The 144,179-nt window shown below is 32.9% G+C and overlaps 2 protein-coding genes across 2 annotated transcripts; both read right to left on the bottom strand.

Moving 5' to 3' along the window:
- Positions 1–45,385: 45,385 nt before the first annotated feature.
- Positions 45,386–52,978, bottom strand: LOC126892767 (uncharacterized). The gene is made up of 2 exons (XM_050662450.1): positions 51,580–52,978; positions 45,386–45,429 (listed from the first exon to the last, which is right to left on the bottom strand). Exons 1-2 carry the CDS (start codon positions 52,976–52,978, stop codon positions 45,386–45,388), a joined length of 1,443 nt encoding a protein of 480 aa, XP_050518407.1.
- Positions 52,979–92,054: 39,076 nt separating this feature from the next.
- On the bottom strand, positions 92,055–142,401 carry LOC114332249 (protein pangolin, isoforms A/H/I/S-like). The gene is made up of 3 exons (XM_028282010.2): positions 141,935–142,401; positions 111,556–111,628; positions 92,055–92,176 (listed from the first exon to the last, which is right to left on the bottom strand). The coding sequence occupies exons 1-3, from the start codon at positions 142,085–142,087 to the stop codon at positions 92,055–92,057; spliced, it is 348 nt and encodes a 115-aa protein (XP_028137811.1). The 5' UTR covers positions 142,088–142,401.
- Positions 142,402–144,179: the final 1,778 nt, after the last annotated feature.

Genomic DNA, 144,179 nt, shown 5'->3' with positions numbered 1-144,179 from the left:
AAATAAGAAAATATTTGGGAAACAAGCAAGTAATATTACAAAACAAATTTACCCGAATTACATAAACCAATATCAAAGCAATAATAAAGTATTAAAAACCTAATTTTCTCTAGGCTTATTCCTGTGCACAAGAAGTTACCGTAGATACAAGTTTGGGAACCAAATACAATAATATACAAATATGTCATATAAAAACAAAGGTACGCTAAATCTGAAAAAAATAATTAATAAACATAGTGCATTACCAAAAGTCCGAAATATAGAACACAAAAGTTACTCAAATCACCAAACTGTTCCCAAACAAACCCATTCCTCAAATGTATAACCAAAAGGTTCCCAGAAAATGAGCACTAGATAGTGCCAAACCATGCTTCCTGTAAGCACAGGTGTAGACCGAAAATGAAGCTGGAACGCTTCGCTTGCTCCCAGGTGACTGACTATGTAGCCGGAATAGGTTCCTCTCAGGTGGGTGAGGGTCTATGATTTCTCATGTCACTTTATATTATTTCCCCAAAAGGCTAAAAAATATTTCCCAGTCTTAGTTTCAATATCAAAGTCTAAGAAAAAGTCAAAGGAGAAAAAAGAGAAACTAAGAAGTGGTTTTTAATATAGATTTTAATGTAAAAAAGGGCCATTAACATACAAGAAAAACTTTCATTATTGGATAGTACATGACCAAATTTGACCTTAGAGCGAAATATGTGACAATTTCAAATTACAGTAAAGAATAAATATGATTTCTTTAAAATAATTATAGGATACTTATTATTAGACGTTGCAATAAAATATACAGATATCAAAGATACCTACAGATAAATAGCTAAAAGTAGATCTGTAAATATGGGAAGGAATCAAAGATACTAAATTCACTAATAAATTTACTATGAATACTGAATTGGAAGAAATATTGTATTAGATGTAAAAATAATTTAACATGCAGTCATTCACCTCTGTATGTCAAAAAAAAAAAATATATGCATTTAACTATTTACCGGATTGATTTTAGTGAGGTTCCATCGAAGTACTTCAATCCCTACTCCAGAAAACAAGGGTTATTTTTCTCTCACTGGTGAACTAAAAGGCTTTACTAACTAAAATTGAAATTATCAACCCGCCATTTCGGGTACTGCAGCTTACACAGCTGACCGACCTATTCCGGGCACAAAAGTCGAGTGTCGAGTGAGATCCGTTTCTCTGACAAGGTAAACGTCAAACTCTATCAGAACACGAAATAATTCTCGATAGGTGGCGTACATAGTACGTTCCATTACCGAGGTATGACGTCACCTCAGTAGTCCTATACGAGGAATTAGAGAATTTAAATGAGAGACCGAGGGAAAATAATTATAAAAATAATTAAAGAGCTAATTCCGTAACGTGACCGTTACAGGTTGTAAGGAAATAGAAAACCACTATGTGTATCAAAATTAAGTAACTAATGCCTGGTTGCACCAACAAATCTTAAGCTCCAGCTTAGCCCAGACGCATGTCTTAACTGAGACGAAGTTTACGATGCAATCCACTTGGCACTCCATTGTGGCAAGCTGAAAATTGATCTAAGACTCAATGGTGCAATGCGCATGCTTAGTAAGCTGAGCTTAAAGCACGTCTTAAGCTAAAGATCTGTGCAACCAGGCATAAAAGCTCTAACTATATCAAAAAATGATTTTTATATATAATTTGATAAAATATTGAACAAACCTTAGACTACGCTATTTAGGAATTATCTGCTTACCTGAAAAGAAAAGAAAACATAATTAATAAATCGTCAAAGTAATCGTTAAAAACACTTTTAAATAAAAAAATCCACAAGAAAATTAATTTGCTGCAGTCAGCTTAATCACAAAATTATTATTAAAAAATCTTTATCTACTCTATGTCATATTATGTATAAGTTTTTAGTTTGTGAAAACTGTCATTATAGATAGCAGTGCGTGAAGGATTTAAAGTGTGCGTGAAGTAACAATGTATTTTAAATGGGACTTACTTTTTCGCACTGTTTTTAACTTTCGCGTTGTCATGGTGACAATCCTTAACTTTAGCGTTGTCATGGTGATGACAATATGAGCAATGAATTACAACAAAAATTTTAACAATTTTGTGGTTTGAAAGTAGTTGGAATTTTTAAATGTCAAAGTTAGCTTACAAGAGTTACAGCTTTTTTTATTTGTTTATCGTAGATAAAATATTGTATGAAACTGTGCGTGAAGCACTTTTTGCGAACTTACGCGATTTATAGCACTCGCTCCGTTGTCGCTCGTGCTCTAAAAATCGCGTGCATTCGCAAAAAGCATACTTCACGAACTATTTCATAAATAACTATTATACAAGGTATATTTACAAAAAAGACCCTTTCGGGCTACATTATAGAACGGTTTAGGGATGAAAATTCCATATTCAGAGCTTCTACAAGTAGTCTGGGCTGATTATCGGAGAATAGGCCATTTTTGGGAAAAGTTATTTACCAGCAATTTTATTGCTGGAATCGAATTATAAGATCCTATATATTAATAATATAGGTATGCAAAGTCCTCAGATAGTGTGCTACTTTTTTTATAAACAAAATGGCGCACGAAAATCGTGTTTTTTTCAATTATTGCTCTATAACTCCGAAGATTTTAACTTTACAACAAAAACACCAAAATAAAAATTCACCGTGATTAAATTCTGCATAGAGACGCGTTTCTCCAGATCTGCTCCGACAAAAATTTTCCTCGGAAAATGCGGGTTTTCCCAACAAAATCTTTAATTTTCAAATAAAGTTTTAGATAAGTAATTGTCTACCAATAATTAAATAATTTGGTGACTTAAAAGCCTTTTTGGTTTAGATTATAGTTACAGAAGCTAATGAAAATTAAACGAATATTTTAGCAACAATTCAATTGTTAATTAATAATTTACGGTCGCAATAATAACCAAAATAATTATGATCACTGATCAAGCTTTGAAATCTTATAAAGATGAGATGCCTATTTAATATTTTGTCGACAAAATATGAATTTTTTATTTTTTTGCATAATCTTTAAATGTTTAAAAAAAATAGTTATAAACAAATTAACGTTTCTCAGAAAGTTTTTATTATATTATAATTTTAAAAAATAGCTAAAATGCGCATTTTAAATATCTTTAAAATAAATGCTTTAAAACTTTTTTGCAACCATTTGTAAAAAAGTTATGAAACAGCAAAGTAAACATACGATTACTACTGTGTTTATAATATTTTTTAATTCTTTCAAAGCGTAGAAGTGAGTTTAAAGTACAAGCTAATTATTTACAAAAAAATATCGATTATCAGTTTAATAGTTATATTTTAATTAAAGATTATAAATATATTTTTTTGTAATTTACACGCGCGAAAGTAGAGTAACACAGTACTGTAGCTAAAATTTTCACTCGGAGCGACGACCGGCTGCGTAATGTACACTTTTAATAAATAATGCATGCTGCGTGTCAGTCGCTTCGAGTGAACATTTTAGCTCCGACTCTGTATCAGGCCTACGTTTGCGCTAAAAATTACAAAAAAAAATATTTTTAATCTTTGATTAAAATATAACCATTGCACTAATTTTCGACATTCTTTGTGAGTAATTAGGTTGTACCATAGACTCACTTTTAAGCTTTGAAACAATTAAAACAAATTATAAACAACGGAGATTTCGTATATTTACTTTGCTGTTTCATAACTTTTTTGCAAATGGTTGGAAAATTTTTTTAAAGCATTCATTTTCAAGACCTATGAAATACGCATTTTAAGTATTTTTTTAAATTAGAATATAATAAACAATTTCTGAGAAATCTTAATTTGTTTATAACAATTTTTTTTAAACATTTAAAGATTATGCAAAAAAATGAAAAATTTATATTTTGTCGACAAAATATTAAATAGGCATCACACCTTTATAATCTTTCTAAGTTTGATCAATGTCTCATGATTATTTTGGTTGTTATTGCGACTGTAAATTGTTAATTAACAATTGAATTGTTGCTAAAATATTCGTTTTATTTTCACCGGCTTCTGAATTTATAATCTATAACAAGAAAGCTTTTATTTTACCAAGCTATATAATTATTGATAAATAATTACTGGCCCAAAAAATTTATTTGAAAATTCGAGATTTTGTTAGGAAAACTCGCATTTTCCGAGGAAAATTTTCGTCGGAGCAAATCGTGAAAAACATATCTCTATGCAGAATTTAATTGCGGTGAATTTTTATTAAGGTGTTTTGGTTGTAAAGTTATAATCTTCGGAGTTATAGAGCTATAATTGAAAAAAATACGATTTGTCGGCGCCATTTTGTTTATAAAAAAAGTAGCACACTATCTGCGGACTTTGCATACCTATATTATTAATATATAGGATCTTATAATTCGATTCCAGCAATAAAATTGCTGGTAAATAACTTTTCCATGAATTTTGCTAATTAGCCCAGAGTAAAGGTATACAGGTATACATGGTTAAAGCACCTAAATATTGAGTGAAAACTTCTTAAATGTTACAAAATTGTTATTAGGTATATTTTATTTTTGCTGATAATAATATGATTTTTAAACTCTAATGTGATTTACTTCATGGCAACCTAAAACTCCTAACTAGGGGGTTGCTGGCCCGGAAAGAATCCTTCTAAACGAGCCTTAGGTAGCAACGGACTTTAGTTAGAGTTGACTCTACAGAGCAATTCAAACCCTGGCCTTCTTTAGCAAACCTCTTCATTCATTACGGTCTGAGGCCAATCTCCTCCACGATCGAATGGCAATGAGATTTTTGCGTCCTTATCCACACCATATTCCTATCGCTTTCTCGGTTTTCCAATTAGGTTTTTTCCCATGCATTCTTGCATTCAACAGTATTTTGGAAGCCTGTTTTCTTCCATTCTATCCATAGTCCACTATCTTGTAGGTCTTGTAGATTCGTATTTTAGTCCTTTGATGTCATGTCGTCACAAAAATATCTGGTTCATAATGAAGTATGCCTTATTAGATAGAATGATTCTTCTGCTACGCTCTCTTTCTGCTAAGCATCGTAACGCAGTTAAGTCTGGTGTGTCCCAAGGCAGCATTATTGACCCTGTTTTATATTTATTTATTACTACTGGAATGAACACGGAAAATCAAAGCAAATGAAACCATGTCGCCAAATTTGTGTCATGTAACATTCACAAGGCCACGGGAATCTTGTCCACATGCACAATCCACAAAATAGTATACATTTGGATAGAAGACTTACTTGGTGAAAGCATATCTTTACTAAAAGATTTACTCACATTGTAACATATTTTTAACATGACCTTTATATCTTTACCTTCACCTCTAGGAGGGGTCGGCTACCCTAATTGCATTTCACCATAAGTTTCTATCTTGAGTCATATCAATATCAATTCCGCCTAAGCGTCTACCCCAGGTCTTCTTTGGTCTTCCTCTCCTACGCCTTCCAGGCACCCGCAGTTCAGAAATTCTTCCTATTGGGTGATTGACGTCTCGACGTTGAACATGACCAAACCACCTTAACTCATGCTTCTGATTTTTGCATCAATTGGTGCCACCCCTAAACTTTTCCTAATATAGGTACTCATTCCTAATCGTATCCTTCCCTGTCACTCCACTCATCCATCTAAGATCTAGCATTTTCATTTTCGCCATATATGGCTGTTCTATAAAATTTTCCCTTCAGCTACATTGGAATTTTTCTATCAAACAACATACCACTCGCTTCCTTCCACATCATCCAACCCTAATTCTACTATTTCTACTGCATGTATCTCCATCTATTTCTCCATTACTCTGCCATACCGATCCTAGGTACCCCAATAATTACTTTTCACAACTATTTCACCACCCAAAGTTTTGCCGTTTTTGTCCTACAAACTTTTAAACCTTTTTTTATCAAAAAAAAACAACCACTTATTGTTCATCCACAGGGTTAATTCACAACCTGACATATTAGTCCAGGGCTCATCTGTTTTGAGATGGACGTTGAGAGGTGACTCAAATTTTTTTGCAGAAATTGCTTAAAAATAACTCAAATAATAATATTTGAGTTATCCTCCCACTCAAAATGGTCCGGAACATTGTTTAAATAATCAAAATGTCAAATATGAAGGAAAAATTCGATTTTTTTATTGGTTTTTTGAATATAACTTTAAAACTGTTCATTTCTGAGAAAAGTTGTACTGACATAAAAGTTGCGTAATTAAATTTACTATCATATAGAATTGGTTAAAAATTTAAAAAATAGTCACCCTTGTTGCAAAATAGCAATACTTGCGAAAAAAACCATACAAAAACAAGTATTCGCATTTTACGTTTTTCAACCATTTATGCTACACTTAGGACCTTCATATTTTACCCAGAAAAACTTTATGATATAGTAAAACAACACTGGAAATTTCATTAGGATCGGTTTAATAGATTTTGCAAAATAAATTTTGCAATCCAGCTTTCGCAAAAAAATTCATTTTTTAAAAATGTTGCAGGCCTAAAAATAAAGCAGATAGTAAGTTGAATTTTTTTTGCTTATAGAAGTGTACTGTACCTTTCATTTGCAATTTACAAAATTAAAATCGAATAATTACCACGGCGTCAGGAAATTTTTTAAATAAACATTAATTTTTGGTGCTGCGTGCAGGACAGCGGTGTTCGATTCACACAAGTTGATTTCCATCAAAATTTCTTCTAAACTTTATTTAATATATTATTTTCTTACTCTTTATTTTGTTGTATTTTAATATTTTAATTTCACAAAAATCAAACTAATTTTATTATTGTTTGTGAAATATTGTTTAAACAATTGCATATGCTTAAAAATAATAAACTTTTATTCTCTAAGTTAAAATATATGAACAAAGCAAGTTTTTGCTAAAAAAAGTGTTATTTTAAAGGATAGAGTATGTGTTTTTATTTTGCAATAAACAAATTTATTTATTTATATCGAAATTTAATAAAAATTAAAATGTATCAATCATTATCAAAGGTCATTGAAATGCCCAATCAGAGCAAACTATCCGCTGTCCTGCGCGTAGCACCAATAATTAATGTTTATTGAAAAAAATTCCTGACGCCGTGGCAGTTAATCAATTTTAATTTTGCAAATTGCAAATAAAAGGTACAGTACACTTCTATACGCAAAAAAATTTCAACTTGCTATCTGCTTTATTTTCAGTTCTGTAACAATTTAAAAAAACGAATTTTTTTTGAGAAAGCTGGATTGCAAAATTTATTTTGCAAAATCTATTGAACCGATCTTAATGAAATTTACAGCACTCTTTTACTGTATCATATAGTTTTTCTGGGTGAAATATGAAGGTCCTAAGTGTAGCATAAATGGTTGAAAAACCGTAAAATGCGAATACTTGTTTTTGTATAGTTTTTTTCGCAATTATTGCTATTTTGCAACAAGGGTGACTTTTTTTTAAATCTTTAACCAATTCTATATTGTAGGAAATTTAATTATGCAACTTTTATGTCAGTACAACTTTTCTCGGAAATGAATACTTTTAAAGTTATAATCAAAAAACGAAGAAAAAAATCGAATTTTTCCTTCATTTTTTGACATTTTGATTATTTAAACAATGTTCCGGACCTTTTTGAGAGGGAGGATAACTCAAATATTATTATGTAAGTTATTTAGCAATTTCTGCAAAAAAATTTGAGTCACCTCTCAACGTCCAAATGTACTAATATTTTTACAGATCCGCCTTGGTCTATATCTCGTTACGAGAAACGATATATTCGCCTTGAGGCCTATCGCGGCGTTCACACTGTATATTATCTGCATTCTGTGATGATGATAGATACTCTCGGTACAGTACAAGATATTATTGCTCTGTGTAGATGATGAGCTTTAGACTGGTTTCGACCAATTTGGTTCAATGACATTCCTCCTCGGGCTATGGTTTGTGTGTATGTATGTGACGACCACGACGAATATTGTACGCAAACAAAAAAACGAAGAATGTCGACATAAATTACCAGCCAATGACATTGAGGGTTTTTACAGGTTGATAATATCTTTAAATGTTATAATGGATTTTTGAAGAATAGAAGAGTCTTTTGTCTGTCTAAGACATAAGACATAGACATATCACAGATATTTATTATCTTATTGTCTTTTTCATGTATACTTATATGGTAGAATGTTAATTAGTTTACATGGAATGGTTTTTTTGCTCTAACGTTAATTCACAAGGAAGTAAGGTTTATTTTTCAATGTAAGAAAAATATAATTGTATTTAAAAAAGAATACTCAAAACTTTTGCATAAACATCATCATAATAACGATTAAATTATGGACACATCATATAAAAAAGGACAAAACAAGATGATTCTTTACACAGCTTAAATTAGCAAATTTATATTATAAATCATGCATAAATCATGTAAATTGGCATAATAGTGTAAATGTATACACAACTATTAACTAACAGCATTACTTACAAAAAGTTCCTTCCTATATCTACAATACCAATACCTGATGAATATATTAAAAAGGAGAAAACGAATATTGATTATGATTCACTTAGACATAGACCAAAAAAAGGAAGAGATTCTAATCAGATTAGATTAGATATATCTGAGATCAAAATAATAAAATAAAATATTACTTCACGAAAAGGATGGAAAAGGTACTTTGACCGTTTATTAAATGAAGAATTTGACAGTAAACCAGTTAAAGGAGACAGTCAGTAACAGTAATGGTCACCATAATAACAAACAATGAAGTGGTTAAAGCAGTGTAAAAATAACGAAAGGTAAAGCATTTGGACCAGATAATATTCCTGGGGAAGTATGGACAGAATTAGGAGAAACAGAAACAAGTTGGCAACAGGTTTATTTAATAAAATTATGGAAGAAGGCAAATGCCAAACGATTGAAGAAGCAGTAAGAGACAAATTCGTAAGAGAAAAGAAAACTTAGCAGAACAGAGTATTTGGAATCTTCATTTAAAATGGAGTTACTTAAGATGAAGTTGAAGAAAGCGAGTGCTGTGTTGTGTGATAGAAAAATTTCAATAAAACTAAAAAGAATAAACTATCTTTCAGTAAAGTCGTCCCAGGAACGCAACTCATAAATATTGGCAATATCATTTTAAAGTAGAAGACTTCTACTTTAAAATGTATAATATATGTCTGAATTGCTGATACAAATGAGTCAGATTAAATAAATTATTAAAAGAAAAAATCTACTAAAAAGAAAATTCTATAAAACAAAGACTAATATGACATATAGAACTGAATGTTGGGTAGAGAAAAAGAAAGAGGAACAACGAATGCATGTGGCGGAAATGAGAATGCTTAGATGGATGAGTGGAGTGAGAAAGAAGGATAAAATTAGAAATGAGTATATTAGGGGAAGCATACGCATAAAGACAAAGAAAACTATGATGATAGAACACAGGCTGTTCAGTAGCACAAACAATACATCAGGTCAGATTGAAGCTATTTTAGGTGTACCTCAGGGTTTTCATTTGGACCCATTGTTATATAATTAATGTGCCGAGAAATAGGGATAGATGAGTAAGTCTAGATAACGGACACGTTTTTACTTGATCTACATATATTTAATATCATACGAAATGAAATTTTAAGAATAGCATATAAACTGCTATTATAAGAATGGGAGAGGATAGGCTACCAAAAAGAAAACTGAATGCTAGAATGCAGGGAAAGAGACCGGTTGGAAAGCTAAGAAAGCGCTGGGAAGACACAGTAAACAGCGACGCACAAGAGCAGTCAATGACAAGCAAGGGTAAAGGCAAAAAATAAAGGAGGCCAAGGGTCAATTTGGGCTGTAGTGCCGTAGAAGAAGAAGAATATACACTGCAATGTGGTGAAACAGGTCAGATTTAAATGAGTGAAAATTTTTCAAATATCTCACTTCAGTTCTATTCTATATAAATGACCGCTACATCAATTATCAAGAGCCTATTTAAATACATTTTTATTAATTCAACAACAGTTTCAAAACCCAGTGACACTTGGAGGGTGGCGAAAGCAAAGTCATTTCCACCGAAAGTCAAAACAAATCTAAAAATACGCCACCTCTAAGCTTACTTTTATAAAACTTCCTGAGCATAATGTTTTATGACATATTTTTATTAAAAGTGATAGTTATAGTACCAAATATCCTTCTAACATTTGCCGATGACACACTAGTTCCTGTTAAACACCTATTTAAAGCGAGCAGCAACAGAAAAAAAGCATAAATACATCTCGAGAAAACTTTATATATAAAAAACAACAAAAGCGTTGGGATTAATGTTTGGTAGTATAAATCTTTTGGGAATAAAGATTTTCTAGACGGGACGATAAATTGTCTAGTGTTGTTAAAAATAAAATACACCAATAACTTGGTTCTGTTTGAAAAGAAAAGTGATTCAAGACGAGTATGTGCGGAAGTGGATTTTTTATGTATTGATGAATTTAGAATGAATCGATTATGTATTTAGCACGCTATCGATTTGAATTAAAATAGTTTGTCAAGGTTTCCGGTGGAAATAATGAAGAGTTGCATTTTAATCAGCAGAAGTTGTAGAAAATGAACCAAGGGCAACAAACTAAAACAGGGAAGGAGGAAAAAGGCTGAGAATCAGGTGTACAAAAGTAAAACAATTTGCTAAAATCAAGTAGAAAAGAAGAAGAAATTAGAATAAACACTTCAAGTTCCGTTAACAGTTTTCCCAACAGTTTTACCTTGCATCGTCTATTTTCAATTCTATATCTTATACTCTACATTCAATGGTATTATTATAGTTTTACTACATCTGCCACTACATTCCCCGTGTCTTCTTTGTATCATAGTTTGTTGTACCTTTTTTACATGTAGATTGTAGATAGTCTTCCTCTTACTATTCGGCTCTTTTACAATTATACATAATACATAAACACACACACACAAAAAAATAATTTGACAGAATTTCTCATTTCAAAACATGGCTATTTGCCTACAAGATTTGACAAGTAAGACCTACCAACAAAGTGGTATATAGTTCGGTTTTTATGTAGCCCCATATAAAAAAATCTAGAGGTGTTATGTCTGGTAATTGAGAAGGCCTCCGGAAAGAACCATTGTCGTCTATAATACACCTATCAAATACCTCGTCTAAAAACTGAAGATATAATTCATCATGATTTCACTAAACACTGTGTCCCAACCTATAAAGAAAGAAAATCGTAGGTATACTACATTCGCTCGCGCGAGATTTTTTTTGAGACATTCGGAATAGGAAACGTACAACACAAAAATTCCTACCTCACACTATTAACTGCTAAAATCAACTCAAATCAACTTAATCTTTCATTAAAAAAAGAAGAATTATTAGAAATAGTGGGAGTGTCTACTAATCCCATAAACTTTTCTGAAGTTTATTTCTACAAAATATTTTTATTTTGTACAATAAATAATTTTCTCATTTGCTATCAATACATTATAATGGTTTAAATAAATAAATATTGATTGGCGTAAGGTTTATGTTATTTTTATGTCTGTTTACTATTAATAATATTGGATATGAGCAGGTGCGTTGGTTTTGTAGTAATTTCCAGTCACTTCTGACAACTGAATTTTTCAAAAAAGAAATTACTAACGTCAGTGTCAAAAAAAATCTCGCGAGAGCGAATGTAGTATAGATGTGACAACATTCAACACTACTGTTCATCAACAAAAAAAGAGTGATTCTGTTGCTAAGGTGAAGAACGCGATATTGGAAGATCCTCTAGACCAGTGGTTCCCAACCTTTTATGTCTGGCGACCCACCTTCTGATGTTTTCTCATATTCGCGACCCATCCCTCACCCATGTTGATACGCTATTCTGTACTCTGTACGCCACTCAGCTACCGTAAGAGCCACGCCGCGACCCACCTGAAATCTGTCCGCGACCCACTAGTGGGTCGCGACCCACCGGTTGGGAAACGCTGCTCTAGACTCTAGACAGAGGAAACATGAAAAACCGGCTGCCACCGAATAAAAGACCCTCATTCTAACCACATTTATTTTATATTGAAAATCTCCCAACTTTCTATCTTATTTTATTACAAACTCATTAAACATATTATAAGGTCTCTATTTTTATTGTTTATATACCTAATAATAGTCCAATTCAAATGTTAAATATGCGACAACTATAAAATTAATGCTTTTCAAAGCAATTTCACACCATTTTTCTGGTCTAATCTCCTAAATTAATTGTGACAAATGTTTCCTTTTCTTATTTTTACACGTTATAATAGTTTAAAAACCAGACAATTTGCATAGAAATTGGATGATTAAATAAACTGGGCAACGTTGCCAAATACTTATACACGGGAAACCATATTCCTCTGTTTTTGCTTGGTTATGCGATCAAAACAAAAATATGTTTACAACTAAAAACAATTCGTTTATGCTCTTCGGTTATTATACTAAATTTACAAGATGTAGTAGAAATAAACAAACCAAGACACGTTAAATGCTACTAGGAGCACCCCCGAATCATAATTTACAATGTACCTATAAATTTTGGAAATCATGATTTGGGAGTTATAATGTATACATATGCATTGTAAATTATGATTTGTGAGTGCTCCTAGCAGCATTTAACGTGTCTTGGTTTGTTTATTTCTACTTAATCTTGATTGTAAATTTAGTATAGATGGTAGTATCGAAATTGTTTATGATACAACTAATAAAATATGGGTTTTCCCACCTCTGAATTGAATATGAACATTTGGATCGAACAAAAATACCTTAAATATGATGCAGACGTCTGCACCGCTGTATATGGCGAACGTAAACTGATGATGAACCTGTGTGAATGTCACAGTTTAACAGTCAAGCATGATGCGCACGGGTGCATCACCGTCTTGAAGGGGTTAATATATGTCGGTTTCGTTATGATATTCTTAAGGTGTCCAGTCTATTTGCTTTTTGCACCTGATTTCTCACTTCTTTGTCCAGGTCTCCATAGGTAAATAATGTAATACCAAATTACAGTACAACCTGCCATATCTGGACCTGTCATATCCGGACGGTTCTGCCGTCCGCATCTACCGAAATCTACCGAGAAAGACAGTCCTGCTGTTGGACAACGCACCCTCTCATCCCGACCCAAAAGAACTAAAAGAAGACGATATAAAGTGTCTTTTTTGCCCCCAAATCTATCTGTGAGCCTATGGATCAAGGTATTATAGAATCTGTAAAAGGTGTCTATCGACGAAGTTATTGACGGCGTTGATTACTGGAATGTATGAAGGAGAAAACGTTTTAAAGACTATAAAAGAAGTGGTCTTGATATCCGGATTTTTTCATATCCGGATCGGTCTGTCGCCACATTGATCCGGATATGACAGGATTTACTAAATTGGAATTACACTATGCAGCTTAAATTTAAAGGAGAGAAAAGATGCATCATTTGTATCTTCTAACTTTGCTTAATTCCTTGGATTTAAGCAAAATTTAAAAGATAAAATTTATCCATATTTTCTCAACTTTGCTTTGATGAATTAATTTTTCCGATGAAAAATACAAAAACTCACTAATAGTTAAGATACCTAATAGGGCTTTTCATTCACAATCATTTGTTTCCAGCTTCTGTCATATGTCGTATAATACAACATCTGACAGAAGCTCGAAACAAATGACAATCGATGAAAAGCCCTATTGAGACATTCTGATTAAATCACGAGGCATCGTTTCATCAGGTTGCGTTTAATTAATTTTATATTCATAAATGCTTGGAAATTAAAGCAGACTGCGGAAGGAAAAATCCAAAATGAGGACAATGCACCGTGCCCTATGAGCATTTTAACCATGGCCAAAATCCATGAATTAAAGTTCGAATTGTTGGATCATCCACCATATCTACCAGATTTGGCCCCTAGCGACTTCCATCTGTTTCAATACATACCGAGTATTAACATGGAAATCCAGGATTTTTCCAACTAGAGCGAAATTAGAAATCATCAACATACATATTTACAAATGAAGAGGACTTTTCGATAAAAAAAAAACAAACCGTCAACATAACTAATACTCCTATTCAGTGACTTCCTTCTATGTTGATTTAATTAAGACATTCTGATTAAATTACGAGGCATCGTTTCATAAGGTTGCGTTTAATTGATTTTTTATTCATAAATGCTTGGAAATCAAAGCTCAGAGTGTCAGTCTAATTGATGGCATAAATTAATGGATTTCAGAATGTGGGTGTCATTAATTTCATTGTATTATCTATAAATCTTGCACTGGACTATTCGGAAAATGTTGCTCTTGGTCATTTAGAAGATACAAGACCCATTCTCTGTCTTGTAGATTCCTTAATCGGCTTGTTTTACATATTAAACAAATAATTAGTTAAATAAATTATGACACGGAATTCATTATCGAAACTCTTAAAAATATAAGAAAATTGGTGAAAAAAAAAAAGAAGAAGCAGCAGAAATTCTCTACAACGATGTAGTACTAACAAACAGAGAATTCGTGACGAGTCAATTGGTTAGGATATACAGAAATAATGAGAAGTGAAATGATTAGTCAAAATTAGTTCGGCGGAGAAAACCAGTATCGAAGAGCAGAAAAGGGAGAAAAGTGCAAAGAGTAATGATTTTCGAAGCCAAGCGATGTTTTGTTTTAAGAATTCTGTACTTTATGTAATTCTAGAGGCTAATTCTCTTAAAAGGCTGGAGAATCCAATCAAACTGGAAATAGAAGAAGAATGACACACCATACAAACATCCATCTCGGAATCAGCGGAAATTTATATAGGAAAAGAAGTAACACAAACAAAGAGGTAAAAAAATTCTACCAAGACTTTAAGAAAGTCAGAGAAACTAAAAAGAATAATAACAAAGTATTGCAGAAACAAAGGTTTACTTCTAGGAAAAATTACAGAAAAGTTAAACAAGTGGGCGAAATACTTGGACCATCTGTTCAATACAGACCAAGAGGAACTAGAGGGGAATGAGAATTTGCAAGAAAATGAAGAGGGGACGCGCGAGGATTCAGCTCTGAATGCAGTTAAAGAAATAATAAGAGACCTAAAAAATCACAAAAGCAGACAAAGAGACCGGAGAAAATGGAATAACCAGCTGAGATTTTTAAGGAAGGCGGCGAAACACTGAAAGAAAGAATATTTCGTTCGACATTAGCCGTTTGACAAAAGGAGGAACACTTGAAAAAAAAAAGAAGAGATAGACAAAACATTAACGAAGGAGAGAAAAGCGGTAGAGACAGAAAATTTGAAGAAAACGAACAAACAAAGAAATAATGATGGATGTAACGACTCCCAATAATTGCCAAAGAGCTAGATAGAGTCAAATGTTAAAACAAATGTTGGAGGAAGAAATACGGAAAAAGAAAGTGGGGAAAAAAGAAGAAATGGTTGGAAGCAGTATAGCAATACTTGTCAGAAATGTGCGTGAGGGACTTGAGAGAAAAATTAAGGCACCGTAAAAAATAGAGAGAAATAACCAAGTTTATGGAAGCCAGAAAGGAGTCTGCAAGGCCTGTGGTGGGATCACGATGAGTAAAATTCTATTTTGCTGACGTCACGTTGCCTAGCAACCGTCGATTCTCGCATTGTAAAATTCATTTTTTGACGTCAGCAAAATAGAATTCTACCGATCGTGATCCCACCTCTGAAGCGCTGTTGTTATTATAAAAATATATTTTATATGGAATGTGCGAATTTCGTCAATATCGTCAAGGATACAGTAGAAATCCGTTTTTATTGTTTATGGTAGCACCCTAAATAAATGTCCTTGGTAGCTATATTTACCACTGTTGTTGAAGCATGTTTTTTACCTATATCAATGAGTTTGAGACCGTAAGAAAAAACAGTACTGCTGCAAAAGAACTTCGGTGATATTGCGTTAAAGATAGCTACCAGATAACATTTTATGTAGGGTACTTTACCAGTGTTATCGTTACAGTAATTTACTCTAGTTCTTTGTTAGTTTATTTATTGAATTATTGGATAATAAAATGTAATAATAAAGAGTAAGTATTATTGATTTCTGAAAGTGATTTCAATCTATTCAACATTGCCCAGTTTTTTACAATCTTTACAATTATTTTCCATGAATACACGACAATTGTTGTGATTTTTGACATGAATACAACGATTTTATCCAACAAAAAGTCGGAATTCAAATGGGTCAAAAGGGCAAAATCAAAGGCCCTTACCGTATTTGTGATAACTGAATGTTTTTCTATAGATCACCAGAACTAAATATTGAAATAAATGTTTTTCTTTTTTACAACTTTTCTTTTGGTCTGTAGATGAAGCGGTAAAAATATTTACCAGTGGTAATATTGGTAGCAATATTTACCATCTCATAAAACATGAAGTCAAAGATAATTTCCGTTTTTTTCTTATTATTATTATTATTATAGGTAACTTATTAACTATTTCATTTCACAATTTTTAAAAATATTCGTCTTAAAGAAACAATTATTAGTTCCGGGCCTTAATGGTTTGGCCTCTTCAGCTCTAAAAAACAAATAAAACACACATACATAAGGAAATGCCCCCGTAGTTATTTATTTACACATCAATCTCAGCTTCTCTATCCCTCTAAGCTAGTAAGTTAGTCCCCGAGACTCATTTGTGTCCATTTCGCCGATCTCTCAGGCACAAATTACCGGTTGCCGACTCTCTCGATCTCATTTAAATCAATCTTCTTGTCTCTTCCGTTGGCTAGTTGTCTGCAGATCGAGCCGCAACCGTGTGCTATTTGCCGATGATGGCACATTGATGGCGAATTCGTCAGTCCTGCTCGATTAGGGATCGATTGAAGACCTAGAAGACCGCTAATGAAGGCCGAGGATTGTGTAATCGAAGAAGTGATCGGGAGATATGCTTATTTTCGAACGGGAGATAAGATGCGATGAGATGTTTATGTGTGGCTATTGAAACGATACTGCCAAATCGATGCGGTAAATGCGTACGTATTTTTCGTCTTCTTTAACAACCGATAACAAACCAGACGTATGTCAAGGAACTTTAAAGAAAAGTTGTATGTATTACCGTATTACATTTGTCGGCATGGGACGTGACGACTTTTTTAAATAATGTCACTGGAATAGTTTTCCAGTATTTTTATAATATCGTTGCCTTAGTATTATAACTTGATAACTCCAAAATTGAAGTTTTTGAGATAACTAGTTCACAAGATGTATTTTATTTGCCTCCATATTGTGTAAAAACTTGATAACTCGCTCCAAACGGGTTAAGTGTTTATTTATGATTGACGAAAGTTGATAAAACTCAACTGCCCCTAATATTCACTACTAAAACTTGACAAGATGAGTTATCAAGTTATTTTTAAATCGAAATAATCGTGAATGCGACATACACTGAATGCTACAACTAGCTAACTCTAGTTATCTAGTTGTAGCACGTGTTTTTTGAAACCATTGAGCCTACCACGTAATTGCTATCTGTTGACTCGGTTCATGTTAATGCAAAAATTCGAGAATTGTTAGCAGATCTGGCAACCTCCATGGCGGAGAGATAAATTTCACCAAAATAATGCTTAAAATATTAGTTTTGTTAAAAAGTTCACTTAGATGCAACTTGGCACGACATGCGACATTACCAAATGAACACATGGTAGTGCTACGAGCATTATGTTAGTGCTAAAAGTTGATAACTTTACTTTTTCATGTTATTTTCCTTCCATATAGGAAAACAAATTTGTATCGTATTCCTAAATAGTGGCCAAAAACATCATGCTAGAGGCACAAATATCTTTAAAATCTTTAAACCCGTTTATTTCAGAACTACTAATTTCGAGTTATCAAGTTATAGTATTAAGAGACGACGATATGCAATGCCTACAAAAATATGCGAATACGTAGAACACATTGAAGAAGGCACAACGAATTTTGAAGTATGGAGCACCATAGCAAGAGGAAAACAACAAACAAAACTAATGTTTTAATCGCTAAACTAGCATTTTATTCTCTATATATCTCTGTCTTCGAGCCTTAACCTATCCATCTTTGGAAATAGGTGTCCCCTTCTCTTTTCCACTGGTTTCTATCCAGTGCGGTGGTCGTTCATCTGGATCCGACATGCTTTTTGAGATCGTCGCTCCATCTCATCTGAGGCCTTCCTCTTCCTCTCTTATGTTCCTTGTGTGACCTGCAAATTTCCTTTTGAGTTTTGCCACCTGTTCCTTAACGTCATTCACTTTGGTTACTCCTCTGATCCAGACGTTTCTTTGCGATCTAAGTTTTATATGCAGCATTTGACTTTCCATCGATCTTTGCGGTTTTGCTACTTAATCGATATTCTCCCTTGTAAGTGACCAAACTTGGGAGCCATATGTAAAAACAGCAAACATACACTAGTTAAAAATTCGCGTTTTAACTTGGAACTTCTAAGATTAGTCCAGAGAAATAAGCTTTTTCTCGTGACACATCCCCTCCAGGCCGAAACCAAATTTTTTGAGTAGTATGGACATCTATATTAATAACCTATATGTTTCCTGTAGCCGATTTTGATAATATACATAGTTATAAACAAATGAAAATCAAAAAACGGCAAATTGTCGCTTATTTCGTCTATTACCAAAAAGTTAAGCATTTTAAACAAATTTGAGAGTAATAAACTCATAAATCGTATAAAAAACTTCAATATGGCGTTCGCTGAATATGTCTCCTTATTGGTTGCTTAGAAAATTGCAAAATAAATTATAAATTTTGAGTTTTTATAAATATTCATAACTTACGTAAAAATTAACTTTTTTTAACCGTTACCTATAGAAAAATTACTTTTTCATATTAAGAAAGAATTTTCATACACATTTAGAAAGAAAAACAATTGTCCTAGGACAATTAGGGACGAAGTTAGCCCCCCCCCCTTTTTTTAATTCACATGTTCTTGCAAAATAATTTTGCAATAGTATTTAGAATTATTTTTTGTCATTTTTTTTTAATTAAATTAATACTGTAGATCTTCTTTCATAAATTATCCAAAGTATTACCGTAACTTCATCATTTTCTGACTTATAGTGTTACAAAAAAATTATTTTGCGAAAAACAAATTAAATAACTATTTGACCAAATGCTTTGAAATTTAGGGTATGATTTAAGCACCAGAAGTCTCAGCATTCTGTGTAATTAGAAGATTCTAAGTTAATTTTTACATAAGATATGAATATTTATAAAAATCAAACTTTATGATTTTGTAATTTTCTAAGCAACCAATAAGGATAGATATATTCAGCGAACGCCATATTGAAGTTTTTCTATACGATTTATGAGTTTCTTACTCTCAAATTTGTTTAAAATGCTTATTGGTAATAGACGAAAAAAGCGAAAATTTACCGTTTTTTGATCTTTATTTGTTTATAATGTCCATACCACTCAAAAAATTTGGTTTCGGCCTGGAGGGGGTTGTGTCACCAACATGATATATTTTTTTCTTATTTCTCTGAACTAGATATTGGTATTTTATTACGACAAATAAATCATTAAAAACAATTTTTTTAGAAAACAAATATAAATAATTATCGAACAATGATAGAAACATTTCCTGTAGCCTTTTATTGTAAAGTTTCAATAATAATGTAGGACCTTGTTTTGACTCTTAGCTGTGAGCTGTGACGTCCATAACTTTCTCATTAAATTATTGATGTAACTGTGAGTTTAATTTTTGAGGTACACCTCTATATTGTCAAAATTGCTTGCAAATCATCAGTAAACTTATCCAGTAATTTTCTTGTGAGAACTAAATCTTGATTCACCAGTTCACTTCCAATTTTGACAATTTGTTAACTTTTTTTTCTGACAGCTGACTGATAAGATGCTGAAATCAAAAGAAGAACACAACTGGCATGGGCCGGTTTCGATAAACTGGCATATTATCTTGAAAAATACCTCCATTGCAATAAACAGAAAAAAAATACATATGCATATTATCAGTTGGTACTTGAGGGTTGGAGACCGTAGCCCTTAGCAGGAAATCTGATAAAAAAACTGGAAACAACGCAAAGAGAAATGGAATGAAACATGATTGGATTATCACTGAGATAAAATACTAGAAACAGACATTTTCAAGTTTCCATAAGACCAGTTTTACGAGTCAACCATTTTCCATAAGATGTAGAACTGGGATCAGGAATATCGTGGAAGAAATTACAAAACTGAAATGGCACAGTTTACATAGCCAGCTATAGTCCGTCCGTTATAGCTTTTCCCATGCGGTACGATTCATTTTCAATCAAATTAAGTCAAAACATAAATTGAAACGAACGTCGATGTGTATATACATTTTGTATACTGTATACTATAATATACGACACACATCGGCGTACGTTTCACTTTCTGTTTTGACTTAATTTGATTGAAAATGAATCGTACCGCATGGGAAAAGTTATAGCGGACGGACTATATGTACCACAAATGGACACCGAGAATCCTAAAATAAAGGCATAGGAGGACAACACGCGTGGGAATACCTCAAAAGAAATGGGTAGATGACATAAAAGCAGTGGCAGAAAAAAGTGGATTAAATTAGAGCAAAATGGAGAAAGACGAAAGCAATTGGAAGAGACCTACATTCAGGAGTTTATGGATAATGGTTGACGAAGATAGAAACTGCTGATTACTTTTCTAATCATCATAATCATTCAGCCAATCGCGTCCACTGCTGGACATAGGTACCAGTTACTTTCAAGTCAGTTACTTTCAATGTTAAAATTGTCCAACGTCCTAAGTTAAAAAATCTGTCCAACGTAACAAAAAAATAATTACTAAATTAGTAATTATTTTTATCTATTTATTAGTAATTATTATATTACATATTAGTAATTTAAACGCCTCACATGGCGAACACATATATTCAACAAGCGAAAACAACTAGGACTTAGACTGCAGCAACTATACTGGATTATCGGCAGGAAATCAAAACTGACCATTCAAAACAAAATACTTGTATATAAATCAATTCTAAAACCAATCTGGACATATGGAATCCAGCTATGGGGCACAGCGTCAAATTCAAACTTAGAAATACTTCAAAGGTTCCAAAATAAGGTTTTAAGAATAATAGTCAATGCCCCTTGGTACGTGCCAAATACAGCAATAGAAAGAGACTTGGAAATCCCCACCATCAAAAGTGAAATAAAACGACAGAGTGAAAAATATCGGGATAGAGCAAATACGCATGTGAACCCCCTCGCGAGTGATCTATTTAACACAGTAGGTGAGGTGCGCCGCTTAAAAAAATTTAAACCAACGGACCTGATAAGCAGGTTTAACTAAGTGTACTCAGAATAACAAACAAATAACGGTTTTAAATAAATAGGTTAATTATGTAAAGGAAATAATTCACTGGAAATATTTCCTACATGTCCAATGTAAATATCCGATCATTTACTTATTGTCCTTCAATATTATATATGTGACAGATTGTAAATATACTGGGAGTTAATAAAAAAAAAAAAAAAAAAAACATATTAGTAATTATCTAAGACAGTAGAGGATGGGTGCAGTAAAGAGTATACCTCTATATAAAAAAATATCAAATCATAATGATACCCCAAAATCGATATTCTTTCTCGTTTTGCATTTTTTGGATTTAAAACAACACATTTGTAGAACTATACCTACTAAAAATTCGCGTGTTTCTTAATAAATGGTATATTATGTATAAAATATGAGAAATATGACGGTACTATGTCGAATGTTAAGAACTTGTTGTTTTGTCTTGTTCATCAAAATTCGTACCTACTCCAGATAGTTATCACCTTGCCTATTTTGCATATCCCAAAAACGAAAGATCGTCAAGTATGGTGTGTCGGATTAATAAGTATTCATCACGACCAGCCTGTGCAAGCAACCAGCTTTCGTAGCTGCTAATGAAATGTGTGTTTTATAGTGAGTCTAATGACGAAATGATTATAATTTTCGCGGGCGCGGTTCTCATTCTTTCGATTCAGATCAGGCCATCAGGTAGAACCGTATGTACAAGAGACGAAACCGTGGTCGATGTGTTCCTGTATCCGCTGAAAAGAACGCTATATAGGAAGCAGGACCGCACTCGAACAATAACTTTTAATAAAAGAAGTTACTTGATGAAAGTTCATTTTCTGAATGACCAACTTGAGACAAACAACTCTCCCCCTTAACATATTCAGTTAAAGCAGGGGTGGACAAAGTGCGGACCTTTATACATTTTTTTGCGGCCCGCGGAAAAAAAGTGAATTATTTTCATTTAAAGATTTTTTTTATTTATTGCTAATATTAATAAATAAATATAGACAATGCAGCTATTAATTAACACTTTCGCAGCGGGAGATTTAGAGAGAATCAAATATGTGCTCTCTGAAGAGACTCTAACAAGAATAGAAACTAATTAGAGCACTTTTGGCGCTCTCTGAACTAACTAAGAGATGTGGTGCTATAGAAGGATTTTGAAAATACCATGGATCCAACGAGTTACAAATGCAGAAGTGCTAAGAAGGCTGCCAAAGGATTGTGAGGTGATAAAGAACATCAAAACAAGAAAGCTAGATTAGAATATTTAGGCCACATTACCAGAGGTGCGAAATATGAGATATTAAGGTTCATAATTGATGAAATACCAGCAGAACTATATAAGGTAGGTGGCGACCACCTAGCAAGTCACATCCACGCGCTCATCAGAGACGTACGGCAAGAAGAGAAAATACCCGACGACTGGAAGAAAAGTATAGTATGCCCGATCTATAAAAAAGGAGACAAACTCCATTGCAAAAACTACCGTGGAATCTCTCTACTATGTACAGCATATAAAGTCCTCACGTATATTATAAACCAGCGGCTCCAACCACTAGCAGAAAATATTATTGGAGAGTATCAGACGGGCTTCCGACGGGGAAGATCGACACTGGATCAAATATTCACAGTAAAACAGATTTTGAGCAAAGCATGGGAACACGATGTTGATGTTCACAACGTGTTTGTAGACTTCAAACAGGCATACGACTCAGTCAAAAGGAACAAACTATACTATATATTGGCTGAATTGGTAATACCACACAAGTTAATAAGACTCATTAAAGCCACAATGGATGAAACTCAGGCATGTGTACGAATACAAAACCACCGGACAGACTTTTTTAACATTTCGCAGGGACTAAAACAGGGAGATGGGCTGGCCCCAACATTGTTTAACCTGGCACTGGAGTATGCGGTTAGGCAAATGGAAACTGGACGAGGAAATCTACTGACCAACCGAACGGTTCAACTGGCCGCTTATGCTGATGATATTAATATTATGAGTAGAACATCAACAGGAGCACAGGAAACATATGCAGAGTTAAAAACACAAACAAAAATGTTAGGTCTGGAAATTAACACAGAAAAAAACAAAAATAATGACTCAGACGAGAAGAAATATAGTCCCAGAAAACATTATACATGAAAATGACATTGAAACGGTTGAAAAGTTTACATACCTGGGAGTAGAAATATGTGCCGACGGATCAGAAGATGGAGAAATACGGAAGAGAATAACGCAGGCAAACAGGGCTTATTTTGCCCTCTCCCATATATTTCGGTCTAAAAGTGTCCACCGAAATACAAAGATGAGAATCTGTAAAACCTTAATTCGACAAATAACATGCTATGGCAGTGAATTCTGGGTGCTGAAAGAAACATCCAAAAACAAACTCGACACATTCGAAAGGAAAGTACTTAGGAGAATACTAGGAACTGTGAGGGAAAACGGAATCTTCAGAAGTCGATACAACAACGAGCTTTATCAACTTTATAAGGAAACGCCCCTGTCAGACTTCATCAGATTACAAAGATTGCAATGGGCCGGACATGTGATAAGAATGGGAGAGGGTAGGCTACCAAAACGAGCACTGAATGCTAGAATGCAAGGAAAGAGACCGGTTGAGAAGCCACGAAAGCGCTGGGAAGACACAGTAAACAGCGACGCACAAGCCCTTTTAGGAGTCCGTATATGGAGAAGAGCAGCCACAGACAGGCAAGGGTGGAGGCAAAAAATAAATGAGGCCAAGGCTCAATTTGGGCTGTAGTGCCGTAGAAGAAGAAGAAGGCTCATAATGCAAGGCAAAATTAAGGGTAAAAGATCTATAGGTAGAAGAAGAATTTCCTGATAGCTATCCTACGGATAGCTGTGATGACAGCCAATCTCCGACAGGAGAAGGAACTACAACAAGAAGAAGAAGAACTAACTAAAATAAGACAATTTTTGTTTCGATTCACAACGAAATGATTATTTATTATTGTAATTTTACATTAAGACTACTAGACCAGTAAGGATCTGTTTTTAGGTGGATGTGAGAGGTGGCATTCAGATTTTTGCGGATAAAGTTAGGTGATAACTTCGTTAATAATAATTGATTTATGCTCCTTCTCAAATATGCCCGGAACATTAATAAAAAAAATAAATGATTTAAAAATTTCAAAAAATTTCGTTTTTTTCTATTTTTTTACTTATAACTTAAAAACTATTCATTTTAGAACAAAGATAATTAAATTTTCCATTAGATGCGATTGGTTAAAAATGTCTTAATTTATCACCCTTGCTTCAAAATAGCGATAAATATAAAATAAGGGGGCAAAACAAGCCTGTCCTTATTCAATGATTTTCCATCACTTAGGTTACACTTGGAACCTTCCTAATTCGCTTAGAAAATTTTTGTAATGTGCTAAAACCATACACCAAATTTCATTAAAATTGACTTACCAGATTTTGCATAATAATTTTGAAATCTAAACTTTTTTAAAAAAATTAAATTTTTTTAAAATCTTGCACAACAAAAAATAGAACGTACAAAGATTTGTCAATTTTTTTACATATAAAGAAGTACTCCACCTATCTAATGCACTTTACAGAATTGAAATCGGATTATTTAAGCAGCCTCAGCAATGTTTTAAAATTATAAACAATTTTTTGGCTTATAAACAAATTAGTGCTGTGGCCAGGAGGGGGTGCTACGGGCTCCTTTATTTAGATGGACTTACCCAAGTTTTTTATGTATTTTGACCCGTAGAACACGAATTTTTTGGTTAACAGTTGATCCGGATGTCGATAAGATTGTTATAAACAAAGAACTTGAGGAATTACATAAAATCGATTTTTCGCAAAATAAAACTTTTTTTGTATTTCTTGGGTAATTCTAGAAAGCACTAGATTCTAGGTAGAGCACCTCTTTATATGTAAAAAAATTAGCCAACTTCTAAATGGTCTACTTTTTGTCCAGAAAGATTTTAAAAAATTTGAACTTTTTTAAAAACATTTAGATTGCAAATTTGTTATGCAAAATTTATTAGGTCGATTTTAATGAAATTTGGTGCACGATTTAAGTATGTTAAAAAGAATTTCTTAAGCAAATTACTAAGGTTCTAAGTGCCACCAAAGTGGTTAAAAAATATTGAATAACAACAGAATTATTTTGCCCCCTTATTTTGTATTTATTGCTATATTGCAGAAAAGGTAATACCTTAAGACATTTTTTACCAGTCGTATATCATACAAAATTCAATTATCTTTATTTTATTTCTCTACGACTTTGTTCCAAAACGAATCGTTTTAAAATTATAAGCAAAGCAAGCAGAAAAAAATCGATGTTTTTCGAAATTTTTAAATATTTTAATTTTTCTATTAATGTTCCGGGCATATTTGAGAAGGAGCATAAGTCAATTATTATTACTGAAGGTGTCACCTAACTTTATCTGCAAAAATCCGAATGCCACCTCTCACATCCAAAAATAGACGTTTTTTCGCAGATCCTTACTGGTCTATACGTGATTCTAGATTAAAACACGAAATTCGACTACGATTATCAAAACGGTACGTCTGGTTGACTTTTCTCTATGCAGTTGAAATGTGGTCCTTAAAAGGGAACATCCATAAACTACGTCGTTGAAACGGGGGAGGGGGGCTTTGCTTAATACGACGGTATACGACAGGGGGAGGGGGCCATGAGTGCACATCCGACGTCGTTTGATGTTCACAAATATAAAAAATATACCCTATTGTAGGATTAAAAAGAATTAGTAGGTATATTACTTTTATCGCATACTTTTCATTTTGTTTTTATCACTCACAGCCTTAATAATATTGCTAGCAGTTTTGTACACAATAACAAACAATAAAACACTGTTCTATGTATTTAAACAAACGCTTCTATACAGAACAACGTCTGGAAGCACTCTGTGTGAAATAATTATTCTACAAGAATAAATAGAAATAAAATATTCTATTTTATTTAGTTAGTACATTGTATGTACAGGGTGATTGATTAGTAGGGTAAAGCTCAATAGCTCTGCTATAGTAATAGATAGCAATAAAAGTTAATAACAAAAATTTTAGCCACCTTTGAGCTTCACATTACAAAATTAGAATGTTACAGGGTGTTCGATAACACAGTGGCAGACCAAACTTATGTTTTTTTTACATGGAACACCCTATATTTTATTTTAAATTCGAAATCCTGTTAACTTCTCCATCACAAAAATATAAAGGTTTGTTATGTTATACAGGGTATTTTAAAAGTTATAACCAATTTTATATGAAAATCGTAACAAGTTCAACTCCCTGTATAAATAAAAATAAGCAAAACGACAATGGTTTATTAATGCCATATTTTTTAACGTATTGTCAAAATTTTCAAGAATGGTCGATATTGCTAATTTTCTTTATATCAAATACAGGGTGAGTCAAAACGCAAGTACATTATTTTCTCAGTGATTTTAAATGGAACACCCTGTATTTTATATCACTATTGAAAAGTACCAGTACCGTACTTTAATTTTAAGATAACATTCCCTATGTCTAAATTTATTAGTTTTCGAGATATTTTGTAGCATGGCCACCCAAATCACCAGATTTAATAAACTGGACTGATTTTTTTGGGGTTACGTTAATAATGAACTTTATAAAATACCTCCAACAACAAGGGATGAGATGAAAAATAGAATACAAAGTGTATTTCGATGTGTTAATTTACAAATGCTCCGTAGAGTAAATAGCTCATTCAATTATCGTTTTTAGGCGTACATAAATGTGTTAGGAGATAATTTTGAACACCTTATGTAATTAAATATTAAAAATATTTTATTAAAAGTAGCTTCTAATTTTTTCAAACATGTTTTTTTGCAAAATGTATTACTGATAAATTATGTTTCGTTCTTTATTTGTTACATTGTTACATTTACATACAAAAGTAGTGTTTAATTGTCTTCACAAAATATTGTATTTTGTGTTTGTGTGTTTTTTTGTAAAATTTATTAATTTTCTTTGTTTATTTGTTGCATTTACATAAAAAGATAGTTTTTAATTGTTTCAAAAATGTTGCATGTAGTGGTTGTGTTTTTGTTTGTAAAATGTATTACTAATAAATTATTTTTATTTCTTTATTTGCTACAGTGTTACATTGATTACCGGATTGATCTTCAATTGTCAATTCAGTCATGGCTTACTTAAAATTTAGATAAATTTAAACACCTAAAATAATTTGCTCTGAAAAATGAAAATATCTCGAAAACTAATAAATTTGGGCATAGGGAATGTTATATAAAAATTAAAGTACGTTAATGTTACTTTTCAATAATGATATAAAATACAGGGTGTTCCATTTAACATTACTGAGAAAATAATGTACTTGCGTTTTGACTCACCCTGTATTTGATATAAAGAAAATTATCAATATCAATAATTCTTAAAAATTTTGACAATAAATAAAAAACTATGGCATTAATAGACCATTGCTGTTGTGCTTATTTTTATTTATACAGGGAGTTGAACTTGTTACGATTTTCATACAAACTTGGTTATAACTTTGTAAATACCCTGTATAACATTACAAACCTTTATATTTTTGTGATGGAGAAGTTAACAGGATTTCGAATATAAAATAAAATATAGGGTGTTCCATTTAAAAAAACATAAGTTAGGTCTGCCACTGTGTTATCGAACACCCTGTAACATTCTAACTAATTGAAGCTCAAAGGTGGCTAAAATTTTTGTTATTAACTTTTATTGCTATATATTACTATAGCGGAGCAATTGAGCTTTACCCTACTAATCAATCACCCTGTATACTTAATAAAATAAATGGTATTGAAATCAAAACAAAATAAGTATCAAGATAACTCCGATAAAAGTATTGTCTTTTGTCCTAATAAAGCTAATTAGTTGTACAGTGAATTGAGAGGAAAAAATACGCGGATATTAATGAGCTACATAGTAACACCAGTTGGGTGTGTATTCTTTGGTAATACTGATTTGGATACATTCGTAAATAAACTCTGATAGCTAACTTTAAAAAAATCCAGAAATAACATGGAATTTAAAAAAAAAATCACTAAAAAGGTGGGTCATGAGTTGCAATTGCGACGTCGGTATGAGGGGGGGGGGTCGACTGCAAACGACGCTTTACGACGGAAGGGGGGAGGGTATTAAAAAGTCCAAAATTTTTACGACGTAGTTTATGGATGTTCCCAAACATTAACTGTAAATCAATTGAATCCCTTTGAAAGGATCTACCACAGAATCCTCAAGATTCCATCCCATACCTCAAACAAAGAAGTGGTTGCATAGAATAGGCAAGGAACGGGGACTTTTCAATACAGTGAAGTAGAAAAACATCATACATACATAGGCCATATACTGGGAAATAATAAGTAGGTACAATATGCTCAACTAATAGTGATAAGAAAGATCGGATGAAAGGAAAGAGAGGACTAGAAAGAAAAATACTGTCGCTCACCGGAACCTACCACAACAGACATAAAATGCACTTTCTACAACGAACCGTTCTCGGGCTCCGTCTCCCCAGGGCCAGGGCCGGTCCTGCAGATCCGACGACGTATTCACTAGTATTCAGCCTTCCACCGAAATTAATTTACACAACCAGTTCTGTGCTGTGTGTTGCTCCTTTGTTTTAGGTTAGGCTGCCTTCGAGTTTTCTGTTTTGTTCTCTTCGAAGTCTAAAAAGGCCGTTGTTTATTAGCTTTGTTCCAGCAGAATGTTGAACCGATGTTGAACTGATTCAGGATCGTACTGAGCGTGCGCTTTACATAAAACGCGTACGGTTTTATGTAAAGCGCACGCTCAGTACGATTCTGAATCAGTTCAAAATTCTGCTGGAACAAAGCTATTATTTCACTGAGTGAAGTCGGCCAGGCGAAGGGAGATCGGTCGCAGTCGTTCCTTTCCTGCTACCGAACTACGGGTATATGGGAATTTAGAAATGAAAATATGTATTGGATAACGGTTCCACATGTTTGGAAAATTAGGCTGTCACGATTAAGAGAATAATAGTAAAGTGCATCAGTCATTATATAGGTCACATTTTAATCTGACTGGGGAAAGAAACATTATAATCTGATTTGGTGAAAGAAACATTAATAAAAATAAATCGCTTCCAAGACGAAGAACTCCATGGTTTTGTACAGAAGTGAAGGAATAATGTAAAGAGAAGAAAAAAGCTTACCTAAAATACATGTCAACTAAAACACAAGAGGCATACGATAATTATAAGGAAACACATTCAGTAGTAAGAAGAATAAAAAATTATCACTGGGAACGTTTTTCGAAAGAAATAGAACATCATTTGTATGGTCTCCAAAAGGAAATAAAAGACGTCAAAGAACGGAGGTAAAGGAACTAATAGAACCAATACACATAGAAAAGAATACATGGATTGACTATCTAAAAAACTCTATGCAGAGGAAGAACAAATGATGTTAGAACCGGAAACACCAGAAATTACCACAAATGAAGATGTTAATATAAGTGCACAGGAAGTACGAAAAACACTCCAAAAGCTGAAGAACAGAAAAGCTGCAGGTAAGGATGGAATGTCAAACGAATTACTGAAATATTATGGAGCAGCAGTGACAGAACAATTAACAACATTAATTAACAAAATCATAAAACACAATAAAATACCGGAAGAATGCAGAACGAGCGAACTAATTCTAGTACTATTCAAAAAAAGAAGATAAAAGCAGCCAGAAAACTACAGAGGTATCAACTTGTTAAATACTACCCTAAACTTACAACTAAATTTTTACAAGACCTAATGAATCAGAGGATAAGTTTAGCAGATGAACAACAGAGTTTTCGTACTGGAAGATCGTGTACAGATGCAATATTCATCATAAAGCAAGTTACTGAGAAATCACTAGAGTACAATAGACCAGCATTTCTATGTCTGATTGACTTAAAGAAAGCATTTGACAGAGTAAGACTCAAAGATGTAATCTATCTTCTGTATAATAGAGAAGTCCCTCTAGATATCATAAAAACTATTGAGAACATCTAACAAAACAACAAAATGGAAGTCAGAATAGATGGACAACTTACAGAACCTATAGATATAGGCAGCGGAATAAGACAGGGAGACTGATTGAGTCCTATGCTTTTCGATTTAATCGTGGATGAAATCATCAAAAACGTCAACAAAGGAAGAGGATATCAGGGTTGGCAGGTTTAAACCAACATGCTTGAAATCTTGGTTTAAACCTACTGTTTTTTTTAAGAAATAAACCAAGCCGGTTTAAACCAACTGCCTTTTTTAAGAAAAAAACCAAACTGGTGTTTTTATTTAAAGTTTTTAATTCACCTGACGCAAATGAAGAAGCTAAAGATAAATAAATTCTATTTTTGTATTTACGAACTTAGTTATTTGAATATTATTACGTTTAAAGATGTTTTTTTGTTATATATATTAATTTTTTGTGTGTGTGTAAATAAGCATAAAAGTTGTCTTAATAATTTTTTCAATGTTTATTACTATGTATTATGTTATAAAATAATTTATTCGTTTTTGAAGTATTTAGACTTTGTATTAAATAAACTTGGTTTAAACCAAATAAACCTGGTTTAAACCAAAAATCCTGGTTTTTTGGTTTTTTCAAAAAAACCTTGCGGTTTTGCCAACCCTGGAGGATATAGAATGGGAAACAAAGAAGTAAAAATATTCTGCTACGCAGACGACGCAGTATTTATGACAATTCCATCTCAGAAAACCAAAACAATAGTAATCAATCAGTAAAGAACCAATCAGATGCAAAATAGAAATTGATGGTATCAGTATTGAACAAGTAATGGAAGTAAAATACCTTGGAATTACGTTGTCAAGTTACGGAGACCTAGACAAAGAAGTGAAAAATCAAGTACAAAAAGCAAATAGATTGGCTTAACACTATATGGCGAAACCGACATATTAACACTGAGATGAAGTCAAGAATTTATAAAGCCAGTGTAAGACCAATATGACATATGCATCAGAAACAAGACCCGATACAGCCACAACACAAAGACTACTGGAAACGGCAGAGATGAGAGTACTGAGAAGAATTACAGGAAATACACTGATAGATCGAAAGAGGAGCGAAGATATTAGAAGACAATGTAACGTACAGTGTATAAACGAATGGACACTAAATAGAAAAAAGAATGGAACAACCACATAACCAGAATGGGGGAGACACGTGTGGTCAAAATAGCACGAGATAAATCACCAATCGGTCGAAGAAGTATCGGCCGATTGAGCAAAAGATGGAGTGACAACCTTCCATAGAGGTATTAATCCGCCAATGAACAAGCAGAATTGCTTATAAAGTGGAAGAAGAAGAAGATTTTAATCAAAATATAACTAGCTGAGGAAAATCAAAAGACGGTAACGAAATACACAGCACTCTAAAAAAGATCACACAATGACAGAGGCTGTATAAATAATTCTAAAATCAAATGATCTCAACCTTATTGGTTAGGTGCCGTCTCCAATGGAGGTTAACGATGACTTCTGCAAATTTGTCTCTAGCCTGTGTCTTTCTTATTATGATTTTGAGGTCTAGTCCTGTCCAATCCTTGATTTTACGCATCCAAGTCATCTGCCCTCTGTCAGGACAACGCTTTCCTTCTATTTTTCCATTCCATTATTAGTTGAAGGAAGTTATATTCACGAAGGAAGTTCAGTTCACGATCTCCATTTATACGTCTTTTCACTGTGTATCTCTTCTTTTTGCAATTAATAACAACGCGTGGTTCTGGGTGCTGCGCAACCAAGGGCTGAGTGTCCTTGTTTATTACATCTGTAGCAAACGATGTTTTCCCGGGGCCTTACGTTTTTCACTTCACCGCGAGCTACACTCGATATAGTCACCTGATCCTGACAACTATCCACAATACCGATGCTAGCCTAGTTGACCGCTACATAAGCTAAATCTGGTTCTAAAACAGTGATAATTCAACAATGTTGGGACATAGCTTTCATGGGAACACTGCTTCATTCCTAGCTTCTAATTTTTTACCATATTCACGGCGTTTTAAAATAGATCAACAATGCCAACTGTGTCTAGTAATATGGTGCAAAAATTTTCATTAATATCTTCAATCTGGTCGGTTAATCGATAGGGCATGTCATCGATTCATCAGATCCTTCAGCGCGTTTACTCCACAAATTCATCCCAATTAGTGACCTGGCTTCCATAAGCTAAATAGAATTGATATGCCATATATTATATACCATCAAATAATGCGATGCCAGATTCCAGAAGTCTCCTTCGTAACATGTCTCACCATTTTAAGTTCTTCTACTCTTTCAAGAAATTCACTTATCGATGTGACCTTCCGATCACCAGTAAACTCCAAGTTCCATTTTGAGGGGCGTATGCACTGGATTTGAGAACAAGTAAATGGAATACTTGAAGCTACCGGGCTAGATGTATGTGTTGCCCTATATATGTAGATTTTCAGTTTGATTAGCCAGTAAACTTAGATGGACTGGCCTACTCATAGTTCTCTCCGGTCCGTCGGCTTTAGACTGCAGACGACTCAATAAGTCAACTGCTCTTGCCAGTAGTTCTGGTCAACAGTTATATCAAAAAACATCTTCAAAATTATAGTTATATCAAAAAAATTCTAACATGGTCAGTCCCTGGAATTTTTAGAATGCGGCGGAATATCCATATCTCAGGTGTTTTCCAGGCGTCGGAGTCGTAACGAGCTAATTATCAGCGTCCATGATTCTATGCCAAAGACACTCAAATGGCACACATCTAAGGCCTACCTACATTATCTAGAATCAACTACGTCCATCTTCACCCACCAGAGCAGGCAAGCAATCCAACAGGGTGATAAGTATCATTTTATTGTAAAGCTGTATAGGCAGGATTTGCTAGACAAATTATATTTTGCTAGAACAATCGACTCTCACATAATTAGTTGGGAGTTTTATTGTCAAACATTACTCCCCAACTGTCCGTGGTAGTTCGACTGTTACAAATTATAAATTACAAAATGTCAATAACAAAAATTGTTTGTTTACCAGTGTTATTGAATTTGTAACCAGTTCAAATTATAGTGGTCTACTTATTAAAATACGATAATTCTACTTTTTATTTAACAACACCAAAACCCACTTTTTCCGAACATTGACGTCTTCTACCATCATTGGATTTACTACTTCGTCTAGTCATGTCTAGTTGCAGCCTAATGGCATTTAAATTTTGTTTTTATTACATCACTCGTTTATCACCGACGAAGGCAGGTGCTCGGTTCTTGGGTCTCTCTTGTCTATTCTGGGACATCATCCGTCTGCTGCCGAAGAGACCGAACAATATTTTTTATATAACGCTTCATAATTTTTTATAACGATCGAATATTTCTCCTTGTGGAAACCATTAAAATATCAAACATCATTAGCACTGAAAAATTGTTGGTTATAAATCACACTAACTGCTCATAATTTTTAGGAGAATAATTGTTTTAGTATTAGTAATATCTTAGAGAGTGATAGACGGTAGATGTAGTGTTTTGTATAGAAGATATTTGTCATAAATTTGTTTTATGTTCAACTTGTACCTGCATTATTCATCTAAGGAATGGTATGTGAGTTTAGATTTTAAAAATCTGCCGAGGACACTGTTATATTTACTAACATCAGTAGAAAGTAGTTTCTCAGAAGACCAACAGTTTACACTAGGAGAAAGTTTAACATATTACAGAAATAAAAACAAGTATCTGCAACCGGCGTTATGTAACTGCCCCACGAACTACCTCGGCCCATTAATCCCAAGTACCTGCTGCCCCATCGCCGAGAAAGTTGGGGATTATGTCTTAATGACGGGAAATTCCAAATTTGATTATAGTTGAAAGTAAGAATTACTTAGAAAGTTGAATTAATAATTAATGAATATAAATATTCAAAGGCCCATGTCTCCAAAGATGGAAAAGTTAGATGGCGACGCATCAAAAAAGGGTGTCAACAAAAAGTGTACACAAAGGAAGGTGATGAAAATTACGTTATTCTTGAAAAGCATCGGTGGAGCATAATGATGCTCCAGATATCCACGTTGACCAGCAAATTTTTAGTAATTCTACAAAGAGGAAAGCTGTAGAAGATATATATGTGAAAGACCTTTAAAGATTGTCCACAAGAAATTGAGGAAGGAAAATTTCAGCAATTTACCGCTGACGACGAAAGACATTTCTTGCGTTCGAAGAAATATCTATGCTGCAAGACGAAAATCCATCATTGCCCAAGTCACAGGAAGAAGTTCTACAAGTGTTAGTGAATTTAAATTTAAAAACAAATACAGGTGAAAACTTTTTATTCTCTACGAAAAATAGTTCCTCAATTTTTAGTTGTTTCACAAATCTTTACTTTTTGTGTAATGTAGATTCTTTGTATGTAGATGGAACTTTTTAATACTGTTCTAAATATTTTTGTCAGATGTTTACTATACATGGCTACAAAAATGGTTTTATGTTCCTCTAGCATTTTGTTTGTTACCAAATAAATCACAGCAATCGTACAAAGGTACTTTTGATACATTAATAACAATATGTATAGATTTGAATTTAAATTTCAAACCGAAACGAATAATTTCTGATTTTGAAATAACAATTCAAAATGCAGCCAAGTTAGTGGGGCCCGACATTATTATTTTTTGTTGCAAATTTCATTTAACACAAAATTGGTACCGAAAAATTTAAAATTTAGGTTTGTCCTCGGAATATAAAAATCAAACTGTTATTGGAAAATATTTAAAATTGTTTTTCGGCATTCCTTATTTAGATCCACATGATGTTGGTGACTTTTTTTCTGATGAGCTTTTTAATATTATGCCAGAAGATGACAGAGTTTTGCAATTTTGTGATTACCTAGTTGATAATTATTTAACGGAATATTCAACATTTCCACCTTACATGTGGGCTTCAAATTCATCATCCCTTATATTTACTACAAACGTATGTGAATCATTTCACTCGAAATTTAACGAATGTTTTTATAAATCACATCCTGACATATTTAAATTTACAGACATTTTGTTAAATTTTCAAGCAGAAGTATATGTGAAAATTAGAACTGTATATAGATTAGAAAAAAACTTGATAAAACGGCAAAAAGAAAAGTTGATTTTATTGAAAATAGGCTAAATGAATATTACGTTAATCAAAACATTACTACATTATACTTCGTTAAATCAGTTTGCAATTATTATGCAGCTAACTTTTAAAATCTAAAATATAGTGTTCACTCTTACTTATAGTCCGTTCTTTAACGGTAAAATATTGCAAAACCTCTAAATTTTAAAGAACCGCTTGGATTGACATGAAATTTGGCATACACATAGCTAACAAGTCAAAGAAAAAAAGTGATATTGTGCCGATATGTGCTTTTGCCCTGGGGGTGGTTTTCACCCCCTGTTGGGGGTGAAAAAATATTCGTCCAAAGAAAGTCAGGAAATGGATAAACTGGATAATTTTAAGTAAATTTTGTTCTATAGAGTTTTTTCACAAGTCAATACTTTTCGAGTTATTTGGCAGTGAATATGTTCATTTTTTCAACAAAATAACCACGCTTTTAGAAGGTTTTTCGCAAATAACTCAAATAGTAAGTATTTTGTCGAAAAAACAATCTTAGAAAAAATATAGCCTGTAAAAAATTTAAAAAAAAATGGTGTATACATCACGTCTCTACACCTAGTACAAGCAGAGTTATAGCTAATGAAAAATAGGTTCATATTCGTCAAATTCCAAATGGAATACTTTAACGTGAAATAACCAAAAATGAAGCACATTTCGGGGAAAACTCATTACACCTTATTTAAAGTGTTTAAAAAAAGCTTTTGTTTTATAAAAAAAATTTCTAGCATCAAAACTAAACAAGTTACGCTCAAAATAAAGTTAGTCCCTTTTGGTTTTGGTAAAAAAATCGAGAAAATCACCCTCTAATTAGTATCTTAAATGAACTTAATCGTTACGACTTCGTGTATATATTTTTAAAAGTTTTTTGACTCGTGTATATATTGTTTATATGATCTGTAAGTTTCATCGGTTCAAAGTCCTTATTATTGAAAGGGCTGTAGTTAAAAGGGGTTGAACGAGTCACTGATCACGAATTTATGCAAATTTAGAAACACAAAATCTTAATCAATTTTTGTCTAACAGAAAAACAAAAAAACACATGATATTCAGAAAAGAAAATCTGACTTTTTTTGTTTTTCGAGATTTTTGATATCTCTAACAATTTTTAAGTTATTTTGAAAAAAGCATATTTTTCAAAATTTAAATTTTTAAAAATTTTACTTTGAAACCAATTTTTTTTTAAAATAAGCACTTTGAATCGGTGGAACTTACTGATCATATTATAAACACAACATAAGTAAAATAATTTGTGGAGCGGTAACGATTAATTTCATTTAAGTTGCTAATTAGGGGTTAGTCTTCCCGATTTTTTTTTTGCAAAACAAAAGGGACCAACTTTATTTTGAGAGTAACTTGCTTAAATTTCATGATAGAAACTTTTTGTAAAAACAAAAATAAAAATTTTTTAATACACTTTAAAAAAGTTACAATGGGTTTTCCCCAAAAAGTGCTTAATTTTTTGGATATTCCACGTCGACATATTCTATTTGAAATTTGGTGAATATGAATCTATTTTTCATTGGCTATAACTCTGGTTCTACGAGATCCAGAGACCTAACGCCTACACTATTTTTTTTTTACTTTTTTATAAGCTATATTTTTGCTAAGAACGTTTTTTTCGACAAAATACTTACTTTTTGAGTTATTTGCGAAAAACCGTCTAAAAATGTGGTTATTTTGTTGAAAAATGAACATATTCACTGGCAAATAACTCGAAAAGTGTTGACTTGGCGAAAAAGCTCTATAGAACAAAAGTTACTTAAAATTAGTCAGTTTACCCATTTCCTGACTTATTTTGGACATATATTTTTTCACCCCCAACAGGGGGTGAAAGTCACCCCCAGGGCAAAAGCACACATCGGCACAATATCACTTTTTTCTTTGACATGTAAGCTATACGCATGCCAAATTTCATGTCAATCCAAGCGGTTCTTTAAAATTTAGAGCAAAAACCGTGAAAGAATGGACTATTATTTTAATCACTAATCAGACATTAGAATTAAGCATTGTTATTGTTTAACTGTTGTTTTTGTTATTGTATTTAAGTTAATGTTGATTTATAAATAAACTTTATTCGATTATATTGTTGTAGTTTCATTATTTAATTATTTAAAATTTTCGCTCATGCTTTGGGAATTGGGTTCCTTTTTGAATACAATAAAGTAAAATAAAAACTATGCCTACCCAAAAATATTATCTAAGTATGGTTTGTTCAACGGTAAATGGTTGTGTTCAATTAGTGCGGTCGGAATATTATTAAATTTATCTGACCTGGCCCATTGTTAAGACCCACCCGGAGCGATAAGCCACCGAGGTAGAGAGAGTTGGTCTTTTGCAATTAACACTGACTAGACGGTACTCCCATACTAAAGCCTAAAATAAATTTTACCTGAAACCGGGCCTTTTATACTATTATCGGTTAATCCAGGATGTTTATAGTGGTAACTAATTGAACTCAAACCATTTACTGTTAAACATACCATACCTAGGTAGCGTGGGGGAGTTCGTAGTCGCCCTCTACAATAAACTCCTTAGATTAGAACTGAGAGTAAGAGCTCTGAAATGATACGTGTTTTCGACATTACAATTAGGACTTGAAAGCTGGACATTCAAGCAAGTAGAACATATAAATAAGCTACAGTCATTTGAAATGTGGTATTACAGAAGGATGCCTAGAATAGCACAGACACAGAAGAAAACGAACACGGAAGTATTGCGAGAAATTGGCAAAGAATACGAAATAATGAACACAATAAAAAATAATATAGTTACAATATCTGGGACACGTAATGAGGGGACAACGATATGAAATGTTAAAACTGGTAATACAGGGAAATATCAGATGAGGAAGGAGTATAGGAAGAAGTAAAGGCTCATGGATAAAACTTTTAAGGGACTGGTTTATACAGTTCCATAAAACTCTTTAAAGCAGCGGTAGATAGAGTAAAGATAGTGATGCTGATACCCAACCTCCGATTAGGAGACGGCCCTTAACGGAAGAAGAGAGACTCTTAGAGACGGTAAAATTGAACCTTGCATTTAAAAAGCCTTCGCAAAGACATAGAAGCTCTACGGAGCAGAAGAGTCTACGGATTTCGACAAATTTCAGTACAAACTGGTACAAATTGGGGAAGTCCCCCAACATGACCCCTACCCCCTAGGGGTGGGGTGGGGGAAACTTTGAAATAATCTTTAATAGAAATCCCCATTTCTTATTGCAGATTAGAATATGTGAAACATTAAATACGTTTTATCTGACCTTTTTTTCGAATCGTGATAGATGGCGCTGTAATCACAGAAAAACTTATAGATTTGAAGTCTCAAACTAAATTTTATGGTAGTGAATAGTTTTTAAAAAACGTTTTGTAGAATCAGAACTTACAATAAAAAATGGGGGTTCCCATTAACGGTTTCTAAGTTCTGTCACCCCACCACCAGGGGATAGGGTGAGGGCTCATGTTTGGTGTCATTCGCTAGATTTTTGAAAAATGTTGAACGTGTTTTTAATTTTTTTTTTTGAAGTGTATTTCTCGATATTTTAGACCGTTTGCATAATTTTCCTAGGGTATGGGATAAATAGTTTTTTTTTCGTTTATAATCAATAATTCAAAAAAATGTCTAGAATAAAAATTACTTATATTTGTATAAGTAATCCAAATCAAGGATTACTTGGGCACAACGATGCAAGCTATACTTATTATTATTTTCTTACTGTTCTGACCAAAGTACAGTTAGGCTGGTATGAGAAGAAGTCCCAACTGGAACAAAACCACGTGGACCCCCTCGACTCCGGCGGTGAGATAATATAGCAGGAGACCTGAAAGCTATGGGCGTGGATAATTGGAATGTCTATTAAGCCAGATCATCCATTTCATAAGTCCATATTTGGAATGGTTTCATATTTTTTTGCTAATTTATTACCACAAAAACAAATTTTTTGCTCCACCCCTAACCGAGAAACAATGGTTGATGTAGCTTAATATTATGTCACATCATCGATAGCCATATCTCGCGAACCTAAAGAGCTAGAAAATCGTACGACGCGGCATATTTTTTTGCTAATTTATTGCTGTCGATCTGCATATGCAACATACCCCAAAACCACCCCTGCTTCCCTTACAGCTAAACAACACCCCCAAAAAACAACGAAAAATCTTGAAAAATGATTTTTGTGATATAGTTGACGGTTGATATTTAATTGCTAATTTTTTGCTGTCATTAGCCGTAAAAAACAAATTTTTTGCTCCACCCCTAACCGAGAAACAATGGTTGATGTAGCTTAATATTATGTCACATCATCGATAGCCATATCTCGCGAACCTAAAGAGCTAGAAAATCGTACGACGCGGCATATTTTTTTGCTAATTTATTGCTGTCGATCTGCATATGCAACATACCCCAAAACCACCCCTGCTTCCCTTACAGCTAAACAACACCCCCAAAAAACAACGAAAAATCCTAAAAAATTATTCTCATGATATGGTTGACAGTTGATGTTCAATAACAAATTTTTTTCTATGATAAGTTCTATCGATCCAAGACTTATTTTAAATGTTTTTTAATGATACTTATGTACGTATTATAAAAATTGAGTTATCCATCGCATTTTTCGGTATGTCAAAAAAAAAGTGTTTTGGATATAACACCTGAATAGAGAATAGTTATATGCATTCAATTTGATTTATTATTACAAAATCGTTTATCTCCAGCAGCCAAATGAATTTATTAAAATGCTGTTGGGCTGTATTATCTAAACAAGAGTGAGCTTCCATAGCACAACAAATTGGGGGTTTACCAAATTTTAGTTTTCTTGGTTAAATGACATTTTGAGTGTACATTAGTATGATTGAGTATATAAATAGTCATAAATAAGAATTAAAAAAAAACTAATACTTCATCGATTTATAAGATTAAGTCCACAGCCGTATTTTGATCCAAGAAAAACGAAGTTTACAGAAACGAAAAATGCAAACGATTTAAGACGGCAAAAATTTAGGATTTTTAATTATTTATTAAAAGTGCTCTTCAGATGTAAGGGTAGCTGGTGACGTTTTGGGGTATGTTGCCTATGCAGATCGACAGCAATAAATTCGCAAAACGATATGCAGCGTCGTACAAATAGCTCTTTTGGTTCGTAAGATATGGCTATCGATGATGTGACATAATATTAAGCTACATCAACCATTGTTTCTCGGTTAGGGGTGGAGCAAAAAATTTGTTTTTTACGGCTAATGACAGCAAAAAATTAGCAATTAAATATCAACCGTCAACTATATCACAAAAACCATTTTTCAAGATTTTTCGTTGTTTTTTGGGGGTGTTGTTTAGCTGTAAGGGAAGCAGGGGTGGTTTTGGGGTATGTTGCATATGCAGATCGACAGCAATAAATTAGCAAAAAAATATGCCGCGTCGTACGATTTTCTAGCTCTTTAGGTTCGCGAGATATGGCTATCGATGATGTGACATAATATTAAGCTACATCAACCATTGTTTCTCGGTTAGGGATGGAGCAAAAAATTTGTTTTTTACGGCTAATGACAGCAAAAAATTAGCAATTAAATATCAACCGTCAACTATATCACAAAAACCATTTTTCAAGATTTTTCGTTGTTTTTTGGGGGTGTTGTTTAGCTGTAAGGGAAGCAGGGGTGGTTTTGGGGTATGTTGCATATGCAGATCGACAGCAATAAATTAGCAAAAAAATATGCCGCGTCGTACGATTTTCTAGCTCTTTAGGTTCACGAGATATGGCAATCGATGATGTGACATAATATTAAGCTACATCAACCATTGTTTCTCGGTTAGGGGTGGAGCAAAAAATTTGTTTTTGTGGTAATAAATTAGCAAAAAATTAGCAAAAAAATATGAAACTATTCCAAATATGGACTTATGAAATGGATGATCTGGCTTAATAGACATATAATTGGATGGAGGTTGCTCAAGACAGAAAACAGTGGAGGCATGTTGTCGAGTCGGCTAAAACCCACGAAGGATTGTAACGCCACGAGGATTATTATATTCTAACCAAAATCTACAATAAAAAATGGGGGTTTCTATTTAAGATTTTAAAGCTGCCCTTCACCCCAGCTCCAGACAGTATAGTGTGAAGTCGTGTATGGTGTCGTTCGATAGCTTTTTTAAAAAATATTGAACACGTGTTCGAACTGTCAAACTACTTTTGAAACACCCTATATAAGACAAGAATAAAAAATAAAAATATATAAAGTAACCTTGATACAGTTTGAATTTTGAAACTCTTTTGTGGCGCGTTTACTTCAAATTTAGCAAATATTATCGCAAAATCTTTTAAAATAAAACTAGAATTTTGTTTTGCATCAAAATGAAAATACATTTTCGCGCCACGTAATATTCATATCAGATCTTTTGTAGCTGGAATATTGTATGCGCCACTCATTTTTACGGCGTTTAGCAGTTTTTTATTCTTGTATCAGGAGTTTTTCAAAGTTATTTATAAATTAAATATATTATGAAGTTAAATGCAATGTTTCTCGATTACACGTTAAGCTTTATAAATAGTCGCCTTTGTCGCATTATCTCCCAAATGATCTAGTGTCCATCGAATGTACACTAGATTTTTTTTCTATTCGAAATAGATTGAAAAAAAAAAAATTGAAATGGTCGGTAAATGAACTCGAATTGCCCGTTGCCAGATCAAATTTAGCGTCGTAACCACTACAACTACATAAACCATTTAGGGAAATCGTTAATTGGATTATACTTTTGTAGCTTAATAACTTCTAAACGGCTTAACCGATTTTGATCACTAAACATGAGTTTCAAACGTATTGACAAGTAGTATCTGATGAATCTAAGGTCAAGTATGATAACTGAAGCTATTACAGGAATTATTGAGCTTGAAAAACCATTTTTCCCATAAGAAATAGATTGAATCATATTTATGAAGCCTATAACTTAAAAATTCGAATTTTCCCGGATAAGAGGTATACACCGTTAGATTCGCCTAGATTCCTTCTACAAACGCTCAGTTATTGGCGCAATTCGTAGGTTGAAATTTTGAGTAATTGTCGAAAAACCAAAATTTTCAAAGTTTAGTTTTTCAGTTTTTCGGCTATACTGAGCCGTGTGTATGTCTGATCCTGGCGGCTTAGACACCATTTGAAAGCTTAACTCAATACTATTGATTTGGTGTATTTGTGGTTCTCCTGTCTCTTCCTGAACCGAAGATATACACCTTCAAAAAATATGCCGTTTTGTACCTACCAAGTCCTATAGCTGGCTTATGGGTGGTCAAAAGTCACAAACTATATCGGTTCTGAATCGGCCCTGACCCCCTCTTCAAACAGAGGAAAAAAATCAGATCGGTTTAACTTTTCCACATACATACATACAAAAAAATGCCACAAGGAAATAGCTTCAGAACATACATACAGTTGAGTCCGCGAGTCTTTACCCGTGCGTCATCATTTAAAGCATACGAAATAAGTCGGAAATCTATTTCACGCAACAACAACTGACAGAAAGTGGCTACTGTTCCGATTACGGGTTTTATTATAAAATTTGACGTTATCAAATATATAGAATGTCAAATGTAAGTTTTGCTTCAAAATTTTTGTGCAGAATTACAGCTACATTTGAAGTAGCTTAATAAATTCTTTTATTATTAGTGATTAATAAATAAATAAACAATTTATAAAAAAATTCAATGACATATTTTATTTTTGTTATTTTATTCACTTTGGCGGAAACCTAAACACAGTCATTTCTTTACTGTGTGAATGACGTTAGCTTTGTATGTTTTAAATATTATTTGCCAAAATATAATTGCTTACCTTAAAATTTCAAAGCCCAATATAAAATTAGTTGTGAAAACAACTGTTTGTGTAATATAAAGAAACTTCAAAACGCAAAAATTCGACAAAAACAGCAAAAAATTTAACTGACTGACAGCCACAAAAGTAAACAAAGCAGAAACGTCAAACAAATTGTGCTTAAAATATGAAAACATACCGAATCGTCTTTTTTTGTACCTATTTCTTTTCAATGCACTGAGTCTAGATGGTTCATAAAAATAACATGTGTTTTTTCTTAATAACAATCGGCAGCTGGTTTGCCATGAGTTTCATGCGTGGAAGAGAATGATGCTAGATAAAAAGTATGTGTTTTCTCTCGCCAGGTATTAATGACGCACGGGTAAAGACTCGCGGACTCAACTGTACATACATACCGACAAACATTTTCCCTTTTTTAAATAAAAATTTAGTCATATTTTTGAGCTCGGTAACTTTTGAATGGTATAACCGATTTTCAAAATTAGACATGCGTTAGAAAGGTAATGAACTGAGGTACTATCAGAAGCCGCAAAGGTCGGAGTTAAATTTTCGAAGTTTTTGGGAGTTTTGGGGACGAGAACGAAAAACAGACCCTAAATAGGAAGGGCCGTAAAATCCACACCCGTGGACCAAAATGTATGGTTGACATATTATTATGAATGGGTGAGTCTTTTCCTGAACATTAAGATGGGAGTTGGCCCAATTTTCAATTCAGTCCGATTTAGAAAATCGAAAATTTCGTGTATATATAGTGTCGCGTGTAGGGGAGTGTGGATGTGCGCCACTGGCGAGAACTGTCGTTCTCTGGTAATATAATACATAATATAGATACTTGCCCATGTACTATCAAACAACATAACCGGGGCCTGCCCCACCGACCAAACGATCGGCATCTTCCAGGCCAGGCCGCAGCAACACTAAAACTAGTTGGGTCAAAGAGATCGAAGGTTGGCGGTTCAATAGCCGATTTGTGAGTTTGTGTGTGTGTGTACGTAATGTATGTACGGATTGTAAGTATGTGTGTGCGCGTCTGTCGTATCAACTATTACGGAATTAATTGATACTAAGAGATCTTCTCCTCTCACATATACAATGCACAAAGCAGACATAAGTACATGAGTACTGTACGGGCCGTCTCGTCTCATTATACAGCGAGGCTGCACATTAGACTGTTGTTATAAATTGTAGATAATAAATGGGTTTTATTCTACTTGGTTTGTCTATGAAGTTTATCTGTGGCATACCAAATTTGTGTTTTGAAGAAATACCAAGATTAGCTCTTCATCTTAATATTTTTATGAGTTGCCTACTTATATACGTATATTATATATTATTTATTATATTATATAAATCGGCCTATGATAGTGTCCTAAGAAATAAATTGTATGAAGCCATGGATGAATTCCACATCCCTGATAAACTGATAAGATTGGTTAAGGCTACAATGCGTAAAGTCGTTTGCAAAATCGAAATACAGGGAGAACAATCACAGGCGTTTGAAACGAATGTTGGGCTGCGACAGGGAGATGCGCTGGCGTGTCTCCTCTTCAACATAGCTCTGGAAAAGGCGGTCAAAGATGCCCGAATAGACAACAGAGGAAATATTTTTAATAAATCATCCCAAATTTTGGCATATGCCGATGACGTGGACCTAGTTGCCCGCACAACACGCAAACGAGAAGAAAACCACCTTCTCAAACGCCTCGAAAAATATGGGCCTGAAAGTAAACGAGAAGAAAACTAAGATGATGGCATCAACACCCAACAACAGAGCCAGAAACATCAGTCAACAATTCTCTGTTGATAACTCTACCTTTGAAGTGGTGGACAAATTCACATACTTAGGCTCCCTGATCACCAAGGAGAACGTCACGACGAAAGAAATCAAGCGAAGGATAATCCTAGCGAACAAATACTATTTTGGACTGAGTAGACATATGAGAAGCAGAAACTTAAGCCAAAAAACAAAAATAACCATATACAAAACCCTTATACAACCAGTGTTGACATATGGATTGGAGACATGGACCATCTCCAAGGCAGATGAAAACCTTCTGCTTATATTTGAACGAGTGTCGTCGGCGTATCATATATTATCATCTCCCATTCATAGAAATTCTCACGATACAACATGATAAGTTTCTATAAAACTATGATTACTCTATTTAGTGGATCAAGAGCAACATTTACTTACTAATTTATCGCTAATGATGAGGTACTTTGTGTTGTGAACTTACCTGAAAAGCAAAAAAAATAATATTAGAAAAAATGTATTTAAGAAACTCATTCATGATCAGTAGAAGCGGAATGATGTTTTTTTACTGGTCTATTTAAACGGCCGTAATTTCATTACTCCATTTCCACTTTAAATAAAATCAGATGGCTAAATATGTCAAAAACCTAATTATTATAAAATATAAGATATGCACACCCATACTTTTTTCTTCTATATATTCCAGCATACTCTTAATGGTCTATAATAAACTTGGTCTATAATTATAAACGACCTTCGAAATAAAACTCACACATCTCAATTATTTTCCCTTCCAAATCCTGAAAGTCTAAACGATTACTTCGTTAATGTGAGTAAAAATATAACATCAACTATTTTGCCGCAACAAGATCCCATTTCATATCTCCCTAATTCAAGAAAGGTCTCAAATTCATTCTTTTTAAGACCAGTCGATAACTCTGAACTAATCCAAACAATCAATAGTATTAAAAGCAAATCATCCTGTAGTACTCATGGACTATCTATAAAATTTTTCTCTAATCTCACAGAAAATGTGTTGGAAATCCTCGTCTATTCAGAGTGCCTATAGACCTATTGCCTTACTACCGGTACTCTCCAAAATAATTCTTGAGAGACTCATTAAAACTCGACTTTGTGCTTTATCGTTGATAACAACATTTTATCTCAAAATCAGTTCGGCTTTTTAACTAATAAATGTACCACTGATGCCATGTTTTCTGTACTACATGAGGTTTACCAAGCACTAAACAAAAATCGTTATACTGCCACTGTTTTCTGTGACTATGCCAAAGCTTTTGATTGTGTAAATCACGACATCTTGATTAAAAAACTAAACTTCTATGGAATTCGAGGTATTTCTTTGAATTGGTTCCAATCCTACTTAAATAATAGGAAACAACTAGTTAGAGCAAGTGATACTGACTCTAGTCTCAAAAACATTGTATGTGGAGTACCACAAGGTTCAGTATTGGGTCCTCTTCTGTTTCTTATCTTCATAAATGACATCACTAATTTAAAAATCGATGTAATTTTTCTTTTTGCTGATGATACCAGTATCACTTGGAGCAACTCAACTATTGCATCTCTTCATGAAACTATAACTTCGGATCTACTGACGATAAAGACCTGGTCTGACTCTAATTTACTCTCTTTTAACGTAGATAAAACAGTAGCATTATCCTATAAAGGAGCTCTTCAACCTTTGCCTCTTAATAACAGCCAGATCAGTACCGTTGATTCTGTAAAATTTCTTGGTATTTTTTTAGACAGCAACCTCAAACGGTCCCTTCATATCGATTCGTTAAGTAAGAAACTCGTCTCAGCTTGCTATGCAATAAGATCTGTCTCAAGGGAACTCAATTTAGCATCTTCTAAAATATCATAGTTTTCGTTGTTCGAGTCTCATCTTCGATATGTTATTGATGTTATTTGATATTTGATGTTATTTTTAAATTGCAAAAAGGGCAATAAGATATCTGTTTGGCCTCAGAAGATCTACACATTGCAGAAGTTACTTCAGAGATCACGGAATTTTAACACTTCCATATTTATATATTCTAGAAACGGTTTGTTTAATTCGTAAACACCTTCATGTCTTTCCAGCAAGACCCAATCATCTTTACGTCACCAGAAATTCAATCTTTGATATTTATTTACCGATCCTATCCACTGAGTTAGTAAGAAATCTATACTATATTCCGCAAAAAAACTTTACAACCATCTTCCTTTACAACTTAAATCTGTAACATCTTTCCCAAAGTTCCGTAAAATGACAAAAGCCTATCTATTAAAAGACCATACTATTCAATAGAAGAATTTCTTAATGAATAACTAAGAAAATTGGGTTTCATACAGTAGCTTAAACTTGTCAGTTCCTAATGCTGTATTTTATTTATTTATTTATTTGTTGTAAGTATGTTCAATTTGCAATTTATATAAATTTTGCAATAAATTGTTTTTGTCTGCTTTTATATCTTATTATACAGGGTGTTTGGAATTTACTCGTTTCCTGTCGCTGATAATCGAAATAAACACTAGTGGACTGTATGATACTTGTAATTAATTGAAAGAGGTACAAATTACACAAAATACACTTCTTGGTTCGCGTATTCGTCTGTAGTCTGTTTTCTTGTCTACACTCTTAACAACATTAGTTCCCGAATTCTAGTTTTTAGGTGTCACTGAGGCGCGCGCGGTGTTGCCACCGTTGCCATTTTTTATAAAGGTTAAAAGTCCTAACATAGCCCCCCTTTTGAAGGGCACCTTCAAAAATATATACATAAAATATTGAATAGTAAAATATCTAAATACACAAAAAATAAAACAAACACAAATAATTGTCAATTGTTGATGTCTTCTTGCATTGGTAAAGGACACAAATGTCTTACTGAACGAGTAACTGATCCCTTCATGGTGGTTACTTCTGCTACTCTGGTTTCTCCATCTCTACCTTGACATAACTTAGTGATTCGTCCAGTAATCCACTGACAAGGAGGAACAGAATCATTTTTAATAAGAACCAGGGTTCCTAATCGAATTTTGCTAGCTGGATCCTTCCATTTGTACTGTTGATGTAATTGAGACATATATTGTTTGGAAAATTGACCCCAAAATTGCTGGTACAGCTGCTGCACATGTTGGAATCTGGTTAAGCGACAGCTGGCTATATTGTGAACGTCATACTCTGGCAATGACGTAAGAGGTCTACCACTTAGGAAATGGGAAGGTGTAATAGGAGATAAGTCATTAGGATTATTTGACATGTCAAACAATGGTCGTGAATTTAATATACCTTCTATCTGTACGATAAGGGTGTTAAATTCTTCAAATGTTACATTATTATTAATTAATATTCGTTTCAAATGATGCTTAGTGCTTTTAACAGCTGCTTCCCACAGCCCCCCATGATTAGGTGTATAAGGAGGAATGAAGATCCATTTTATTCGTAGCTCGCTTGTAGCCGTTTCAATAGAATTGTAATTTTTCTGTAAAAAATGTCCTAACTGTTTCAGATAATTGTTGGCTCCTACAAAGGTACTGCCGTTGTCTGAATAAATAGTACTAGGTATACCACGTCGAGCGGTAAATCTTTTTAAACTTGCTAAAAAATTCTCTTTTGTGAGGTCCGACACAACTTCTAAATGGACAGCTTTTGTGCAAAAGCAAATGAATAATGCCAAATAACATTTTAATAGTTTAGCTCCGCGCCCCTTTTTACTAAGAATATTAAAAGGACCTGCATAATCTATACCAGTCACATCAAATGGAAAATTAGGTTTAATTCGATTATTTGGTAGATTTGACATTGGACTTAAAAAGGGTATAGGATTAAACTTGAAACAAGTCAAACAATTTTTGACAGTTTGTTTTGCTAAGACACGTCCTGCTATAGGCCAGTAACGTTGTCTTACTGATGCAAGCAATAATTGAGGACCTGGATGAAATAGTTGCTTATGTTTATACTCGAAAATTAACTTAGTAAAATAGTGTTTGGATAACAGAAGAATAGGATGTCTAGTATTGAACGATAAATACGTATTGTTGAGTCTTCCACCTACTCGAAGAATTCCTTTATTATCCAAAAATGGAGTTAATGAAGAAAGTCTATTATTTTTTGGAAGTTGCTTGCCCCTTTTGAAAAAGGATAATTCGTCAGCAAATGACTCTAATTGAGCTTGTTTGACGATACTAATATGGGCTTCATCTAATTCTGCAATAGATAAATTACCCGTACGTTTATTAGATTTATTTCTTAAATTGTAAATGAAACGTAAACAATAGGCTGTTATTCTTTGAAGTGTAATAAAATCTGAGTATCTAGTGATTAAATCTGACAATTGTACTGATATAACTTGAAACACTTTAGAAGTCTTTTTCAACTCTGTCAGTTCTGAAGTTTTTAACTTAAAATCCACATTAGGCCATTCTGACTGTGGCAATTGCAAAAACAGTGGTCCGTTCCACCAAATTGTATTGGAAATTAATTTTTCAGGCATAATACCACGAGATGCAATATCTGCTGGGTTACTTGAACTGTTAACATAATTCCAGGTAAATGTGTTGGACAACGATTGAATTTTGGATACTCGATTAGCAACGAAAACTTGTAATTTACTAGGATCCGTATGAATCCAACTTAGTGCTACCTGAGAATCAGACCACATGAAAATAGGAACATTGACTTGAATGGCTTCTGTTACGGTGTTTATTAGTTGTGCACCTAATAAACAAGCACAGAGTTCTAGTTTCGGAATAGTTACAAGTTTGATTGGTGCAACTTTAGTTTTTGAACACAAGAGATTAATGTGATATTGATTTGAATCATCGATGCTTCGAAGGTAAATGCACGCAGCATATGCAGCTTTTGATGCATCACAAAAACAATGAATATCAAGTAAAGTATTCGAGACAACTTTACGAGGAATAGATATCTGATTAAAAATATTAATATTATTTTGAAATTGTAACCAAGTCTGTTGCAAATCCAAAGGGATTGGAGTGTCCCACGAAATATGAAGAGTCCATAATTGCTGAATGAGCATTTTTGCAATAATAATAGACGGGCTTAACAGACCTAGAGGGTCATATATTTGCGTAATATTCGACAGAATATGTCTTTTAGTAAATGGTTCGTGACTACGTAATTTGTTTATGTTAAAGGTAAACGAATCAGAAGAATTTAGCCACTGGACACCTAATGTTTTACAACTATCGTGATCTCCCAAATTTAATACTGAATTTGAGACATCGGATTCTTGAAAATCTGTAATTACTTGCTGATCATTTGAAATCCATTTTCTCAGAATAAAATGAGCTGATTTGAGCATATTGTAAATAGATTTGCATCTTTCTTGTAGTTCGCTTAGATCATTAGATCCTGTTAATAAATCATCAACATACATATCATTTAAAATTGTGCTAGAAGCTAATGGAAACTTGTCTAAATTGTCTTCAGCTAATGTTCTGATACATTTAATTGCTAAATAAGGTGCTGATCTAGTGCCATATGTGACAGTATTCAGTTGATAAATAGAAAATTCTTCATTATTATTTTCACGCCAAAGAATTTGTTGTAAATATTTATGTTCTGGATGTATGAGTATCTGTCTGTACATTTTAGAAATATCTGCTGATACAACATATTTATAAATTCTGAATCTTAGCAAAATGTTTAAAATATCGTTTTGCACTTTAGGACCTACATATTGAAGGTCATTAAGAGAATATCCTGATGAGCTCTGGCAGCTTCCCTCAAAGACAGTTCTAAGTTTTGTAGTTACACTAGACTCTTTTAATATACCATGATGTGGTAAAAAATAGGAATGTTCTGAATTAATAGAAATTTTACTCATATGACCTAGGTTTTCATATTCATGAATAAATTCAAAATAGAGTTGTTTAAAATAGGAATTGGAGAATTTTGATTCTAATGACTTAAATCTTTTAATAGCTGTTTGCTTTGAATCACCTAATAGACTAGGAGAATATTTTAATGGTAATTTTACCACGAATTGTCCATTCTCATTACGAGATGTGTCTTGTTTAAATAAAGATTCGCAAATGAGATCGTCTTGAGACAGAAATTCATTCTTGGTTTGAACATCCTCTAGTTCCCAAAACTTTTTTAATTGATCATCCTCAGGGATGTGTACTTCAACAAAATTGCATACATATTTATCTGAATTAATTGGAACTGTACCTGTTACAATCCAACCTAAATGAGTATTGATTAGTAATGGAAGCTTTTTACCTAATGATATTTTATCTTGCAATATAAGATCCCAAAAAATGTGAGCGCCTAATAACAAGTCAATTTCTTTAGGACAATTGAATTCTGGATCTGCTAAATTAATATTGTGAGGTAATCGAATATTATTCATATCAATAGGATAAGCAGGTAATCTACTTGAAATAACGGGTACTACAAGACATGATATACTAGAATTGAAATCTGAAAATTGTGAAGATATTTTTAATGAACATTTTTTACTAATGTTAGAAGAACGCTGACTAATACCAGTAATTGAACAGTTTGTATCAGTTAATTGTAGTTTTAATTTATTGCAAAAGCGTTCGGTGATTAAATTCATTTGTGCACCGCAATCAAGTAATGCTCGGCACTTATGAAACTTACCATCTTGGTCTTTAATATTACACATAACTGTAGCTAATAAAACTTGACTCTCATTTTTTGCAAAATTTATACTTATTTGCTGTTCTACACCATCATTTCTATGATCAAAAGTACTAGGTGAACTTACTTGATGATTAGTGTCACGAATTGAAACTTCTGCATAATCTTTATGAAGCAACGTGTTATGTTTGTGAGTCTTACAAACAGGACATGGACCAAATTTACAATTTCTCTTATCATGACCACTTAATAAACAATTTTCGCATAATTTAAGTTTTCTAACTTCCCGAAACCTCTCTTCGACTGATAACGCTTTAAAGGTGGGACATTTATAAATTGAATGTTCCTTTCTACAAAAATTACATCGGTTTTTAACCGCAAAGTGCACTAGATTGTTAGATCTGTTATGATACTTATTTGAACTTGAAGACTGTGATTTAGCCGTTTGAGATTCATCCAAACTTTGTAGTATGTCCGTCTTATTTTTTAAAAAATTGATAAAATGTTCTAAAGTAGGCAAATCGTTTGCAACCTTAGTTTCTTTCCATTCGCGTATAGTATTTTTCTGGAACTTGTTGATTAAGATATGTATCATAAATGAATCATATAACTTTTCTTTTGGTACGTCTATACCTTCCAAGGAAGTTAAATGTTTGGATATCTCGTCTAACATATTTCGAAAACTAGCATAATTATAATTATCTTTTTGCATCATGGTTAAATTTAGTAATGATTTAAAGTGGCTGTCTATTAAAAACTGTTTTTTATCGAACCTATCGCATAATAAATCCCAGGCTTTCTGAAATGGTTGATCTACGCTCTCTAAACCTTCAATACAACTGGCTGCGTACCCTTGCAAGGAAGCCTTCAAGAAATGAAACTTCTGCCCATCACTAAGGGATGCATTATTCGCAATGGTCGCATTGAAGCTATTTTTGAAACTAACCCAAAATTGAAACTCCCCAGAGAACGTTTGCAATTTTATTCTCGGTAATAGGACATTTTGCAGGGGATCACTCACTGCTTTAAATTCACTAGATTGACCTAATTGACCGTATTGTACGTTATTACTGTTTACCGCTACCGGTCTTAAAATGGTTTTTAAATATGCTTGTGCCGCATAAAATCGATTTTCAAACTCCTCTCTTTCTGAATAGTGCTCCGGTAATTGACCCTCAGAACATTTCTTTTCTATCTCTGTTTGAACTATATCAAAATCATTTAATAAGTTTATATGATTATCATATCTAAATTGAACATCTTGAATATCAAAGTCACCCTTGTCTTTTGTTTTAGTAATGAATTTCTCTAGCAAAGTTAACTTTTGTTTATTTGTTCCACGAAGTCTAACTAAATCTTTTAAATCGTCTACTACTACTACTTCATTTGAGGTCGCCATCTTAGTAAATAAAATTGATAAAATCGACAAATGGGTACTTATAATTTAACTATGGATTATTATTGAAATTAAATATGAAAACACATATATAATTGTACACAAATATCGCAAACAGAAGGTAATATCATTTAACTAGATTGATATTGATAGAATTGCATAAAATCGTTTATAATTATTGTCAAATAAACCAACGAATTATAAAATGATCGGTTAAGAATGAAATATATAAAAATGGAAGGATCTGACCTTTATTTGCAGTGGTCCTGATGAATAGCTGTCGCTTGTCGCGTACCTTGCTGTACGTACTTCTCTTTCGCTGAATTGGGCCACTGGAAATGACACTAGAACTTGGAACTATTAACTTGGTTAGCGTCTACTAGTTTTTGGCGCTAATATTGCCTCATGCCGGCTAATAGATAATAAATTCGGCTCTTTTGACCAAAATGTTTGGAATTTACTCGTTTCCTGTCGCTGATAATCGAAATAAACACTAGTGGACTGTATGATACTTGTAATTAATTGAAAGAGGTACAAATTACACAAAATACACTTCTTGGTTCGCGTATTCGTCTGTAGTCTGTTTTCTTGTCTACACTCTTAACAACATTAGTTCCCGAATTCTAGTTTTTAGGTGTCACTGAGGCGCGCGCGGTGTTGCCACCGTTGCCATTTTTTATAAAGGTTAAAAGTCCTAACACAGGGTGTCCCGAAAAGATTGGTCATAAATTAAACCACATATTCTGGGGTCAAAAATAGTTCGATTAAACCTAACTTACCTTAGTACAAATGTGCTCATAAAAAAGTTACAGCCCTTTGAAGTTACAAAATGAAAATCGATTTTTTTCAATATATCGAAAGCGATTAGAAATTGAAAATGGTTATTCATTTTAGAGATTTTTTGTTGAAAATGGACATGTGTCACTAGTATGGCAGGAACATCTTAAAACAAAATTATAGTGACATTTTTTCACCCCATAAAAATTTTATGGGGGTTTTGTTCCCTTAAACCCCCCCAAACTTTGGTGGACGTTCCAATTAATTCATTATTGTGGTACCATTAGTTCAACACAACGTTTTTAAAACTTTCTTGCCTCTTAGTATTTTGTCGATAAGCCAGTTTTTATCGAGATGCGGCTTCTTTTTTAATATGTTTACATAAAAATTTTAAGGGAGTTTTGTTCCTTTAAACCCCCCAAATATACGTGTACGTTCTAAATAAACTATTATTGTGGTACCATTAGTTAAATACAGTATTTTTAAAACTTTTTTGCCTCTTAGTCTTTTTTTTGATAAGTCACCTTTTATCGAGATGTGGCTTCTTTTTCAAAATATACCTAAAAATGTAAATTATAAATACATTTTCAGATTATTATTAACAGGTCGCTACAATCGTACTTAACCATATACAAATATGTGGTGGATTCGACAAATATTCAAAATATCTCGATAAACACTTCAAAGATCACAGAATTTTGACCCTTTCATCTTTGTATATTTTAGAAACTGTTTGCTTAATTCGTAAACATCTACATGTCTTTCCACCAAGACCTAATCATGACTACTTCACGAGAAATTCTACGTTTGACGTTTATATGCCGACCCCGTCCTCTGAGTTAGTAAAGAAATCTATATTATATTCCGCAAAAAAAACTTTACAACCATCTCCCTCTACAACTTAAATCTGCAGCATCTTTCCCCAAATTCCGTAAACTGACAAAAGCCTACCTATCTGAACGACCATATTATTCAGTAGAAGATTTTCTTAATCAATAACTAAGAAATTACAGTACCCTTTGCACAAGTAGTATTTTTATTATCATTTTTTTTGTCTATATTTTCGTGTCATATGCAGCAGCTTAACTTTTAAACTTATTAATTACTATATAGACTATGCATTTGCAATTTACTTAAATTTTGCAATTGATTACTTCTGTTTAACTTCATTATTATTGTTATTATTGTAAATATATTGACGATTTATGTAATTTTAGTAATTTGGATTGTTATTGTTTTGTTTTCTTGACTTTTTATAAGCTTTGTCGATAAAATTGTACAATTTTTCATGACAATAAAGCATATTTCTATTCTATTCTATTCTATTCTAACACTGGCTACTGGCTTATGGAAAAAGTACTGAGAGGCAAAAAAGTTTTAAAAATATTGTGTTTAACTAATGGTGCCACAATAATAATTTAATTGGAACGTACTCAAAAGTTTGGGGGGGTTTAACGGAACAAAACCCCCATAAAATTTTTATGGGGTGCACAAATTTAACTTTAATTTTTTTTTAAGATGTTGCTACCATAAGAGTGCTACATGTCCATTTTCAATAAAAAATCTCTTAAGAGTTTTCGATATATGAAAAAAAATCGATTTTCATTTTGTAACTTCAAAGGGCTGTAACTTTTTTTGTGTGCACTATTGTATATAGGTAAGTGAGGTTAAATCAACCTAGTTTTGACCCCAGAATCTGTGGTATAATTTATGACCAATCTTTTCGGGACACCCTGTATACTGTATACTGACGATTAACTAATTTTATGAAATTGTAGTTGTTATTTGTTATTGATATTATTTTTCTTTTGACTGTATGTGAGCTTTGTCCATAAAATTGTAAAAATTTTCAGTGACAATAAAGCATATTTCTATTTCTATTTCTAATTAAGTACTTCCATTCTCCATTTAATTTCATCGTTGCTGCGAAGAAGAAATGAAGTGGTTGTTGCTTTTCTGACTAGGTTAGCTGTTTCTTTATAAATATCTTAGTTAGTGTTATAGATGTTTCTCGGTGGTTTGTTATACATATATGCCTTCTCAAATAATTGCAGAACAAAACTTGGTTTATTATTTTCCCCCTAGATCTCTATCTTGATCTCTAGATCTCAGCGAATTTCATTTGGATTGGGAGAAATGCGAATGTTCAGAAACATCAAACTAAGAGGACGAATGGATCAAAATCACGGCGAATCAGGCAACTCAACGATAAAGAAGAGGAAATATCGGATAGATTAAATTAATAAGAATGCTACTTGAAATTGCAGAGGATTTAGGTCAAAGTAATAAGAAATAGGCGATGAACATAACCGTGAGTACTGAAACATCAACGAAGCTGCGAGGACCAACAAATTTGGAACTCAAATTTCAAATTTCTTTTCTATAATACTATCTTTATGCACTTCCTATAGTGTTTTTATGAATTTTTCAATACTTTAATTTTAGTAGGATCATACGGTCTTGAGGTACTGTGGCATATGGATCTTTCAAATCAATGAATCTACGGTGAATTTTAGCCTCTCAATTTCTATTAAGTTCAGGAATGGAGTAGGTTTATGTGAGCGATACATGATTTCCTCACTCTGACAATCCATTGGTCGTTGTTTAATTTTTTTTAAATCTTTTTTATTTTTACTGTTATCATTTCCGCAAATTTCTAAATCATTTATAGTCTCTTCTGTTAATCTTATAAGTCACAAGTCTATTTTTTTCTATCTTTAGCTTAATGGTGATACAATGAATGCAAGAAAATGATGGTGGACATCCTGTACACACGTTCTCATCTGCATAATCGTATGGCGAATCGTTGGGCGACGTGATTAATGCCTTTTGAGTCTTATGGGATCCAATTACTGCTGCATTTCGTTATGTTCGTTAATTAATTTAAGAGATATGTTGCGAAAATGCGAATTTTGAAAACCCTAGTGTGAACTGTGAAGAGGACGCAAGGCGCCTGGTTTTTGTGCGCATTCCTTGCATCTAACGGAATTATTGGTCTACGTGATTTCCGATCTGATGTGTACTATAAGCATAGGAAGTTTAAATAATTGTTTGATACTTTGTTTCTATATGGTTATATGTTATATGTACTTCGATTATTTAACAATAGATATACTCAACAATCATAATATTATAATATGAAGATGAAAGCGTAATAAGGTTCGAAAAAACATGGACGACATAAAGCATGAAGCTTGTCTCTATCTTCAATAAAGCATTTCCTTTAATCACAATTAAGCAAAAACATCGCAAACCCTGGACTACCAAAGGTGTCCGCATATCAGCCAAAAACATGCGTTCACTACTGTATATCAAGAAATTTACTACCAACGTCTCTGTTACTGAATATCACCAAGTAACGGGCAATCTATTTAAAACTTATAAAATCAGCTAAAAAATTGTACTATCAAAATCGTCTCAGAAGCTCTAAAAGTGTTGCAAAAGAAACTTGGTCCATAATAAACGATCTTCGAAATAAAACTCACACAGCTCAAACATTTTCCCTTCCAGACCCAGAAAATCTAAATGAATACTTTGTTAATGTGAGTAAAAATATAACATCAACTATTGTGTCACAACAAGATCCCATGTCCTATCTCCCTAATTCAGGAAAGGTCTCGAATTCATTCTTTATAAGACCGGAGGATAAATCTGAACTGATCCAAACAATCAATAGCATTAGTACCGATGGACTATCCATAAAAATTTTCTCAAATCTTCCAGACAATGTGTTGGGACTCCTCATCTCTCTAATTAATGATTCTTTTGAGAAAGGTAAATTTCCAGAGTGCCTGAAGAGAGCCATCATTATTCCTCTCCATAAGGGTGGTGAAAAATATAATGCCTGCAATTATAGACCTATTGCATTACTACCGGTACTCTCCAAAATTATTGAGAGGCTCATAAAAGCCCGACTTATGTCCTTTCTCGTTGATAACAAGATTTTATCACAAAATCAGTTCGGCTTTTTAAATAATAAATGTACCACCGATGCCATGTTTTCTGTACTACATGAGGTTTATCAAGCATTAAACAATAATCTGCACACTGCCACTGCTTTTTGTGATTATGCCAAAGCTTTTGATTGTGCAAATCACGACATTTTGATAAAAAAACTAGATTTCTATGGAATTCGAGGTATTTCTTTGAACTGGTTTCAATCTTACTTGGATAATAGGAAACAACTGGTTAGAGCAAATGATACAGACTCTAGTCTCAAAAATGTTGTATGTGGGGTACCACAAGGTTCAGTATTGGGTCTTCTACTTTTCCTTATCTTTATTAATGACATCACTAGTTTAAAAATCGATGGAAAAGTTTTTCTTTTTGCTGACGATACCAGTATCACTTAAAGCAACTGAAATATCGCAACTCTGCATGCTACTATAACTTCTGATCTACAGTGGTGAACAATGAAACATACTTTTCATTGTTCGAGTCCCATCTTCGATATGGTCTGCCTTTTTGGGGTTCTGGTACAGCTGCCCAATCCGATGTTATTTTTAAATTACAAAAAAGAGCAATAAGATATCTGTTTGGCCTCAGAAGAACAACACATTGCAGAAGCTACTTCAACTATCACAGGATTCTAACACTACGTTCTTTATTTATTTTAGAAACTGTTTGCTTAATTCGTAAACATCTACATGTCTTTCCAGCAAGACCTAGATATGACTATTCCACCAGAAATTTTACCTTTGACATCTATTTTCCGATCCCGTCCAGTGAGTTAGTAAAGAAATCTATGTTATATTCTGCAAAAAAACTATACAACCATCTCCCTCTACAACTTAAATCTGCAACATCTTTCCCCAACTTCCGTAAAATGACAAAAGCCTATTTATCTGAAAGACCATATTATTCAATAGCAGAGTTTCCCAATAACTAAGAAATTACAGTTTTCTTATGTATAAGTAGAATCTTAATCTATATTTGAGTGTCATATGCAGCAGCATAACTTATTAAATTACTTATTAAATTTCTTAAGGTAGATTACGCAATTTGCAATTTTTTTTTAAATTTTGCAATAGATTGTTACTGATTTTTATTTCACTTTATTATGTTTTATTTATATTGACGATTTGTATAATTTTAGTAAATTGTATTTGTTATTGTTTTTATTTATGATTCTTCTAAGCTTTGTCTATAAAATTGTAAAATTTTTTATGACAATAAAGCATATTTCTATTCTATTCTATATATCTAAGGTAGGGCAAAGCTGAAGTTCCAGGGCTAATTTGGACAAAAAAATCAAAACACAAAAGACCTTGCACAAGATTTGTTATCTTTGTCTAGGTTCTATTTTGGGTGATACCTATAATAATCTCTCAGATTACAGCCTTTCCACGGTTTGAGTAATTTTTTTAATGAAGAAAAAATACAAGGTATTAGAGCCAATCTAAAATGTGTAAAAATGGGCTCTATATAAAGGCGAGTAAAACAGGAAAGTCAAATCAAGACAGAAATGAAGTATTCAGCAATAATGAAGATCAGGAAAGGGCCAGCTAATAGAAAAGAGACTGGATATGGAAACAATGGTTGAGAAAAAGAAGGAAAAAGATCAGGAACGATTTGGCCGGCGTGACTACAGTCACAAAAATAGTTCAAGAACAAAGACTGCCATGGCTTGGTCACATTAGATGTAGAACTGAAGACTATGTGAACGAAGAATAGAGCTGTTGAAAGTTTAAGGAAAGATAGGTAAAGGAAAATCGAGGAAAATAATTATCCCAAGACAGGCATTATTAAGAGCGTAGGCGCAAAATTTCGGGCCAATGCTTTTTAAATGCATTAATTTTTTTCGAATCATGAGAAAACTAATAGCAGTACGTTCTTTGAAGGTAAAATATTGCAAAACCTCTAAATTTTAAAGAACTGCTTGGATTGACATGAAATTTGGCATACACATAGCATGGCATAAGTCAAAGAAAAAAAGTGATATTGTGCCGATGTGTGCTTTTGCCCTAGGGGTGACTTTCACCCCCTTTTGGGGGTGAAAAATATATGTTCGAAATAAATCCGGAAATGGATAAAATGCCTAATCCTAAGCAACTTTTGTTCTATAAAGTTTTTTCAACAAGTTAATACTTTTCGAGTTATTTGCGAGTAAATATGTTAATTTTTCTACAAAATAACTACGTTTTCAAACGATTTTTCGTAAATAACTCAAAAAGTAAGTATTTGGTGGAAAAAAAATTATTATCAAAAATATAACACGTAAAAAAGTGAAAAACTTGGTGTATATATTAGGTCATTGGATCTAGTAGAAGCAGAGTTATAGCTAATGAAAAATAGGTTCATATTCGTCAAATTCCAAATCGTATATTTTAACGTGTCATAATGAAAAAACAAAGCACTTTTTTGGGAAAACTCATTTTAAATTTTTTAAAGTGTTTAAAAAATTTTGAATCGATGAAACTTACAGATCATATAAACACAACATAAGTAAAATAATTTTTGGAGCGGTAACGATTAATTTCATTTAAGTTGATAATTGGGGGGGTGATCTTCCTGATCTTTCTTGCCAAAACAAAAGGGACCAACTTTATTTTGAGCGTAACTTGCTTACATTTGATGCTAGAAATTTTTTTTATAAAAACAGAAATAAAGATTTTTTTAAACACTTTAAAAAAATTGTAATGTGTTTTCCCCAGGAATTTTTCGAATATGAACCTATTTTTCATTAGCTATAACTCTGCATTTTTTTTCACTTTTTGATAGGCTATAATTTTGCTAAGAATACTTTTTTCGACAAAATGCTTACGTTTTGAGTTATTTGCGAAAAACCGTCTAAAAACGTGGTTATTTTGTTGAAAAATGAACATATTCACTTGCAAATAACTCGAAAAGTATTGATTTGGCGAAAAAACTCTACAGAACAAAAGTTGCTTAAAATTAGTCAGTTTATCCATTTAGGAACTTATCTTGAACATATATTTTTTCACCCCCGAGATGGGGTGAAACTCACCCCCATGGCAAAAGCACACATCGGCACCATATCACTTTCTTTCTATGACATGTTAGCTATGCGTATCCCAAATTTAATGTCAATCCAAGCGGTTCTTTAAAATTTACAGCAAAAACCGTGAAAGAATGGACTATAGGTATTTTTGAAACATTAACGCAGAATGAAAGATTACATTATTATCGAGGGCCGAAAGTCCGTGAAAACTTTTATGTTTATTTTAATAAGCTACAGAGGTGACAAAAGAAGAGAAAATTTAGTAGGATTTTTAATTTCAAATATCTCATTCAAAAGAAACTTTTTGTTTATTGTAAGCGACTTTCCGCCCTCGGTAATAATGCAATCTTTCATTCTGCGTTTAAATTTTTCAAACATATTTATTAGTTTTCTCAGGATTCGAAAAAAAATGAATGCATTTAAAAAGCATCGGTCCGAAATTTTTCGCCTACGATCTTAATCACAATATGAAACAAATAAAATTATTAATCTCATACTAATTAGCTTAACTCCCTGGAAAAAGCATCTTAAGCAAAGTCACACAAATACCTAATCAACATGATGCTTAGGTCAGTTGTTCTCAGGCGCCAATCTTATCTGCTGGCCTGTATCTACTTGAATTATTAGTCTGTGTGGACTACATAATTATGAAATCCAATATTTATATATTAATTTTCATTCTATGGGATGTGCACTGTATCAACAAGAAATTTTTTGACACTAGGCGATAAAGTATATAATATAGCGTAGCCATATCGCTAATAAAAAAACTCGTGTTTGATAATGATAATTACAAGATTATTAAGTCATGCTGCAAAAATGTGTGTCAAAACCAATGTAGATATCATTCTATTGTTTAATTACTGTTGGGATTATCTGTATTAAGTTATTTTAAAAAAGGATTGATTACTTAATAGTCCATGTGGTGAGACCGCTCCCGTCTGGAAAAATTTCTGATTCGGCTTCTTTGTGGATTCCTATTCAAAAATGTCCTCTTTAAACAAATCTGAAGGGTGCCGGGCGGAATTTTTGGGCACAAATTGTTTAAACAATTTTTTTAAACAAATACAAAAGATCACGTTTTTTTGCTCCGGAACATATATTTTTAAGTTTTGTGGGTAATTCTAAACACTAAAGGTATCTTGTAAATTTTCTCAAAAATTGATAGTTTTCGAGTTATAGGCGATTCAAAATCTGAAAAATGCTAAGATACGCATTTTCGAGGCCTAAAAACTCATATTTAAATTAGTATTTTTGAGGTTGCCAGATACTTAAATTGAAGTTTAGACATTCAGCTTCAAGATTCTGAAGAGTGATTGCATCTAACCTTAATTTATACCGTTGTTTTTTAATTGTTAAATATGCGTGTTTATCCGATTTTTTTGCCGGTGCGGCGAGCTCTATTTCAAAAATCTCCTATTTTCCTCCGAAAAATATTTTTTCTAGTTTCTTTGGCATATTCTAAATAAAATAAGTGTCTTGACATTTTTCTCAAAAGTTAACAGTTTTAAAGTTATAAGCGATTTAAAATCCAAAAATGCGTTTTTGGCATTTTTCTGATTTTTAATCGCTTATAACTTTTAAAAATATTAATTTTTGAGAAAAATGTCAAGAAACTTATTTTATTTAGATTATTCCAAAAAATTTAGAAAAAACATTTTTCGGAGGAAAATAGGAGATTTTTGAAATAGAGCTCGCACCGGCAAAAAAATCGGATAAACACGCATAATTAACAATTAAAAAACAACGGTATAAATTAAGGTTAGACGCAACCACTCTTCAGAATCTTGAAGCTGAATGTTTAATCTTCAATCTAAATATCTGGCAACCTCAAAAATACTAATTTAAATATGAGTTTTTAGGCCTCGAAAATGCGTATTTTCGCATTTTTCAGAATTTAAATCGACTATAACTCGAAAACTATCAATTTTTAAGAAAAATTACAAGATACCTTTCTTGTTTAAAATGACCCAAAAAACCTAAAAATTTATGTTCCAAAACAAAAAAACGTAATCTTTTGTATTTGTTTAAAAAAATTGTTTTAACCATTTCTGCCCAAAAATTCCGCCCGGCACCCTTCAGTTTTGTTTAAAGGGGACATTTTTGAATAGGAATCCACAAAGAAATCGAATCAGAAATTGTTTCAGACGGGAGCGGTCTCACCACATGGACTATAACAAGTATAACACATTTTAATAATCAAAATGTGATAAAATAGTTAATTACTTCTTGCATCCACTGTTGGATATAGGTCTCCTCCATATTCTTTCATTGTTCTCTTGTGCCTTCTGTATCCAATTTCCCACTGTTTTTCTCAAGTCATCCAACCATCTTTTTGGTGGTCTACCTCGGTGTCTTTTATCTTCTCTAGGTCTCCACTCTAGAAGTCTTTTGGTCCTTTTATTATCATTCAAACGTGCTACATGTCCAGCCCATCTCCATTTGGCTTGTGCAATTTTTTCTATGACGCTTCTCACTTTGGTTCTCTCTTTCTCTCACTATCCTATTTGGTACCATATCTCTTCTTATTCCCAACATTACTCTTTCCATTTTTCTTTGGGTTATTCTCAATTTATTTGCAGAATGTCTAGTCAAAGTTATGGTTTCGGAACCATATGTTATTACCGGCAGTATGCATTGGTAGTATGTATTTTTGTTTTTTTTTTTAAAGATTACACTGGTAAACACACAGTTTGCTGCCGGAAATTTTTTGACTGTTTCTAGGTAATTTGGGTCTGCTGAATCCAAAAATGCCACCAGATTTGCTCCATCAGATCGTTTTCAGAAAATACGACAACAGATCACATTTTTAACATATAGGGTAATTTAACGCAGCACTACCAACATATATGTAGTGCTGGTACCCACGAAATAAACAAAACACGAATAAAAAGTAAGATATTTATTGTACAACAATATACTTACATAAATCATGACACATATCTGCCAAAAAAAACTTAACTTTCCATCTAACCTTACCAGCGTCGCAGCAAAAATGTGTTATTCGGCGTCACCTAAAAACTTCCTTTTATATAATTTTCTTGCAAGGCTTTAAAAGGACGGTCTCTCCGAAGACTCCAGCAGTAATCTGCCATCATGTGATTGCCCCATCTTCTCTGATACCTCTCTTCCATCGTTTTGATACCTTGGTGGAAGCGTTCCCCTTGTTCCTCACTAAGGTCACCAAGATTTTCTGGGAAACGGTCTAAATGGCTGTAGAGGTATTTCAATTCTCATATGGCAACCGTATTTGTTAAAGTTGTTGAGCATTTCTTCCACTCTAATGACCAATTGATATATTTCCATATTTTTTGCCATTATGTAGGACACACTTATCGCCAAGTGATCTGGTGTATATTCCGATACACCCATTTCTTCTAACAGTCCTTTAATATTGTTATAAAAAACCATATAATCTTGCTGAGAAAAAAAGGCAAAAGGTCTTTTTCTCTATTATGGTAGTATATAATTTTGGTGTATGGGTGAAAAACATTCTTTTCTTTTAGTCCGGAGGCAAGCAACTCGGAAGAGTGCTTTGGAAGGTTTAAATCTCTGATAAGATCGGTTAGCTCTTCCTGATTAAAGCGCTCAGGACGTGTTGAATTCCCTTCAAAATCACTGTCGTCTTCCTCAAATCTATTAGTCTGTAGTTCGTCAGATATCATTTTGACATTATCCTCTGGTAGCGTAGGTAGACTGCTAAATATTGGAATGGGTATCTGCTCAAGCTGATGTGGAATTGGTCTTATTGCTGAACCAAGGTTAGGATGGTCTTTGCTAAATAGTCAAAATGATTTTTGGTTCCCTCCATACCATTGGAACACCAAACTTTAAACACTTTCATTGTCCTTTCGTCCACTGTCGCAAGTTTTCAAGACAAGTTTTGCACACTACATATGGAGCCCAGGATTTATCTTGATCTCCTAAATGAACACCAAAATAGTTTTAATACGCCCTTTTGTCCATTTGCCCATTTGTCTTGGAATTTGTTAAGTTTTTTTACAAACATATTGCAATTATAGTGGTGGAATATACAGAAATGTAAGAATATTTAAGTATTTGATGAGTATGTTATATCTCGAAAAGTAGAGCTGATACAAAGAAAAGGTTTGTATTTTTGGAATCAGGACATATGAATTAACTAAAATCAGTTGATTTTTTTTCGGCAGCAAGACAAATTTTTTTTTTGTTGGGCTGTGTTATCTATCTACTTGTTCTATTGCCTGTTTTAGTTTTTCCCTCATTTTGTGAGCTTCATTCAAACTCTCGGCTATAATGACAATGTCATCTGGAAAGCGCAAGTGGATCTGATATTCACCATCAATATGTATTCCCCTTTTAGCTCAATCCAGTTTATTAAATGCATATTCCAGAGCTGCAGTAAATAGTTGGGGGGAGACGGTGTCGCCATCTCTAATTCCTCGCTCAATTCTATATTTATCGGTAAAGTCATTTAGCAGATGCTGTTGCGTTGTTGTATACATATATATTTTATAAAACTTGTGTATCTACCTATATAGCCTATTCGGCTTTGTTCCAATGCTCTTAATACAGCCGCTAATTCCACGGTATCAAAAGCTTTTTTGAAGTCGATGAAACCGTTTCTTTCGTTCTAACCGTTTTGTGATAATTTTGGTAAACCATATAATTCTCCAGGTCTGATATATCCCCTATTAACAATATCTCCTAAATGTCTATCTCTTTGCATGTTCTATGACTTTACTGGAATTTGAATGTCTCATATTATCATTATATTATAATAAAATTTGTATTGCAAGTTAGCCGATAAACCACGTGTAATATTCCATAAAAAATTCAATACTAATAAATTTATGGCAGTAGTGACTCACCACAATACACCGTTAAACTTGCTTATCTCTTCTGTTTTATCGTTATTATTATTTTCATGGTTATCTGTTTTGTTCATGTTATTAAATGATTAGCTTGAACCAAGAACTAGATATTTCAATTAGTCGATATGTCAGCGATTTTTTATCAGTTTAGTTGCTGTAGTAATACAAGATTTCTATTGAAGAAAAAAAAACAAAGATATAAAATAATGCCTTCATAATATGTGCAAAACCTTCATTGTCCTAAGAGTTTATCATTTTGATAGGTAAAAATTGTTTTAAACAATTAATTATTACATAACAAATTGTAGATTTCCATTTCTTCTAGCTGTAGTAGATTATATTACAGAGCCAAAACAAAACATGAGTAGCTCAGTTTCAAAACTCGTTATGTCCGTATAAACAAAAGTTTGAAACTGCAAAAAACTGTGGCTAGTTTATTTTAGCACACAATATTTTGAATTTATTTTTATTTTAAGTGTTAAAAATAGCTTATTATAAGTACTTGATGGCAAAAATCTCACATTGAAGGTTTAGCAAAAAAATCAAAAAAACTTTTTGACATAACGATATTTGCAGCAGTTTAGAGAAGTTAACGAGTTTTGCAGCAGTATTGGACATGCTACCTTGCTACTTTAGCTTTAGTTCTTTTCCAGTTTTCTACGTTTTTCCTCTTCTTTCTTCCACATCCTGGAGGAACTGGTTGAACAGTTAATGGGTTCATTATTTAACTATAATGCTAATAATTGATTATTGCAACTAACACCGGGAATAAACACGAATAAGAGGTTAGATTCTTCTTCTCAGTTATCAGAGAAGAATACGAAATATTCCGCATCATCTGCATTGCAAACTACAGCTGTTATGTTGTATTACCAACATAGTATAATTTTTTTTTATAATTAATTAGGCTAGTAAATAGGTATGAAACTACAAAATATCTGAAAAACAAAATCTTGACAACTATTGGACTAAACGAGTTCTGATGCAGTTGCCTTGTATGATGGATACATTTGAATAGGACGTGACGGGTTTTAAAGCTGTTTTGGGGGAATGGACATGACGAGTTTTGTGGCAGCCTGAGAGAGTGACATAACGAGTTTTGGAGCGGTTAGTAGATTTTCCTCATTTATTTCTTTTGGTTTTAGCGGACTTTGCATTCAAATGAATACACTAAAATGTTCCTCTGGAATTACTCTACGAAATGGCAAACTTATCTCATTTTTTTATATTTTTGGACATAACGAGTTTTGAAAGTGAGCTACTCACATATAAATAAATAGGCCTGGAACACTATTACAGAATATTGGGATCTAGTACTTACTACCTTCTTGAAGAAGGTTATCGATGGCTTAGTGTAAAAATTACAATTTTACAGGAGAGGCAAAAAACTGGTTTTCTGCAAAATATAACCTAAAAACAAAAATTACGTTACGAATTTTTAATTCGAACACATTGAGACAAATATCTGATATTGGCACAGAGCTAAAACTGTTAAATGTTGCTATTAAATTGAAAATACAAGTATTAACTATGAAAAACACGTAAATATCCTTGCAGTATACAGGGTGATTGATTAGTAGGGTAAAGCTCAATAGCTCCGCTATAGTAATAGATAGCAATAAAAGTTAATAACAAAAATTTTAGCCACCTTTGAGCTTCACATTACAAAATTAGTTAGAATGTTACAGGGTGTTCGCTAACACAGTGGCAGACCTAACTTATATTTTTTTTAAATGGAACACCCTATATTTAATTTTATATTAGAAATCCTGTTAACTTCTCCATCACAAAAATATAAAGGTTTGTAATGTTATACAGGGTATTTACAAAGTTATAACCAATTTTGTATGAAAATCGTAACAAGTTCAACTCCCTGTATAAATAAAAATAAGCACAACAGCAATGGTTTATTAATGCCATATTTTTTTATTTATTGTCAAAATTTTTAAGAATTATTGATATTGCTAATTTTCTTTATATCAAATACAGGGTGAGTCAAAACGCAAGTACATTATTTTCTCAGTAATGTTAAATGGAACACCCTGTATTTTATATCATTACATATTGAAAAGTAACATTAACTTACTTTAATTTTTATATAACATTCCCTATGCCCAAATTTATTAGTTTTCGAGATATTTTCATTTTTCAGAGCAAATTATTTTAGGTGTTTAAATTTATCTAAATTTTAAGTAAGCTATGACTGAATTGACAATTGAAGATTACCGATTATCAATCCGGTAATCAATGTAACAACTGTAGCAAATAAAGAAATAAAAATAATTTATTAGTAATATATTTTACAAACAAAAACACAACCACTACATGAAACATTTTTGAAACAATTAAAAACTATCTTTTTATGTAAATGCAACAAATAAACAAAGAAAATTAGTAATAAATTTTACAAAAAAACACACAAACACAAAATACAATATTTTGTGAAGACAATTTAACACTACTTTTGTATGTAAATGTAACAATGTAACAAATAAAGAACCAAACATAATTTATCAGTAATACATTTTGCAAAAAAAACATGTTTGAAAAAATTAGAAGCTACTTTTAATAAAATATTTTTAATATTTAATTACATAAGGCGTTCAAAATTCTCTCCTAACTCTCCTACTTACTCTACGGAGCATTTGTAAATTAACACATCGAAATACACTTTGTATTCTATTTTTCATCTCATCCCTTGTTGTTGGAGGTATTTTATAAACTTCATTATTAACGTAACCCCAAAAAAATCAGTCCAGTTTATTAAATTCTGGTGATTTGGGTGGCACGCTACTGGTCCATTGAAAAATGAAAATATCTCGAAAACTAATAAATTTGTACATAGGGAATGTTATCTAAAAATTTAAAGTACGGTACTGGTACTTTTCAATAGTGATATAAAATACAGGGTGTTCCATTTAAAATTACTGAGAAAATAATGTACATACTTGCGTTTTGACTCACCCTGTATTTGATATAAAGAAAATTAGCAATATCGACCATTCTTGAAAATTTTGACAATACGTTAAAAAATATGGCATTAATAAACCATTGTTGTTTTGCTTATTTTTATTTATACAGGGAGTTGAACTTGTTACGATTTTCATATAAAATTGGTTATAACTTTGTAAATACCCTGTATAACATAACAAACCTTTATATTTTTGTGATGGAGAAGTTAACAGGATTTCGAATTTAAAATAAAATATAGGGTGTTCCATTTAAAAAAACATAAGTTTGGTCTGCCACTGTGTTATCGAACACCCTGTAACATTCTAACTAATTTTGTAATGTGAAGCTCAAAGGTGGCTAAAATTTTTGTTATTAACTTTTATTGCTATCTATTACTATAGCGGAGCTATTGAGCTTTACCCTACTAATCAATCACCCTGTATAGAGCATTTGCCCAAGTAACTATGATAACCTCGTATATCTTGATATACATGTTTTTCATCTCAAATGAGGTTGTGTTTATTATTATTTACGAGGTTTTCATTTTTCATAGCTTATTGCACACCTCCAAATACTAGGTCGATACAATACAAATCTTTTGATTTAAGGTTCATAAAATGTTTCTATAAGCCGGACTACCTTTTGTTGTTCACAAAAACATTTCTGCAAGTCGAATCTCTCAAACAAACACTCCAAATTAAGTACCAAATTCTTGGTTATAAATATACGTGGTATTCACACTAAATCAAGAGAGCAATTGATATACGTGGTTTGTTTTTTCGGCTGTATAAAATAGTCTAGTGCAGCGGTTCTCAAACTTTTCGAGTCATGTACCACCTACAGTTCTTTTTATTATTTTTGGTACCACATATGTATACAGGGTGTAACAAAAATACAGGTCATAAATTAAATCACATATTCTGGAACCAAAAATGGTTCGATTGAACCTAACTTACCCTAGTACAAATATGCAAACAAAAAAAGTTACAGCCCTCTGAAGTTACAAAATGAAACTCGATTTTTTCCGATATATCGAAAACTATTGGAGATTTTTTAATGAAAATGGACATGTGGCATTACTATGGCAGGAAATTATAGTGAAATTTGTGCACCCATAAAAATTTTATGGGGGTTTTGTTCCCTTAAACCCCCCCCCAAACTTTTATGTACGTTCCAATTAAATTATTATTGTGGTACCGTTAGTTAAACACAATGTTTTTGAAACTTTTTTGCCTCTTAGTATTTTTTCGATAAACCAGTTTTAATCGAGATGCGGCTTCTTTATTAATATGTTTACATAACAATTTTATGGAGGTTTTGTGCCTTTAAACCCCCCAAATGTTTGTGTACGTTCCAATTAAACTATTATTGCAGTACCACTAGTTGAACACAGCGTTTTTAAAAGTTTTTTGTCGTATAGTATTTTTATCGAGATGTGGCTTCTTTTTTAATATGGTTAAAAATATACCTCAATCTGTAATTTATAAATAAATTTTCATATTATTATCGGGTCTCTATATACTAATCGTACAGTATACAAATATGCGGTGGATTTGACAAATATTCAAAATATCTCGATAAAAACTAGCTTTTCGAAAAATTACTACGAGGCAAAAAAGTTTTAAAAACATTGATAATTTACCTGGAACGTACACAAAAGTTTGGGGGGGGGGGGGGGTTAAAGGAACAAAACCCCAATAAAATTTGTATGGGGTGCACAAATTTCACTATTATTTTTTTTTAAGATTTTAACATATCCGTTTTCAATAAGAAAACTCAAATAGTTTTCGATATATTGGAAAAAATCGATTTTTATTTTGTAACTTCAAAGGGCTGTAACTTTTTTTATGTGCCCATTTGTACTAAGGTAAAATCGAACTATTTTTGGTCCCAGAATATGTGATTTAATTTATGACCTGTATTTTTGTTACATCCTGTATTTTTAAAGTGTATTATGAAGGCTTACTAAGTACTACTATTTTAATATTTTTTTGTGTTTTGTGTACCACCGCAAGTAATGAAATGTACCACCAGTGGTACATGTACCACAGATTGAGAATCGCTGGTCTAGTGTATTTTAATTTTTTCTAACAGTTGTAAATCATGAGATACAAGGTTTTCAAACTAAAACCACCAAAATTTCATTTTCGAAAAAAAATGAGATACGAGGTTTTCACACTAAGCCATCGTTATGCTTTGTATAATATAGAAAGATGTTTTTAACAGGATAATTAAAATGCCTACACTCTTGGATGCAAGAACCTTCTTTGGCAATATTACCCATGGTCAGCAGCTTCACCCGATCTCAGTCACATTGAAAATATATGGGGACACTTTAACGGCACAGGTGGCATGGGTATGGGTAGAACGAGCAGTTCCATGGAATTCGATTAGTTTTACAGGCCTGGATAACTATTACTGAGAATTTGGACAATGCTTTTTTGTTCAGCTTGACGTTTAGTTAAAAATGTTAAATGGGGAACTATTTGTTGTAATTTAATAATTCAAATAATAAGAATTTATTTAGGGAAATATAATATGGTGCTTTCGTTTTTCCGGATGTCGTCTAGACATGATACTTGTATTAATAAAGTGAAATATTTTAATTAAAAACACAAATTCATAATACTTTTAACCCACAATTTAGATAAATCATCCTTATTTATCTTTCCTCTTCCTTGGCCATAACCAACGAATATCATATTAATATTAATCACCACATGAATAATTCCTAAGGTATTCTTTTATTCTTTTGGTATGAAAGGGCCCTTTTTTATACCTTAGATTTATAGCTCATCCCCTCCGTCACACATCCAGCAACGTTTTGACGTACGTGTCAATTTGTTTCGTAGTATAACTGGTTATGCATAAATAATTAGTTAGCTGAATATTCAAGTTTCATTTCACGATGCTAATGGTATTACGGCATGTAGATGTAGACTTGACGGTAGGTTAGCACTGTATAGTACGAGAAACAATAGAGAGATATTGCATAGTCACTTTTGCACTTGCTGTATTACAGCACGCGTTATTTTGACAGTAGAGCATGCGCAGATGTGATAATTGGCTTACGCTGCGTTATTGGAAATAGTGCCTGCCGTTATTAGGGGAGCCGTTACGCTGTGCGGTATTCGTTGCGCTATTTTCTTTTCAGGTTATGTTTGTTGTTTTTCTTTCATTTAAACTAAGTTTATTTGTAATGATTTTCTAAAATGAGACAGTAGCAAACGAATTAGATTTACATCTGATGACGATTTGTGTTTATTAAAATAAGTTGTAAGTCAAAATCAATTGACTTATTCAGAAAATTGGACGTTAGTTCAGGAAAACATGAAGTGTACAACAGGAATTTTTTTTATTTTAAGAACACTCAAGGATCATTTGTTTCTCATGCTCGATATTTGGAAGAGAATTCAAACCTTCCTTCCATTTAAATCAAATTCTTTATTTTTAGCATGTAATAGGTGTATGTTCATCTTCCAGAATGTTATGTGCAAGATGATAAACTAGATGTTCTTATTATTAGCATTGGCCAAAATGAGAGCTTCTAACTAAATCTTGATCCAAAATTGCATACAAATTAGACAAACAACTAATCTTAATCGAGCCGTAAAATACCGCCAACAAAATGTTGAGCAATATCTGTATTTATGACACGTCTGAGAAATGTCAATTCTGTCAAAATAGCGCGGTGCAAATAGCGCAACGTAGGCTGTATTAAATTTGCAATATCTCTCTATTAGTTCTTCTCAGTTCAGACGCTATTATGTCTCTGGCACTTGGCCTTGATAATCGAAGAACACAACATTAGGAAGGTAAAAAGCTTTTCCACCTACCTCTTCCGAAAGGATACTTTTCCGGACCTGATTGTAGGGAGCAAAGTTGTACTTTTCCTCCCTAGAGAGGAAAAGTAAAAGTGACGTCATGGTATTTCATTCATGAAATATAACTTAATGACGCCCTGTACAATATTTCTTTTCTATTACGTAAGTTCGTAAGTAGTATAACTAACGATGGTAACTGTGAAACAGAAGTTCGAAGACGTATTGGTATGGCAAAAAATGCGATGAGTCGCCTAACTAAAGTTTGGAAAGACAGATCTATCTCTCAAAATATCAAGATGAGACTGGTGAATGCCCTTGTATTCTCAATATTTCTTCGCGCATGCGAGCGCCAAAAAATTTATGCCTTTGAGATGTGGTGCTGGAGAAGAATGCTGCGCATACCTTGGACAGCTCATAGGACAAACGTTTCCATTCTAAACCAACTTATGTACACAATATGTCTGCAACGGATTCTGCAATTCTTTGGTCACGTGGTTCGCAGAAGTGACGACAGTTTAGAGAGATTAATTGTTTCTGGAAACGTTCCGGGGAGAAGATCAAGAGGACGATCACCAACTAGATGGTCTGACCAAATAAAGCATTCTGCGGAAACTCATTCTGCGAAGCTCTTAGAGCAGCTGAAGATAGAGACCAATGGAGAAACATTGTTAGGAATATTGGAAGAAATCACGATCCTCAGTAATGGGGAAACGACAGGAGAGAGAGATTACGTAAGTATCTATACATTTTAATGTTTATTTATAAAATACCCTGCATTTTGCAGAATGGTAAAAAACAGTAAATTTTGATTATTTAACAATGTTTACATTAATAATTTGACTTTATATTTGACAGTTCACAGTTATATTGTACCTACTTGTTAGTTTCAGTTCTAATAAATTTTGTTGGTTAGTTAAAAAACTGACTTGTTATTTGAGGAAGGTGAAAAAACCATATGTATAACATGGGAGTAAAGTGCCTTTTCCTCCCTTGTTATACAAATAGCTATTACATAATTGGAATCCCTAATTACGTCTGATAACAACGTTACCAGACCTTAGTCTGGAGTTCAGAATTGAAACGTGAGTCAACGTGAAATTTAAAAAAAAATGAAGCACTTTTTGGGGAAAACTCATTAAAACTTTTTTAAAGTCGAAGTAGTTTTCAATCCTAATAGTAAATTATTAATATTGAAAATATTAAAAATATTACTAAAAGATTTTTAAATTGAAAACTTATTGGTACACTTTCCTGGTGACACCTCCAAGACTTCTACAATTTGCAAGTCAAATGGATGCTGCAGTGAAGACGAGAGGGAAGGAATTCTACACTATGCAATTCACATCCCCCGTCTGCAGCTGGTAAAGTTCCAACGGAAAAATGCACCGTTTCGTTGGAACTTTACCAGCTGCAGACGGGGGATGTGAATTGCATAGTGTAGAATTCCTTCCCTCTCGTCTTCACTGCAGCATCCATTTGGCTTGCAAATTGTAGAAGTCTTGGAGGTGTCACCAGGAAAGTGTACCAATGAGTTTTCAATTTAAAAATCTTTTAGTAATATTTTTAATATTTTCAATATTAATAATTTACTATTAGGATTGAAAACTACTTCGTCTTTCAATGCCAGATGGCGCTAGCCACCTACTATCATCACTTCAGTTGCAATGGGTGAGAAAACCTCTCGATGCGAATCAGTTAAAATATGGAGAACAGTGCCTACGTTCCTTCCGATGAAGGCTCCAATAAGAGCCGAAAATCGCGATTCAAGGGACTGGACTGCACTCCGTATTCTAATTGAAAAGTAAGATTGTTTTGCCTTCGCATTGCATTTGAATAAAAATGGTATACATTTTTATTTTACTTTTTTAAAGTGTTTAAAAAAGGCTTTATTTCTGTTTTTAAAAAAAGTTTCTAGCGTTAAAGGTAAGCAAGTTACGCTCTCCCTTTTGTTTTGGCAAAATAAAATCGTGAAGATCATCCCCTAATTAGCAACTTTATTGAAATTAATAATTACCGCCTCACAAGTTACTTTACTTATTTTGTTTTTATGATCTGTAGTATCTCATCGATTCAAAGTGCTTATTTTTGAAAAAAAAAATGGTTTTAAATTAAAATTTATAATTTTGAAAAAAATGTTTTTTTACAAAATAACTTAAAAATTGTTAGAAAAACCAAAAATCTCAACGAATAGAAAATGTCGGCTTTGCTTTTCTGAATATTTTGTATTTTTTTGTTTTTCTGTAAGACAAAAATTGGTTAAGATTTGGTGTTTCTAAATTTGCATACACTGGTGTAGTGACTAGTTCAAACCCTTTTCACTACAGCCGTTTCAAAAATGAGTACTTTAAACCGACGAAACTTATAGATCATATAAACAATACGGACACAAATAAAAAACTTGGGAAGTGGTAACGATTAAATTCATTTGAGATGCTAATTAGGGGGTGATTTTCCCGATTTTTTTTACCGAAGTAAAGGGACCAACTTTATTTTAAGCGCAATTTCTTTACTTTTGATCCTAGAATTTTTTTTATGAAACGAAAATAAAGATTTTTTAAATACTTCAAAAAAGTTGAAATGAGTTTTCCCCAAAAAGTGCTTCAATGGTTGGTTATTTAAGGTTAAAATATTCGATTTGGAATTTGACGAATATGAACCTATTTTTCATTAGCTATAACTCTGCTTTTACTAGATATAGACACCTAAAGTATACACCAGTTTGTTCAATTTTTTACAGGCTACATTTTTGCTACGAATGTTTTTTAGACAAAATACGTACTTTTTGAGTTATTTACGAAAAACCGCCTAAAAGCGTGGTTATTGTTTTGAAAAATGAACATATTCACTCGCAAATAACTCGAAAAGTATTGACTTGGAGGAAAAACTCTATAGATCAAAAGTTGCTTAGAATTAATCAGTTTATCCATTTCCGGACTTATTTTGGAAATATATTTTCCCCCCTCTACGGGGGGTGAAACTCACCCCCAGGGCAAAAGCACACATCGGCATATCACTTTTTTTCTTTGACTTATTAGCTATGTGTATTCCAAATTTCATGTAAATCCAAGCTGTCCTTTAAAATTTAGGTTTTGCAATATTTTACCGTTAAAGAACGTACTATCAGTAGTAATTGAACAAGAGCTCTAAAATTTTCGAATTTTTCCCGAGTGACATTTTGACAGTTTTAATTATGTCAAAGTGTCACGAGGGCAAAAATTCGATAATAATTTTAGAAATCGAGTGCAATTTGTTGCGATTATTTCATGAATGAAACTGTCCAAAACCCAAATTTTATTTTAATTTATTTATGTAAGTACAAATTGGTAGGAAATAAACACACAGTTGTTATAAATATTTGACGGTTGAAAATCATCACTTTAAAACATTAATTGTCATTCATGTCACTGAATGTATTTTTTCGTAGCAACGAAGGGCATTTGACGTAATATACTTGACGACGGGATATTATCAAAAAGTATCAGTTTAATTTTTATTTCTGTAGCTTTCTATTGGTCAGAATCTCCTATGAATGAAATAATCGAAGAAATTTCTAAAATAGGCGAAGAAAAATTGACAAAATGCAGAAAAATGTAAAGTATCTAGTAGGAAGATAAAAAAATAATCAGATAACTCGAACTCCTGAGTCTGCTGAGCATATTTAAAAAAAGAATGTGTGTGTACTTTGTACGCACGTAAGAAGTTATACTTCTATTATATGATTTAAACGAAATTAATATACTTTTTATTTATATTTTGTTTAAATATTAAACTAATTTATACTTACTACTTCTCAAACATTTTTATTAGAACAGTGCCAAAAATTAAAATAATAAAAGAATAAAACACACACAAACACATTAAACAAGCCACAAATGATGTCTGAACATTAATTGTCGAAAATTTTTTTAACTAAATACGTATTTTCTGAAAATAAAATTATATAATAAATATACTTACAATCATAAAATGTATTAAAAAAAACAAAAAAGAAAGTTTCTATTGGGACTCGAACCAGCGCTGATAAGCGCGGTTGGTATTGGAATTCATTCGCCTTCAACGCTTAGCCACGGACAGTATGTGTCATTATTTACGAAGATCGACTAACTAAACGGATTAAACTTGTGATATTTTGATATTTTGAAAATTGATCAAATTATTTTAATTTTGAATTGAAATGATTTAGAATTGAAAAAATACAACAAAACATAGAGTAAAAAAACAATATATTAGGTGAATATTGACAGAAATTTTGATGGTAATCAAATTATACAGTACGTAAATCGTTCAGCTGGACATAGGGAACATACATTGTACATAATTAGATACATAAATACATGCATTGTATTATATTGAGACAATTGTGGCAACTAAGCTCTCTCGATGACAATATGGTTGTCAGCATTAAAGGGCATTAACCTCAAAATTGACAACTCTGACACAAATAAACGTCAAAATATTACAATGTAGTAGCTAAATATTTTCGGCCTAAGGGAATGGGAAAACTGTTTAGTTTTGAAATTAGTTTTTAAAAATAAATATTTTAAAAATTAAAGTAAAATTATTAACTCATTAATCATAAACTTTGTTTTCAATTTATATTATGGACAGCCTTGCTTCAAAATTCACTCATTCTATTCGTTCTAACAGCTCTATTGCACCAAAAACTCGTACTATAACAGAAGCTTCAACTAACACAGGTTACCGCAGTTGCCACAATTCTCTCAATGTATAATCCCTATGTCCAGCCGAACGATTTACATACTGTATAAATAAAAGTATTACATAGGTACTATGTATTTTGGCAGATCAAATAGGTAGGTTTATACCCATGATACATTAACAATTATTACGTACCTGGTACCTGTTGCTTTTAAAAACTATTTAAAAGTCACTACAATATTATAAACTTTTTTGTTTCTGTCCCCACAACAATAAAACTAATATATTATACATTTGTTTACCTTTACCTCCAAACCACAGCTGTCCTACAGCTGCCATATCGGATAATTTTTGACATGTCATTTGAACATCCAATCATAACAAAGTTATAATGCGCATGCGCCGGGCTGATAGGTTTTAACATATAAAAATTCAACCTCTATCGCCGGTAAAGAAGTATAACTTCAAAAATCGGGTCGTGTATAAAATCGCATTCACATGTCTTATTACATCATAAAATCATTCTTCTATAAACCAAAAATATTTAAAGTAGTTTATTATTAAAACAAAAAAAAAGTAGACAACATTTCCCGTACTATATTCATAAATCACGAGCAACACACCCGACGACGAAAAACCAATGAAGAAAAAAACCAAAAACCAATTTCTCGCATACCAAATTAGAAAATGACTTTTTAAATTGGTGATCGTGTTAATTTTTGGAAGAGGCTGCGTCAAGAGGGCACTCTGCAATCACGAGGCCGAGAAAATGCCCCCGAGGCCTACCTTGATTGTCTGTTGTTTGTTCGTCAGGTTGCATAACGAGATCTCGGCCATCTCCTGGGCCGAGATTGCCGAGGAGAGGGGGTGGTGTAATTACCCCGAAGAGTACTAAAATTTACCTCGTGGTGCAAGTACCCATTAACCATATCTTGCGGTAAGTGCATGGTCACGGTTTTTTATGGTACGATTTGTTTTTAAGGAGAAAGTCATCACACGAGAAAATCATGGAACACTAAAAAGGTTAATTTTACTTTAAAAATAAAAAAAGAAGTATGTATTGGATAATGATGATCTTTTTGAGAGGACAAAACGACGCAGAGTTCAACAACAACTAATCATGCATCCGATCATTGCATCTGAAATTTTACACCTTCTTGAAATTTGCATAAATCAAGACTATTTTGAATTCAATAATCAAATATATACAAACAACAGTGCAGCACTTATTATGGGTAATCCTATAAGCCCATTGCTATTAAATATATTTATGAACCAGCTTGAAACAACAATTTTTAAACATCCCGTATTTAAACAGTTATTGTATTGGTGGAGATACGTAGATGATATACTAGTATGCTTTACAGGAACTAACAGGCAACTTGACCAATTTCTATCATACATTAATTCACTTCATAGTAATATTGAGTTTACAATAGAAACCGTACAGAGTAAGTCCATAAACTTTCTAGATGTAACAATTACCAGAGTCCACAACAAACATGAGTTCTCCGTATATCATAAACCTACCCATACTGACACAACTATACACAATTCATCATCCCATCCTACACAACACAAATTAGCAGCCTACCATAGCATGATACATAGACTGACAGAAATTCCCATGTCAAAAAATAACTTCGAGATAGAACTGAACATAATTAAACAAATAGCAGTAAACAATGGCTATAACGAACAAACAATTAACAAAATTTTAAACCAAAAACTCAATAAGAAAGCCCTGAAATTAGTCTATCCACCACCACAGAAAGAACCCAGTACCTTCTGCTCTATCACATATACTGAAAAGATAACAACAAGAATAGCCAGATACATAAAAAAGAAAGGAATAACACCAGCTTTCAGAACTAACAACAACTTAAGCAAATATATTAAGAACAATAAGAGCCGAAAGAGAAAACAACTACAGAGTGGTGTTTACAAACTTAAATTGTGGTGACTGTCCGAAAATTTACATCGGTCAAACTGGCAGAACCTTTGACAAACGGATACCAGAACACAAAAGGGCTTTCAATAATAGAAAAACAGACACTTCTACATACGCACTTCACCTTATCACCTTCATCATTATTTTAACGAACAATTTCAAATTCTGCATATTCAAAATAAAGGCCTTAAGCTATCTTTATTAGAATCTATGGAAATCAATAAATTGAAAAATACAGATATAATTCTGAATGACCAACTCGAGACAAACAGCTCCCCACTTCTCAACCTCTTCAGTTAAAGACTTCAAAAAGGCAAACTCACAGTAATCTAAATCACTTGAGAAAGGCACTCTGCCGAAACAGCTGTAGTCACATAGTTGTAATAAATTTTGTGGAAGTATAGAAAACAAAGTTTTCAGTATTTTATTGTTAGAACTAATCATGCATTTATAACATAAGAATGGATTTAAGAATAGGTATAGTCCGTTTCTCCAGTATCTTTCTGATTACTTTATGTTTAATGTTGTTCTGAAGCTATTTTCTTGTGGCATTTTTATAATCAAGTATATTCAAATGGGAAATAAGCCACAATTTTACCTAAAAATGATTTTATTAACGTTTCGACGCCCAAGTCGGGTGTCGTTGTCAAAATACAAAATAATATTAAATAAACAAAAATGTTGTTGCTTAGTAAAAAATTCTTCTAATAATTTATTTAATCTGACTCATTTATATCGGCAATTCAGACACGTATTATACATTTTAAAGTAGACGACTTTAAAAATGATACTGCCAATATTGATGAGTTGCGTTCCTGATTTTTTATTATATATTCTATATTGTATATTCCTTTTTAAAGACAGATCACATGCTATGATTTTTTGTGGCGGCTATTCTTGAGTTGGGATTGATTTCATGTAATCGAATGAACTATCTATTAGTAAAGTCGTCCCAGGAACGCAACTCATCAATATTGGCAATATCATTTTTAAAGTCGTCTACTTTAAAATGTATAATACGTGTCTGAATTGCCGATATAAATGAGTCAGATTAAATAAATTATTAGAAGAATTTTTTACTAAGCAACAACATTTTTGTTTATTTAATATTATTTTGTATTTTGACAACGACACCCGACTTGGGCGTCGAAACGTTAATAAAATCATTTTTAGGTAAAATTGTGGCTTATTTCCCATTTGAATATACTTGATTACTTTATGTTTGTCTTGGTCTTTTTTTGACTTTTTTTTATTTGACTTTTTTTGTTTTTCAATAGTTTTGCTTCCTAAACTCTTCTTATTGTTATGGTATTTTTCATTCGTTGTAAATGATCCCACCAACTCAGCTGTCTTTGCTGTATAAACTCCGATGTGGATTGTAATTTTCAGTTCGTTCCTTATACCTATGAATGTTCCTTATGCTATACATTTTGATAGCACCTTTAGCTCTTCTTAAAACCTTACTCCTTAGAGCCTGCATCTCCCTTTTGCCAATCCGTTAGTACCCATGATTTGCTACCAAAAATAAAAAAAAGTATATAAACTGCTTTGAAAACTTTCATTTTTGTATTCCGTGATATTTCTCTTCTGCAGATAAATTTTTTGGTTAATTGTATAATACAGTTGTAGCACTTTCTCTACTCTGCTATTGAGTTCTGCTTCTAGAGATGCTGTTTCTTCTATTATGTATTACTGCTAAGTATGGAAAATTTTAACTTGATTTCCTTTTGTTCCTTCAATTTCTATATTTATTTCTTCTATAATGAATGTTAATGGAAGAAAACCGAGTCATTTGAGATATGCAAACGACATTGTAATATTCGCTACAAGTTTCGAAGAATTACAGACCATGATGACGCAACTATTTTAAGTTTCGGAAAAGGCCACAAGATGAACTTGTAAAAAACAAAAATAATGACGAATACACCGATCATTAGAAAAATAACGTTGAACCACATAAATTTAGAAACAATAAGCGAAACAATAAGCGAATACCTGGGACAGGTAATGAAAATTAACAGAAAAAAATCAAACTTCCGAAATTACCAGAAGTAAGGTTAGCGTGGGCAGGATTTGGAAAACTTAGTTGGGCCTTGAAAAACACTAATAGAACAATATTTGAAAACCAGAGTTTACGATCGGTGTATCCTCCCTATATGTACTCACATGAAGTAGGTATGTCTGGATTATTCCAAATGTCTGACAAAATCTTTCCTGGAATACAACTCTTGCATAGGTCAACATTTCTAATGATTTAACCCTATTGATAAACATATTATAGTTCTAAGAACATGTTTTCTTGTTCAAAACACAATAATAATGGTCATAAAAATCTAGGAAAAACATAAATAACACAAGCTTTTTTATTATAGGGCAATACCTCGTTAAACATATCTTTATTGCTTTCTTTTATCGAAGTATTTAAAATGTGTTTCCTAAGTGGTTTGCGGTCTTATCAACTTCGATTAAGTGATATTAATAGTGACAGATAAATCTTGAAATTTTTGAGTCTAATTAATGGCATAATATCTACAACAAACAAAAAATATAGTACATACATACATACGAACAATCGTTTGTCAAAATATTTGTAAAGAAACCAACTTTCTTGATTTACTAATACAAACGGTATAGTAGGGGAGGGAAGTATGCTAAATGTGCAGTCACTCGAGCGCTTTGGAGACCTATTGAGTTGTGAAGAGTAGGTTCTAAAACCAAACAAAGTTAAGTAAAGTTTTCCATTTTAGTGGGGACTTTCCATTTTTAATTTAATTTTCCATTTCCAACAATCGTTTTTTTCCGATTATAGCGCCATTTATCCATAATTCGAAAAAATGTTTCAAATAAAAGTTACTTATTTTTACGTAAGAAATCCGAATTAGCAATAAAAAATGGGGGCTCCCATTTAAAATTTTAAAGTAACCCCCACCCCACATCCGTGAAAGGTAGTGTTTGGTGCCATTCGATAGATTTTTCAAACATAATGAATAAGTGTATTTTTCAGTTTTTCGATCTGATGTTCATTTCGCGAAATATCGCGGGATTCGTATTTAAAATTTTAAATTTACCCCCCACCCGTCTCCGTGGGGTGTCGTGTTTGGCCCAAATCGTCAGATTTTTGAAATATACACTGTTTTGCATGTCTTATCTTAATCCGACAAATTCGAGTTTTTCTCGATTTTTTTAAGGATAGATTTTTTTTTCGGCCCCCCCTTAACGAACTCCCCTGTGTTTAGAGCCAATATATGGCAGAGGTACATCTACAGGATACCAGGTTTCTCCCCATATGACCTACCAGTATGGTTTAAAGTTTAAACTAAGTGACATAATAATATGTCAATAATTGTAATAAAATGGTATAAAACTCTAAGGGCCGGTTGTTCGAACGCTAATCAACAATGATCATTATTAAATATTTAATTACTGTCACCAAAACTGTCAATGTCAACTTTGTTTGGGTTGCTGAAAACATAATTAATTACAATTATGAGATTTATTATTAATTATGTTAATAATTATTGTTATATTAATTGATTATAGTCTCAGAATTGTAATTAATTATGTTTTAACAATTTACATTGACAGTAATTAATTATTTGATAATGATCATTGTTGATTAGCGTTCGAACAACCGGCCCTTAAACTATAAATTGTAAATGGTCACAAATAAAGAGGTTGTCAGAAAGATGAATAAATAAATGGAAATTCTAAATACCATCAAAACAAGAAAATTGGAATATCTCGGACATATTACACGTGGAGAGAGATACAGCTTGCTCCAATTGATTATGCAGGGAAAGATTCAAGGAAAGAGAAGCATAGGGAGACGCAGAATATCGTGGCTGCACAACCTGAGAGAGTTGTACGGATGTACATCAAATGAACTTTTCAGAGCAGTTGTCTCTAAAATACGAATAGCTATGATGATTGCCGACCTCCGCCGCGGAGATGGCACTTAAAGAAGAAGATAAGACTAGATTTAATAAATTCATAATAATCTTCGATCCACAAGTAGTTCAGTCTTCTTTTTCTTCTTCTTCAGCCTAAGTAATCCAACTTGGGACATAGGCCCCCCCAATTCAATCCAGTGTTTTCTATTGTGCGCCACTTGTTTCCAGTTGTGTCCTCCAATCTGTTATGTATGGTTCTCATGTACGCATATACTTGACAACGTTGCACTTGGTAAACGGAACCACAAGTGACAGCTGTGACATGACAACCAGACATTAGGTTTGTTCCAACACGACCGAGAACCGTCACGAAACGGTAACGCTTCTGCGCAGTAAACAAAATCCGTTCCAACAAAAATATGATCGTCATCGGATCGTCCTTCCCACTGTTCCAACAAGAATTATGATCTTTCGGTGACGGTTTCGTGATGATCATTTCAGTAATCGGGCAAATGCATAATGTGCTGGTTGGACTGACTTGCGCACTAGGATTTAATTCTTTAAAGTTTTTGAGCCTTTGATCGACTAAAAGCACACAAGCTGTCACCAACAAAAATGACAAATATATGATTACCGTCATGGGACGATAACTGGGCGATACAATTACGAACATGCGCACAACAAACGGTACAAGTAGTTTCGTGACGGTTTCTGGACCGTCCAAAAGTTCATGTTGGAACAAACCTATTGACAACACACCTAGGTTATGGACCCCATGTGGACAGAAATAATAATGTTAAGTTGTTACACATATAAAGCTAAATAAAACCTATCGTAAGTAACTTCATCTGATATTGTTATGTCCCACAGTTTCTCCATCCTAACCACGGTTTCCATTGTTGTATTTCGTGATTACATCTTTTATCAGTCGGGCATTGTGTCCTGCGAAGCTCCATTTTAATTTGGCAGCATGTTCTCCTGCGTCTTTTACTTTGGTTTTGCTTCTAATCCATTTATTTGTTTTTTTTGTCTATAAGCCTCACCCCGAGCATTGACCATTCCATCGCTCTTTGTGCCTTTATTATTTTATCCATATTGGCCTTGGTGAGTGTCCACGTCTGTGAACCATACGTAAGTATAGGGAGGACACACTGATCGTAAGGTGATCGTAAACTGAACTGACTGTTTACGATTAGTTCAGTCTATATGTGAAAAAACCCAAAACGAGATGGTTGGATGACGTGGAAGACGACCTGAAAACTATGAATGTAAGACAATGGAGAAGGACCGAAGGACACAAAAGAGGTTCTGAACAGAAGGACATAGCCGGAGAGGCAAAGATCCATGGGTTATTGTGCCAAAAGAAAAACAATCTTATACAGCTATTTGAAAGTTCTAAAAGGTATATGAAGGGTAGTTTATGACAAATCGGTGAAGACGATTTTGCCTTTAAAATTTAGAATATGAAATAATTTATTGAGTTTATTTTATTCCTGTCAAATTTTCATTCATCATCATCCCTATTCCCCATTTCTCTTTGCCTTATCCCTATGCGGGGTCGGCTTCCCTAATTGCATTTCTAAACACAATTCTATCCTGGGTCATATCAATGTTAATCCCCTTTACCAACATGTCCTGCCTTATCGTCTCCACCCAGGTCTTCTTTGGTCTTCCTCTCCTACTCCTTCCAAGAATCTACACTTCAGCTACTCTTCGTATTGGATGATTAACGTCACGACGTTGAACATGACCAATCCATCTCAACCTATGCTCTCTCATTTTGGCATCAATTGGTGCCACACCTAGACTTCCCCTAATATATTCATTTTTAATTTTATCCTTTCTTGTCACTCCACTCATCCATCTAAGCATTCTCATCTCCGCCACATGCACTCGTTGTTCCTCTTTCTTTTTCACTGTCCAACATTCAGTTCCGTACATCATAGCCGGTCTTATGTCTGTTTTATAGAATTTTCCTTTCAGCTTCATTGGAACTTTTCTGTCACACAACACACCACTCGCTTCCTTCCACTTCATCCACCCAGCCTAATTCTACTGGATGCATCTCCATCTATTTCTCCATTACTCTGTAATACCGATCCCAGGTACTTAAAACTATTGCTTTTTACAATCAGTTCACCATCCAAAGATACCATTTTATTTGTAGTAACTCCATCTTTAAATGAACATTCCAAATAGTCTGTCTTTGTCCTACTAAGGTTTAAACCTTTTTCCTCCAGAGCTCGTGTCCACTGTTCCAGTTTTTGTTCTAAGTCTCTTTCACTATTTCCTACTAACACGACATCATCAGCATACATTAAGCACCATGGAATGTTACCCTGTAGTTTCGCTGTTATCTGGTCCAAAACTAATGAGAATAAATACGGACTAAGTACCGAGCCTTGGTGCAATCCTACTTTCACATGAAATCAGTCTCTCCCCCACCTGTCCTAACACTAGTCGTTACTCCCTCATACATATCCCTCACAATCTTTACATATGCACCAGGGACTTCTTTCTTATCGAGTCCCCACCACAGAATCTCTCGAGGAACTCTATCATATGCTTTCTCAAGATCAATGAATACCATATGAGCGTTTGTTTCTTTACTCCTGTATTTTTCCATCAACTGCCTTATAATGAAAATTGCGTCTGTTGTTGATCTGCCCTGCATAAAGCCAAATTGATTCTCGGATATGTCGGTCTCTTCACGTATCCGTCTATCAATTACTCTCTCCCATATTTTCATGGTGTGGCTAAGCAGTTTTATAGCCCTGTAGTTTGTACACTGCTGTATATCTCCCTTGTTTTTGTAGACAGGTACTAATCTACTGCTTCTCCATTCGTCTGGCATTTTTCCAACTTCCATAATTCTATTAAATAAACCTGCTAGCCACCTTGTTCATGTATCTCCTAATGCTTTCCATACTTCCCCAGGAATATCATCTGGTCCTACCGCTTTTCCTTTCTTTATTTTTTGAAGCGCTTGAGCCACTTCCTCGTTTGTTATTTTGGTGACCATTGCTGCTACTGTCTCCGTTGACTCCACAGGCTGTCTGTCAAATTCTTCATTTAATAAGCTGTCAAAGTACTTTCTCGATCTCTTTTTGACATCCTTTTCGTGAACTAGTATTTTATTATTTTCATCTCGAAATCATCTAATCTGATTAAAATCTTTTGCTTTCTTTGCTCTCTGTTTGGCTATTTTATATATCTTCGTTTCGTCTTCCCTGATATCAAGTTGATCGTATAGGTTTGAATACGCTTCTGCTTTAGCTTTTGCTACTGCTACTTTCGCTTCCTTTTTCGCGACCATATAGTGTTGAAGATCTGTGTTGGATCTGGTTTCTTGCCACTTTTTATATAATTTTCCCTTCTCTTTTATTTTTCCTTGAACTTCGTTTGATCACCACCAAGTCTCTTTATCCTCAAACTTTTTTCCTGACGTTTTCCCCAGTATTTCAATAGCAGTCTCTCTAATACTACTGGCCATTTTTCTCCAAATTGTAGTAGGGCTTCCTTTCATGTTCCAACATATTTTCTCTACTATTCTTTCCATGAATAGACCTTCTTTCTCATCTTTTAGCATCCACCACTTGATTTTTTGTGGTCCTTTCCGATATTTTGGTTTAGTTTCACTTTTTACTTCGATGTTCAGAACAAGCAGCTTATGTTGTTGGCTTACTGTCTCACTAACTATTACCTTGCAGTCCTTGCATTCACGTGTGTCTTCTTTCCTTATCATGAAATAGTCTATTTGGGATTGATGTTGTCCACTTTTGTACGCATAAGTTGAGTTTCTCTCTTTTTAAAGAATGTGTTAAGTTTTCATTATAAATTCATTATTCAGATTCATTATAAATTCATTGTCGATATCGATTAAATCTAATTTAAATTTGCAGTACCGAAACCATACACTATCGTACTAGTAGGTACCAAATAAAGAGTGTAAATGTTTGGATTGAATTACAAAATGTGTACTCTAAATTTTATGACAGATAGTTATTATTTTAATGTTCTGTTAATGTTCTATCCTTAAGCTTTACGATATTTTATTATGTTAATGACAGTGCCGAGCAAACACATCCTTACGCCACCTCTGTTTGTCTTGTTACGGGGGATGAAGCACCTGACAGCTAATTTCTTGTACAACGACCTTTGGAATGTGGTTAGTTCGTTCTCTCTCTCTGCCCCGTGTAGGTACCCAAATACCTATTTCGAAAGGTACCATCAGCAGAGTACCATTGAAGAGTAGGTACTAGCCCGGCGAGATGGTACCTAATCATAATGGCATGGCGAGAGGGCCCAAAGGTGTTTCTCTCGAAAATAACGAAGGTAGTTGGAGAACACCGAAAACAGGTTTGGATTTACGACTAATATTTAGTCCAGTCACTGTGGAAGAAACAAGGCAGTACCTCTAAATTTTTTATAACTGAATTGATTTTGCCAAAAACCTGGAATTAGTCTTTTTTCTTATTTTTTAGGGGTGACAACCACCCCTTGAGTATGGAATTGATATTCACCATTTGTTTGTGGATTTTAAATGTGCCTATGACAGTGTAGACAGAAACACATTATACAAAGCCGTGAGAGAATTTAATATCCCAATACAATTAGTGAGATTGGTGAAAGCAACCTTCTCCTCAACCTCCTTGGTGAAGGATGATGATGATGATGACAACCACCCCTAATTTAAGAAAATTAATATTAACCACTTAATGCACTATCCCGTGTCTAACATGGAAAGGCTTTCCGGCCAATTCGGGACTTGCCCGAGTTTCACACGTACCAACCGGAGTACAACACTATGCAAACGTTTTATGGCCGTTTCTGACCCGTTCATGACGAATCTACTTTCGTTTCTGTCAGATAGTATCTAGCTAGATGTTCCTTGTGTTATTTGCAGTGTTTACAGAAATGAAGGAAACAAATACAAAATTCACCACAAAAGTGGTGTTGATTGGCTGAATAAGAAACTAGCAGATATGGAATATGCAGATGATATCTGCTTGGTGACATGACGATGGGGAATAGATGACATGGCGATCATGATAAGAAAGCTGGAGGAAAAATAGGCTGAAGTTGGCCTTAAAATCAACACGCAAGAAAAGTTTTTGTAAATGGATGCATACGAAAAATTCTGAAGATATAATAGTTCTGGATCCCGCGTATGACAAAAAAAGTTGATTAATAGCAAGCTGAAAATTTGTTAATAGCGTAAGGTTGTCTAGTCGGATAAACTTTGATATATGGGAACACTGGAACAGGGGCAGTTTTAATTGTGGAACAGGTTAAAAATTTGGAACGGTCAGACCACTAAAACGGCACATTTATTTTGTCTGACAGAACAGACTTAAACTCTCAGAACATAGATTAAACTCTCATGCAAAAATCAGCCTGCTATTTATCACCAAATGTGCGTTTTAATGAGTGGAACATGTAGAATATGTCAAATGACAGGAATTATGACAGGTGATAAATAGCAGTCTGATTTTTGCATGAGAGTTTAATCTCTGTTCGGAGAGTTTAAGTCTGTTCTGTCGGGCAAAATAAATGTGCCGTTTTCGTGGTCTGACCGTTCCAAATTTTTAACCTGTTCCACAATTAAAACTGCCCCTGTTCCAGTGTTCCCATATATCAAAGTTTATCCGACTAGATACCGTTAAGCTATTAACAAATTTTCAGCTTGCTATTAATCAACTTTTTTTTTTCATACGCGGGATCCAGACCTATAATTGGCCCAACACCATAACATATTACGTCTTCTCTGTCCTTTTTTATGGTGTTGAATCATGGACCCTGCACGAAGATATATGTGGCGAAAATTGGAAGCATTTGAGATGTGACTATATCGGAGAATCCTTAAAATCGCATGGACTGATCGGGTCACAAATGCGGAGGTCCTTAGAAGAATGAGGAAGAACCCAGAGGTACTGACCACCATCAAATCTCGAAAGTTGGAATACTTTGGATACATTATGCGAAAAGAATCCAGATATGCCCTCCTACAAGCCATCCTGCAAAGGAAAAATATTTGGAAAGCGAAGTCCAGGAAGAAGAACATCCTGGTTAAAGGAGCTAAGGACCTGGTTCAACACAACATCTGTGAAGCTTTTCCGCGTTGCTGCAGATAAAGTGAAGATTGCCATGATGATCGCCAACATTCGTCACGGATACGCACATCAAGAAGAAGAAGAAACACAATAACATATGAAGAATTGTGAAGGAAAACTAAACAAGAGCCAATCAGAACAACAATAAAGAGAAAACGATGGGAGTGGTTGGGTCACACATTGAGGAAAGATAATACAGCATAACATAACACGCACTCAAATGGAATGTAATATGACAAAGAAACAGAGGACGACAGACCAAAACATGGAGAGGCACTATTGAAGATGACTACAAGAGAATGAAGAAAACTTGGGAAGAGAAGCTTCGTGAATGCTCTATGCTCCTTTACGGAGTAACAGGATTGGATATATAAGATTTTGGGGGGATGTATACTTTTACAAAAATGCAAATTACTCAAAAAGTATTGATCCTTTAGAAAAATTTTATTTGCCTTTTGACTTTTGTGTTTATTATTATTTGATTTTCTATTAATTCCCGGGGGTTATTTTGAGTGTAAAAATTTTAGCCACCCAGATGTGGTGCCAGCTATCCCAGTGGAAGCACAGATCGACGCCATATTATAACTTGTTGTATGACTGTTTTTTGAGCAATTGCCTACCAACAATTTCAGTAAAAATTTCAGAAAATAGGTGCAGTTATAAAAAATTTAGAGAAAAAAATTAAATGACTGGACTATTACGACTAATCTTATTGGCGATCGGTCGTGGACCAGACTGTTGGAATCACATCGTTTTCGGGGCAATAAAAATATTTGGATATTGTAAATCACTCGAAAATGAATGAAATGGTAATTTTTTCCATTATTCTGGCCTATAAAACGTGTATATTGAGGCAATAACCACGTAGAAATATTGGGTTTAATAAAAATAAGTACATAAAAGTGAGATTTTGGGTGAGAGTACCTGAATAAAAGTTACCTGTCAACCTGTCATAAATTGTCAGTGATGTCACCACTAAAAAGCAGTGTTGCTAGGTTGTTGAGTACATTAAGTACATACGAGCAAATTAATTGAAGCTAGGCCAGGAAAGAAAAAAAATAGCTGAAAAAATCTTTCGAAGGTTATAAAAGGTATAATGAGGGACAGCTGGTGACAAATCCTTGACGATTTTGCTTTGTTTTTTTTTTTCAACAATCATAAAAAGTCAAAAAATCATTTTTTTGTCCCTAAAACAAGATTTTTCTGAACAATCCTGCCAATTTTTAGCTTGATGGTAATTTTTGTAACCTCGGATGTGTAAGTTGACCGGAGTAAAATATCATAATATATATGTATTTATAAAACATGTTTTCTCCGTGTTAGAACATTTGTTTATTATTAAAGATGCTTTTGAACAGCGTAGAGATATTCAGCCCTGTGGTGGATGACCGAAGTTATCGTTAACGTAAAGTTATCCTGTAGTTATATTATAACCATCGAATTGGTGTGATGTATCATACTTAACTTAACTATTTGCGTTATTTCTTGACAGTTCTTGAGTTATCTGGTCACTTTATAACGCGACGTTCAATTATATGGGAGTATAATATACAGTTCTATGTATATTCGCAAATTTAATTTACCATGACCCCTTAAAATCATCCATAATTTTCCGCCCCCAAAAAATCCCACTACAATTTCTGCTTAGAAAAATTTCAATAGACGCTTTCAAATTAACCCAAAATTTTGGGAAAATACACCAATCTGGCAACCCTGTTTCAATCTACCGTTTGAAAGCAACTTAGAAACAACCCAAACAGCTGTTTGCTGTTCGGTCATCGGCGGTAGCCGACGACGGGTATGTTCGGAACAATCTCTCGCGCTCACTCCAACTTGTACTATTTTTACATAAGGTTCTCTTTGTTACTTCAAAATTTGTTCCTCAAAACTTCTTTCTAATATAACGTTGATGATATAACTATTTTTTATCTCATAACTGCGAGCGATACATCACACCAAATTTTACCTATATAGTTATGGGCACGTTATTCCTGAGAGTTATCTTAACTTTAACTCAAACGTTAAACTTAACTTAGGTCATCCATCACAAGACTGATTGTTAAGGGAACAATGCAAAAGCCAAGTGGTGAATATACACCATCCAGTAAGTAGTTATAAATACTAGTTAATAACGTCCTCGTTTCCCGTGTCATCCTGTAGATCGTCGACATCGCTGACGCCGGCTTATTACTCCTCTCTGGAGTGCCATCCAAAGGGCTTTGCACGGCACACTAGAATAGTTGATAACCTCTCTTGTGCCTTAAGATGAACTGAGTATCCTGCAGAATCCTGCTGGCCGCGTATGTAGCAGCGACGACCCGGTGTGCACGTATATACGTCGGTTTTGCATTGTTTCAGATATCTAGATCTGTGTCAATGCGTTTTTCTGGATCACATTCCCGTTGAAAGGGGAATGTATGTGCGATGTTACTACTAACTTACTGATCTATTTTTTTTTATTTTCCAAGTAAATCTGTCCTGTTTGGACAATAATCACTTTGATAATTCAATTATAGAAATTAAAATGAGCGAAGATTACCTGCCAGTGCTGGTACCTTTCTAATTCAATTTAACTAAAATTTAAAAAAAATTCGGGCTAAAGCACAGAAAGTTTTTGGAATGAATATTTCATCTTCAGTGCTGCTACTAGGTATATTATGTTCCATCATCATCATACGGTACTTAGGTATGTTTAAAGCCACTAAATACATGGGTGAAAACCCTTTATATGATATTTAATTAGTATTGATTACATGGTTGCTGATAATTTTGTAAGATGTTAAAATTTTAAGAAGATTCATTTTATGACAACGTAAAACACCCAACTAGAGTTACTGTCTCGGAGACGTAGTCTCTATAAGTCTATACGGACCTTAGACAGCAACAATTGATCAAAATGACATTGTATTGATCAGTAAAATCTACAATAAAATAAATAATTTCTTATTTTCTTTAGCGTAATTATCCAAAAGTAGTAAGTAAAGGTAAATATTCGAAAAATAAATTAACACCAGTAACACATTCACGGACACGCTGTCATTGTATACACGTATTCTTCTGTAGTAAATGACTTCATATGCAGTCATGACCGTGAATGTGTTACATAAACTGACTTACCATTGAGACAGGAATGGGTCCACCCGCTCCATTGGCATAGCTATAGGGCGAGACGAGGTATCCCATGTTGAATGAAGATGTGTGTGGGGTAGGTTCCACCTTACCTAAAAAACAAAAACAAACTTGTAATCGCTGAATGTAGATATAGTTCGTTCGAAAATTATTGATAGCACAGTTTCATGACATAGCTGATAAAATCCATAACGTAACTCATTGACCAACTATTTTCTTTAATTTTGGCCATAGTAGGGGGGCAAATTTCCCCATCATTCCTTTATATCCGCTACTGCCTAATCTAACCATTGATTTTGGACTAAGATTTTTTTTTATTTTACTAGTTTCTCTGTATTCCTTTTAATTTTAGATCAATGAATACCACGCCTTTGAGCGTGTGATAAAATCTCGTTAAACAAGCAAATGATTAGTTTTATTTTCTGAGCATATATCGCCATACACATTATGTGAATATTTAACAGAAACATCTTAAATTCATCAACGAACATTGTTGTACGGCGCAGCCATGTACTTATCTTATGAATAAAATATGTGGTGTAATTTTATCAAGTCTTTCGAGAATAAAAAAACCTTTTGATGTTATTCAACAGATATGTAAATTTTTCGAATTGCCTTCGAGCAAAAAGGATTCTCATCGTTTGTGATGACAATGTGATGTTTTTTTGAGTTTTGTTTCAGTTATTCAAATAACATTGTAAGCTTAGAAGACTTTTTTTATACTGTACCAATAGAAGTTACTAATACGATAAAAATATTTCGAGAATGTAACATATAACGACTTGGTTTTTTATTTATTTTATTTATTCAAGAAAATTTTATTTATTTATTTACACATTGGCAAAAAATAGTTACTAAATAGTTAATAATTATTAAATTGTTAGTAATTTTGCCAATTTTTTGCAAAATTGGCAAAAAAAAAATTACCGACTAAAATCTCTAGCCAGTTGTGTCGTTTAGCGAACCGACTTTAATAATGTTGTTCTGAAGCTACTTCCTTGTGGCATCTTTATAATCAACTATGTATAATGGGAAATAAGCCACAATTTTACCAAAAAAATATTTTTTTAACGTTTCGAAGCCCAAATCGGGTGTCGTTGTCAAAATATAAAATACTACTAAAATAAACAAAAATGTTGTTGCGAAGTAAAAAAAAATGAGAAGAATTTTTTTTACTTAGTAACAACATTTTTGTTTATTTTAGTAGTATTTTATATTTTGACAACGAAACCCGATTTGGGCTTCGAAACGTTAATAAAATAGTTTTTTGGTAAAATTGTGGCTTATTTCCCATTATAAATAGTTGACTTTAATAATAGTTATAATTATCATTGCATTTGCCTTTTTAACTATGCAGAGTCGGTCTCCTTGATTATATTTCTCTTCAACAAACTTAAGTTTTTGTGTTGGGTCATTCCTATCATTCACAACATGTTCTACAAGACTATGTACTGAGCCCTAATGCAATACTACTCTTCTTCTTCTTGTAGTACTACAACCCAGTAGCGCACCCAGAATTTTCCTCTAGGAGGGATTTGCTTGGGCACCGAAATTATTTTGTATTGTTTGTGAAAGATAAGTTACATTTTCCTACTATTCTTTATACATTTTTTATATGGTCTGGGAGGGGTCTTAACCCCCAAAACCCCCCCTGGGTGCGCCACTGCTCCAACCCAGGGTGGGTCTTGGCTCACTGCACAACTCGCTTCTCTATCTCGAACGGTCCTCGGTCCTCCATGATAGTTCGGGTCAGTGGGTATGCCCACTGTTCTTAAATCTATGTTATTTTTCTCCTTTCACATGCCATACTTCTTTCACATGAAATCAGCCTCAATTTCACAGGAGTAAAATTAGATGTTTGCAGTATTCTACTTGGTTTGCAAGTATCTGGAGTACCTACTGATAGGGTGACTCCTTTAGATCCGATTTCTTTCGCAACACCACTGTAGAACACTTAGTTACAACAATTTTGCCTTTTCCCTTTTTCTTTCTCTTGAAATGCACAAATATCAATATTCTTGTCTTTAAGTTCTTTGGTATATACATTTATATCTAGGACAAATCACTAAATTAAATAAAGAGAATCAGACGAAGAAATAAAGAGAAGAATAAGATTGGCCTGAGCATCTATTCGGAAAACTGTCTTATATGTATCCTAAAGAACAAAAAATACCCCCAATACCAAAAAACAAAAGTCTTAATATATGGAAAAAATAGCAAACTGAAAAAGATCCATGAAAAAACAAGTAGCAAAGCTTAAATGGAAGTTCGCCAGACATACCTTAGGCAGAAGGATAAAAACTGAGTTAAGATGATTACTGGAGACCGTGAAACCACAAACGAAAAATGGGAAGGCCACAAATGCGATGGTCAGATGACCTGAACAAACACATTCTGAATGATCGAAAAGAGATCTTTCGTCGTCATACAAAAAGATTTTTTGGTGTAATTCAGTCTTTATTTTTCTTTGTTTCTTTCACAAGATGAGTTTACGTAAATGATAAAATAACAAATGAGTTAGCTTATATTGCAACCAGTGGCGGCTCGTCGTAATTTAAGGAGGGTGTTCAATTAAAGAATGTAATTATACAAACGGTGAATAAGCGCCTAATAAGCGGTGAATAAAAATTTTTGGGGGCCTCGCCAAAAGATATTCTGTAAAATGAAACCTATCTTTGACCCGATTAATCAGGATGTCACACACTTTTTTTGTTTTGTGCAGAATATGATACCTACTGAATGATGGCGCTTCTTCGGTGGTGAAGGTGGACGATGAAGTTACGAATATTGAAATGGCTTTGTCAAAACTGTTTAAAAATCCGTTTATTTTAACGGCATCCAAAGACCGAGATTGAAATTATAGTTTCCTTCTTTGAAAACACTAAACATGGAAAACAAAACAAAGAATGTAGTTTATCACACCCGCATAACTACGAAGTTTTTCTATATTGTTCAACTTTAAAACAATGTTTAAACTTTTTATTTCTTATTGCACATTCTTGTACAAAGTTTATCTCCGGCCAAGTTAGTCCATTCTTTTTATAAGTCGATTTTCAAAAATATTTGCATTTTCTTTTATAAACCTCACTGAATATGGCTCCATCCTAAAAAAACTACCAATATTGTATTTAATAAATTCCCACAACAGAAAATGCCAAACTGTGAATCGAAACGCTTCGCTCCGGTCTCTGTGTGCAGTGCACAAATCCTCAATATTTTAACGTGTTTTAAGATAGGAGAATCGCTGGTTCACAGATTTAAGATATATCTCGTTCTTGTATAGGTTACTGTATAGTGGATGTCCATGAACCTAGCAGAGCAAGGTTAGCAGAATGGAATCAGACCCAGTGCATAATTAGGTGCTAATTAGGTGCTAATTTAGTACCCCAATCGCGAATTTAGTGCTCCTTTTTTTTTAAATTATGACGTGTTCTGCCAGGTACATATGAACTCAGCAGAGCACAGCCATAAAAAACATCAAATCGAAAAGTGACCAAGCTTATAATTTAGCACTAATTAGGTGCTAATTTAGTACCCCAATCGCGAATTTAGTGCTTCTTTTTTTTTAAATTATGATGCGTTCTGCCAGGTACATAATAATATGTACTCAGCAGAGTACAACTTTAATAAACGTCAAATCGAAAAATGACCAAGCTTATAATTAAGTACTAATTAGGTGCTAATTTAGTACCCCAATCGCGAATTAAATGCTCCATTTTTTCTTTCCTTTAAGCCATGTTCTGCCGGGTACATATGAAGTCATTAGAGTACTACCTCAAAAAATCAAAAAAGTCCAAACATACCTATCTTAAATTTAGGTGCTAATTAGGTGCTAATTAAGTGCCCTAATAACAAATTTCATGCTCAGTTTTTTTTCCAAATTTTGGCGCGTACTGCATTCAAGTTTATGCGAGGTCTATAACACGTCATAATTTAAAAAAAAGGAGCACTAAATTCGCGATTGGGGTACTAAATTAGCACCTAATTAGTACTTAATTATAAGCTTGGTCACTTTTCGATTTGATGTTTTTTATGGTTGTGCTCTGCTGAGTTCATATGTACCTGGCAGAACACGTCATAATTTAAAAAAAAGGAGCACTAAATTCACGTTTGGGGTACTAAATTAGCACCTAATTAGTGCTTAATTATAAGCTTGGTCACTTTTCGATTTGATGTTTTTTATGGTTGTGCTCTGCTGAGTTCATATGTACCTGGCAGAACATGTCATAACTTAAAAAATAAAGGAGCACTAAATTCGCGATTGGGGTACTAAATTAGCACCTAATTAGTACTTAATTATGCACTTGGTCTGATTCCATTCTGCTAACTTTGCTCTGCTAGGTTTATGGACATTGTATAGTGGCTGGGTTCAATTTGAATTCTGCACCAGCCACGTGGATCTAGCTTAGCGGTGTAGTTCAAATAAATTATATGATTAATACGAAACAGTTATATTTTAATGGTGCTATGATATTTATGAGATTTAAGAACAAATATTTTAATGATACTACAATATTTAGGAGATTTTTAAAAATCTGTATTTTAATGAAATTTGATTGGGTGTTCACTGCACAAGTGAACCAATGGAGAAACCGCCCCTGATTGCAACCACCAATTTCCCTGGCCTGTTATACCAAATACATCTGCGTCATTCGCTCTCATACTATATTATCGATGTTTGGTAACCAGTTCCCGATCCTATAATGTTTCGAAACTTAACAAAAGATGTAAGCAACGCAACCCTTAAGTTTAAGTTTGTTATTGTTTCTTGCAACAGAAGCCCTAAATGCATCTCAAACTATAAACGTAAACTATTTGTAAGTCAATTAATATTATATCAGGTGTGAAGACTGGATACGATTGTTAATTCAACTTAAAGTTTGGTATTTGTTATGCTTCATTTTAGCCGCTAATAATAATTCTGGATATTTGTTTAGACTTGGCCTGACTTGGGACAGCCATCAGTTCTTCTTCTTCTTGTGCTGTCTTCTAACGAAGGTTGGCGAGCACTTCTTTAAACACTTCTCTGTCTTTTGCAACGTGAAATATCTGTTCATCACTGAGAAGTCCAATCTCTGATTTTTTTCAGCCAAGATTTGGTCTTTCTTTCCAAGCCTTTTTCCCCTCTACTCCTCCTTGCATGATGACGTGTAACAGATAGTATTTATCGTGTTCATAAGCTTTCTGCCATGTGAACATGGCAAAAAGCCATCAGTTATGAAACCCTACTAAATCAGTTGAGGATTTTGCTTAGACAATTTGGCCTTACACTTTGTTACTAGACAAATAACTTTCAGTAACCAATAGGACTTAAACGTGACTATTTTGTACCTATTTATATTCACATTTGTTATGAATTGCTTGTGCGTAAGTAGATAGAAACAAACTAGGGACTAAAATAAGGTTGCAGTATATCGTATGTTTCTTGTCGTTTCGGCAAGGTCTCCCTTGTCATTCTCAGTCAGATTAATTTTGACTCTTGTTGAAGAGAGAATTCTTTAAACCGATCTAAATATGTGCTTCCAATAACCAGAGATTGTTTTTTATATGAAAAATTAATCTTAACAGCATCTCTAAGAAAACTATAAGGTGGATCTCAAGAAGGAACCAATAATAGACGAAAAACAACGATTTTTGTTTGACCACACCTCGTATATCAAATCTTAACAGGCATATTAAATAATTTCTTGTCTAGACACACTTCTAGAGTCAGCACTAAACATTTAACTATCTACAACTTACAAATGCTCGTCCTGGTTTATTTACAAACAACTACCAGATGTCAGTATCACATTTTTGACTTTACTGGCTCCCTAAACGAAAAGGTTAAAGTATTAAAACGAAAAAAAAAACGGTATACAAACAAACCTACACAAATTATAGCGCGGGTAGATAATGTATTGGGGGCTGTCGCAGCCCTAAAATTAGCGAGATTGGTGAGCACACGTCGAAATTTGTCCTAGTTTATTTGGACAGGTGGAAGGGTTGACGAGATGTGAGGTTATTTTAGTGCAGTACTGTTAAATCTGACTAATTTTAGGTTCAGAAAAAAAACGGATATGATAAAGGAATTATGAAATTAGCTCTAGTGTTTATGATATACAATAGGTATGGCATATTATCTTGTAAAATGTCACATGTTTGTTATTTTTATCAAATAATTCTTTCATTCCATTTTCTTTTGATTTTATTCATTCATTAACTTTCTGTTTTATTTTACCATTTTTCTTCTAAAAATCGATGGCGCCCAACTATTCTATCAACTAAATATTTTATCTAATTTTTATTCAAAAAAATTTTAATTTGGCATTTTAATACATTTGTCAGTTGGCAATTCTGAGCTTCTGTCTTGTCAGTTTCACTTTTATAGAAGTGGGAATCGGTTTTATGCCTATCTGTCTTCTATTTAAGTAGATTTTTCAGCCCTAAAATTCATTTTATATTACTCTTCTGGGTAATTTATACATATATGAAGTTTGTTTTCAATCCTAATAGTAAAATTAATAAAATTGAAAATATTAAAAATATTACTAAAAGATTTTTAAATTGAAAACTTTCCGGTGACAACCTCCAAGGCTTCTACAATTTGCAAGCACATGGATGCTGCAGTGAAGACAAAGGGAAGGAATTCTACACTATGCAATTCACATCCCCCGTCTGCAGCTTGGTAAAGTTCCAACGGAAAATGTACCTGGTTACTCTACGGAGTAATACGACTATAAAATAAAATAAAAATGTATACCATTTTTATTCAGTTGCAATGCGAAGGCAAAACAATCTTACTTTTCAATTAGAATACGGAGCGCAGTCCAGTCCCCTGAATCGTGATATGAAGGGGTATGAAGAACAGTGCCTATGTTCTCTCCGATGAGGCTCCAATAAGAGCCGAAAACATGAATTTAAAGAAGGAGATTGGGCATATGTAGAAAATAAATCCAAACTAAATAGAAAAAAACTTGAAGTAAGACTAGGTCCATTTCAAATAAAAAAACAAATTTCAAATACTTTATATGAAATAGATATCGGATACAAAAGGAACGATATGAACTATTTTCACATCTCAAAATTGTTGCCTTGTGACCAACCATAGACTTTTACCTGTTGGTGAGGGGATGTAAAAATAAAACTATGTTTATTTTCAGTAGTAATAACCCAAGGACATTGATAATTGTTTTATAAACAATACATTTTATAAACATAAATTTTATAACAGATTTCGAAAGATTGTTGCTTGGAAACAGACCGACGCACAGTGTTCAAAATTGGTCAAAACGTGATCGAAACTAAATTTGTTTAAACTGTAAAAGTGATCCGGCTGAAAACTTGGAATATTTGAGGTATTATATTGTATAACGAGTAAGGAGTCATTTTTTTTTTAGTTTTCATCCCCTCATTAGGGGGTGAATTACTTAAAAAATATCGTTATACAGGTTGTTTCATTAAGAATGTCAAATCTTTGATTTTTAGATTCTAGACCTCAAAATATTAGGATTTAACCCAAATCACTTAAATAAAATGTGGCTCGTTACAGAGTTACAGGGTGTTTTATTTAACAATTTAATAACTATTTTTGCTCAGTGGTTTAAAACTATTCAACGTATCCTTTTCATACTTGGCAAAAGGTGTGGGTATTGTACACCCTATAAAATTATGTTAAACAAACGTTTCTGGCTATTACCAGAGGCGTACGACAGGGGACAGTGAATGGTTGACCCTTCCCAAATTCTACGCCACTGGCGGAAATGCCATTTTAGCAGAATTTTTCGATTCTCCAATACTATCTATGTAAATAACATACACTGCATTCGCAACGATAAAGTCATCAGGTTTCGAGATATTTGAAGTTAAACATGTAACGGTACAGATATTTGATTAATGTATTTTGCCGCTTAATTTTAAACTTCAAATATCTCTATGACCAATGATTTTATCGTTAAGACTGAAGAGTATATTATTCATTATTAGTGATAAAACCATAAGTTTTCGAGATATTTGAAAATTAAGCGACACAATACATTATTCAAAATATCTGTGCCGTTACTTGTTTAAGTTCAAATATCTCGAAAACTAATAATTTTATCGTTAGGTGTGAGGATTACGGACTTAATTGAAGCCTTAAATGATAAATCTACTAATTTTCACAACAAATCAGACACTTTTTGACTATTAACAATTTGACACTTATTAAATTGGTAATTTCTCATAGGCTACTGTAGGCTTTGTTATTAAACCAAGCAAAAAATGATGATTTATCGACGAAAAACATGGCTAGTTGTAAAAGTACCTAACTTTTTTATTTTACAATATAAGCAAATGAATCGAAAAACAAAATGTTAAGAAAGCCTAAGGCTACAAGTGAGGTTTAATTTCAACATTTTATAGATGCCAGAATATTCCACAGGGTGTTTCGAACTTTAAGAAAAAACACAGTATTATTGGTACACCCGGTATGCAATATAATAGCTATTTATAAAACTAATGTACAACATTATCTATTAAGGATTAACACTACTTCATCAAAAATATAATCTCTTTTCGCAACCCCAACAAACAACATGTGTTTGACATACATGTAAACAATACATACGAGTGCAATTAATTCAGACTAAATGCGCGCAGCGCTCGATGCAAACTTAATGCACAATTTACTCAGTTGCGCAGTTTTTCGCAGTTTGTCTTATATATTTTTTTATTCCTTACATTGCAATCTTTCATTTAGTGAAGGATTTAACGTGGCACAAGATGGCACAATAAACGTAATACGCTGTCAAACATTAATTTTATCAAAAATTGTATAGGTTTTTAGACAGCCTATTATATCAAAATCAAAATCACCTTTCCGTGAAACTAACTATGCTATTTTAATCTTTAAAGTATGTACTTTTATCTCAAATAATTACTTTTATATTAGCTCTCCACATAAATGAAGTAATATTTCAAGTAAAAGTCAGCTTCTGAGGATTTAAATTTGATGTATAAAATTTTACTGAATTTTGTACTTTTGACCATTAATACATCTGGCCCTAACAAACTTAAAAAATCAATTTTTGCTGAGAAGTTGCATCATGAGTAGTACAAACAAACCCCTTAATTTCGGCATTCTCAGATTTATTTTTTTTTGTACTTACGATCACGTTTCCTCCAATTTTGAACACTGTGCGACGCCATAGGCGGAGGTCTGTTGCCTGTAAGCTAGTGATGTTGATTATAGTTACTTTCTAGTATTCGTTACAAATCGTTACTTTTGTATAAAGTAATCATTTACAGTATTTGTTACTTTGATTACTTTTGTTGTGGTAGGTATTTTGTATGCCTCCCCTAAATGCCCTGGTCTAATTCTAATAAAACCAATGCAATACATACAAAATTAAAGTTGTTCTTCATACTGTAGAAACATTATCATTTCCACATTTTTCCGGTCAGTCTATAAAGTAATCAAGTGTACTGGTTGTAGATACAATAGTTGTTCAAAGTAATCAAAGTAATCAAAGTAATCAAAGTAGATATAATAGTCGTTACTTGCTCTGATACGATTGTTACGAAGCAACGAAGTAATCAGAGTAATCAAAGTAACGATTTGCCTCTCTGTATAGTAATCGTTACTTTCGGTATTCGTAAGTAACGAGTACTTTGTAACGAATAGATACTTTTTCAACATCACTACTGTAAGCAACAAGCTTGAGAAAGTTGTTAAAAATTTTTTGAGCATTTATCAATGTTCGAGGGTTATTCGGATAGAAAATTTTTTGCTGGTTATGAAAAAAAAATACAGAGCAGAAACAATTTATTTAAATGTGCAATTAACAAAGGAACAATTAGAAAAATTTAATGAAGATAATTAATAATTTCATTAATATTCTCATCAGTATTACAACCAAATCGTGACATTTTGAAATATTGAATATTTGAAATGTCAAAATCGAAATGAAACGAAATGTAGGTATCCATAGCTACATGATTGAGTGAAAACAGCCCATGGGATCTGTTTTCAGTATAATGTTGGTTTTATTGGTTGTATTCAATCAGATGACCACAAATTAATTGATTTCATTGGATTTCTAATTGAGCAAAAAATTTTCAATAAAACCACATTTAGTTATTTTAAGTTATTTATAGTTTTAGGTGGCATGACTGTGTAATTTTAGTTTGAATGACATTTGTAAATAATTATTTGACAGTTGTCAAAAACTCATGAGTAAGAAATAGCATGTTCTTGATTCTCTTTTTTAGGTTTGTATTTTTAAGTTATTTTAGTATTGTTGTATTAATGTTTATAATCTTTATTGTACGTATTGTAAATAAACTCTTTTTTAGATGAATTCATACGGCTATCTCTTACACGAATAAGAAGTATGAAACTACTCTTATACCATTTTTATTCAGTTGCAATGCGAAGGCAAAACAATCTTACTTTTCAGTTAGAATACGGAGCGCAGTCCAGTCCCCTGAATCGCGATTTTCTTGGAAATTGTAGAAGCCTTGGAGGTTGTCACCAGGAAAGTGTACCAATAAGTTTTCAATTTAAAAATCTTTTAGTAATATTTTTAATATTTTCAATATTATTAATTTTACTATTAGGATTGAAAACAAACTTCATCTTTCAACTGCAAGATGACGCTAGTCACCTAGTACCTTCACTTCAGTTGCAATGGGTGAGAAAAGCTCTCGGTGCTGGTCAATTGGGGTATGAAGAACAGTGCCTACGTTCTCTCCGATGAGGCTCCAATAAGAGCCGAAAATCGCGATTAAAGGGACTGGACTGCGCTCCGTATTCTAATTGAAAAGTAAGATTGTTTTGTCTTCGCATTGCAACTGAATAAAAATGGTATACATTTTTATTTTGTACATATATCTTTTCTGGGTTTATGACCTCCCTTGGGTGGAACTTCCTGAGCCACACATGAAATAAATTTTTTTTATAATATGGTAAACTACTACTTGAATGCTCAAGGCTATAGTCTAAGAGTTCTAAATGATCTAAATCAGGGGTTCCCAAACTGGGGGGCGTGAGGACATATCAGGGGGGGCGCGAGACAAGTTGAACATTAAATTAAACTTAGTTATTTTTCTAAAATTCAAAATTAACCGCTTGTTAAACTGTATCTGGTAACGCAGAGTAAGCAAAAGTTATCTCAAATACCTCTTTTTGACAATACTGTGAAACGCCGCATTGATGATATATGACCGAAGACATACAAAACCAGGTAGTTGATGCAGTAAAATAATCGCCATTTTTTGCTATTCAGCTAGACGAGAGTACTAACATATAATTATCATATTATCATATTCATAACACAATGTTATCAGTTAATTGTTTATGTTCGGTATATTCAAAACGAAAGAATGAAGGACGAGCTACTCTTTTCTACAGAGTTGGAGACTGGAGACCACGACAAAAGCTGTTAATGTTATGAAAGCAGTGTGAGAGTTTTTTGACAAACATGAACTATCTTGGCAAAAACTGATCAGTTTATGTACAGATGGCGCAACTTCAATGCTTCGTTTTCGTTCAGGCTATTTGTAATTAGTAATAGAAAAAAATGCTGATGTGATTGGGATACATTGTTTTATACATCGACAAGCCTTGTCAGCAAAAACCCTTCCAAATGAACTTAGGAATGTCTTAAAGTTGTGTATTAAAGTAGTGAAGTACATAAAAAACAGTGCGTTGAATACTCGACTGTTTAAAACTCTGGTGTCATCGACCTTCCTGAGTCCCCGATTGTTCACACTGCAGTATACTGCATAAGGATTTATTGGTCCTGAAAATTTAGAAAGTGATCACAAAACACTGCTACTTCATACAGAAGTACGATGGCTATTAAAAGGAAACATGTTGGCAAGATTATTTGACCTTTAAGATGAAGTAATCACCTTGGAACATCAAAAGCAAAATGAGCTAAACATGGCCTTCAAAAAACATTGTACCCAAGTAATATTGGCCTATTTGTCAGACATCTTTGACTCGTTGAACAGCCTTCACCTAAAACTGCAGGGTGGAAACTCAAATATAGTAGTTACTCATTGTGATGGAGGCCTAATTACTCAACTTTGGAGGCGTAAAATATCAGCAAACCCCTGAAATTATTCAAATTTCTCTAAAGTAGAGCCAATCTCAGAAGAAACACGCTTCAAGGACATTTATGAAGGACCAAGTTTAAAAATCCAAATATCAAACCATTTGGAGAGCCTAATTGAAGAGTTCCGAAATACTTCCCAAACACTTGTGACGATTTTATTTACAGAATCCATTCCATGTCAACTGATCCAATCCATGTCAACATAGACTCCCTGCCTGAATCACTTCAAGAAGATGCTTTGCAAATAAATCCAAATGATTTTTTGAATGATTCCTCTGCCAAATACTTTGTTATAATGGACAAACCTTCATTTTGGTTAAAATATTTCAAAGTGTATCTTAGTGTATCACGGGAAGCTCTTCATTTATATTTGCCTTTTTCAAGTAACTATTTGTGCGATTTTCAACAATTGTGGCAATTAAAACAAAGTATCGGTATAAACTTGATGCTGCTAGTGACTTGCGTTGTGCACTTACTAAAACTCAGCCACGAATAGGCATACTAGTAAATAAAATGAAAGCACATCCATCTCACTAACCAACCTAATATATTTTTCTTGTATTAATAATTTTTGTATTTTATGGAAACTGATATTATAGTATCTTATGACAGAATAAATAAATGTTTTGTTTTCAAGCTAATACTTATTTGTTTTGATTTTGTTCCTATTTAGGCGCATACAATTTATTGTAAAGGGGAGGCGCGAGAAGCTTTCATTTCAACAAAAGGGGGCGTGGTACAAAAAAGTTTGGGAACCCCTGATCTAAATTAAAGAGAGAATCAGAAAGAAATTACAGAGCCAAAGATCTAAAAATTTCTTACGATGGAAAACTAATTCTGGTCACAACCTAAATCCTAGCTTCCTACAATTTACAAAGCAATCGGACGATAAATGGATAGACATGGGGAATATACAATAGGCATTCCACGACACCTCAATTTATCTACGTAAAAATCCAATTATTTTTGAATTAAATGAGAAAGGTTCTAATAAGGAAAGTTTTCAGATTCAAATTAGTGTATATTATTATTTTTATTTTTAATAATGTAGGTTAGGGTGGGCCGAAAAAATTTTTTCTGTAAAATAACATCACCTGAGGTCAAAAAAGTTGCATTGTACTAAAACACAAATTTTAAGCCCAAAATGAGTAGTTAAAAATATTTTTCTCCACTGCCACAAAGGCTCTATGTTATTTTAATATAAAACGTCTTTGTGGCAGTGGAAAAAATAAAAAAATTAACTTTTTCATCATAACATCGGGGTTATTTATTTTGTACCCCAAAAAAAGTTGGAATAAAATCTGTATTGTTGTGGCTGATTTATGTATACGTTATATTATATACTAACGTATCCTTTATTTGGGTATATCGCCACCAAATAATAGACAAAAATTAATTTAGAAACCTACTTCAAAAACTGCGATGAAATACCCAAATAATATATTATACGATAGTGTAAAAAAGTTAACATTACCAATCGTTATTTCACTTCTTAAATAACGTAACCTTGGACGTCAACGCTTCTGTACTGAACGGTACTGTCATAAATACAGGGCGTAAAGGATCCATTATATTGTTACCTACTGGAGAATAAAATTGAAAGGTCGCTGCAGTGGTTTGTCTGCCAACAGGTTGCCTATAATTCATCTATTTGAACAACTGGATAGAAGTACCAGTGGACCAAGTGCATTTTCGGGACTCTTGGAGAACGACTGCATGCTTGCGAAACTCGTATCTTAGCTTCACTTTCCAAAAATAGAATCATCAGCTGAGGATTTCCGCAGTGACGATCTTAGTACATATCAATTGTCAAAACAGAAAGTAGTTTTTGTTCAGAAAAACTTTCTAAGAGATAGCCTGTGAACATGGTTCATTCTCGTTGGCTTACCACTGCTTTCCGTATCTTTCGGTTATATGTAGCAATCGGAAACCTCTCGAAAAATTTACAAATACTACACTAGATTCGCTTTCAAGATGCAGTAGAAATAAACAAACCAAGACACGTTAAATGCCACTAGGCGCACAACCGAATCATAATTTACAATGTATATGCATTGTAAATCCCAAATAATGATTTCCAAAGTTTATACATTGTAAATTATGATTCGGTTGTGCTCCTAGTGGCATTTAACGTGTATTGTTTTGTTTATTTCTATTGCATCTTGAAAGCGAACCTAGTGTAAGCCATTTTATAATAAAAGTGTATGTGCCCATGTGGGTTTGCATTAAGACTCAACCATCATGACTTTATGGCGCAAGACATCTATTGAAGACAATAAGACTCTGCGAGCAGACCTCTTCTTACTACCAGAATTAAAAGATTTAATCTACAAAGATATTCAAGAAAAGGGATGCTTTGGCAGTCCAGAGGATATTATTTTGATTATGCTTTTTGGTGAACGCAAACTCATAAGACAACTGGGATTTTAAACAATTTTTAAAAGGATATAATTAAATTACAAATATAAGCGATATTTCGTAGTAACAGAATTATTTTTTTGCGCTAAGGAATACTTTGAGATTATCGACTGTCAGAAAGTTTTATGAACAGAGCCTCGTGTAGCTATGAAGCTATCAAAAGACCAACTAAGGGAAGTTGTTGAAAATCTCGACACCAGTCTTTTGGCATATGTAATAACAGCGTACATTTGTCGCACACAAGCGGTTGAGAGGGCGTATTTTCGTTTACTTTTTGTGTTCAAACCAAAGTCAGCTTTAGCACAATTTAATTTTTTTGTATGCAAAAGAAATCTACCATACAAAAAATATAGTTATTTTGAAAAATCCCTTGTTTTATATAGCTCTGTAATAGTGGGAAAATTATTTATCGGCCAAAATACATACTATGATGGCAGTTATCTTATCAAATACGTTTTTTGGCTCAGGAGACCAAAAAAAATTGAAAAAAAAATGAATTTGACATTTATTAGATGATTGGATTTTTTCGTAAAAATCTCATTCTTACAGCTCTGTGGCAGTGGAAAAAAATAAAATTAATTATAAAACAAAACACTGTGAAGTGTGTAAAGTAAGTTATCTTATCATGCATCTTTTCTGGGGTCAGGAAATTTAATTAAAAGAATAAAATAAAAACACATTACTCAACGGCCCACCCTAATGTAGGTATTCTGTATTTGGGAATTTCCTATTTTCTACAATTCTTTTTGTCCTTCTGGTCCTGGTCTAATTCGTGCAGGTTACTTGTCTTGTATTCATGACTTTAATCACGCTCTGTTTCCATTTGGCCTTTGACCTTCCTCTTTCCCAACATTCTGTTGGTGTTGGTGGCCAACATTATTTCCTTAGGTAGTCTTTCTTTCGTTTCCATTCGTTTCATTCGTTTAGAAACGAATGGATCCGTAACAAAACAAAAGTGAAAGACGTCTCTACCCAAGTAGCAAAGCTTAAATGGAAGTTCGCCGGACACACCCCAAGGGAGAAGGATGAAAGATGGACTAAGACGATTATACATTGGAGCAAGTGGACCCACAAACGAAAAAGGGGAAGGCCACAGATGCGATGGTCAGATGACCTGAATAAACACACGGGGTCAAAATGGATGCAAATTGCCCAAGATAGAGAGGCATGGAAGAAGGAAGAGGAGGCCTATATCCAAGGATGGATGTTTAGGGCTGATTAGATAGATAGATAGTCTTTCTTGTTTTTGATATACCTACGTGTTGTTTGTGTGGATCCCACCCCAACTTTTTTTCTCGATATCATCGATAAAAGGTTCCTTCAGCACTCATAATTCTGGATCCGAAGCCAACACAGTTCACACTGGGAGAGTGTACCCGGTCAAACACATGGCAAGATGTATATCGGACGGACATGTGCTAGTAGGGCTGAGTTACTGCTGAAAACAAGCAGGAATCAGCTCAGAGTCATAACAGGTTTCCTCACTGGACATGTGCCAGTTAAGGGTCACCTGCATACAATGGGGCTATTTCATGGAGACTTGAGCTGCAGACTCTGTAACAGAGAACCTGAAACAGTCAACCATATTTTGCATGACTGTGAGGCATTCGATCGGAGGCGGCAAACACTTTTCGGAGACATCGAAGTGACTTCAAATTTATATGGCACCCACCCACTAGACCTGTACAAGCTGGTACAGGGTTCCAGAATTCTGGACTGGGTTTCATAAACGAAAGGAAGATATACAATAAGCCAAGTGGCTGCAGTACAACCGGTTCACAACAGACGGCTTCCAGGAGAAAAAAAGAAAAAAAACTCATAATTTCTGTAGTGGTGACATTTCTGACTATATTTTCATAAAATCCTGAGAGTTTGTGCAAATGTGACCCTACCCTGCAAGTGTGCGAATAAAATTTTCTTTTGTGTTTAATGTTTTTATATACAGTGCGGTGGAATAAGTGTTGCCCCCTCCCTGTTAACTTGTTTATTTTAAGAATATAAGCAAAACGCTCGGACAGGTAGATTTTTAAACTAACCATAGTATATTATAGCATCAACGTTTCGAACTTTACGCGATCCCTCTTCAGGTGACATCCATAACTTTGATTTTTTTAAATGGTAAAGTACATCAAGTGACACCTCATTTAACAGCTTTTGAAATACTGATTTCTAAAACGTATAATCCTTTTTGAGATCGTAGGCGCAAAATCTCGGTCGAACTCTTTTTAAACGCATTTATTTTTTTCGAATTCTGAGAAAACTAAGTATTTTTGAAAAATTTAAACGCAGTCCCTTAGAATAAACAAAAAGATTCTTTTGAATGATATATTTGAAATTAAAAATCACACTAAATTTTCTCTTTTTTCACCACTGTGACTTATTAAAATAAACATTATAGGAGTTCTTAGGGATTTTGGACCATCGAGAATACTGTAATATTTCATTCTGCGTTTAAATTTTTCAAAAATATTTATTAGTTTTTTCAGGATTCGAAAAAAATGATTGCATTTAGAAAGAATTCGACCGAAATTTTGCGCCTACGCTCTTAAACAGGATTAAAGTATTATACGTTTTTGAAATCAGTATTTTAAGAGTTTTTAAATGAGGTGTCACATGATCTACTTTCCCATTTAAAAAAATCAAAGTTATGGCTGTCACCTGAAGAGGGATCGCGTAAAGTTCGAAACGTTGACGCTATAATATACTATGGTTAGTTTAAAAATCGACCTGTCCGAGCGTTTTGCTTATATCCTTAAAACAAACAAGTTAACAGGGGGGGCAACACTTATTCCACCGCACTGCATGATGCCCATGAAACAGGCTATTGCTTTTCGCGCTGTTGATATTCTTCTTCATATGAACTTCTTTCTTCTCCGTTCCAGTTTAGTCAAAACTGATGACTAGGTAGTTGTTATCTTAACAGTGTGTGATTATAATCATTAGTTCACTGTTTTACATTAGGTAATTTTCCTTACTATGTGCAGAATTAAAGCAACCTGCTCTCGGGTGACCATTTTTTTACAAACACCACTAAAAACTCTACCGACACTGATCTCTGGTTATTATAATACCATTAACAGTCTCATTCTGTTTTGTGCACTTCCTTTACTTAAATATTTACAATAAATGAGATGGTCAAAGTTTTACTGTGTGAAAGTTGTAGTTGATCAATTCCCTGATACTAGCCACTCGGCTACAAACAAATTATAAAATAATACGCGAAGAATAATACGAGAAGAGTCTGCCATTATTTATCACATGATTCACTAAAGTGAGCTTGGTCAAATCAGTAACGTACTGAAAGATATCATAAAAGGATACATATTTCATAAAAGTCGACAAAAAAATTAGGTATACGTTTTCATGAAATATTCCAAAAACAATTCTTTTGTCATTCTTTGGTATGTATCAGTTTATTTTTTGTATACGAAAATATATAAAACAAATTTTCACGAAATTAAAAATCTAATAAACATTGAACAGTTATTAACAAACTTTTTTTCTATCGTAATATCGGAATAATAATTTGTAATAAATAAAAATTATGTTCGGTACCTACCGGCAATTTGAGAAAAATTTACTAATGTTTTTTTTTATTAGAAGGATGTACTTAATTACTAATTAAAACATAGTTTTTAATTCCAAACAACTTTTGATAATATTAATTTTTGATATTGTGAAATATGAAGGTATTAAGTACTTTACATTTGAGGGCAGCGAAATTAATATTTTTTGACATACCTCGTATCAGATTCATAAAATTGATAGTTGCATCTTAGGTTCTTGACCATGCAGAGCTTTTTATGACGAATATTTTTTTGGTAAAATTAACAATAAACATTTTTCAATGTTATCCTAACTTATGCAGACACACTGTACACTGTACTGTAATATAGTATTTTTTTAGTGGCTCTATATTATTTTTAACAGATTGGCTCTATATTATTCAACGAGCATGTAATGATGGCTATTACTCACGATGATGAAGTTTGCGACACGAGCCGTAGGCGAGTGTCGTAATTCATCATAGTGAGTAATAGCCATTACATGCGAGTAGAATACTATACTTTTTCTACGACCTTCTTTTTATTTTAATTAGTAAAAAATTTAATTATCAACTACTCGAGATTTAAATTATAATATTATTACAATAGTATTTTGTATTTTGACAACGAAACCCCATTTGGGCTTCGAAACGTTAATACATTCATTTTTTAATAAAATTGTGGCTTATTTTCCATAAAAAATACTTAATTAAATTATAATAATTTACAAAAGTACCTAAATGCTATTTACCCCTAGTACGTGGCTGAATAATTGGTTGCCTACTATTACTAAATTATTATTTATTGTAAAAATACAACTAGAAATAGTCAATATAAGCTCTATTCGTTTCCGAAAAATTATAAGCTTAAATTTGTACGTACTGTCAATTAATTTAATAAATAGGAAATGGCTGTTGTCGGTGGACGTATTTCAAGAGTTATAATGTATATTTACATTTAACTATATATAATATAATAATATAACTATACATAATATGCTTTAACATATTTAACACAATATAGCTTGAAAAATAAACACAATATTAGTTATACATTCCAATTAACATAAACAAAATGAACTAATGTCACTGTCACTAAAATAAATGATAAACGTCAAAATTTTAAGTAAACAAGATATAAACGTAAAAAATATACTGACATTGTTACAGTTAAAATTCCTTTAAAAATTTTTCGAAGTTAATTATTGATATAAATTACAATAATTATTGTATTAAATAAACAACTGTAAGTAATTTTATTTGCAGTTTATATACGATTAATATTAAAAGTGGCATGCGTCACTTGAATCTAACTTCAGCCCGTGAGTAATGAATTATTACTCACGAGTACAGTAATGGGTGCTATTATCTATGAAAAAATAGCGAATAATTAGCATGTTATTAAACGGTCGTAGAAAAAAGAACTTACCAAACACGGGGCTGTGATCTGGTCGCTGGACATGTTTGCTGGTAGGATGGTAGTTTCCTGTTCCGGACTTTTCCTACAAATGATGAAAAAATATGTTAGGCAGATCCAATTTCATCAATTTGTCAAAAATACATCTTTTTGTATGTGTATAAAAACTATTAAAAAAAATACTGTCGCCCCAAAATTATTTCATTCGGAGTCTAGAAATCCCAATCTTCGTTTTTCGTAATTGAAAAAAAAGTCTGCAAAAGGAAACGAAAAAAAAAGTTTGCAAGAAGTAAAAAGTTATGCTCAAATGGCACACCTGATTTATACAATGATTTACTATACAAAAACTCAAAAACAAGTAAGTATACTATGCAACTGGAAACTACAATAGATACAATCTGAGAAAAAAATAGAAAATACTAATAACAGGAGACTGAAACGCTAGGATAGGAAATTGTATAAACAAAGAATAGGGATGCATGGGAAAATAGAAAGTAATGGAAAGAAATAGAAAAGGAGATAGGAGTATCCAATTCTCTATTATAGTCAATAATACGAAAATAGGAAACAGCCTACGGGAACAACAAATAAGTAAATCAAAGATACCTTCACAGCCTAGGAAATAGAAACAAGAACCATCATAGGTTAAAAAAATATTCAAAAGAGCTAGAAACGACAATAAAAGAAGTAAAAGTAATAAATGAAGAACAACTTGAGACACAGCATAGACTAGTAATAGCGGAAATAATAGAAACACCATATATTGAATATACATTATAGCAAGATAAACATAAAGAAACTAAATATAAACAAAATAAAAGACATCAACCAAAGTAAAATAAATAAGATACTACAGAAATAGGAAAAGATTAAAAAAGATGACTCACTAGATGAAAAATGGAACAAATCAAAGGAGGTACTGAGGTACATAATATACGAATCACCTAAAGAATCCTGTGGAATTAGAAAATAAAGAAAAACCAAAAACGAACCAGATGGTGGATAAACACAGTAAAAATTTGGCTATCATTGATAACAAAACAATTATTAAAAATATGTGTGCAAAGAAAGGAATCAAGGGACATAGAACTGTATAAGAATAAAAGTAGAATTGTCAAAAAGTCAGTTAGAGATACGGAATAAAAATCCTAGGAAGAACTTGGGAACAAATTACATGAAACTTATGAAAATGACAGTAGATCCTTTTGGAATACAATAAACGCATTAAGAGAGCGAAATATAACAGAAATATTAGAGCGTAAAATATAAAAATGACAAAATACAACATAAGCTACACGAAATGATAAAATACTGGAAAGAGTATTACACCTGTAGAAGAAAACACAAACACAAGCCTGAACTCAAATGATACATCAAGCTCGAGGGAAGAAGAGAATAGGACTTGGAGACTAGAGAAAGAAGAAGTAATCGAAGCAACAAAAGAATTAAAAACGGAAAAGCTGGATGAGAAAATGGAGTAGAACCAGAGATTATGACAAAAAAGGAAAGGACAACCCAGGCAAAGATGGATTTATAACGTACAGCGAGATCTCAGAAAAGAGGAAATGGATGATTGGGAAAAAAGAGCAACAAATAGGGATGAATGGAGAAGAATAATAAGTAACTTTAGTTGGTAAGGAGCATGATTGGACAAGAAGGCACCCCAGTTGATACAAGTTATGTAATATTTATAATAAATATATTAATTGTATTTTAGATTTAGGCCTCAAAAGAAACCAAAAAGAGGACGGCCAAGAAAAGATGAATAAATGAAATTATTATAAAAGCAACTAAAACCAGACGAATGAACCGCACAGAAATGAAAATGATACCGAGAAACAAAAAAAGAATAGAAAAAAGAGAATAGACAGCAACACAACAAAAAAGCATAGGAGGACATCACATCATCAGAGGACAGTCATAAAAGATCCGTTATATCGTAAATTATTCACCTACACCATTAAAAACTTAAATTAATTGATGGTATGTACGACGATTTGAACCCAACATTTGACCTACCTATCAACTAAACATTAAAATGAGTCTTGTGAATCAACTGAGTCATATCTTTTATTTGTCACTAATTATGCCAGGGATGGGAAGACAAGAAGCTGAGTACAGAGTCTAATGCTCTCTGTCTAACATTTTATTGCATTTATGTTTCTGCTTTTCTCAGGTCATGGTTTCTATTTTCAAAAAAACAACATTTGGTTTAATTAAAATAAAAAAATGTTCCTAAAACTTACTTATATGATACTTTTTGCCACTTTGTATATTATTTGTATATGCTTATCCAGTTTCAGTCATTCCCTACTCTCAAAGATTATAGTATGCTATTACTCTCGATAAAAAATGAAATACAAATATTATCAATCATGTTCTGATACATATCTATAAATGGTTTGTTGACAAACGTATCAACCGATAAAATATCGGCAATAAAATCAAAATTAGAAAGATATGTTCGTCCTAATATCTAAACAGTTTGAAAAATGTACATACACACTGGTACAAAAAATAATTATTTTTATTCAAAACATTTTACAGATTTTACATATAAAATAAAAATAGTTAGTCATTAAAAAATGCATATCATACAGTGTGACAAAGTCAAGTGGAATAAATTCATTATCGTAAATGAGCGATTTTATAAATAAATCCCGAAAAAGGTCGATTTTGATTTTTAAATAATACCTAATATTAACGCTAATATTAAATGTATAGTTTTTACTGCTAGTTTATCATTGAGCCCGCACAGAAGATTTTCGTCGCTGTACTCAGCTTCTTGTCTTCACTCAACACCAGAAAAACAAAAAAAACTTATATATAGGGGAAGAACGGACGTAGAAGAAACCGGCGGGTGTAATTTCCTCACCAAAATAATCTTTTACCTGCGTTTAGAAGGGTATGTCATAATCCGACAGGTATTTTCCTCACCAAGACCGAAATGGTTATTTCAGTTATTTCAGGTAGATTTTACTACTTCAATTGAATTATTTATCTACTATTAAATTACAGTAGGCAGTAATACCTATAACAATTAATTAATTATATTATTTTATTTTTAGGCACAATTGGAATTTTGACAAAAATGGCATGTTTAATAGAAAGTGATTGCGGTAAACCTTACGCGGTATTGGTATTTGAAAATTTTATTTTTTATAAAGTGAAAGTTTTAAAAAGTGCAGAAGTGTTCTGGAGGATAAAACAACTTGCAGTGCGAAATTTTTTACTGTTGTTCTGAAGCTATTTCCTTGTGGCATTTTTATAATTAAGTATTTTCGATGGGAAATAAGCCACAATTTTACCAAAAAATAAATTTATTAACGTTTCGACGCCCAAGTCGGGTGTCGTTGTCAAAATACAAAATGTCGTTGTCAAAATACAAAAACAAAAATGGTTATTTAGTAATATATAAATGGGCTTTTATTTATTACTTGGGCGTCGAAACGTTAATAAATTTATTTTTTTTTTGGTAAAATTGTGGCTTATTTCCCATCGAAAATACTTAAAATTTTTTACTATTGGTGCAACTTTTACAATATCTACAAGTAGCCTACAACATAATCATGAACCAGATTGCCAGAAGTTAGATCGAAAAATTATTTCTAACTATTGTAAACGTAAAGCCAAAGAGCATATTATTGAAAAACCAGCAAAAATTATGCGCCAAGCGCTTGCAGCTAATTTGTCTGAAACAATTACTACGATTGTTGTCAGTTACATAAGAAAAAATATATAATTATCGACGAAAAATGATGCCTGATCGACTTACTTCCAATATTGATGAGGTTCAAGAATTTGTGAAGAGGTGTGCTCAAAAAATAACCAAGACCAAGAGGGAAAATTTTCTCTTTATAAACTGTGTCAAAAGTAGGATAATTGTATTTAGTTGTGAAACACATATAAGACTTTTAGCCACATTGAATTTTATTATATGGATGGCACATTTTCTTACTGTACCACATATTATTTGCAATTATTCACTATTTATGGGCTAATTAATAGGCATTATACTTCTTTATTATACTGTTTACTGCCAAACAAAAAAAAAAAACAGAAATTTACAATATTTTTTATTTGTTAAAATCAGAAAAAAATCAGAAAATTTTTGAAGATTTTGAAAGGGCTATACATAATGCAATCATTGAAATGTGTCCGAACACTGAAATACATGGTTGTAAATTTCACCTACATCAAGCTTGGTATAGAAATGTTTTGGTTTCCTGAATCAGAATATAAAAATTATTCTGTAGGAGGCAAGTGGCTCAAACATACTTTTGGCCTTAATAAAACCAGAAGACGTATCAGCTTGTTTTGTGTTTGATTTAATGTCATGCAAACCAGAAAATGAAATTTAAGATAGATATGTTGATTACTTAGTTGAAACTTATATAGACGAAACTGCCATATTCTCCCCATATTTGTGGACAGATACAAATTCTTGTGTTATTCGTATTACGAATGCTTGCGAATCTTTTCATTCGCATTTTAATTTATCGTTTTGTAATACGCATCCATCCATATATTATATTTTCTTTGAAAAAATTAAAGAATTTCAGGTAGATACGTATCTTAAAATTTAAAGTTTGCATATTGCAAAACATATCAAAGATAAACAAGCTAAACTGAAATTGAAAAATGTAGAAAATTTATTAATAAGATATCAGTCTAATCAAATGATTAGAATGGATTTTGTAAATTGTCTGTCTTATAATAGTAAATATTAAATAATAATTTATACGTCTTGCATAATATTATCTATATTATAAATTATTATTATATTGCAAGGAAATTAATGTCTTGTATTCGGATTTCGGATGCTTTCATAATATACATTCCTAAATTAAATCTATATTTTTATTTTATTACCTGAGTGAGTTGGTGAGGAAAATACCTACCGGATTAATAGGAACCCTTAAATTTGGTGAGGAAAATACCTGTCGGATTATATGTTTCTACTGGTTGGTGAGGAATTTACCTCCGCCCGAAGAAACAGACCAGGCCAAGGTAAAGAGCATGAGAACAAATTAGTCGGAAAACAGAAGTAAAAAAAAATTGGAAAAACTTAATCATACTACTTAAATAAAAGTAAAAAGCAAAAAATAAGAGCCCTTCAAGAAATAGGATAAAAAAGGAAGGTAATATGTATAGAAAAGAAAAACTTAAAACTAAATCAAAAGGCTTGTGAAAACATACTAAGAAATGACATTCTGATGATAATAGAAGACTTCAATGACAAACAGAGGAGCATAATTTCAAGGAGAAGTTTCAGGGAAAAAGCGAATGATAATGAAACAAGACTATGCAACTTAGCTTCCTTCTAGGTAGAAGAGCAGGGTTCCGTCCAGACAGAAGAGAAGGTAACTAGATACACCATGTACTTATTTAAAAAAAATTGGCTAAGACTAATAGAGAATGTCAGATCATACAGGGGAGCAGACTCTGATTTAGACCACGTATTAGTAATATGGTGTATTCCACGAATATACGACTGTTTTGGATTACCGCGACAACGAATATTTTAGTGTACAGCAGGGTTGGGCAAAAGGCGGCCCGCGGGCCGGATCCGGCCCTTTTGCTTACTTTATCCGGCCCGTTGAAAAATCCCGCAAGCTTTTTTTAAGAGCATAGGCGCAATGCTTTTTAAATGCATTAGTTTTTTTCGAATCCTGAGAAAATTATACTGTCGACGGCCGAAAGTCCCTGAAAACTTATACAATGAATTTTAGTAAATCGCAGGGGTGAACAAAAAAGAAAAAAAAATAGTGTGATTTTTATTTTTAAATATCTCCTTCAAAAGAAACTTTTAATTTATTCTAAGGGACTTTTGGCCTTCGGTAATAATGTAATCTTTCATTCTGCGTTTAAATTTTTCAAAAATATCTATTAGTTTTCTCACGATTCGAAAAAAAGGAATGCATTTAAAAATCATTGGTCCGAAATTTTGCGCCTACGCTCTTAATCTCTTTTATGCGATTTTCTTGAAATCAACAGTATTAGTGTTTGTAGTGTTCATATAAATAATGTATCTCTATCTTCTGCTTTTCTTAAAAGCGTCTGTATGTTTAACCCGGTCCAGGCACAAATATTTTTTGGCCAGGGAATTTGTCGTCTACCAGGACCTTTTTCCTTCCATTTTACCCTTCATAATCAGCTGCTGCAACAACTTACAATAACGTACTTATCATTTATTAGTATGTGCCCTTTCTTCTTGCTGTCCTTCTCCCTTTAATGATGGTCAAAGTTCTTTGTTCCTTTCCCATTCTGTGTAACACCATTTCGTTAGTAATATGATCGGTCCATGGTATTTTCAAAATTCTCCTAAAAAGCTACATCTCAAAAGCTTCCAGCTTTCTCACTAAGTCAGCATTAACAATCCAATAAAGAAGAATAGAGTGGACATAACAGTTTTATTATCATCCCGGTTTTTTATAGGGTTCTCCCAGTTTCCAGCTTCGTCCGTCGTTGCATTCGTCAGGGTGAACGTTCCTTTCCGACATTGTCTTTTGAATGCCACCCAGCCAGGACTGTTTCGGCTTTCCCCTCTCCCTTCTTTCCTTAGCGTTCATTTTAAAATTTGTTTTGGCATCCTGTCGTTGTTCATTTCTTCTACATGACCATACTAGATCAGTTGACACCTTTGAATTTCGACTATGATGGTTGACTTGACCTAACATTTTACCATCCGATGTCAGATTTGCATATTGAATCTTTGGTTGCTCAGAAATTTCCTCATCTGCAAAAAGGCTGCTCTTGAATTTCTGAATTTAATTTTTTATCTGGATCGCTCTTATGGCTTAATATAATGGACCATATTAAAAATTTCGTAATTTAACTGAGAACTCTAGGAATAATTAAAACGATCGAAAATATCTACCAGAACAATAAAAGTAAAAGTAGATGAAGAACTAACTGACCATAATTGAAGCTGAGAAGGGATAAGACAGGGAGATTCCCTGAGTCCTCTGTTGTTCAACCTGATCATGGACAAAATATTATAAAAAGTAAGAACAAAAAAAGGATACCAAATGCGAGAAAAACAACTTAAAATAATCTGCTATGCAGACGACGCAACACTAATCTCTCAAAGTGAAGATGATTTACAACGTATGCTGCACGAATTTAATATAACCGCTAGAAAATTTAACATGTCAATTTCCCCAAAAAAGACCAAATGCATGGTTATAACAGCAGATCTAATAAGGTGTAAATTAGAGCTGAAGGGTCAAATAATAGAACAAGTCATGGAGTTTAAATATCTAGGCATCACATTATGCAGCTACGGCAAACTCGAAACAGAAGTGGAAGATCAAGTGAATAAAGCAAACAGAGCCGCAGGTTGCCTGAATGAAACAATATGGAGAAATAAAAACCTCGGAAAAGAAGTGAAAGGCAGAATTTACAAAACAGTCATCAGACCAATAATGACATACGCGTCAGAAACACGACCTGATACAGAAAGGACAAAAAGAATGCTAGAAACAGCAGAGATGAAAATATTGAGAAAAATCGATGGTAAGACGCTGTGGGATAGAGCTAGAAGTGCAGATATACGAAGGAGATGCAAGGTGGACAACATTAATAACTGGGTGAAAAGCAGAAGAGTAGAATGGAACAACCACATAAACCGAATGACAACAAATAGAGTAGTAAGGACGGCGAGAGACGGTTCCCCAATAGGAAGACGATCAGTGGGAAGACCACGAAAAAGATGGAATGACAACTTACTGGAGGCACATTGAAAAACAGACAGAGTAATGTCTATATAAAAAGAAGAAGAAGAAGAACTGAGAACAAATTGTTCGCATGTACACACAAGCAAGACAATTGATTATTACTATTATTTATTATTAACAGTCAATTGTATTTGTCCAAATGCTTTAAAATGATACTTATAGTATTTATGTCAAAAAACTTTCTTGGACGGAGAAAGACCTATAGGTCTCCGGCCCGGGAGACATTTTGAAAATTTCATTTTGGCCCGCGCTTAAAAGTATTTGCCCACCCCTGGTGTACAGCATAATAAGAAGTACGAAAGTATTTTGCTCTAATAATTACTCCAGTAAACAACAATATAATTTGCAATTTACTTTCGTTCTTCATATTTTGCACAGTATAGTAATTTACGTAACAAGTTCCGAAAGTGTCATTTTGGAACTACTAATAAAATAAAAAATTTTAGTAGTTCCAAAATGACACAAAATCTACGCATCGTATAAAAAAGTTTATTTGAAGAAAGTATATTTTTTTGTTCTTCTTAATGGCGGTACAGGCTCGTTTTTTTTAATATTGTATTTAATTACAGAGTCATTTCCACATATTAATATATTTTTCAAATTGGGCTCTGTACCGCCATTCTTTATTATATTACGAATACGTGTGCCAAATATCTCGAAAAAATATTCAAAATTACAGCCGCAATCTTGGAACGCGTTTTTGCTACCTGTTGATCGCTACTGTATCACCTTAATGAACTTTACAGCGTTGTTAAAATATGAAGGTCCTAAGTGTAGCATAAATGGTAGAAAAACGTAAAATGCGAATACTTATTTTTGTATGGTGTTTTTCGCAATTATTGCTATTTTGCAACAAGGGTGACTATTTTTTAAATTTTTAACCAATTCTATATTGTAGGAACTTTCATTACGCAACTTTTATATTAGTACAACTTTTCTCAGAAATGAATAGTTTTAAAGTTATAATCAAAAAACCAATAAAAAAATCGAATTTTTCCTTAATATTTTAACATTTTGATTATTTAAACAATGTTCCGGACCATTTTGAGTGAGAGGATAACTCAAATATTATTATTTGAGTTATTTTCAAGCAATTTCTGCAAAAAAATTTGAGTCACCTCTCAACCTCCATCTCAAAACAGATGCGCACTGGACTATTGTGATTCCTATCTTATAATTAACTAAATCAGTTTTATTTTAAGTCAAAACAAGTCTGTAGAACGTAAACAAATCTATGGGGGTTTGAAAAAAAATTAAATGGTGCATAACATAAGCAGTAAAGAAACTTTTTTTAACAGCAATACATTACCAAATTCTCGGAATAATTATCAAAAATACTTTGTATATACTTTCTCTGTTATCTTATCAAAAAATTATTGAAAATCTACTCAAAATACTTATTTCCTTAAAAAACAAAAACTATAAGTGTTAGATGTCTATTCAGATGTAATTTGTCTCTCTAAGTACCTGCTATTTTACCATTGTCATTTAGTTTAGAAAGCTAATTTGGTGGTTTTGGGGCTAGTTTTTCTAGGTATTCCGCTGTACTGTAGAAAGTGTGAACAATAGGGATTAGAAACTTTCTGATAAGAATTTAGTTCAAAGAAACACAAAATTTGTCAATTAGGTCCGTGATTTTGTAAAGTAAATAATATCACTAATTTAGTGACGTCACAGAAACACATTTCTAAAAACAAAAAGGAAACCACTATTCTTAGTACCTACATATAATTTTTTGGATATAAATTCAAGTGTCTGAGTCTATGAAATGATGTCGATAAGAAATAAGTGCCTGAAAGGAACTTAAAGAGACAAGCAAGACGGATGAAAGGTGAGGGATGCGAAAATACAGCGTTGATAGATATCATTTATTATTCATCCATTTCCTCAAGCTTTCGTTAAAAAATTCAATGATTGTTGGCTTACAAATCCATTTGTGTTTTCTATACTTCTTTTGAAAATTACTGATATAGTTATGCATAAATAAGACAGGGGATTAGGATAGACCACTAAGATACACAGAGGATAGGCCACTAAGGCCTATCCTATCCAATCTAATCATGGATGAAATAAAAAAAGAATGACAATAAAGTAAGAGGATACAGAATGAGAAAGAGGAGCAAAAGAATATAACATGACGATTTTAACTAAGAAAACTAGAATAATTACTAAAGAACCAGTAATATGTAACCTAGGGCAGGGGTCACCAATTGGCGGACCGCTGTCCGCATCCGGATCGTAGGCTAGTTTTGTGCGGACCGCCATTAAATTCAGAATGTGGTGTTTAACAATTTTAAAAATGTTTGGACATGAAATTGTGTACTATGTTTGGCTCAACTAAGTATGTGTGCGAAGCTGCCTTTTCAAGAATGAACTTTATTAAACATCGGTACAGATCTCCTCAGCTAACAGATGAATATCTCAACTCCCTAATGAGAATCACTTGCACTAAACTCACTTCAAACTCACAGAAAACTGAACAATTTCTGCCTGAACATCTGTCTGAACAATTTCTGCCCAAACATTTCGCCCGGCATCCTTCTGATTCGTTTATAGGCGATATTTTTTAACAAGAATCCGCAAAGAAATCAATACAGATCAATCAGACAGAGAATTACATTAAATCCGGACCCCGGAAGTGTCATAGGTTTTCGAAACGGACTCTTAGGGAACATAATTGGTGGGTGAAGTCGAGTTCGCTCCGCTTCGTTCAGGTATATTTTAGAAGGGTACGAATTGGCTCCCGCATGAATGCGAGTAGGCTCTCATATAATAGCGGAAACATTAGACATTGTTGCCAAATCGTGTAATATTTATACTGCTTAGGAAATTTACATAGTGATATAGACTTTTTATAGGAAAATTATACTTTTAGACAAATACTTTTAGAGTTTGTTTTAGTGCAACATTGGCATATGTGGCAATTTTAACACAAATTATCGGTGTCGGCCGGTATGCGCTCGACCGTTTTGCGCTCTTACCTGAAATCGGCCGGTTTGCGCTCTACACTCTAATACCCGAAAGTTAAGTTAGGACCGAAGGGTTAGGTCTTCCTCCTTTCCCATAGATATTTCTAGGAAGGTACCTGTTTCTAACAAAAAGAGAAAATTTGAAAGAAGTGACAACGCTGGGTGATATTTTCGACATGTTTAGGTAAAATAAATTTTGTCTATGGGAGCCAATTCGGACTCTACATTTTTAAGTTCAGGTAAAATTCTTACCATTGGGAGCGAACTCGACCCCGTCCTAATTGGTGACCCCTGACATAGGGTACCTAGTACCTAGAGCCAAACGATCAATTCCATTTAGTTTATTTTTGATGCTGTAAACTTTTGTAAAAAAAAATAATAAGCTTTTTTTCGATACTTTAAAAATGTTAATAAGGTTTTCCCGAAAACCGCTTCTTTCTTCGGTGATTTCGAGTTAAATTATTCGATTTGGAATTAGACGAATAAGAACGTATTTTTCAGGAGCTACAACTTTGTTTCTACTCAATTTATAGACTTTACTGGTACACCATTTTTTTTCGTTTTTTTATAGGCTACACTTTTGCTAAAAATAATCTTTTTGATAAAATATTTACTTTTTGAGTTATTTGGGAAAAACGGTCTGAAAACATAGTTTTTTTTGTCGAAAAATCAACATTTTAAATCGCGAATAACTCGAAAAGTATTGACTTACGTAAAAAACTTTATAGAACAAATGGCGCTTAAAATAAGTCAATTTATCCATTTCCGGAGTTATTTTAAACACGCGTTTTTCACCCCCCGAGAATGGGTAAATGTCACCCCCCAAGTAAAAGTAACCAACGGCACAAATTCAACTTTGAAGTGGAGGGTAAGTAGAACCTAAATCCAAATTTTCATGCAATTCGGAATTGCCCCTGGAAATTACACTCCAAAACGGTCATTTATTGGGCTATAATTAAATTACAAATTATTGACACGTTTCGTCATTTTCCTTGATATTACTGTCTTTCATTGATTGAAACCTTGAACCGTTTGACTGGTTTCAGTGTGTCATAGACTTATTAAAAGTCTATGAAAGTTCCATAAAATTCGGCTTTAAATTCGTAACAGAAAATTCGTACATAATTGTAGTGTAGGAAACGGAGGTTTTCAAAATGGACGCAAAATGGACACAAGTCCGGTTTTATTTTTTTTCCTGGTATATCAAGGGGCGCTTATTATAAGACTAACTTTTTCTTAAAAAATTTCGTCCCGGAACCCCCCTTTTCATCCCTTTACAGGGCGTATTTTGTGGTTTTTGCGAAACGTAGCCCTTCCTGTGCGTTTAACAAAAAATTTCCTTAATAGTAAAATTAAGAGGACTATTTTCCTACTATTTATTTCCGACAGCATATGTCTATCACTTACCGTTTAGCGGGGGTGGCGTCCCAAAATTAACAAATTAAAAAAAAAGATGTTTAAAAAAAATTATTTTTCCCTAACTGTAATGAAAATTAATCCCTGGGGAGATTATTTACAAATAAGTGGCTGATTTTTTGGTATAGGTTTCATTTAAGAGCAATTGCCCATTTTTTAATTACAAGGTGTTACATTTTAAAAATATCCCCTTCTATACCATCGTAACCACCTATGCTAGAGTAAAAAACCTTTCAGCGTTTATCCATGTACTGGTATTATTTACAAATTTCTATAATGCACCCTCATTTTTTTTTCTGGAACCACCCCAAAAAACGGAGAATTAATAAAGAAAGTGATTTTCTTGGCATCCTTCACACACCATGCCATTTATTAAAATTCTTCATAGATCATTTTGTGCACGTTCTTATTACCCATGCATGGACACCAAAGGCGATATCTTAATGCAACCCTTGTAGCCAAAAAAAATAAATAAAGGGGGGGTTGAAAAAAAATATTTTTTTTTGTTTTTGACCCATATGGACATATGCTCCATCAATAAGGTTTTCATAAATATATATATATATATATGATTATTGCAACAGTCCTGCGGAAACTACCCCTATCCTTACAAATAAACTGCAGAAACTACTTCTATCCCTTGGAGAGCATGTTTTGACGATTTTCTCATTACCTATGCATTTTTTTTAAAACAAAACTTATAAAGAATTAAAGACCACTATTTTCTCTACAAATAAAGTCCTATGAATTTTTTTCGTATAAGCAACCGTTACGACACAGTGGCGCCGAAAACCTCAGAAATGCTTTGGCGGGCTCCAGTTTTTGTTTTTTTTTTCGTCACCTATTCATTTTATGGATAACATACTTATGGAAAATAAAAGAACACACTGTCTGCTACACATTATGGCCTATGCATATTTTATTTTCTTTGCACCCTAAAGCCACAATGGTAGCCCAAAATAAATTTTTGATTATTTTCTTTTATTAATTCTCCTTTTTTTGGGGTGATTCCGGGGAAAATATGGGGGTGCATTATACAAATTTGTAAATAACACTAGTACATGGATAATCGCTGAAAGTTTTTTTACTCTAGCATAGGCGGTTCAGATGGTATAAAAAGGGGTTTTTTTTTAAATTTAACACCCTGTAATTAAAAAATTTGCAATTGTCCTTAAATGAAACCTATACCAAAAAATCAGCCACTTATTTGTGATTAATTGCCCAAGGGTTTCTTCTTAATTTTCATTACAGTCAGGGAAAAATATTTTTTTTTAAAAACATCTTTTTTAAAAATTTGTCAATTTTGGGGCGCCACCCCCACTAAACAGTGGGTGATAGACATATTCTGCCGGGAAATAAATATGTAGTAGGAAATAGTCAGTCCTCTTCATTTTACTATAGTCCAACCATTTTTAATTGAAGGCGACTCATCTACAAATTGAACTGAGAACTATCGGCAACAATGTTAAATTTTAGAACTAAATTTATACCGGGGGCATTTTTATTGTGTATCCTTTGCCAATGTGGATAAGTGAAAAAATTAGATGATTTCCGAAAATTTGCCTCGGTAGCAATATACCTCCAGCCGATGGGTCAAATTTACAAGTGGCTAAGTTGAACAAATTCCTTGAATACTGTGAATCATTGGTAACCTTATCAATACTTCGCTGGTCTATATATTTATGTCCGTCGAAGGGTGAGAATTCTTAGAAATATTTTACTCGTCAACAAGTGTCCTTATCCGCATAGACGTCGGGTGTTTTGTTTCTTCTGACATGGGAATAAGTCACAATTAAGTTTTAAATTAAATTTATTTGACGTTTCGATTTCCAACTTGGAAATTATTATCAAAATACACAACTTTAATAATTTAAACAAATTTTGTTTTTGTTGCTTGGTAAAAAATTCTTCTCTAATAATTTAATTTTATCTCACTCATTCATATTGACAATTCAGACATAATATATTATACATTTTAAAGTAGATTTATCTATTAAATCTTAATCTTCGATTCATTGTCTTCACTCTTGTTCGTATTCTCACTGTCTTGTCTTTCGTTTACTTGATTAAAAGAAATGCTCCACCATCTTTCTATTTTTAGTAGGCGTGTAAATTGGAGATATAGTTCATTAAAATGAAACCAAACATTGCTTTTTGGTGGTGCCATTTGCCATTATTCTTTCACGTTTTAATATCTGTAAAATATTATTCATGCCGTTCCCAAAGATCAAGGATAGTAAATGAAACTCAATACTTATTATAAACACACATCATAATGACAATTTAAAGTGGAAATTGACCTTGAAATACTGTATAGGTACTCTTAATTAATAAAATTTTACTTTATTTATTATTTTACTTCGAAAATAAGCCCACTTTGAAAATTCAATTTATTTGACGTTTTGACTTCCACTTCGGAAATCGTTATCAAAATACAAAATATTAATAACACTTTCAGAAGTGGAAGTCGAAAATATGCCAAAATGCAAAATTATTTGCCAAGTAAAATAGTGTATTCGCTCTGAGCGTTAACAAAGTGTCAAAGCAAAATCGACCAATCTGCTCGTGGTGGCGGTTTTTTGAAAATTTATCAGGACTCTTTGTGTATGTTTAAATGAGACATTTAAAAAAAATGCCGTGTCACGGTAGTGATATTATGTATTAATATAAACAGAAAATAGAAACGCACTTAATCTGATATAAATTTTTCTATTTCCAATATTGATTATCAGTTTGATTTTGTATACATAACCTCACTATCGCAGTTTATGTCAATAAATCTTTATTAACGAAAAATAAAATATTTTTGTTGCACTATAAATTACAGTATAAATTAATAACGAATGAATTCTAACAATTGTATTCGGTTATTATCACTACAAAATAAAATATTAAAGTTTAACAAAATAATCCCATAAGACTCAATGTTAAAACGTCTTGACAAAATCTGACAGCGTGTCACGTGACTGTAAGTAGAGGGGAGACGCACGGAGCCAACATATAACTAATATTGGATATAAATGGAAAATAGAAAAATAGAAAATAGAAAAAAATGTTTAATTCAGAAATAAACATTGTTTTTCGCTTAAATTAAATAATGTTCAAACTGTCAAGGGGCAGATGGGTGGCAGCTCGAGTATTGAAATTAAGCGAAAAACAATGTTTATTTATCAAAAACCATTTTTTTTTTGTCTTCTGAAAGCAATAGAATGTATTCTAAATTAAATAAATTACATGCCTTCTTCTTTTTTTTTTGTGTCAATTTAATTCAAAAAAAAATTTTTGAACAGCTTGTATAAATAATTATGTTAATGTTTATATTGCTGAATAGAGAATTGAATAACCTTTTAAATAAGCTATCGCACGACCTCTATTGACATTTAAAAAAATCATCGATTACGTCATCACGCCCAAATGGATGACGTCACTAGTGGGATATATGTCTCAAAAAATCATAATTTAAAAGTAAAAATCGACCTGTTAGGATTTTTCCTTAAAGTCGGTGGCTTACGAAATAACCAATTTATTCCAAACATTTGCACCATACTGTATGTAATTGCATAAGATGCCACAAAGAAATAGATTCAGAAGAATATTTACTTTATTTTGTTAGACAACTAGAAAATATCTGTCAAAACATACATGATAATTTAATAATTACATCGATCTTAGATTTAACTTTTACGTAATTACGTGTATAAATAAGTAATAAATAATTAAAATATTACTTTGGTACGCCACTGCAAATTTGACAAGAGAACTATCGGTGACTTGCTTTAAGTGCGATGTTGCCAATGAAACACCTTCAATTAAAAATTGTCGAAGTATATAAAGTAAATTTTTTGCAAAACGTACAGGTAGGACTACGTTTCGCAAAAACCACAAATTACCTCCGTTAAAGGGATGAAAAGGGGGGTTCCCGGGCGAAATTTTTTAAGAAAAAATTAGTCTCATAATAAGCACCCCTTGATATACCAGAAAAAAATAAAACCGGACTTTTGCGAGGTTCAACCTCTGTTTCCTACAATATTGTTTTACTGCGAAAATTTTACCCTTTTTCGTCCTAGTACCCTTTTAACTCCAGCTTACGAGTCTTTTATTTATACATGCGGAAATGTCTGTCACAAAATATAAAGTACCGGTGTAAACATCAACTACATAATCGTTTTTCTGGGAATGTATTTACAACTTTTGAGAAGAGTCAATACTGTGGATTAGAAACTTTTATATAGTAATTATTGTTGAAAAAAATGTTGTCAAAAATACAGTATACCTAGTATGATTCTTGAAAGTAAGGATTTGCAGAGTTGCTAAGTAAAAAACGAAGAAATATAGAAATTAAAAAAAGATTTTTTAAAATAAAGCAAAGACAAAATCAAGATACATATAATATTGATGCGGCCACTTGTCACATACACGATGGAAACAAATATAGACCAGGGCGCATCTGTAAAAATATTAGTATTTACATTTGGACGTTGAGAGGTGACACAAATTTTTTTGCAGAAATTGCTTGAAAATAACCTAAATAATAATATTTGAGTTATCCTCACTCTCAAAAAGGTCCGGAACATTGTTTAAATAATCAAAATGTCAAAAAATGAAGGAAAAATTCGAGTTTTTTCTTCGTTTTTTGATTATAACTTTAAAATTATTCATTTCCGAGAAAAGTTGTACTGACATAAAAGTTGCGTAATTAAATTTCATACAATATAGAATTGCTTAAATATTTAAAAAATAGTCACCCTTGTTGGAAAATAGCAATAATTGCGAAAACCTTACAAAAACAAGTATTCGCATTTTACGTTTTTCAACCATTTATTACACTTAGGACCTTCATATTTCAGGCAGAAAAACTTTATGATACAGTAAAACAACACCGTAAATTTCATTAAGATCGGTTAAATAGATTTTGCAAAATAAATTTTGCAATCCAGCTTTCGCAAAAAATTCATTTTTTTCAAAATATTACAGGACTGAAAATAAAGCAGATAGCAAGTTGAATTTTTTTTTGCGTATAGAAGTGTACTGTAACTTTCATTTGCAATTTGCAGAATTAAAATCGATTAACTACCACGGCGTCAGGAATTTTTTTAAATAAATATTAATTATTGGTGCTACGCGCAGGACAGCGGATAGTTTTCTCTGATTGGGCATTCCAATGACCTTTGATAATGATTTATACATTTTAATTTTTATTACATTTCGACATAAATAAATAAATTTGTTTATTGCAAAATAAAAACACATACTCTATCCTTTGAATAACACTTTTTTTAGCAAAAACTTTCTTTGTTCATATATTTTAACTTAGAGAATAACAGTTTATTATTTTTAAGCATATACAATTGTTTAAACAATATTTCACAAACAATAATAAAATTAGTTTGATTTTTGTGGAATTAAAATATTAAAATACAACAAAATATAGAGTAAGAAAATAATATATTAGATAAAGATTGGAAGAAATTTTGGTGGAAATCAACTTGGGTGAATCGAACACCGCTGTCCTGCGCGTAGCATCAAAAATTAATGTTTATTTAAAAAATTTCCTGACGCCGTGATAATTAATCGATTTCAATTTTGCAAATTGCAAATGAAAAGTACAGTACACTTCTATAAGTAAAAAAGAATTAACTTGCTATCTGCTTTATTTTCAGTCCTGCAACAAAATTTATTTTGCAAAATCTATTAAACCTATTTTAATGAAATTTACAGTGTTGTTTTACTATATCATAAAGTTTTTCTGGGTAAAATATGAAGGTCCTAAGTGTAGCATAAATGGTTGAAAAACGTAAAATGCGAATACTTGTTTTTGTATGGTTTTTTTCGCAATTATTGCTATTTTGCAACAAGTGTGACCATTTTTTAATTTGTTACGAATTTTATATTGTAGGAAATTTAATTATATACGCAACTTTCATGTCAGTACAACTTTCCTCAGAAATGAATAGTTTTAAAGTTATAATCAAAAAACCAATAAAAAAATCGAATTTTTCCTTCATATTTTGACATTTTGATTATTTAAACAATGTTCCGAACCATTTTGAGTGGGAGGATAACTCTTATTATTTGAGTTATTTTTAAGCAATTTCTGCAAAAAAATTTGAGTCACCTCTCAACGTCCATCTCAAAACAGATGCGCCCTGGACTAATAAGAAAACTTCAAAGAAAAGTGATAGGAACAACCCTAGGACGTAAGCGACATCACCCCATACAGAGAAAATATATTAACAAGCAAGAGAGAAAAGGGATATTAGGGTATGAAAATATAGTGGGAATAATTAAATTCAAATTTTTGTAATGGATATTTCATTAGAAGAACGGTACCTAAATGACAGGCAAAATGGATTCCAAACCAATGAACCATCAAGAAGAATGAATCCAGCCCAAAAAAGCCACAAGGCAGACCAAGACCAATATGTTGGGATGATACAAAAAAACGACAGAAAAACATGAAAATGCAAAAGTAAAGAAAATAGAAATGGGAAGTAGGATAATAGCAAAGACATACGAAGAGGCATTGAGGAAATAAATCTTTGAAGAAGAAAAAGAAAGAAAATATTTCTTTTTCTGAAAGAAAGAGAAAAAAAAATATGAAAATAAAACACCAACTTTTGTACCAATGAGATAAGATAGCGCAATTATTAAAAAAAGTAAGTAACCAAATAAAGTAATGTTTGACAGAAAATATCTTGATACCTATTACCCGGCGGTAAAAAATCCGGTAGGCCCGAAAGGGTAAAGAATTATATTAATGGGACAATGACATTATGCAACCTGTACTAAGACACAGAATAACTGGGTCCCGGTGAATTCGTAACTATTTTAATCCCCCATCCTAATTACAGGCCAATTGGTAACTCTGACCCTCTCAGGTAATTTTTCGGTAACCGATCAACTACCGGTGAATTCGTAACTAAATAAAGGTATAATCTTTTAGACTTGAAATAAACATATGGAAAATCTCTTTGCTTTTAAATTATCAGATGGATTTAAATAATTTATCATTGCTAAACATCTAAAAAATATTAAATTTACAATTACTTGATAAAAACCAAGCTCGTGTAGAGCTATACTTGATGGAAATAATACTTTTACACGTGTTAATGAAACACTATAATATTGTTTCTATTATTTTATTAAGATATTTCAATTTTTGCTATTTTTATACGTACATATAGTACAAATATAATGTTTTTAAGCAAACCGAGAAACATTCGGTTTAGATTAAGGTATTAGATTTAATCAATGGTTTCGAATTCACTTGAAGAAAGTTTTGGGTTGGCAGCTCAGGTAAAAAAAAGTTACGAATTGGCCGGTGTACATTTTGATTTGAAAATGTTTGTCATTAAAAGTTACGAGTTGGCGCGTGTCCGAATAACTAACCATATAGTTATTCTGTGACTAAGAGGAGATATTTGCAGGAGCTCTGGATGAGGCACACGAAGGTATATAGTACAATCAACGCAAAAATTGTTAATAACGTCAGATAGGTCGACAATACGGTATTAATAATTGGGGTATGGTATAGTATAGTTACATAGATAGTATACGTGTATACACATAAGATCAGTAGAATCAGGATTTTAAAACCACAGTTTCTGAAAAATCATCAAAAAAAAAACAAATTTAAAGATCCTTCAACTTACTAAAATTGCCAATAGATAAAAAAGAATTGCGTTAAATATATGAAGAATACATCATTTATTAACACTGAAGGAGTTCAATTGCTGACAAAAATGTGAATGTATCTTGTACATTGAAGACTTAATACAATGTGTAAACATGAAATACCTACTGAAATAGTTGCAATTTTCAATGGAATGTAACATAATATTTTCATGCATATTATGATATAACCTTAGGTCTTCTGGTTACAAATATTCCTTATCTACTATTTTTGCATTCCTAAACATTTTATGATATTCAAATAAATAAAAGGCGGTTACAGTAGATTGGACAAAAAATATGCATACAATTTTTTAACATCCTTCTGGAGTTTTGTGACATTTATTATTTTTGTTGGGAATAAGCCAGTTTACATAAAGGTAGTTTATTTGACGTTTAGATTTGCACTTTGGAAATTGTTAATATTTTTGAGGTGCATTCCTGGGATGGCTCTATACAAGAGCCTCTATTGGAAAGTGGAAGGTATAATTGATTAGATGAAATCAACTTTTACTTAAGAATATCTGTCAGAAAAAGAGTAGCATGTGATTTGTCTTTAATAAGACAACCGAATGCAATGATGACAGTAAAAATTCTACTGTTTTCTTTCTCCTTTTTAAAATAACATACACATAAAATTAGAGTTTGGTATTAATATTGAGAGTAAACTAAATGTAAGAATAAATACTTATGTCAAGATAGTATAATGAAGTTTTTTTCGCATGCATTCACTATGGGATCAAATACAAGAGAATTTTACTGTCGTCGTTGCATGTGTTTGTCTTTGTAAAGACACATCACTGGCTATGATTTTTCTAAGGGATATTCTTAGATACAGTAAAACCTCCGTTAACTGAAACCTTTTTAACCGAAACACCGTTTAACCGAAATGACTGACAGGTTCAATACTTTTGTCAATAAAAAGTTAATTTTAAAAAGAAGCAATAAAATTAAGGAAAATAAACATGTTTTGGGTGTTTTTTAAAGAAATCTTCTATTTTCTTTTGAGTTCTCCATTGACAATGATGTTTTGCAGCTATATCTCTCCATCCAATACTATGTAATTTGATAAAAGAAGGATACAAAAAACAATGTTATCTTTAACTGAAATTCTCGTTATCCGAAACGGTCTCCCCCCAATTATTTCGGTTAAGGGAGGTTTTTTTACTATATGTTAAGTTGATAATCAAAAATAGGGAAGTGCAAAAACTTTTCATACCCATGGGTCGGTGAGGTTGACTATCCACAGACTAAGTAGACCACGGGATAAGGGGTATAATTACCGGGAAAAAAAAGGTAACTCAAAGCTAGACCTTAGCTAAAATTCAAATTTACAAGACTTAACAAAGCCTAGAAGAATGCTAAAAATTGAGGGGTTTTTGTTTGTTCAGCTTCATAAGATTATTTATTCCGAGGATAAATGTTTCCTGGCAATAACTAAATATTCAACAGATTTCTTTTTATCACATACTAGTCACATGCACATGCAAAACAATATAATGATCTACTCGTTGTATTGCAATTTTCGCACAAATTAGACTATATTGGTTGTACAAACTACTGTATTGGCTGTATTGGATTGATTGAATGTGAGAGATAGTAAATAACCGATGTGAAGTTATCCATAGATTCCATCCATAGATTTTTTTTTCAAAATATCGCAAAAATACTGGGACAATAGTACTACCAAGCAACTATATTATTAAATTAAAGGAAACCAATAGTAAAACTTATACTTAATATAAAATTTTATATTAAAACCAATTTTCCACACTTTGCAGTTCATATTCTCAAAAAGCGAAGAAATACACTTTTTATTTTGGATTTTAATTTTCTTTATGAAATAATGCTTATTAATAAACAACATATCCAAAAATTGAGGAGGAGTGTTTTCACTTAAAAGAAAAAATAAATTTTAAAGATTGTATGTGTGCGATTCTTATGGAGGAAACATGTCTTAGTTAATCACCGCAAAAACGGAGAATACACTTTTTATTTTGGATTTTAATTTTTTTTAAGAAAGTATGCTTATTAATAAACAACATATCCAAAAATTGAGGAGGAGTGTTTTCACTTAAGAAAAAAAATAATTTTTAAAGATTGTACGTTTGTGATTCTTATGGACGAGACATGTCGTAGTTAATCACCTCAAAAACGGAGAATACACTTTTTATTTTGGATTTTAATTTTTTTTAAGAAAGTATGCTTATTAATAAACAACATATCCAAAAATTGAGGAGGAGTGTTTTCACTTAACAGAAAAAATAAATTTTAAAGATTCTATGTGTGCGATTCTTATGGAGGAAACATGTCTTTGTTAAACACCGCAAAAACGGAGAATACTTACACTTTTTATTTTGGATTTTAATTTTTTTTAAGAAAGTATGCTTATTAATAAACAACATATCCAAAAATTGAGCAGGAGTGTTTTCACTTAAGAAAAAAAATAATTTTTAAAGATTGTACGTTTGTGATTCTTATGGACGAGACATGTCGTAGTTAATCACCTCAAAAACGGAGAATACACTTTTTATTTTGGATTTTAATTTTTTTTAAGAAAGTATGCTTATTAATAAACAACATATCCAAAAATTGAGGAGGAGTGTTTTCACTTAACAGAAAAAATAAATTTTAAAGATTGTATGTGTGCGATTCTTATGGAGGAAACATGTCGTTAGTTAATCACCGCAAAAACGGAGAATACACTTTTTATTTTGGATTTTAATCGCGTGATCAAAGAATCAGCTACGTGCTTCTTGAAAAGTAACACCCGAAGAGTCCTTACTTCCCAGAAGTTGTATAGGTCAGTTATCGGCATTGTATACAAGGGCGTGCATTGGTATTTCGAATAAATATTGTTTTTGGTATTGTGTTAATTGTATTTATATGTTTAAGACTTATGTAAGTATATTAATACTGATATTAGTCAAAAAAGTATTGTAGACAGAATCACGCAGTATAAAGATTAGGGGAGTCAATGTAGATCGAAAACTTTGTTTCGGAAAAAAAAGGAAGCTTATATTTTTCAAAAACCGTTTTTGTTGATTTACAAATATATTATACCTCCTTTTTACATAGGAGGAGTAATTCAAATTTACCGCCGTATTGCTTTTTTGTAATTGGTCCAACCACGGGCAAGTTTTAAATTACTGAAACCCAACATCGTTTTATTATAATTAGATAACAATTTAATTTTTCAAAAATTACATTTTTTGAGACGTCGACGTGTCATTTGATTTAAATATTTGAGATTTTTTTAATGACGCATCGTATATTATGATATTTGAAAAGTAACTTGAGCAAATTTGAGAGTTTTATAACTAAAATTCTATTAGTAACACATTGTTAAATACTTTTTAAACAGAATTCATGTAAGTTCCACTTTCCGCCCACACTGTACTTATGAACATAATTTTTTCTTTGTATTATAACTTTAAGATAGCTTTATTGCTCTTCTTTCATTTCCAATTTGCAAAATTTGATTTGATCAATTAGTTAAAAAATTATATTAAATTAGGTCAACCGTGCGCTGCGCCGAACGATGCCATACAGTGTACCAATGTTTGTCAGAAGGGTGACTTGAGCGGCATATACAGTGTTTAGGTTGGAATAAATTAATTTTCTCGAGATTGGCCGATTTTGGAGAGAAATACCGAAACAAGTCAAGTTTTATTTTTAAATTATGATTTACTGGTATATATATCATAATAGTGAAGTCATCCATCTGGGCGTGATAACGTAATCGATGATTTTTTTAACTGAGAGTAGGGAGACTATCCAAAAAGCCATCTACCAATTTCTCTACTGTCTATAACGTATAAACTACTTGAAATACTTATGTTTAACAGAATATGCTCAACAATCCTCAAAGCTATCCCAATTGAACAAGCAGGTTTTAGACCAAATCGAAGTTGCACAGACCAGGTGTTATCTCTCTGTACCTATATAGAAGCCAGTTTTTAAAGAAAACTAAAAAAATTCTGCTCTGTTATAAATTTGTCAGCAGCTTTCGACACAGTCTGGTGAGAAGGAATGATGTATAAACTCGTACGTACTTTTCCTTGCAAATTCAACGCTAAACTAGTAGAAAATATGCTCACCGACAGAGTATTTCAAGTAACTATGATATCCGAGATAAGTACCACCAGAAAACTCAAAAATGGTCACCACAAGGCTCGGTACTCGCACCATTTTTTAGCTTTTACATCGCAGACATGTCGACAACAACATCAACAAAGTTCGGCTATGCTAATGACTGGACTTTATTAACACAAACAAAATCGCAAGAAGAAGCTGAAGAAACTCGCAGCGAAATGTCGACCAGCACGAGTAAATGGGATAACACTGACGACTGTATTATTGTTCTCTCACTGACCAACTGTTTGCCACAAATTCTGACTGTTTGCTGAAGTTTTACTGTTTGTAGGCAAAGACCTAAAATATTTCATGAGTTCACATGATATTCACGTAATCACTCTTTCTTTTGGCTAGACAAGGTATAAAAGTATTCTATCAGAGATTTTATAGGTTTTCGAACAATTATTGTTATTAGCAGAAACATGTTAAATCCCTTAATCCTATGGGTTGGAAAGTTACAAAAGTACTGTTCAAAAACTAATCTCTTAAAATAAAGGGTGATTAATAACAAACTACCTGGGCGGTTAAAGCTAGGTGTAGGAATATATTTAATCAGCTACAATATGAATACAATGCCCCTCTAAAAGTAGGATTAGACTATGGCATTTGTCATTTATTTAAATTCATTTCAAAAATGCAGAAAACTAAAATTTGAATAAGTAATAAATAACCAAGATTTTCTTTAAGCTGATCAATACTTTCAAAAGAAATCGGTTTTGTCATTTCTCAAAAATGGTATTATACCGGCAGATTGCATACAAGCTTAGGTAAATTCTTTTATGAGTAATAATAATTATTCAATAAGAGTTTAATAGCTAATGGTACAATGGTTGGGTAAATCATAATTCACAAGAATACTAGTCAAATAAAAATAAAGGGAGTGTTTCCCACACTAAAAATATTATTAATCATCACATTAATATCCAAAAAACCAATAAATAAGTTTTATAAGCTTAAATAGTTTAAAAAAAATTTTAAAAAAAGTTTTATAAAACAATTAAAAAAGTTACTTAGTAATGAGTTAACTCCATTACGACGTCTGTGAAAATTTCAATAAAATCCGTTGAAATCAGAGGTGTTGCACTTTTTATTCAAAGTACTTAGTATATATGCCAACATGCAAATTTTTTAACTATAAACGCTCTTCAATTTTTGAATATCTAATAAATAAAAAAAATAAAACAATCTTTCTCAATTTTTGGATATGTTATTTATTAATGGTTTAATTTCTTTCATAAGAAAAATTAAAATCAAAAATAAAAAGTGTATTCTCCGTTTTTGAGGTGATTAACTACGACATGTGTCTCGTCTATAAGAATCACACACGTACAAACTTTAAAAATTATTTTTTTTCTTAAGTGAAAACACTCCTCCTCAATTTTTGGATATGTTGTTAATTAATAAGCATACTTTCTTAAAAAAAATTAAAATCCAAAATAAAAAGTGTATTCTCCGTTTTTGCAGTGTTTAACAAAGACATGTTTCCTCCATAAGAATCGCACACATAGAATCTTTAAAATTTATTTTTTCTGTTAAGTGAAAACACTCCTCCTCAATTTTTGGATATGTTGTTTATTAATAAGCAAACTTTCTTAAAAAAAATTAAAATCCAAAATAAAAAGTGTATTCTCCGTTTTTGCGGTGATTAACTAAGACATGTTTCCTCCATAAGAATCGCACACATACAATCTTTAAAATTTATTTTTTCTGTTAAGTGAAAACACTCCTCCTCAATTTTTGGATATGTTGTTTATTAATAAGCGTACTTTCTTAAAAAAAATTAAAATCCAAAATAAAAAGTGTATTCTCCGTTTTTGAGGTGATTAACTACGACATGTCTCGTCCATAAGAATCACAAACGTACAATCTTTAAAAATTATTTTTTTTCTTAAGTGAAAACACTCCTCCTCAATTTTTGGATATGTTGTTTATTAATAAGCATACTTTCTTAAAAAAAATTAAAATCCAAAATAAAAAGTGTATTTCTCCGTTTTTGAGGTGATTAACTACGACATGTGTCTCGTCTATAAGAATCACACACGTACAATCTTTAAAAATTATTTTTTTCTTAAGTGAAAACACTCCTCCTCAATTTTTGGATATGTTGTTTATTAATAAGCATACTTTCTTAAAAAAAATTAAAATCCAAAATAAAAAGTGTATTCCCCGTTTTTGCGGTGATTAACTAAGACATGTTTCCTCCATAAGAATCGCACACATACAATCTTTAAAATTTATTTTTTCTGTTAAGTGAAAACACTCCTCCTCAATTTTTGGATATGTTGTTTATTAATAAGCCTTATTTCATAAAGAAAATTAAAATCCAAAATAAAAAGTGTATTTCTTCGCTTTTTGAGAATATGAACTGCAAAGTGTGGAAAATTGGTTTTAATATAAAATTTTATATTAAGTATACGTTTTACTATTGCTTTCCTTTAATTTAATAATATACTTGCTTGGTAGTACTATTGTCCCAGTATTTTTGCGATATTTTGAAAAAAAAATCTATGGATGGAATCTATGGATAACTTCACATCGGTTAGTAAATATCGTATCTTGAAAAATGTAAATTTTTATGGCAATAATCCGTCGGGATTTTCGGATGCAAGAGTGTTCCTGAGTTTGGTGTTAATATTGAGAATAAATTAAATGTAGATCAAAGATTTACTATGCAATCACTAACAGGAGAATTTTACTGTCATCATTGCATGCGGTTGTCTTTTTAACGACAAATCACATGCTATGAGTTCTCTGACCGAAGTTAAAGTTTTTTTCATGTATCTTCTGTTAAAGTCGTCTCAGAAACGGGACCCTTTAAAATGTATAATGTATGTCTGAATTGTCAACATGAATGAGTCAGATAAAATTAAATTATTAGATGAATTCTTTACTAACTACTTCCGAAACGTCAAATAAACTTGATTTTTAAGTAAAACTGCCCTTATTCCCAACAAAAATAGTAAATTTTTTTAGCCAAAGTTTGTGATTCCTTGTATCCTTGATCTTTCACAGGAAATACGTTTTGTAAGTTGGAATTTCAGCTTCAACCTTGAGTTGCGAATAATATACAAATTAAATTAAATGTTATGCACTATAATGCTTTTAATAGTGCAGATATTTTAATAGTAATGAAATGTCAGTGGACGAAGATTAATGTCAAAATCTGAAGTAGATATTTATACATATAGCAAGATTCTGAAATTGATTTCTTGTGGCATGTGTAATTTAGTATGTTTTACCTATATACATAGGATTGAGCCATCGATTGTTGGGTAATGAAATAACATTTCTTAAATAAAATTATTGTTTGATGCTTAGATTCCAGTCCTGAAATCGTTATTAAAATAAAAAAGAAATTAGGTTTGAAAATTCTTGGAAGATTTCACCTGATCTATTTTGTGGTTTTCATTACACTAAAAGCCAACGATGAAAAAACTTTTTTGATAAGATTACCTCTATCTTATGTAATTTAGTGTGCTGAGTCCGAAAAACATATTAAAAATGCTGTATCAGCCACCATTCTTTCACAATTTAACATTTAAAATTGTCCAATTACCTTTGAAACCAAGATGACTACTAAGGAAAAAGAAGCTTGTATTGCATTCAAAAAAGTTGTAACCAAGTTTTTAGGTAATGTGAAAGACCCTAACTACGACCTTATATTATTAGCTAATTTATTAGATAAGTTTTTTAAGATATTAGATACGATTTAAGATTTGGGATGTCAAATGAGCCTCAAAATCCACCTTTTGCATAACCATCTTGACTTTTTCCCTGAAAATCTTGGAGATATCAGTGAAGAACAAGGCGAACGATTCCACTAGGATAGGGGTCACCAACTAGCGGACCGCGGTCCGCATCCGGACCACGAGCTACTTTTGTGCGGACCGTCATTAAATTCAGAATATAGCGTTTGGCAATTTTGAACATGTTTGGCCATGAAATTGTATATTATGTTTGACTCAACTACTCAACTTAATGTGTGCGAAGCAGCTTTATCAAGAATGAACTTTATTAAAAATCGGTACAGATCTCAGCTAACAGATGAATATCTCAACTCCCCAATGAGAATCAGTTGCACCAAACTCACTCCAAACTTCAGACAGGTTGTACATAACAAAAAATGTCATTTTTCTCACTGATAATTTAATTTTGTAAAGAATGACAAAAAAAAGGTCTCTTGTCATTTTTTTCAAAAGTTGATGGTTTTCGAGTTATAAGCGATTTAAAATCTGAAAAATGTGAAAATACCTACTCATTTTCGAGGTTTGAAAACTCATATTTATGTAAATTATTAGTTTTCAGGTTGCCAAGTGCCTAAATTGAAGTTTATAAATTCAATTTCAAGATTCTAACGAGTAATCGGACTTACTTCAATACAGACCGTTGTATTTTAATTGTTAATTATGCGAGTCCACTCGACTTTTAAATTGCCGCATATAGCAATCTATGTTGCGTTTCTGTCGCACTTATTATACATATTATACGTACTTATGCAAAAAATGCCCAACAAATATTTCACATTTATTAAAATTATATAATTTATTATTAACATATTTTTTTCTTAATGATCTATTTATTTATTCAATTAATTATTGCCAATGTGATAATTAAATACGCCAATAAAAACAAACGGTCTAAATTGAAAAAAACCCAGATAACTCATCAGAATCATGAAATTAAATGTTTAAACTTCAATTTAGGCACTTAACAACCGCAAAAATAATAATGTACACTGTATGTACATATTAATTTTCAAGCTTCGAAAATGCTTATTTTCGCATTTTTCAGTTTATAAATCGCTTAAAACTTGAAACCTATCAAGTTTTGAGAAAAATCACAGAAAATCTTTTTTGTTTAAGATGACCCAAAAATGCTAAAAACATATTTTCGGGAGCAAAACAGGTGATGTTTTGGATTTATTAAAAAACTGTTAAAAACAATTTCTGCCTAAAAATTTGGCACTGCACCCTTCTGATTTGTTTACCGAATTGGAACAACCAGACAAGTAGTGCTAATTCCGGACCACGGAAGTGTCATAGGTTTTCGAAACGGACCCTCAGGAAATATAATTGGTGACCCCTGCACTAGGATATCAAGGTGATGGAGAAACGATACCAGGGACGTTGGAACACCAATGTGATGCACAATGTGATGGGTGATTACTGTTGGTCACTTCTTTGGAAACAACAGAGTGCCTCGACCCTCAGGAAATATAATTGGTGACCCCTGCACTAGGATATCAAGGTGATGGAGAAACGATACCAGGGACGTTGGAACACCAATGTGATGCACAATGTGATGGGTGATTACTGTTGGTCACTTCTTTGGAAACAACAGAGTGCCTCGACCCTCAGGAAATATAATTGGTGACCCCTGCACTAGGATATCAAGGTGATGGAGAAACGATACCAGGGACGTTGGAACACCAATGTGATGCACAATGTGATGGGTGATTACTGTTGGTCACTTCTTTGGAAACAACCGAGTGCCTCGCATAGGAGAAAAAGCTACTTCAGAAGTTTCAAATCAAAAAGGGAAAGAAATAATACAAATGCATTGGGCCCTGAAATGATTGCACAAACCTATACTATTACAAAATAAGGATTAGATAAAAGGTTTTATTCTAATAATGTATCATTTTAATGTATTTCGGTATTTTGTCTTTTTCAAATTATTATAATGTATAATAAACCAGTGTCAAATTGTGGGAAAACTATGGGTGATACGTAAAATCTAATTTCAGATTCTTTTTTAGCGCCAAAAAATACATAGGATTCACATAAATTTGTAAGAAAAGTTTTATAAAATTTTTTTTGTTGGCATGTGAATTATTGTGGCTCAATCCCATAGAAACATAATACAAAAGAAAAGTGAAGTATATTTGGTATATTTCCTTGTGTTTTAAAGTTAAAGAATATTTGTGATTTATGCGAAGGTGAGGGCAGAGGAGAAATTATTGGGAATGATTCTGTGGATTTCTGGAATCTGTGGCCGATTAAGATAATAAAGTTATCTCGGCCACGTTATGAGAGGGGATGTGTTGCTGTTGCTACAAACCATAATCCTGGGAAAAATAGAGGGAAAACGCATCTCCTGGCTCAACAATCTGAGAAAGTGGTATAATTACAGTTTCATCGACTTAGAGGAAACGGTACCTAAAGAAGATGAATCTGTGGCATGGGTGGTAGTTTCCGACGGGTGGTGGTAGTATACAAATTAAATGAAGTTTTATGCACTGCAAATGCATGTTTGTGCATACACTACACAGAAGGTATGTTACAGATGCAAGAAAGAATGCCGAAATGTGAAGTATATAATAATTATTGGTATTTCCGTGGCTTCTAAAGAATGTGTGTGACCTATGGTTTTGTGTGAGTAGAGGAGGAATTGGGAATGAATCTGTGGAGTGATATGGGTGGTAGTAGGTATCCGACGGCAAGTGTAGATGTGATTTACCTCAGACTCTGTGAGGTCGATAAGGCTACTTTTCTCCTCGGTGAGGTTTTCCGAGGACCTCTTCTCGTCCTCCCCATCACCCTCGTCCTTGAACACCTTAACCTCATCGGTGCTGCCGAGATCATCGCCGCCACTGGATGAGACGTGTGGCATGGTTCACTCGAACTCACTGTACAGCGGCATATCACAGCCACACTACATAGCACCACTATCTGCATTCGCGCGTTTTCATAGCGGTCATAGTCTACTACGGTCCTACAACTGTCACTGTCACCGGCGGAACACCAACAACAAAACAAGCGAAGCGGGCGATCTCTCTCGTCACTAGGCACTAGCACGTGTTCGCGTATTTCTACTCTGCGCTAACTGAGCACGAACTGACGTAATGTGCGGTGTGTCGCGGCCCAGGCAAGCGCGTTCGGATCGTCTCTGTCGGCACCGACCAATCACCGGCGGCTTTGATCCACCGAGGCGGCTCGCTGTAAATATGGCAGCCCGGACTCGACTGCGCACGACGAACGCCGAAACCAGAGTTCTCTCCCGCTGCATCCAGGCTCCCATCGAGCCCGATAAACATCGCTTTATAAATAAATATTATCGATATTGAGATTTACGTTTAAAAATTACAATATTTCTTTACGATTCAAGTAAATGTTTTAATACGTCGTTCAGTTAATTTAATAATCGACTGAAACGACTAAAAGCCAGTGATTTTGTCGACATTTTAATCAATTTTAAGCGTTTATTTAGATCAGGAAAAGAAAATTTTAGAAAATAATTTAGAATATTATACAGTGCGGTGGAATAAGTGTTACCCCCTTGTTAACTTGTTTATTTTAAGAATATAAGCAAAACGCTCGGACAGGTCGATTTTTAAACTAACCATAGTATATTATAGCATCAACGTTTCGAACTTTACGCGATCCCTCTTCAGGTGACAGACATAACTTTGATTTTTTTAAATGGGAAAGTACATCATGTGACACCTCATTTTTCTTCTTTTGCCCTTTAATTCGTCCAATTTTGAACATATACGCTTCCCCCAGTTTCCTCCATTCGCTTCTGTTTAGTGCTTTCTATTTCCAGTGCGTTCCTCCTATCTTTTTAATGTCGTCCCCCCATCGCCCTCTTGCTCTCTTTCCTGTCCATGGTCTCTATTGTTGTATCGTGGTATTCCACCTATTGTCCGTTTGTCTAGCGTTATGACCTGCAAAGCTCCATTTTAGCCTGGCTATATGTTGTCCTGTGTCTTTGACTTTTGTTTTATTTCTTACCCAGTTGTTTTGCTTTTTGTCTGTCAATTTTACTCCTAACATTGCTCTCTCCATGGCTCTTTGTGTCTTCATTATTTTATCCATGTTTGCCTTGGTCAAGGTCTATGTTTGGCATGCGTATGTGAGAATTGGGAGTATGTACTGGTCAAACACTCTTGTTTTTAAGTATTGTTGTATTTTTTTATTCTTTATTACCCATTTTAATTTTCCAAATCCTGCCCAGGCTAATCTGACCCTTTTTTTACCTCCGCTGTTTGGTTTTCCTTATTTATCTTTATCATCTGTCCCAAATATATATATAATCATTAACCGCTTCTATTGTGGTGTCGTTTAGTATTACGTTTCTATTATCTTGTGTGTTTGTCGTTGTTTTTGTTTTGGCAAAATTCATTTTTAGACCTATTTGTTCGGATTCATTTGCTAGTTCGGTTAGCATGGTTTGTAGTTCTTCAAAACTTGATGCTATGACTACTACATCGTCTGCATATCTAAGGTGGTTTAATTTCTTTCCATTTATGTTTATTCCCATGTTTGTCCATTCCATTGTTTTGAAAACATCTTCCAGTGCTAATGTAAATCGTTTAGGAGAATTAACATCTCCCTGTCGCACTCCTCTGTTAATTGGTATGGGTTTTGTGGTTTCTTCCAATGGTACTGTCATTGTTGCTTTCTTATATATATTATGTATTAGCATTCTGTATCTGGAATCTATTCTACAGTTGTTTATAGCTTTACACCTCATTTAATAGTTATTTATGATATAAGTGTTAAAAGTACACAGTACACGTTTAAGGCACGCATGCGAAAGTTTGCAGAATGAGCGATAGCGAGTTCTGCAATTCACATGAGTGCCTTAAAAATGTACTTTTTAACACGCATATCATACAATATTTTTTCTACAAACGTAATTACAGGACAATATCTACAAAAAATTTTACTTGAACTTGACTGACATTCCATTTTTATATTTT

This window comes from Diabrotica virgifera, chromosome 9 (genome assembly GCF_917563875.1).
Source record: "Diabrotica virgifera virgifera chromosome 9, PGI_DIABVI_V3a".
Classification (NCBI taxonomy): domain Eukaryota; kingdom Metazoa; phylum Arthropoda; class Insecta; order Coleoptera; family Chrysomelidae; genus Diabrotica; species Diabrotica virgifera.
The sequence above is the reverse complement of the archived record's forward strand: the minus strand, read 5'-3'. Positions and strand labels throughout refer to the sequence as shown.

Bases quoted from the DNA above. Each gene is read 5' to 3' on its own strand.
- LOC114332249 (XM_028282010.2), bottom strand. From the start codon at position 142,087: ATGCCACACGTCTCATCCAGTGGCGGCGATGATCTCGGCAGCACCGAT. The intron at 111,629-141,934 runs GTAAATCACATC...CATCATTTGTAG, and splicing joins TCGACCTCACAGAGTCTGAG to GAAAAGTCCGGAACAGGAAA. The intron at 92,177-111,555 runs GTAAGTTCTTTT...TTTGTTTTTTAG, and splicing joins AGATCACAGCCCCGTGTTTG to GTAAGGTGGAACCTACCCCA.
- LOC126892767 (XM_050662450.1), bottom strand. From the start codon at position 52,978: ATGGCGACCTCAAATGAAGTAGTAGTAGTAGACGATTTAAAAGATTTA. The intron at 45,430-51,579 runs GTAAGTTTCATA...TTTGCTTTTCAG, and splicing joins TAATATTAAAGACCAAGATG to GTAAGTTCACAACACAAAGT.